This window comes from Leuciscus leuciscus (assembly GCF_965113295.1).
Source record: "Leuciscus leuciscus genome assembly, chromosome: 18".
In the NCBI taxonomy this organism is placed as follows: Eukaryota; Metazoa; Chordata; class Actinopteri; order Cypriniformes; family Leuciscidae; genus Leuciscus; species Leuciscus leuciscus.
Window position 1 is genome coordinate 8702649 of NC_138742.1, and position 143422 is coordinate 8846070.

General features: G+C 38.3%; 11 protein-coding genes and 1 long non-coding RNA gene across 22 annotated transcripts in view; 4 read left to right on the forward strand and 8 right to left on the reverse strand.

The window, feature by feature from the left end:
* Positions 1-8832, reverse strand: part of plekhg5b (pleckstrin homology domain containing, family G (with RhoGef domain) member 5b) — a gene marked incomplete at its 3' end in the record, with an annotated part of 77336 nt that extends 68504 nt beyond the window's left edge. The window contains exons 1-2 of one of the 2 annotated variants that reach the window (XM_082145529.1): positions 8637-8830; positions 7406-7586 (exon numbers count right to left, since the gene is read on the reverse strand). In XM_082145529.1, coding sequence (XP_082001655.1) covers positions 7406-7586; positions 8637-8645 — 190 coding nt within the window. In that variant the 5' untranslated portion in view covers positions 8646-8830. Of the gene's footprint in view, positions 1-7405; positions 7587-8636 lie in introns of both variants that reach the window. The other variant, XM_082145530.1, reaches the window with a different exon arrangement.
* An 8400-nt stretch (positions 8833-17232) lies between these two features.
* LOC309481353 (torsin-1A-like) lies at positions 17233-21207 on the forward strand. Of its 2 annotated transcripts, XM_082146254.1 has the most exons (5): positions 17233-17433; positions 18159-18424; positions 19844-20019; positions 20110-20243; positions 20495-21207. In XM_082146254.1, the coding sequence occupies exons 1-5, from the start codon at positions 17286-17288 to the stop codon at positions 20743-20745; spliced, it is 975 nt and encodes a 324-aa protein (XP_082002380.1). In that variant the 5' UTR covers positions 17233-17285; the 3' UTR covers positions 20746-21207. The 2 variants fall into 2 exon arrangements, with proteins under 2 accessions (XP_082002380.1, XP_082002381.1); XM_082146255.1 differs by lacking the exon at positions 17233-17433 and having other exon boundaries at positions 18291-18428.
* A 13804-nt stretch (positions 21208-35011) lies between these two features.
* Positions 35012-64570, forward strand: LOC309481354 (torsin-1A-like; the record flags this gene model as incomplete). Of its 3 annotated transcripts, none has more annotated exons than XM_082146258.1 (5): positions 35012-35682; positions 39637-39902; positions 41057-41232; positions 41383-41516; positions 41818-43625. In XM_082146258.1, 5 exons carry the CDS (start codon positions 35538-35540, stop codon positions 42063-42065), a joined length of 969 nt encoding a protein of 322 aa, XP_082002384.1. In that variant the 3' UTR covers positions 42066-43625. The 3 variants fall into 3 exon arrangements, with proteins under 3 accessions (XP_082002384.1, XP_082002383.1, XP_082002382.1); XM_082146257.1 differs by lacking the exons at positions 41057-41232; positions 41383-41516; positions 41818-43625 and adding exons at positions 61196-61371; positions 61522-61655; positions 63567-64570 and having other exon boundaries at positions 35328-35682; XM_082146256.1 differs by lacking the exons at positions 35012-35682; positions 39637-39902; positions 41057-41232; positions 41383-41516; positions 41818-43625 and adding exons at positions 49310-49454; positions 60537-60802; positions 61196-61371; positions 61522-61655; positions 63567-64570.
* LOC309481395 lies at positions 48337-49151 on the reverse strand. The gene is made up of 2 exons (XR_014199995.1): positions 49012-49151; positions 48337-48626 (listed from the first exon to the last, which is right to left on the reverse strand). It is a non-coding gene; the product is annotated as an uncharacterized lncRNA (long non-coding RNA).
* Positions 64571-64595: 25 nt separating the features above from the next.
* Positions 64596-74273, forward strand: dnajc16 (DnaJ (Hsp40) homolog, subfamily C, member 16). Of its 4 annotated transcripts, none has more exons than XM_082146189.1 (15): positions 64596-65530; positions 66623-66817; positions 66919-66985; positions 67066-67396; positions 67489-67673; positions 67752-67856; positions 67940-68098; positions 69378-69508; positions 69588-69765; positions 70107-70292; positions 70460-70536; positions 70704-70784; positions 70863-70952; positions 71502-71675; positions 72430-74273. In XM_082146189.1, exons 1-15 carry the CDS (start codon positions 65505-65507, stop codon positions 72836-72838), a joined length of 2394 nt encoding a protein of 797 aa, XP_082002315.1. In that variant the 5' UTR covers positions 64596-65504; the 3' UTR covers positions 72839-74273. The 4 variants fall into 4 exon arrangements, with proteins under 4 accessions (XP_082002315.1, XP_082002316.1, XP_082002317.1 ...); XM_082146190.1 differs by having other exon boundaries at positions 64620-65530; positions 71505-71675; XM_082146191.1 differs by having other exon boundaries at positions 64621-65530; positions 70110-70292; positions 71505-71675.
* Positions 73505-78502, reverse strand: agmat (agmatinase (putative)). The gene is made up of 7 exons (XM_082146248.1): positions 78044-78502; positions 77079-77281; positions 76929-76977; positions 76648-76843; positions 75764-75943; positions 75209-75293; positions 73505-75117 (listed from the first exon to the last, which is right to left on the reverse strand). Exons 1-7 carry the CDS (start codon positions 78349-78351, stop codon positions 75044-75046), a joined length of 1095 nt encoding a protein of 364 aa, XP_082002374.1. The 5' UTR covers positions 78352-78502; the 3' UTR covers positions 73505-75043.
* Positions 78503-78761: 259 nt separating this feature from the next.
* pink1 (PTEN induced kinase 1) lies at positions 78762-84501 on the reverse strand. The gene is made up of 8 exons (XM_082146211.1): positions 84003-84501; positions 82448-82714; positions 82193-82296; positions 81927-82109; positions 81009-81172; positions 80794-80918; positions 80440-80670; positions 78762-79817 (listed from the first exon to the last, which is right to left on the reverse strand). The coding sequence occupies exons 1-8, from the start codon at positions 84357-84359 to the stop codon at positions 79527-79529; spliced, it is 1722 nt and encodes a 573-aa protein (XP_082002337.1). The 5' UTR covers positions 84360-84501; the 3' UTR covers positions 78762-79526.
* A 75-nt stretch (positions 84502-84576) lies between these two features.
* cdaa (cytidine deaminase a) lies at positions 84577-87998 on the reverse strand. Its single transcript, XM_082146302.1, has 5 exons — positions 87904-87998; positions 86062-86208; positions 85706-85817; positions 85566-85623; positions 84577-84862 (listed from the first exon to the last, which is right to left on the reverse strand). The coding sequence occupies exons 1-5, from the start codon at positions 87905-87907 to the stop codon at positions 84743-84745; spliced, it is 441 nt and encodes a 146-aa protein (XP_082002428.1). The 5' UTR covers positions 87908-87998; the 3' UTR covers positions 84577-84742.
* Positions 87999-88018: 20 nt separating this feature from the next.
* LOC309481369 (serine/threonine-protein kinase PINK1, mitochondrial-like) lies at positions 88019-90192 on the reverse strand. Its single transcript, XM_082146277.1, has 2 exons — positions 89737-90192; positions 88019-88419 (listed from the first exon to the last, which is right to left on the reverse strand). Exons 1-2 carry the CDS (start codon positions 90091-90093, stop codon positions 88027-88029), a joined length of 750 nt encoding a protein of 249 aa, XP_082002403.1. The 5' UTR covers positions 90094-90192; the 3' UTR covers positions 88019-88026.
* Positions 90193-90323: 131 nt separating this feature from the next.
* On the reverse strand, positions 90324-94100 carry LOC309481385 (cytidine deaminase-like). Of its 2 annotated transcripts, XM_082146300.1 has the most exons (5): positions 93956-94100; positions 92651-92797; positions 91382-91493; positions 91242-91299; positions 90324-90617 (listed from the first exon to the last, which is right to left on the reverse strand). In XM_082146300.1, exons 2-5 carry the CDS (start codon positions 92775-92777, stop codon positions 90495-90497), a joined length of 420 nt encoding a protein of 139 aa, XP_082002426.1. In that variant the 5' UTR covers positions 92778-92797; positions 93956-94100; the 3' UTR covers positions 90324-90494. The 2 variants fall into 2 exon arrangements, with proteins under 2 accessions (XP_082002426.1, XP_082002425.1); XM_082146299.1 differs by lacking the exon at positions 93956-94100 and having other exon boundaries at positions 92651-92932.
* A 1720-nt stretch (positions 94101-95820) lies between these two features.
* LOC309481359 (trypsin) lies at positions 95821-102420 on the reverse strand. 3 transcript variants are annotated; one of them, XM_082146265.1, is made up of 5 exons: positions 100540-102420; positions 100220-100278; positions 99434-99855; positions 97917-98174; positions 95821-96564 (listed from the first exon to the last, which is right to left on the reverse strand). In XM_082146265.1, the coding sequence occupies exons 2-5, from the start codon at positions 100266-100268 to the stop codon at positions 96412-96414; spliced, it is 882 nt and encodes a 293-aa protein (XP_082002391.1). In that variant the 5' UTR covers positions 100269-100278; positions 100540-102420; the 3' UTR covers positions 95821-96411. The 3 variants fall into 3 exon arrangements, with proteins under 3 accessions (XP_082002391.1, XP_082002392.1, XP_082002390.1); XM_082146266.1 differs by having other exon boundaries at positions 99434-99575; positions 99705-99855; positions 100220-102420; XM_082146264.1 differs by having other exon boundaries at positions 100220-102420.
* Positions 102421-105853: 3433 nt separating this feature from the next.
* On the forward strand, positions 105854-113492 carry LOC309481364 (trypsin). The gene is made up of 5 exons (XM_082146272.1): positions 105854-106422; positions 108305-108464; positions 108848-108989; positions 111516-111779; positions 112910-113492. The coding sequence occupies exons 1-5, from the start codon at positions 106368-106370 to the stop codon at positions 113078-113080; spliced, it is 792 nt and encodes a 263-aa protein (XP_082002398.1). The 5' UTR covers positions 105854-106367; the 3' UTR covers positions 113081-113492.
* The last annotated feature ends 29930 nt before the right edge of the window (positions 113493-143422 follow it).

Below are 143422 nucleotides of genomic sequence, written 5' to 3' on the forward strand. Positions count from 1 at the left end.
AAACTCATGACAATAAATCTCTATTGAGAACGTATGACGGGTTCCTCGCTTCTTAAATTGTGGATCTCACAACGTAATCTTGCGGTACGCCAAGACGGGAACACCTAAAATTCCCCCTACACCTTGGCAAGAACAATCAAATTAAAGTCTTCCTAATTTGCCCGATGTCTTGATGAAAATGTCTCATCGCTTTTGAGAAGTTGACGGTGCTTCTTCTTCAACTTCATGTCAGATGTTCCTCGGTTTCTTCACTCTACAATCAGTATTACCAAGTCTGCAAGGAACAGGCACATTGGTGTCAAAGTCTGTGCAAGCAGTTTGGGCAAAGGGGCCTGGTTGTCTGAGGGTGTTCAACCCACACTACCAGACAAATGTTGTATTCATACTGGGGTGAAGTGCATGCTGGGATTGACAGACCAGGCCAATACCTTCCAGTATTTGAGAAACAAAGATCCCTTGCAAACCCCTCCTACACAGACAGTGAACTTTGTCTATGATTTGCACAAACAATAAAAGCCAGACATTTCTGCATTGATAAGAGCCCTGGTCCTCCTTTTCGGAGATTTATGCGTTATGAATGCCGTGTGACTACAACAATGTCAGCTGTTTCCGTGGATGGACACCAGCCAGCAGTGGCTCCTGATAAGATATCCGCTCTGCAGTGGTGGATGCATGTCAACATGACATCATTTCAAACGTGGCATTTCCTAAGCGTCAAAGGAACACGTTGGAAACCTCTTGTTGTATTAAGATGGCTTCAGTTATCCTGCAGAGAAGAGTTACTGTGAGAACGAACCGTGCAAGAGTCATAGGGGAGGGACAATGTTGCACAGCCATTCAAATGTCCAATTTTGGGATAAGAAATTAGAGGGTACGGCTGGGGCAGACTTACTCTTGGAGTCTGGCTTTGCAGACATATGGTAGTAATCCAGAACCTGGCTTTGAACTTGCAGCTTTTTTTTTATGAACAGGCCGCTCAGGCAGCTGTAGAACGAGACGCAACAAGCAGACTTCAGACTATGAATCTGAGATGTTTCCTCTGCAACTTCAGCGTCATTTTTAAACTCAAAACAGAGGGCATAAATATTTTGTGTTAGCATATGAAGTATGCTTACGTAATAGAGTTTGAGTACAGACATGTGACCGAAAGGCAGAATGAGTGTGTGCATCAGGAGTGAGTTTTCCAAGCCTCAATGGTGTTGACAGGTGGAGAGCAGTTTGATACTCTGGTTGCAAAAATAGTGGAAAACAGAGTTTAACCTATATTTAGATTGAACGGCCACGTCATATGCTATACTTAACCCTTAAATACTAGAAATGCTATTATAATATTTCAAAATTTGCAACACAACAACAAACTGAAGATGTTAACCTTATTCCACGTGAGGTCAGTTTCATCAATTGCCACTTAAGTCTTATTTAAAAACGTATTTATTTTCTTTAGCTTTTGAATAAGTTATGTTTGCTTTGTTATATGATTTTAATGTTTTCATTTTTGTAAAGCACTTTGGGGCAATGTCTGTTGTTTGAAAATGTGCTATATAAATAAAGTTGCTTGCTTGCTTTACCGAAGACAATTCACTGACCTTGTTCAATCCCCAAACACTACATATTAAATAGCACATAATCATCCCATATATGTGCCACGGACATCAATGAGACCTCAAATCATGTGACCTTTTAAGGTGCGCTGTTCCTTTTCTAGACCAGACTTTACAAAAAAACAGGTGAAAATAAATCAGACTTACACTGAGCCATGGACACCAGAATATCATAGAGGATGGGATTTTTTTTACTTTGGCTAGTAAACAATCACCTAGTAGCAACCATATAGCATTAAAAAAGCAATATCTAAAAATAAATTCACATAAAAATGCATGGATGGAAACCCAGCTATTGACAATCGTCGACCACAATTTGTCTGCAGGTAATGTGCGGTTACTACACATGAAAAACAACCCATCTAGATAGCCAGACTTTACCTCTCACTGGGTGGACAGCCATGAAAATGACTGATATGCCTTTCACTCAAAATCCCTAAATTGTTACTGTAACAGCACAGGGGTATTTAGGATGTAAGGAAAAGCTATACCGTCTGTACACTCAGTACACAAGCAGATATTACAGAGCTCATCCTTGGCAGAGACGTGGTCATTAACACGAGGCTGAGATCCGCCTAAATGGACTTAAGCTGGGTGGGGGAAGATGTTCAGAAGTAGCCAGCGTGGGACAAAGTGATGGCATGAACTCTTGTTAAAGGGCCCTTTTAATCTACCGTAATCGGCACATGGATGAGAGGGGTGACACAAGCGGGCTATTCTTATAATGAACACAGCATAAAGCCAAGAAACCAAGAGCTACAGGACTTACATTAGAGCTCCAGTCAATTGCTTAGTCACAATCTAGAAATATATGTAATGACTAGCAATCTAAACATAAAAAATACACATAGCTCTGACTCTAAACTCCTTTTAATGTGTTTTGCTGCATTCATGTGTTGTCCAAATTATCGTAATTATTACGAGATCACATCATTGAAATTCAAACTCAGAGATTATTTGTTTATGAGGCAACTCTCATAACACCAAAATCGACAATTCTTGTTATTTTTTATGGAATATTGCCGTATTTATAATAAATCATTTATCCTTGCACATCTTTTATTTATTTATATGCCGTCGTAATTTTTTATCAAAATACCTTGCAGCAACATCTCGTGTTCTCTGATGGCGTGTTTACTGGTGTGTGGGCGGGACAACCTGTCACTCACATGAGATCCACCAATAGAAATCCACAACCATACAATCAATTCCCCATGGACAAAATCAAGCCTCGCCCTAATTATTTTTTTTTTCGAGAAGCTGTTTCACGAGGATATACGTCACAATAGGAATGAAAAGACTGTCGCAACCAGAGAAATACCTAATATATTAATACTTTAATTCAATATTCTCTGAAATATTTAACAACAAATAAATCACAAGCGGTAACACTGACTGTAATACAATCAAACTGAAAGCCACGCATGCCATGTTTTTGTTTCATGATGTCACAACTGTCAACTTTTTATGTTTCCAACAAGTAATTATGAGATAAAATATTAATGTTGTTGGAATAGTATGCATTATGTTTGCACAGTATGCATTAATGCACCAAGGTCAATGTGTTATGGTACTTGTCAGCCATAATAACCCAGCTGAAAAACTATTAAACTGGTTTGCTGGTCTTAACCAGTTTACACTGGTCTCTTAGCCAGGCCAACACCCTTCTAAAACCAACCAAAGGCTGGAAGACCAATTAAGACCAGCTTAGGCTGGTTTCAGATGGGTTTTTTTCAGTAGGGAAACTTACTGTTATGCCAATAAGCTATAATACATGCAATGTAGGGGTGGGCAATCTGATGATTTTATATCGATTCATTTATAGAACAATTCAACAGCAGTAGGACTACTACGCGTTCGATCAAAATTTTGTTTTGGTATTGATTTTGGTTTTCAGGTCCAACGATTATGAAAACATGATAATCAAAATAAAATTATCATTGTGCGCATTCCATTCCTTTACTTTTAAGCGGTGTGCTTTCACCCCTCCTTGAAAGACTTAACGTCCAAATCAGTCAAATCATGTAACGTGACTTTTGTAAAATACAGGACATGCTTTATTTTAAAGAGTTATTAAAACCCATTAAACAGCGAAAGAGACTGATCCCCATGCGCTTTCTGTGTGCGAGCTGCGAGTTCGGTCTTAAAGCCTAATGCTGCTGTCTGTGTCATTAATGTTAATCAAAAGACAAAGACAAAAATCACTCACTGCTGAATAACTTTATAAAAGTAACAGAGGCTTTTTGTGGAATACAATACAATATTAGTCTAAAAACATTCCTTATTATCACAAAAAAATCCTATATTTATTATTTCAGCCAAAGTCTTGCAGTGTATAGCATACTAGTGAACATTTTCATTACTCATCTCAGCTGGGACATAAATGAAGGAACACAAATTTCACCTTCAGGCTCCAAAAGCGGCGCGTCAGCAGTCAAACGAACCAAACGACTCTAACTGCAAATTCACGGCTAAATTACTGCTAATCTCATTTATTCAACGGGTCTAATAGCTGAACAAGCACTTAAACCAAGGGCAGGACCTGGAGGAAGAACAATATGCTAATAGCACAGTCTTAAGCCTTTCTAGTGTGTGATAAAAGCAAGTTGAAAGCGTGACAGAGTGAGGGATGATGGGAAAGCTGTAAGGCTAAGAGGGCTGTTGAACGGTGGAGGGAACGGCTAACAGCTGCGAGAGCCTGTTCATGAGCATTACATCATCTCAGAACTTGAAAAGCTGATAGCAATAACCCTGCGGTGTGTTTTTGTGTGTATGTAGGGGGTTGCATTTGACTTTTGGAGTCATGCTAACAATACAGTCTCTCAAGTAAAGGCTATCATCTTGTACGTCAATTGTGAGTTAAGTTACCAATGATATTTCATTACGTTTGATCACTTTAATAAAATGCAGCGCGACTTTTGATTCAAACTAAGCGCTTGTGAATGAATCAGTCAATTCATTGACAAGAAAATTGTCAGTTTTTTGTGTAAAATGTCCTTTTCATACAGTTTTAAACACTTTTTTGTAGCATGAATAACTATTTTTACATTTTGCCCATACAAAACTCAAAGTGCAATGGCATTGCTATGCAGTTGCTATGGAATTCTGGGTAGTTGCTAGGTGGTTCCTTACTGACCCCAAGATGGAAAAAAAGCCCAATTCTCTATGATATTCTGGTTTCTAGATATTTCTGTGTCCGTCCTTCAGTGTAGTAGGTATGTATGGGAAGTTTTTACCAATTTGATCATTTTTTCACTGAAAATTAAGCCTCATCACTTAGGGTACGTTTACACGGCAACGATGTGCTAAAAACAGAAACGTTTTTCCTTTACGTTTTTCACGTGCAGACGACAACGTTGTCAAAACAATCCCCGTTCACACAGATCCACGAAAACGACTAGAAACGCTGTATTATTCATGCCAGGCCAGTAGATACGCATACGCATGACATTACCATTTTCACAAATTCTCGTTTTTGTCGTTTACACGGAGACGTTAACGGTATCATTTTCCAAAGTTTTTGTTTGCGTTTTCAGGCCCCCAAAATGCTTGCCTGGAAATCCAGACCTAAATCTAAAAGATGAATGGTCTGGCGTCGACTATTGAAAATCGGCCAGCTCGAGGGGCGGCACCAAGCATGCATTTGAAAATATCACTGCTCGCAATTGGATAACACTACGACCAATCACAACAAGTTATCGCTTAGCTACTGGCAGAGCTAACTGGTAGATTAGACTCTTACCGTATCCGGTCGGCAAAACAGCAAAAACGCCCTTCTTGCAAAGGAACGATTCGAGCGCCGTCTTCTGTTCCTCTTTTAGAGAAAAAGTCTAAATCTTTCATTGTAGCGGCCAAAGCCGTTTCAAACAACTGGTGTTCATCCATAGGCATCTCGCAATGTTTACTAATGACTTCGACATTGCAGCGCTGTCGTCTTCTGTTTAGCTCGCCTCTGGCCCGCCTATATCAGATAACCCGATGTGATTGGTGCAGCTCAGATAGAGGGGTATATTTAATGAGCATCATTACTGGACACCAGAGTAAATCGCTGAGCAAATTCAACTTGTGCTCTCACGAGAACTCTGGTTTACCAGGGTACCAAAACACCGTTGTCGTGTAAATAAACGGCCAAAACGCATTGAATTTTTTTCCGTTTTTAGTTGAAAATGATGACGTGTAAACGGCTCCTTAATTAACATGCAAATGGCAAAGAAGAGTCGAACAGACGAAACAAACACGAATTAAGCTATAATTTAGTGATGACCTCTTGCATTAAGTAATTTATAGAAAACCTGACTACCCCTGGACAAACCAAATGTAGCTAAGAGAAACACAAACTGGTAAATAAATACCACTTGACACTTCAGATAATAAGATTAGTCTAAGTAGAAGGATTTGCCAGTGTTTGGGGCAAAGAATTAGTGGATGCAAGAGTAACCAACTTAAAACACAGTCTTATACTGTGATGCAATGAACATTTTCAGGAAGCATATCAAGCTAAGAGCCTTAAAGGGCAGTCAGTTGACATCATGCATCCAAAATGAGGGAGGAAAAACACACCAGGTAGAACCGTGTTAAGATAAAATGACTAATCAAACTTGAGTGAGCCAAAAGCTTCTTCTCAGACAAGCCTTAAACACCAGATGCTTGGAGATTAAACCCATGTATTTCAGGGAGGCTTGAGTGGTCTGGTACACTGAGGGTAACTTGCAGCCCCCGCTGAGCTAAGAAGCCTCTGGCGTACACCACACTTTAGTTTGGGTTTCTATAAATAACCATTCAGACTGGAAGGCTAATCTTTTTGAGATTGCAGAGGTCAACATAATCAAGCAGGAAAATGTTTGGAAACAGCAAAAAACGTCTATGCATGTCAGTTTGTTGAAAGTAGTAGTGTAGAATGGCCAAACCATCCAAAAACTCAAATAAAGTTCAAATAAAGTCCAATAAAAGCAACAAAACATCTCTAAATTAATGTTTTTTTGATTCTATTGGACTTTTCGCTATGCATGCTTATGCATTTATGGTGCTGGCTAAGTCTAGCAATACGATTACTATAGCTATTACTTTTAGGGTTAGGAATCTGACTTATTATTTTGGTGGATGGTAAAATTGTGGAAAAAAGCCCTACAGATTTAGGCAACACTGAAGGAGTGACCTGAGCCATATCTAGGGACCAGAATATCTTAAATATTTTGGCCAAGACCAGTAAGCCACAATGCACCTTTCTATCAGAAATGCCAAAAATATCATAAAATGCACAAAAATATTGTCATTTTCTAATTTTATAAAGAAGAGGCCACTTAACTTGTCTGATTCGCAACCAATTAAACCTTAATATGCAAATTATCTGAAATGACAATTATAATAAACTCAACTGGTAATTTAAATGATGTAAACAGATAAGGGATTTGCTGTAACTCACTTTTATAATTCCACCGGACGAATGCATCATACACAAACACACACAGGACCAATTGTGATTGCTTAACATTTCGGCACACAAACCCCAATCAATACTTACAAAACTATGATCAGAGAGTGCACATTGGTCGCATATATAATATGTAATTCTTTTAATGTCAAACCATGACTATTGGCTGACTTGTTTATGAGATTTGAAGCATCAACATCAATCATTTGTTCAACTTAAAAAGTTATGCCGAAACATGAATATGCAAGAGCGCCAAGACAGACCAATCGAAGTCCTTCATCTGTCAAGTCATAAAGAGCTAACATTTTTCTTGAAATTTCAAAAACAGTTTGTGTTTACATTTCATAAACGTCAGAGGAGAACACAAACTTACTGAGACGCAGCCGGATGCCAAGCCAACTTCTGGGAGGCGATTTGTGAAGACCTGGATGCATAATCCACTTGTTGGGTACCATGATGTGTGCCTTTACTCTACGTCCTTTGTGTTGAGGTAGAAATCCACACTGAAACAGCTGGTGGGGGGGGGGGGGTTCATCAGCGGTCACATACGACTCCTGCCATGATGATTGGAGAATAACACAACTTTTACTGCCAGGGGCATAGATCCCAGATGGGACACATCACCCAAATTTGGGTAAGCATCTAATTGACAATATTACGACCAGATTTGTGAAGTGAAGTTGAAATACCCCTGGCAGTATTTATCTCTTTAATCAAACTAGGTTAACCTGAAGGTATATACAATACAATTAATGTTAATGAATACTTTGTATGGAAATTAGCAACAGTTTGCAGTTCATGCTGTTGCATCTCACACAGCAAAGTAAAATATAAATATATAATGCTAGTTTGGTTCTCTCGGGATATATTAAATTATTCAGAAAGACCTTAAATATATGAGCATACAATTTGTGAATTAAATGTAATGCTGATATTTTTTTGTCTGGTTTAAAGTTAAAAATGTTAACATGGTGTGACTGTCCAGAAATCGTAAAGAAGAAGAAAAAAAGTCTACAGTTAAAAAAGGCTGAAATACTAACAAAAACAAATGTTGTTTTATATTAAGTAAAGATTAAGTTGTCAATCATATTTTAAAAGGTGTTAAAAGTATACTTTTATATAAGAGTACTTTTAACAACACTTTTAACACAAGTGTTACAACACTTGACATTTCAGTCATTAACCTTTTTGAAGAAAATTGTATAAAATGGTTTTAAAATGTTTGAAATTCACATTTACATTTAATTGAAACCAACATAAATTATATTTCTAAAAACTTGACAAACGTTTTGAACTAGATTTTAAAAAGTAGTTTCTCTTTTTCATAAATCCTTGTGACTGGTCCACAATATTTTTGCACTGCATGCACATAATAAATGCAGAGCCAGGTTTGCATAACAGGCCAGATTTGGCTGCATCTCCTTTGATCTCCAGTATTATGTTGCATTGTAATTTCAATGGCTCGGTAAGCGTGCATGCTGTTTACTTATGCATCTCAGCGATTAATACATGGACTACAACATGACCAATTCACCAATAAGATACAGTGATCGCATTCGATTCAGTGGATTATTGATCATTGTCGAAACTCACTCCTCACTAACCTGTTGCATTGTAAAGCTTCATGATCGACCCTCAGAGAGAAAATAAGCTCGTCCATTCAGCAGCAGCAGGACTTCAAATTCACTCCAATGTCGCTTTCATCCCCGCAGAAAGGTGTCGAGTCTACCTCACCAGCTCTGTCTTGAGTTAATCCATGCGTGGTGAGACAGGACTGGTGATTATCAGCGTGAAAGTTTTTCTCGCTGCTTTGTTTGGGGCTGTTCCCTCTCTACTCTGTTTCTGCCATGGAAAGCGTTTCCCATTCATTCAAATCACCTTTAGTGAAGAGCTCCCTGCAGTGCCTGGATTCCGCCGCTAGAGGCGCCAAAGAGAGATAGTTCATTTTACCTCAATGCATTTGTCTTCCTGGCTCTTATTCGTTTTTTTTACTCACTTTTTAGTTTCTTACTGAAATATTGTATGTCCCTACGTAAACCTGGATATACAATTTTGACATATTGTTTACAAAATGATGACTTTTTGTGGATGTTGGAATCAAGGTTCAGTGTATGTTTATAAATTCATCTGCACTCTTGTCTGAATACCTGTGAATATTTGGCTCCACCTGCTGGTCATCATCAGAATCAGAATGAGCTTTATTTGCCAAGTATGTTTACACACACACAAGGAATTGGTCTTTGTGACAAATTACACTTTGTGCTCCTTTGTGACAGGAGCTTCCATTGCAGAAGAAATTATAGACATAGTGCAGACATACATAGGAATTACACAGTAGAAAGATATATATATATATATATAGTTGCTTTAATGAATGTACATATATGTTATTTACAGGTCAACAGTTTATGATGTAATTCATTTAAAGATGTACAATTTTAGATGTTATGTACAAATTATACAGTAATGGTAGACCATAGAGTTATGAGAGTTTAATTGGTCCGGCTGAATATAGCCAGGGGGAAAACAAATTTCTTGTGGCTGGCTGGTCAGAATTTATTTTATTTTTTTAGCTTTCTTCGCCCTTTTTCTCACTCTGGAGCTGTAAAGATCTTGGATGGTAGGCAGAGGGGAACCAATAATCTTCTCAGCCGTCCTGTCTGTCTGTTGTAGTCTCCTGATGTCTGATTTGGTGGCTGAACCGAAACAGACAGTAATAGATGAGCACAGGACAGACTTGATGATGGCCGAGTAGAATTGTTTCAGAAGCTTCAGGTCCTGAGAGATGGTGGTGCCCAGGAACCTGAATGACTCCACTGCTGCCACAGTGCTGTCTGTGATGCTGAGTGGGAATAATGCTGGGTTTAGTCCACTATCATCTCCACTCTTTTGAGCGTGTTCAGCTCCAGGTTGTTATTACCACACTAGACAGCCAGCTGTTCAACCTCCAGTCTGTAGACTCACCATTTTGGATGAGGTGATGACTGTTGTGTCATCAGCATATTTCAGGAGATTGACAGAGGGGTCTTTTGAAGTGCAATCACAGGAGAAGAGCAGTGGGGAGAGGACACAACCCTGAGGAGTGCCAGTGATGATCGTGAGAGTCCTGGATGTGAGTTTTCAGTCTCAAAGACCCTGTCTGTCAGGAAGCTGATGATCCACTGAGAGATTGGGATTGGCACGGAGAGCTGGGTCAGTTTGTCTGAGAAGAACAGGCATGATGGTATTGAAGGCCGAACTGAAGTCCATAAATAAGATTATTTTGTAAGTCCCAGGTCTATTGAGATGTTGCAGGATATAATGCAGTCAGACCTGTTTGCTCTGTATGAAACTGCAGGGGTCCAGTAAGGGTCCAGTAAGGGTCCAGTGATGTCCCTCAGGTATCCCAGTCTTTACGAGAGAGCGACAGGTCTGTAGTCATTAAGTCCAGTGTGTGCGTTGTGTTTTAAGATGTTTTTATTTTTATTATGAGCTGTTTAAATATGTTTAAACCTATTGTTTTATACATATTTTTATAAATATCCTATTTGTTTTCATACAGAGAAACACAAGTTTAATTTGCTCAAGGCTTTGTATTTATTAATGAAATGTTTTTTTTTTTCCATTTGACATTAAATACGCCACATACACTCAGTGTCTTTGTATTATTTGTAACAACATAAACATTAAGGAAATAATACAATCAAATATACAGTCAAATGGGAAACACTTTACAACATGTTACACATTTATTAATATATTTTTAAAATAAAAATAAAAAGTTGTAGTATCATTGAAGTAACAGTGTTTGTATCCATTAACATGAATCTTTTCATACTCTGTGTCACGAACTGCTCCGAGACACGAAGGTTGAGGATCCAAATGCAGCTTTATTAAGGGGTAATCCAAAGACGAAATCCAATAAACAGGCAAAGGGTCAAAACACAAGTAGACAGTCCAAACAAACAAACAAACAAACAAACCAAAACAAAACAGGCAGGGGTCAGAGGCAAGAGAGTAATCCAGGGAACAGGCAAGAAATCCAAAAACCAAGAGACATGAAATCCAGGGAAAATGCTCAGAAGTGCAGTGCAACAACATACAAAACTTCGCAGTGAGTGAATGAGTGAACATGGTATAAATAGGCTGAGACTAACAGGATGATGGGACACAGGTGAATGCAATCAGTGATAATGAGGTACAGGTGAATGTGATGAGTGATCAGAGATGAGTCCGGGCAGTGAGTATGGGAAATGTAGTCTGAGAGTGAACGTGAGTGTCTGATGTGGAGTGCCCTCTGGTGGCTCTCAAGGGCACTCCCGCTGGTGATCGTTACATAGCCCCCCCTTTAAGGAGCGGATTCCAGACGCTCCTAAATTGTCCAGGAGGGTGGTGGAGCGGAGGCGGACCCGGGTGCGGGATGGAGGGCCAGGCCCGTGGAGCGGAAGAGGACCTGGAGACTGTGGTGGAGCAGGCAGTGCAGGCGACCGGGGCGGAGCAGGCAGTGCAGGCGACCGGGGCGGAGCAGGCAGTGCAGGCGACCGGGGCGGAGCAGGCAGTGCAGGCGACCGGGGCGGAGCAGGCAGTGCAGGCGACCGGGGCGGAGCAGGCAGTGCAGGCGACCGGGGCGGAGCAGGCAGTGCAGGCGACCGGGGCGGAGCAGGCAGTGCAGGCGACCGGGGCGGAGCAGGCAGCGCAGTCGGCCGGGGCGGAGACGACCCTTCAGGCGGCCAAGGCGGTTCCGACGGTTCAGGAACAGGAACGGGCTCAGGAACAGGAACGGTTTCAGGAACAGGAACGGGCTCAGAGGATGCGGCGGCCATCTTGTCCGAAGACACAGGCGTGGAGTCGGCCATCTTGTCCGAAGACACAGGCGTGGAGTCGGCCATCTTGTCCGAAGACACAGGCGTGGAGTCGGCCATCTTGTCCGAAGACACAGGCGTGGAGTCGGCCGTCTCGTCGGAACACACAGGTGTGGAGTCGGCCATCTCGTCCGAAGACACAGGCGTGGAGTCGGCCATCTTGTCCGAAGACACAGGCGTGGAGTCGGCCATCTTGTCCGAAGACACAGGCGTGGAGTCGGCCGTCTCGTCGGAACACACAGGTGTGGAGTCGGCCATCTCGTCCGAAGACACAAGCGTGGAGTCGGCCATCTTGTCCGAAGACACAGGCGTGGAGTCGGCCATCTTGTCCGAAGACACAGGCGTGGAAGACGTGGCGTACACAGTCTCTGGCTCTGGCTCGGCAGGACTGACGTGAAGCTCTGGCTCGGCAGGACTGATGTGAAGCTCTGGCTCTGGCTCGGCAGGACTGACGTGAAGCTCTGGCTCTGGCTCGGCAGGACTGACGTGAAGCTCTGGCTCTGGCTCGGCAGGACTGACGTGAAGCTCTGGCTCTGGCTCGGCAGGACTGACGTGAAGCTCTGGCTCTGGCTCGGCAGGACTGACGTGAAGCTCTGGCTCTGGCTTAGGATCAGCGCGCTCTGAGCTTGACAGGACCAGCGGCGGCGAGGGCTTTGAGCTGGGTAGGACCAGCGGCGAAGAGGACTCTGAGCTGGACAGGACCAGCGATGAAGAGGGCTCTGAACTGGACGGAACCAGCGGCGAAGAGGGCTCTGAGCTGGGCAGGACCAGCGGCGAAGAGGGCTCTGAGATGGACGGAACCAGCGGCGAAGAGGGCTCTGAGCTGGGCAGGACCAGCGGCGAAGAGGGCTCTGAGATGGACGGAACCAGCGATGAAGAGGGCGCTGTGCTGGACGAGACCAGCAGTGAAGGCTCTAGCTTGGCGGGCATGTCGCTTGCTGTCTCAGGCGCGGCGGGCATGACGCTCTCAGTCTCAGGGACGGCGGGCATGACGAATACTGCCTTGGCTTCGGCAGATTTGGCGTGAAGTGGGGGCTCGGCTGGACTGGCGTGAAATGCAGGCTCTGCCACGGCGGGATGAGGCTCAGGTGTGACTGCGCTGGTGAGCGGTGTTAGCACAGGAGTTGCCAACACTAGAGTGGGCATGACGTGAAGCTCAGGCTCGGCAGATGTGACACCCACAGAAAAAGTTGAGCCACTCAGTTGCAGGGCCAGGTCAACATACTGTTTTAGAGTCCAGCTAGGGTGATAAAGTGGCATTATGGAGCTAAGCGGCTCGGATAGTCCTCCACGAAAAAAGATCATGAGACATAACTCGTCCATACAGGTCAAGCGAGCCAGCTCCAAAAAGTCCATGACGTATACCTCTATGGGCTGGTCTCCCTGACGGAGACGCATGATCTGTGCTGCTGGATTCATGATGGATCTGGGTCTTACTTGGCTGCTGGATCAGTGTTGGCGAAGTTTTCTGTCACGAACTGCTCCGAGACACGAAGGTTGAGGATCCAAATGCAGCTTTATTAAGGGGTAATCCAAAGACGAAATCCAATAAACAGGCAAAGGGTCAAAACACAAGTAGACAGTCCAAACAAACAAACAAACAAACAAACAAACAAACAAAACAAAACAAAACAGGCAGGGGTCAGAGGCAAGAGAGTAATCCAGGGAACAGGCAAGAAATCCAAAAACCAAGAGACATGAAATCCAGGGAAAATGCTCAGAAGTGCAGTGCAACAACATACAAAACTTCGCAGTGAGTGAATGAGTGAACATGGTATAAATAGGCTGAGACTAACAGGATGATGGGACACAGGTGAATGCAATCAGTGATAATGAGGTACAGGTGAATGTGATGAGTGATCAGAGATGAGTCCGGGCAGTGAGTATGGGAAATGTAGTCTGAGAGTGAACGTGAGTGTCTGATGTGGAGTGCCCTCTGGTGGCTCTCAAGGGCACTCCCGCTGGTGATCGTTACACTCTGTGTCATTAAGTCATATTATTTGTAAGTAACAACAGTCAGTCAAATGGGAAACACTTAATTACAACATTACACTTAAAAAAAAAAAAAAAACGGTGTACACTGTAAAAAGAAATTGCTGCGATTATTTATCACAACTTAAAATCCAACATTGTTTCAACTTTAAAAAGTATGTGTTCATGCTTGACTTAAAATATTAAGTTTAGTTAACTTTAGTTAAGTTGGATATTTAAGTTATCTCAACAAATTTTAAGTTCTTATAACTAAATCGCAGCCACATTTTTTACAGTGTAGTTGTACTAGCCTATATCCTTTGTATCCATTCATTACCATTAAGCTTGATCAATAGGCTTTTTTAAAATGTTGCTCATTGTAGGCTACATCATGACATCTTAGGCTATGCATATTGTATGAACAGAAACGTGACTTTAAAAAAAAGTATTTTAGTTAAATATTTTTGACTTAGATCCAATCAATAATCAATGTGAAAACAGCTTATATTTAACTAAATGAAATTACGTGTTATGGGTAGCGCAACTCTGACTGTTTAAGCCCCGCCCCTCACTTCCGGTTCTGTGGCTGCGGGCCTGAAACTGCTGGTGCTGCGGACCTGTAGCTGGATATATGAGATATATCGCAGCTTTTGACAGAGTGCTTCCATACCACTTCGCCATCTGGTGGTCAATAACAATTCTTACACCAACTGTGTCAATGAATTCCATCCATTTTCCAAAGTGCTTGTCCTATGTAGGGTTGTGATGAGGCTGGAGTCTTTCCCAGCGTCTCGGGTTGAAAACACACTGGACAGATGGACTGGCCATGACAGGGATGACACACACACACACACACACACACACACACACACACACACACACACACACACACACACACACACACACATTTACACACACACATTTACACACACACCTACTCTAAAAAAAAAGCTGGGTTGTTTCAACCCGACTTTGGGTCAAATATGGACAAACCCAGCCGTTGGGTTAAAAAAAAATTATTACATTTTTAACCCAACATTTGGCTTTGTCCATATTTGACCCAAAATTGGGTTAAAACAACCCAGCATTTTTTAGAGTGTACGGGCAAACTTCCATTCTCTAATTCACCTGTCCTGGTAAACTGGAGCACAGAGTAATTACACTGAGAAAACATACAAACTGCACACAGAAAGGCCTCCTGAGCTGGCACTCCAATACACACTGGATTATACATGTTCTGATGTTTGTTTGTTTGTTTGTTTGTTTGTTTGTTTGTTTGTTTGCGTAATTATTGCTTCAGGAATGTGTTTTGTTTTTTATTTACATTTTTTATTTTTGCAGGTAAATTACTATATAAAGATATAGAAAATTAAAAAATGCAGCATTTCTTATTCATTCTTTGCGCTGTAATACAGTCCGTAAAAGGAAAATATGTTATATCCAATAATGAAATACTGATTTATGTTGAAAATCATTCAAACTTCAAATATCAAAGTTTATAATTTATGAAATGCTCCCGGTTGTATGTTTTTTTTTAGGTCAGTGTGTTATGAATGACAAGTGTTTTCTGAATGAGAATTGTTGCCAGTGTTATGGTGAAACAAAGCTTGTTTTGAGGTATGAAGTGTTTTGTTGGTCAGAGTGAGTTTTGGAGGTGAGATTTACTGTTTGGCCAAGATTCATGTTGGTAATGCAGACTGAAGAGTTTTGAAAATGTGGCTTGAGTAATGAACACTGATTGTTAGCAATATAACAAACTGTAATTTCATTGTAAATATTCTGCTAAGATTTTATATTTCAATATAATTCCTCCAGAAATGCACAGAGTTTGCAATCGTTCTGAAAAAAAAAAAAAAAAAAAAAAAAAAAAAAACCTGTAACACATTATTAGCTACCTGCGTGATTTTTATATGTACATTTCTGAAATTCATTACAGTCACCTCCAGGGCCTGAAATTAACACCCGACCACGCGCCAAATGCGGGTGAATTTTGCAATTGGCGGGTAAAACTGTCAATCTACCTGCCACATTGGCGGGTAGCCAATGAATGAGAATTGAGTGATTCATTAGTTGTTGGTTTTTTTTATTAATTTTTTAAGTCCGCGACGTAAAATACGATGTTTTGGATGTGCGAGTAACAGTATTAAACTGTTGGTGAGATGGGATGAGATGAGATAAAGCAAAGCTGACGTTGGTTATGGTACAATGACAGTTACACAGATGCGTGTGTATGTTGAGTTGGGAACTTTCTTATACTGTCTATGGTTGGGAACCAGTGAGAAAAATATTAATATTACCAGTAATATTAATATTAATTTAGTTCTGCTTAACGGTTCAACTGACTTTGATTAATATGCGCGAGTGAGAGAGCGCAAGACAGCGCTCGAGGTGTTGTTTGAAGACGTGAGAGTGCGCGCGCGCGGCCGGGGCTCTCTCTCTCTCTCTGCTCGTTATCGCCCTGTCAGGCGCAGCAGTCATTCTATTCTACATCACTTACCGATCAAATAAGGCTTTGGCGGGACAAAAATCGAGACGGCTTTGGCGGGACAAAAATCTTCGGCCGCCCAAAAAATTTAAATGCAGGAAAACTCCTGACAATGCTCGTAAGCGTTTGCTGCGCTGTTTCTTACCTTGCTTTACGTTGACTTTAGCTTCACCGTCACCGCTTTTTTTTTTTTTTTTTTTTTTATTGTTTAGAAAACCTCTATTTTCTTCTTCTCTTTTCTTTCCTCTTCTGAGCACCGGACTTGTGCTGACCGGACATTTTGAGCGTACTGAACTTCAAATTAAATGACAACATCAAATTTTGATCAGTGGCCAAACCATTTTTGTCTTGGGTGTGGGGGGCCCCAGTTCTGGTGGGGGTGGGGACATGTCAAAAAGTGGTGGGGACATGTCAAGGAGACCAGACCTCATGAAGATGCAGCAGCAGTGGAGGAAGAGGAGTGCATCTGCTCCTTTTTTGTGGACTCAGATTAGCAGCAGTCAGTATATATGAATATGACATATGACTATGTCTGTGACACAGCAAATCAATGAATAAAAAGATGCAGCACTTATATGTGTATTCTTACAAGTTAAAGAACAATGTTTGTGTGATTTCTATTTTTCACCTTTATAAGGCAAAAAAAAAAAAAACTGGCTGGTAAAAAGTTACTGTGGCAGGTGGATTTTTAAATCCACCTGCCACAGTGGCTGGTGGTCAAAAAAGTTAACTTCAGGCCCTGGTCACCTCTGATAACAGAGCACTCTAAATTGTAATCTAGACACATGCATTTTCTGTAAAGCTGCTTTGAAATATGTATTGTTTTAACAGGAAGCCGAGTGTTTGCTGAAGGAGTAACCTATACAGTTTCACTCTTCTTAATTCGTCAGTTCCCCTCCGAGTTCCATTTCAAAAATGAAACCAAGACTGAGAGGCTTGAGTGATTTGCTTCCACAATGTTAGCGCAAAATCTTTTAATCGTTTTATTTTTGTTGTCTAATATAACATTAGCGTCAGGTTTCCTGGATGTGTTTGCGGCTGTCGGCTCTTACCTGGTTAACATGTATTTGGAACGGGACGGTTTGTTGCCTTTTGACACTAAACGTGAGTATACCCGGAAAATAATGTATCGTGTGTAGGCCTATAGAAGAGTTAAGTTTACGCTTCAGATGTTTTGTTGTTTATTTCCAAAACACAGCTACGGTGATTTCGAATATCACAAACTTAATTTAGCAAACTTTAATAACTTTCCAGCAATGTGTATAGGTGTAGGCTAATGTTTTTTGGGGGTCTTGAAAGAGTAGTGATTATTTTTTTATCCCGCGTAATAGCCTACATGTGGTAAGTGTTTTTTTGTTTGTTTTTGTTTTTGTGCATGGTTAAAATGTTAGTAGAATGTTACCACGTCCCCCTTGCCACATTTTAGGGACCTCATACGTTTACCTGGGAAGCCTACGTCTTAAATTTGTATGATGTTTCAGTGCTTTTTGAACGAAAGGGAGAGATGTGTAAATTAGTCTATTTGAGACTCAAGTGTTGTGTTTTTATATTTCTTAAGAATTCTCTTTCTGAAATTCAGCATTTATTATTCTAAATGTTATAATAACATTACTTTCATTTACTAGTCTAGTTTTTCCATGAGAAATTTGCAACATTATTGCAGGTGTGGTACTGTGTAGCAAAATGCAACCTTGTTAAAATGTTTTGTGCTTGCTCGGTTATTTATAGTTAGTAGGCCTAAATGATAAGCTAAATTATACATTTTTAGTATAAATTATCATCGCAAACTACAAACAATATTTTTGACCACACATCTTTACATCTTTCAGGTTTGAAGGCAGATTTAAATAAATCTCTCTTTGGGCAGCACATCGTGTCTGATGTTGTATTAAAATCTGTATCGTCATTTATGGCTGACAGAAACCCAAACAAACCACTGGTTCTGTCTTTCCATGGGACTTCAGGAGTTGGGAAAAATCATGTTGCTAACATCATCGCAAGAAACATTTACAAAAAAGGGGAAAACAGCAAACATGTTCATGTGCGTGTACCTGAGCTCCATTTCCCACCAGGAGAACATTCACACATCTACAGTGTAGGTAAAAAATACATATTTCATGTTACATAATCCATAGTTAGTTAGCGAATAGGTAGCCTAAAGCTGTTGCAAGTGTTTTGTCAATAGATTTCTGCCAGAGCAGGTCAATTTGGTGAGCAAGGCCACAATACTTTCCCTGTGGAGTCACGCATAACCACACTCTAAAAAAAATGCTGGGTGGTTTCAACTCATATTTGGGTCAAATATGGACAAATTTAATTGAAAAAATTCAACCAACTATTTGATTTGTCTACATTTGATCCAAACATATGCATGGTTATCAAGTTGAAGCTGACGCTGCGTGCACGTCATGTCATTAACATTAAAGCTCAATAACATACCATAACTTCCACTGCAAAATATTATTTTATTAATCAGTATTTTTGTCTTAAGTTCTAGCAAGATACATTAATGAGATTGTTTTTAGGAATTATATCTTGAATTAGGTTTATTTGTCTAATCCCAAATTGCTTTACCTTGTTTTAAGCACAAAATCTAATGTGTTACAGAACAAAGTACAACTTATGGGTGAACTATTCCTTTAAGCAGTTTTGTATCTAAAATAAACAAAAGACAATTTTTTTAACTTTTAACATATTTAGTTCTGTCCAGTCATTTCACATTTTGTCATTATGAGTGTGGCCAAATTAATATAGAAAGGCGAGCTCCTTTTACTGATCCTTTAATTATCCTCCTGGGACCCGGAATAGACTTTTGTCCACTGTAGTGGACCTTATATTTTAGTGAATTTCTCTGACACCATACATGTGACATGTCACAACCTGGGTGTCCTGTAAAGAGCACATTCAGGACTTTTCAGAGATACCAGATGTTTATACCAATTTATCCTTGGTCTTTAAAAATGCCTGACATTAATTTAGTGATCAAATGTAGCACTCTTATGGAAATATGATAATATATTGTAATTATAATTTAAACTGGACTACTTTTCAAATTGTATTTCATAAACCAACATCTCAGGAAAACGTTATGGGGTTTCAAATCAAAAAATGACTTTCTTTTACAGAACAGGGCATTGATATCATACATGTCCACTGTAGAGGACATCAGGACTTAAATCATGTTTATCAGGCATTTTGTGAGACACAACAAGTGAATATGGAAATAAATTATACATCAATATTCCTATGAAATATTAGATTAAAATATTAAAATGTTGCTAATTATTTGTTTATATGAGATTATAGTTGAAATACGCGTCGCCTGAACCACATTTGTGTGGCTATAATGTTTAAGATTTCTTTAAATGAAAACAAAAAGAGGCAGTAAAAGTGTTACTATACTAAAAACATAGTAAATCATATTCTTAAAAAAATATACAAAAATTGCATGTTCTTAAAAGCATTTGCATTTGTATATTCTGTATGTCCTTATAACCCTCATCTGTATATTCAGGCAAAACTAAAGAAATTGTTTCTTCATGAAGTATATTGGTTTCCCCGCTCCATGTTCATATTTGATGAAATGGACAAGATGGATCCTCAGCTGATTGACACCTTAAAACCTTTTCTGGACTACAATGATCGTGTAGACGGAGTGTCATTCCGCAATGCAATCTTCATCTTTCTCAGGTAAAAAATGTCATTGTTTGATTCAAGCTGAGTTAAATACCTCTACTCTCCCAAAAGATCAACCCAACTAATGAGAAGCTGTGTTTGTAGTAATGCAGGTGGGAATGTGATTGTCGAGACGGCGCTGGATTTCTGGAGAGAAGGCAAAACACGGGAAGAGATCAGGATGAACAGCAAAGAACTGGAGACTAAAATCTCTCAAAACGTCTTAAATGATAAGAACAGTGTGTATTGAAAGAATATTGAAATATATTTTCTAATATACTTTTTTTTTTTTTAAATGGCAAAATAGTATTTTAAAGTATATTTATATAAATGTTGTTAAAAAAGTTTTATATGGAAATGGTAAAAAAAAAAAAAAAAACATTATTAATTATATATTTTAAATTATTACATTTAATTTCCCTTAAACCTGCACATATATTGTTACATTCTTGTATTACATAAATAAAAATGGTTCCTCTACATTTTACAGGTGGATTTCAGCACTCCAGTCTCATAGCTCATCATCTGGTTGATCACTTCATTCCTTTCCTACCTCTGGAGCTGAAGCATGTGCGTCTGTGCGTCATGGCTGAGATGGTCCATCTGGACATGACTGAAGACACTGATCTGGCAGATAAAGTGGCCAGAGACATGCCCTTCTTCCCTGAAAAAGAGAAAATATTTTCAGTTAAAGGCTGCAAGTCTGTCAGACAGAAACTGTTTCTCTATTCTGATGAATAGATAAAAGACTTTTTTTTTTATTACTTTTGAAATTTCTTTAATGCACATATTTGAACATCAATGAGATATTGACTTTAGGTTTTGCTCATTAATATCCCAGTGTTGGTGATGATGTGCCTTGCATAGTGTAAGAAAAAATTATGTGGACGCCGAAGATCTCAAAAATAAAGTTCATTACAGCATAGCAGTGGCAAAGTACACGAAGCACCTGGGTTCACCGGCATCAGAATGAACCCAGAACATACTAATCTTAAACCTTTTATCCTGTTACAGTTTATCACTCTTAATGGAAATGAAGTTGCTCTTGTTGTAACAGTTGTGGTCTGTATGTTAATGAAGTTGAGACACCCCATTGTCTGAGATGGTTCTCTGTGTCCCACACCCATTCCCATTCTACAATTGTTGATGACCATTTGCTCAGGTTGTGATCAACCCAAATGGTGAATAAACAATATAACTTCACTTCCTTCATCTCTATGATAATTAAAGAGCATGCTATTATGCAAAATTCACTTTTACATGGTGTTTGAAACATAAATGTGTGTTGGCAGTGTGTGTACACAACCACCCTATAATGATAAAAATCTACCCAGTGCTTTTTTTCTCCATAAATCATAAGCACTGTCTCAGACCCAGCTGTTCTCAGATTCAGGGCAATGTGATGTCACTTTGCACAGGCCCCTCCCACGACAGTTGATTGACACTTCAGTTTGAGCATAGACCCGCCCTGAGTGAGCTGGACACAGTCCGCAATTATTGCGATGCTGGAGCAACTGTGGACAAGAATGTCTTCTAAAGCAATTGAGGTGTTTTGTTGTTGGATGTAAGAATGAACATATCAGTCTTCATTTACTCTCGTTGTTACTCGAGGATGGATCTGTACCAACTGTTTGTGATCCAGCTTACAGTCTCCGGAGCGACAGGCCTACTGACCACGGCAGAAATTAAAGTGAGAGAGCGCAGTTTATGACAGCTCATTGAGTCCTTTTACGGATATACAGTTTACCAGTTTATTTAGCAACCACTGAAAAGGTGTGTATATATTTGTTTACTGTTAGTTGTAACGACTGTTTTGTGTAGGCTACTGTCAGGGGCGTAGCGATGGATGGATATCCATCTCTGATCTCACAGGTGTCAGATCCACTGTGAGAAGAGAGAACTGTCCGTCTTGCCTGCGCTTTTTTCACTCCTCCCCTCACTGCAGCCGGCCTACTCTCGCATACATTTCTGGCGAGGCTAGGCGCATCTCAAACAAGCCTATTATCAGATGAGATTGATGTCCTGGCTCTGATCGCGAGCTCGTGTGGCTCCACCCTTTGGGCCCATAGCAGCATCTCATTTGCATTTAAAGGGATACACACTAAAACTGCGCGTTTTTCTGAGCCCCAAATAAATGACAATTTAAACATGCTGTAAAAAATTATCTGTTGGGAATTTTGAGCTAAAACTTCACATACACACTTATTTTACATCTTGTGAAAAGGGGCATAATAGATGCCCTTTAAGCCATTTTGGAGTGGAATCTGGGTTGAGGCAGTCTACAATAGCCTATAGTCTGGGGTATTTACAGTTATATATATATATATATATATATAAATCTGAATTTTCCCGTGTTTAAGTGCTATAATCAAGTCCCCGGTGCATCTACCAACCCAGAAAACATGAAAAGTGACAACCCAGTATCTTTTGGTAAGCCTTTCTCTGCAATCATGTAAAAAAATAAGCCGATCAGATTTCGCTCCCCTTCTGATGTAGGAAGGGGATCTTATTATAATATTACCGCCCCTTGCTGAGATTTCCCATCTAAAAATACACAGATTTCATGATATGGTATATGGAGTAGTGAGAGAAATGCCCTTCTTCCCTAAAAAAGAGAGAATATTTGCTGTTAAAGGCAGCAAGTAAGTCAGACAGAAACTGGTCATCTATACTGATAAATAGATGAAAGCAGCACTTCTTTTCACAACCATCAGCTTTGTGATTGCATCAGCATGACAACGCATTTCTATAATGACTCCAGACTAACTTTTCCACTGGTTGCACTGGTGCTACCAACTTTCTCAGTTGGTCGCACCAGTACATGATTTGGTCGCATCTTTTTTTTTTACAACATGGTGTTAATCAATGAATGCTGATGAATATGTCTAAATCTGCATACCCTAGTTTTGCACTGATGTAAGGCAAGGCAAGGCAAGTTTATTTATATAGCACATTTCATACACAATGGCAATTCAAAGTGCTTTACATAGAAGAAATTAAAATAATAAAAAGAAATAAGAATAATTAAAACAGTAAAAAAAAAAAAAAACAGTACAGTACAAACAGTCGGACGAACAGCGGCACAGTGCTCATTCAGTAAATGCATAGCTAAACAGAAGTGTTTTGAGTCTGGATTTGAATGTGACCTCTGTAGGAGCACATCTGATCTCTTCTGGGAGCTGGTTCCAGTTGCGGCTGGTATGATAGCTAAAAGCAGACTCACCATGCTTCGAGTGAACCCTTGGTATTTCTAGCTGATATGATCCTAATGATCTGAGTGATCTGTTGGGTTTATATTCAGTGAGCATATCTGCAATGTATTGAGGTCCTAGGCCATTGAGTGATTTATATACCAGTAATAATACTTTAAAATCAATCCTAAATCTAACTGGGAGCCAGTGTAAAGACCTGAGGACTGGTGTGATATGTTCATATTTCCTGGTTCTGCTCAGAATCCTGGCGGCAGCGTTCTGTATGAGCTGCAACTGTCTAATGGTTTTTTTGGGAAGGCCAGTGAGGAGACCATTACAATAATCCACCCTGCTGGTGATGAAAGCATGCACAAGTTTCTCTAAGTCTTGTCTGGAAACAAAGCATCTAATTCTTGCAATATTTTTCAGATGATAGTATGCTGATTTAGATGTAAAAAGACTGACAGTGACACGAGACCTCATGCTGGCAAAATGTTGAATCTTTTAACTGAAAACCATTTTTTTTTTTTTACGATAAAAAAACACCACATATGTTTTTTAATTTTGGATTATATTTTATTAGTGCTGTCAATTGATTACATTTTTTTTCACATTTAATCTCTGAATTAATGTAGAAACAACATAAAGACAGTATATTTTATAAATATTTGATCTAATAGGTAGGAAATATATCTTTAATGGACATATCTCGAGAATCACATTCAGGTCGACATACAAAACCTCCTTGAGAGTCATATTCATAATCAGGGAGAGAATAATTTTCTTCAGATACATCATCCATTGCACTACCGTCATTGCTGAGACACAACTCTCTCTTTCTTGTACCCAAACAAACAGGCTCCTCATACCTACTTGAACTAGGCCCTGCAATCACCACAATATCTTGCTGCTCATCTGCACTGATGTTTTGTACAGTATTGGGAGTATTTTCATTTTGCTAACGTTCATTCACATTAGTATCTGTATTAGTAACAACATGCTCATGTACTTTCATAGCGGATGGCAGCGCACCAGAATCGCTTACTTCAGATGAACTTGCTTGTTCCTCTTGAGCAGTGTCACATGTCCCTCTCCTGAGACACTAGGCCTATCCTCTGGTGAACGATCTCTCACATGTGGCCATGCAAACTTTTCGTGACCTAAATCGGCACATTCAAAGCACCTTAAGCCACCATACATATAAGTTCTCACTTCATGTCGTATTCAGAATGAAACATCCAGCGTGTTCTCAGAGGAGTCTAGAAACATAAACACCTGTCTTCTGAAAGATTTGACGTGCTTCAGAGACGGGTGTTTACAGCCTAGAGTAATTGTTTTGAAACCACTCACAAATTCGCCAAACCGTACTAATTTTTGGCACATTTATTTGATCGAATAACGCAAAATGACATGGAACAAAAACAGTGAAGTAGTAATAAGGTGCCATGTTTGTTACAGCAGCATCTCGGAGATCTTGAATATATTAATCAGCATCAGTTATTACTCTTCCACCTGCGCATGACGTAATTTAAGAGCAGCTTTCTGAACCGATATGAGAGCAACAGAGCTAGCAGGAGAGGCCCAAAAGGGAAAAACTCCCGTCACGACTCCTCTTCACGATCGATCCTGCCCTGCCGCCTCAGCAGCCGCGGGACCCTAACCGGTGAGGTGCAGACACTCGACTCTCATCTCTCAAGAGTCATCTAACAATCTTACATGCCCATACAAACAAAGTGGCTCCTAAAGAGAAAAAAAGCTGAAAGACAACAGCTCAGGCAGACCTGAATAAATGCACAATTCTCAAATCAATTCTTAATAAAATCAAATCAAAGAAATAGATAGGTTACAGGGGAAGATACATAAAAAGTCACAGGACTACGCTTTTTGTTTTGAGCCATCACAACAGTTTTCAAGAAAAATGTTAGCAATCGTCCAAGGTGAGAGAAACATAGTCCAAATAGGGTGCCTATATCCAATGAAATAGCCTACGTCTAGAAGAATGTAATATTCATGTCAAAAAATCCATTGGGAGGAGTTCTTTCACAAGGTTATGCCATTTTTTTTTATTGAAGTTGGAGTTTTCTCATTGATCAGGAACATCAAAATGTTTTTTTCTTGCAAGCAAAAGTTAAAATACTGAAAAGTCTCTTATGATATTTATTCAAACTACTACCAGCAGGAAGACCTAGAAAAAATGAACAAGGATCAACATCTACTATACTGTATATTCATCCCAGAATATTGCCAATGTGGTCTGCAATTTTCTTCCAAAACAAAAGACCGCATTATTACCAACTGATTATTACCAACTGATGTTTTGCATTTTGAGCAGTATTGGGGAAGTTTTGGGTCAATTTGATTTCTGATATAAGGGGTGACATGGCCAGAGGAAAACTGTTTGAAGAATATTTTCTGTGTCTCCTGGGAAGGTTAAACTCAATGTATAAATAAAAAATGTTTGTCTTGTGTCTCAGTAGAATTGTCAATATACAAAGTGGTATTTTTCCATTAAAGTTCCTTAGCTGTAAATACCTGAAGAATGTCTTGACAGATAACATTTTCAGATACACTGTTCAAAAGACAGAAGCGGGGAACACTCAAATATATCTTTTAGCCGGACACTAAAGAATTCCAGAGTCACCAGTTCCAGGAGACTTTATTTTATTATTACATTTACTTATTTCCAGGCAGCAGAACACATGATCACAATGAGGAAGGTTTGGTATCACTCTCTGTGATGATGGTGTACGTGATTAGATCCAACTAGTAAACTCATGAAGAGCTGAATCACACAATGAACACAGAAGTGAATACACAGCATGAAAAACAAAGCAATATTCATACACAATTAGCCTATAATTTAAGAGGCTCAACCCAAGCGGCTGAGTCTTTAGCCATTTTCAAGAAATTGCTGAATACAGATCTTTTTAGGCAACACTTGACCCATTGATACTTACACTTAGCCTACTATTCTATATCTATTAAAAATAATAATAATAATAATAATACTTAAAAAAAAAAAAAAAACGTGCTATGTAGGCCTACTGTGCAGGACTAACTGGGACTGGTTACAGCACTTGTATTGCTGCCCTGTTGTTGGTTTGAATGCTTCTATTGCTCTTCTAATTTGTAAGTTGATTTGGAAAAAAGCATCTGCTAAATGCAGTGCTCGAAGTGGGGCGGTACTCACCGGTACGTAGTAGGCTAGTACCACAGGTGTTGTGCCGAATTTCGACCCCCTGCCAAATTATTACCTCCCTCGTTGAAGTCAGTACCTGATTGCCTAATCCTAACCCCACCCCTAATCCTAACCCCTCCCCCAAAACTAATCCTAAACCTACCAATACTAGGGGGGTAATAATTTGGCGGGGGTCGAAATTCGGCACAACACCGGCACTTCTACATTTTACTCTTAAGCGTAGGCTACCTGCAACTTTTTTCTTTCTTTTTTTGCGTACCGCTCCTTCTCGCATGTAGCCGGTAGGCTACTCTACCACTGACAGAAAAAGCGTTTCACATTTCACATTTACTCCGTATGCGGTGTGTATTTTTTCCGCACCCATGTTAACAGGTTAGAGCTTTCACACTGCACGCGGCAATGCGTCCCAGGTGCGGTGCGTATACAGCAGTGCAGATATCGTTTCCACACATAGGGTGTTTCTCAATATGCGTTCTTCAGCGATCTTGCGTCCTTGTGTTCTCGTTTTACGTCATCATTAACCGTCGAAGTTCAGACCCAATTCTCAAGAACGCAAGTACAGAGGACGCATGAAAGAACCCGGATGTGTTCTTGATACCGAGGATGCATCGAATGCAGACTTGAGCTAGTACTCGCCTGGTGTCCCAGAAGTCATTGCGGCCGGTTCGGAGTTCGTTCTTCCAAGGAAGCTTGGCAAGACCGGTCTCCACGAGAACACAAGTCCGTTCTCTGCGTTCTTGGAATTGAGAAACAGTCTATTTCTGCTGTGCTGCACGCGCTGAATTAAAGTGACAGCGCATGGTTCGTGGTCAAAATGAACACAGATTGACATGAAAATATAATAATCTTACCATAAATGCATTTAGCCTAATTAAATAATATCTAGTAATCTCACTATAAATGTATTTTTGGACTTGCAGACTTGGACGAGTTCTGTTTTCACACACTAAATACATTTATGTTGTTAATAAATAACAATAAATTGTTGTTGTACCAGTAATATCTCCAAGTTTTGTTTTTCACTGTAGAAATCTTAAATGTCATGATTTGCCAATGCAAGAGAGTAGCCTACCGGCACCAACCCCCACTTCAAGGACTGGCTAAATGTAGCCTAATAAATGCAAATGTAGCCTAATGTAAATGTAAGAGCTCATAAAGTGAAATAGACATATTATCATCACCCACTTCAATGTAAGAAGCACGTAAATAATTTATGTAGGCTAGTGGTCATGGATACAGCGAGTCGATGTCAACATATAGAAAACTGGAAAAACAAGAATAGCGCGTTTTCTTCCTCGTAGTCTGTAAATTAGATTTGTAAGGCGTATGCCATTGCAGCGTGTAAAAGACTATAAAAAGGTTCAAATGAAATAAATGTTTGCTGAAGGCGTGCAATTTACGTCTCTTAATCCGTCAGTTCTCCCTCCGAGTTACTTTCTAAAAAACACTTAGGTAAAGTTGGTTTTATATTGACACATTTGCACTTTTTTGCTTAAAAACTGTCTCAATAACAAGTGCAATAAAGCACATTTTTGCTAAATAAAAGCAGCTACATGATCTTTAGGACAAAGATGGTGAACTACAACACTCTCCACAATAAAAAGTTCCATTTTTTTCCCATTGTGTGCAAACAGACAACTACATTTTTGCAAAGTACAGATGTACCAGCAAATCTCTCTCACATTATGTGTTCTAATGCTATTGATTGTACTTTAGCAACAATAAAAAGTGCATTATAATGATTGTATTTAGGAAACCTGCCTCACTGTACATAATGTACATAAATATTTTTAGAATAAAATTACATTAATTCACCAAAGGGATTTTTTACTATCCGAAGGTTGTAGCATGTTCCTAGTGACCACACTGACTTACTACAGGTGAGATTTTGACTAAAACTCCCTTACTGTACGTACAGTTGACATGTTTTTTTTTTTTTAAATGACTGTAATTCACCCTAAGTATTTTTTCGTGTTCCAAAGGCTGTAGTGTTTTCCTACGGACCAGACTGACTTACTACAGGTGATATTTTGGCAAAAAGTCCCTTACTGTACGTACAGTAGACAAATAGTTTTTTTTTTTAATTACTGTAATTCACCTTAAGTATTTTTTCGTGTTCCAAAGGGTGTAGTGTTTTCCTAGTGACCACACTGACTTACTACAGGTGAAATTTTGACAATACCTCCCTTACTGTACAATTATCAAATATGTTTATGTAATGAGCATATTATTACATGTTTATTACATATGTTTATGAAATAAACTGTAAATCACCTATAGTGTTTTTTATATATATCCCAAAGGTTGTAGTATTTTCCTAATGACCAGACTGACTTTCTACAGGTGAAATTTTGACAATACCTCCTTTACTGTACGTACAATAATGTTTATAAAAAAATTACTGTAATTCACCTAAAGTATTTTTTCATGTTCCAAAGGCTGTAGTGCTTTCCTAGTGACCAGACTGACTTACTACACGTGACATTTTGACAATACCTTCCTTACTGTACGTACAATAATCAAATATGTTTATGAAAAAATGACTGTTATTCCCCTAAAGTATTTTTTCATGTCCCAAAGGGTGTAGTGTTTTCCTAGTGACCAGACTGACTTACTACAGGTGAAATTTTGACAATACCTCCCTTACTGTACAATTATCAAATATGTTTATGTAATGAGTATTTTTTCATGTCCCAAAGGCTGTAGTGTTTTCCTAGTGACCAGACTGACTTACTACAGGTGAAATTTTGACAATACCTAATAATACTGTTTTACATAAAAATATAATACTGTAATTTTTTTTGTTTGTTGTTGTTTAAGTAGTGACTGAACCTGTACGCATTGGTGCAGCAAATCTGACAGATAATGAACAGCAAGATCATGGAGGCATTCAAGATACTGTACAGTGCACTGTTTTATTTCTATTATCTTTCTAATTGTTCATGGAATACCACTGGGATTATACATAAAAGTTGTAATTAATTCCTCGTGGTTAGAGTAATATTTCAATTTCACCTCTTCAAAATTTTGCTGTTGTTGATCCTCTCTTGGTTTAAGTTGTTCTGACATTCGGACCCTGAATTTAGGCACGTCGTGACCTTCCACACTTGTAGTGATTGTAATGAATAGTAATTGGACCAATTTTTGAGTCTGTAGGAACAACTCTATAGCGCCACCACCAGTTCAAAAAATGCAACATTAAAAGGGTTATAGCTTTTGAACCCTTTGATGTAGATGTGAATGTAAATAGATGTAAAATGAAACTTAGTACACCTGATTCCACTCATTATGGTAATCACAATCAATATCTTACAATAAGACTCTGCCCATTACAGTAGTGGCCATTTTGAAAAGTACAGTGTTAAATTTTTTGTGCTACTCCTCATTCAAATTTTGTTCAATTTTTCTGAAAATTGGCTCAGATGATCTTTGGACCGAGCCACACAGAAGTGACTGAACAGATTTTTGATTTTTGCTACCGTTCCCGATATATTTTTCTCCAAATTTGACCTATATTTGTTGCCTTATGGTAGTTAGCTTAGCATGCTAATTGGTTAGCATGAACCATGAACCATTCCGGTTGTGGGTTTGAATGCTGTGTGGCACATTCCCAGATCGCAAGAGGTATTGTGGCCTTAAGTGGTGGAAAAGTTGCTTCTGTTCCAGACATGGTGTCTGTATGTGAACGAACTCGATAAATACAACATGCAGCAAATTTATACAAAAATTATTCATTTTGAATTAGTGCTGGGCGGTAAACCGGTTCAAACCGAAAACCGGTTTATATTTTCGTTACGATATTGATTTTTAATAAACCGCCATACCGGTGTATTTAATTACACAACGTTCGGAACGAACGTTATGCTGCGCCGCGCGACACTGTTTCAGACGGACCCTTTACAATGTTGCACTTCTAAGCAGCGACGAGTGAGGGTTGTCGCTACTCGATCCGTACCGGTAACACGATCTGTACTGCGCATGTGCGAGAACGAAGTTTTTCTGCCACTTCCTGTCATAGTCAATGATTTTACGACAACGTCACTATTCACTACTCGATCCGTACTTTACTGTCACGATTTGTACTGTACTGTCCTGCATGTGCGAAAAAAACATGGATTTTTTTGCATTTTATGTGAAAGTTCAAGAATTTCTCTTAAAAGGAGAAATGCCTGACAATCACGAAGAGCGTCGGAAAGTGAAACGGTCGTCTGCGAATTTTATCATCAAAGGTAACTATGACAAGGCTTAGACTAATAAGACTAACGTTATATATCGTAATACAAAAATGCAACAATACGTATCGTGGATAGTGACAATAATATGTATCGTGGATAGTTCACCCAAAATAAAAATTACTGTGTGAGGAATAAAATTGATGTTTTCAGAGTTTTTGTGTAAGTACTACATTAAACTACTATATAATGTTGATTATAATGTATAATAATGCAATGGGGAATATTTGTGGGTCCTGATAATGCCAAACGTCTTATGTTACCAGAATGTTAAAAATATTCGTCTAAAATAATTCAGCATTTTCAGCGTCAGAATCATGAATATTTTTATTCTGGTGGCACCATTGTCATTGGGTTACAAACACCAAGTCCAAGGCTATTCATTTAAACCCACAATTTAATATCAAAGTTAGCATTTTAATCAACAGTGCATTTTGTGTTAACCTTTTATAATATTTCTTGGGAGTATCGCAATAATATCGTATCGTGAGTTCAGTATCGTGATATGTATCAAATCGTGAAATGAGGGTATCGTTACACCCAGCTTTTATAAACATGCCTTAGAAAAATAAACATTACTGGTGTGTATCTTGAGACAAAAAATGGCACTGACATATTTTAAGATGTATCAGTCACGGTGTTGCTTTCAGTTGAAATAGCTCAAATATGCATTTTACTCTCTTGGCCTTGTCTGTGTGAAACCGGGGGTATAAGAACCGGAAGATTGTATAATGAAAAATAGAAGAGAACTGACTGACCGGTACAACCTCATGTGCTAAATGGACAAATTTGTTTAAAATATCAAGTTATTTTAACTGTACTTTTTCAGCTCCCATATCTGGGTATTAATACGTGACTTTAATGTAGTTAAACCTGTCAGATATCAGATATTTTTCTATTTACTTTGAACTTCAACTCTTTCAGACATTTTCTTTTTTCCTTTTAAAACAGACGACAGACTCTTCTACATCGGCCCCAGTATGCAGTATATACGGCTAGTTGTCCTGTCAGAGGAAAATAATTGGTCTGTTCTCACGGAGTGCCACAATAACCCTGGGACTGGCAATCATAGTGGTGTCAGAGGCACTCAAAACCGGGTTATTGCTGGCTACTATTGGTCTACAATTATCCAGGATGTGAAAGAATGGGTAATTTTACATACTTAATGAGTATCTTTTATCTATTCTTAAGAATGTGTCTACTTTTGCCACCTTTGATTGTTAGATACCTCCTTGATTTAAAAGTTATATTTGAAGTGGATCAAAAAAGTTAATCAAAGTTGTCCTAAGACAAGACCGGGTATTGTTCAAAAGTTTGCTGTCTTTTTCTAAATGTTTTGCTATCATATACTCGTCAACCAAGAAATAACTCTTTTGGGAACAGGCACAGAAGTTTATGATTATTGATTATTGATTATTGAATAATATTTTGTTCCAAAACTATTAGGAAAACGTGAGGTCCAAGGATCTCATACTATTTCCAGCTTGGAGCAGCCAGCCGGATGAAGCGGATCATTATCTGCTCTGTGTTGAGTTTCTTTTCTATAATCTTTCTAGCTGTAACATTTTAAATTCAACAGGTAGGGTTAAGTGAGTTCTATTTTCATGGATATTAACAAAATACCCATTACAGGTTATGTTGGTAGCTAAAAGGGAGATACTTTTCCTTGATTCTCTTCGTCCTGATGGTTTTGGAGACTTACAGAACCATATTTAGGTTGAGAGAGACAAAAGATAATTCATTTACTAGCCTTGTTCCAGGCATGTTATTTGGTTACAATTTCGTTCACATAAAAGCCTCGTTATCAGCATACATAACTGATAATTTAATTACATATTATGTATTTTGTGTTTTCTTTGGAATGCCAGGCACATTGCTGTTTACATGCTGATGGTAAGAATAATTCATTTGTCAGAGCTGTTAGATAATAAAATCAAAGTCTTACAGTGTTATTTGTATTTCACAGTATGCTCTCAGTACCTGTACTTCCTGTCCATTAATATTCACAGAGGTAAGCTGGATTTTCACACAAGTATCCCATCAAACTCATATGCATCAAATATTATTTTTTTATTTTTGTGTGTGTTTTTAGGAGCAGGTGCCATTGATTCGCCAGTGGTGGTGCGATGGATTGAGGGAGTGAGAGCGTGTGTGTATGTGTGAGAGCGAGCGAGTGAGAGCGTGTGTGTGTGTGTGTGTGTGTGAGAGAGTGAGCGAGTGTAGGAGGGAGGAGGGAGGGAGGGATGGAGGAGAGATGGAGGGATGGAGGAGAGATGGAGGGATGGAGGAGAGATGGAGGGATGGAGGAGAGGGAGGGATTGAGGAGGAAGAAAGGAGGGAGGAATGGATATAGAAGGAGGGAGGGAGGGATGGATATAAATGTAGGGATAGATGGATATAGATAGATGGAGGGAGCGATAGATGGAGGGGTAGATGGATGGATGGAGAGATAGATGGATGGAGGGATGGATGATAGATAGATGGATGGAGGTAGGTATGGATGAATTCATTTATTAATAAATAAATTAATAATTTTATCCTGTGTTTTTTTGTGTTTTCTTGAATCATGAATGGCTCTTATTTGTAAACAACAGCATAATTTCCTGGGGCCATGCAAACCTGTATTACTAGTGTGGAATTATTCTACAATATTCACTAATGACAGTAAAATAGACCATCCTAAGTCAATTTACTGCAGTAATTCCTCTCTCAACCAGTAGAAAATGCATTGAACACCTGACTATGCATGAAAAGAAAAAAAAAAAACGTCATAAACCGTAAACTGGCATAATTTTGAAAAAAACCGTGATATAAATTTTTGGTCAAACCGCCCAGCACTATTTTGAATTGCTTCTCACTTGAACTATTGGACCTTCTTCATCTTGCCAAAAACACAACTTCCCAGTGGTGCAATGCTATGAGTGACTGGTATTTGACCCAGAGATAATGGGTTCAAGCCCCATGTGGCATGATTTAAAAAAATTGTGTGTAATGTTGTGTCATGTCGATTCCTTTATTATTCAACGTTGTACTAATCTTTCTTCCTCTTGGATTAATGTATGTCTTGTTCATTCTATGTTCATTCTCATCTGAACTTCTGTTCATTTTGAGTTCATTTTCACCTATACTTCTAAACCAGCTATTTTTTCTTCAATTTCTGCTGTTTTTACTGTTCCTGCTCTTGCTGCTGCTTCAGGGGCTTGGCCCCGTATCACTGCTTGCAGCTATATTTCCACTTGTTCCTTAACATGTAACCAAGAATACTAACACACACAGACACAGTTTCTTCAAGATTGGATTTGGTGAGGAGGAGAGTCTTCTCAAAACATTAAGATAACATGTTCTTTCTCTCAAGGAGGATACTTTAAATCTAACTGTAAAGTAAAGACTTTAACTAAGAAATGGTCTCTCAACTATAGGTTTCAATGACTCCTGAGACCATTGCTATCAGGGTAGCCTAGAAAAGCAGATGGATGTAGTGACACCTGTTAAAGAAGTCATCTTCATCATTTCATCTCTGGAAGCCAGGCTAAACGAGCAAGCACTGCTACTGCATTCCTGGCATGGGCCAGACCCTTACGTTACACCTCAGATATCAAATACAGACATTTAAAGGATACATGAAATAACATTTTCGATAATCACACTGGTAATTTCTATAACCAAGTAAAATCTCATAAGCCTAGAGAAGTCATTCAACTCATGTGATATATAGAAGGAAAACTATTGATTAATACCTTGATTATAATCACTCATTAGATATAGCAGCAGTGTGTTCCAGAATCCACTTCTTCAGGACTTCATAACAAAAACTTAACTTGAATCATTACAATAAGGGTGTTGCTTATTTATAACGTTGAAAATATGATTAACCTAAAATATCTGCATTTTTTTAATCAATGAAAGAATTGTGTTGTACAAGGAACAGCAGTTATAATACATATTTTACCTAATACATTTATCAAAGTTAATTGAGTGATCACTAGGAACATACTATAACCATTGGAACATGAAAAAAGGAGAAATTACAGTATTTTTTTTATAATAATATGTTTGTACTATACTTACAGTAAGGGAGGTATTGTCAAAATTTCACCTGTAGTAAGTCAGTGTGGTCACTAGGAAAGCACTACACCCTTTTGAACATGAAAAAATACTTTAGGTGAATTACAGTCATTTTTTCTTAAACTTATTTGTTTATTCTACGTACAGTAAAGGAGGTATTGTCAAAATTTCACCTTGTAGTAAGTCAGTCTGGTCAATAGGAAAGCACTACCTTTGGAACATGAAAAAATCCCTTTGGTGAATTACTGTAACTTTTACATAAAGCATATTTGCGTACTGTATGTACAGTAGGCCTAGCCTACACAAAAGTACACTAAAGCAGTCTAGGTGAATACGCAGCAAATATCAAACCTGAAACTATTTTTACCCTGGTTGGCAATATATTTTTTTTTTTACTTGACTATGTTCATGGTGCTGTCCACGTATGTGGTACTGAGGTCCTACATGATCAAGTCTGCAACTTGGGTAAAGTTGGTTTTATATTTGCATATTCGCGGAGTTCCGCGTTCAATATCTCGTGAGCTGAATATTGTTACTACACAAATAACATTGTTTTAATATTTAAATCTTCCTCAAAACGAGCTTTCCTTTTTTCAAAGTTTGCACTTTGCAGATGGTCCCTTCTTAGCAGCCTGCGCATAGAGATCAATGTATTTTGTCCAGTGCGAAGGAAAGATCGTTTTGAGGAAAATTATGTTGTCTGTAGCAACAACGTTTAGTTCACGAATTATTGAACGCGGAAGTCCGCGAATGTGCGAATATCGAATATAAAACCAACTTTACCTAAGTCTAAAAAACGAAAGCGTAAACCTAGACTGAAAGAGATCTGGATGATTCGCTTTCACAATGAAAGCGCGCCTTTTGTTAGTTTTATTGCTTGTGTCTAATATTACATTGTCTTCAGGTTTTCTGGATGTGATCGCTGCTGCTGTATCTTATGTCGTTCACACATTTTTTAAACCGGACGGTTTGCTGCCTTTTGACCCTAAAGGTGAGTAGGCTAAAACAAAATAATGTAGGCTAGATATCGTATTATTTGATATATGATTCAAACAGCTTTAAATGTTTCCTTTGTTGGATGTGTCGAATAACGTAGGCTACATTCCCAACAACAACTACGTTGTAATTTGTTTTTCGTGAAAAGGTTGTGGTACAGTTTGTTTTCCTATAGGCTACTTTGGGTTTAAACGTAATTCTTTATTCCTAAACTGTGGTTATGACGTTGTTGATAACACATCACCATGCCATTACATTCAACCTGGTGCCACATAACGTTGTCAAATAGTTTTCATTTCATTCAAAGTAAGCGTTTCCCAATACATGGATTTCTCGGCGACGTCATCACTGCATGCGCACGCAACCAGGAGGCAGAAAAGACCCGCGGCCTTCGTACCAGAGTAACGTTAAAGGGTTTAGGGTAGGCTAGTAGCATAGTGGTGGTGTTGTCGCTAAGTCAAAATGCTAATTATCATGTTAGAATAAGTTAGTAATGTAACAGCCAATGTTAGCAGTGCAGCATCTATAGAGCCCGAATTTGCTTTTATATCATTTAACCTTGTTTACGTTACTTTACGACCTGCAACATTTCATGACTTCACACATATAACGTGGCGATAATATTAAAAAACGTACTCTCAGCAATGGTGAGATCTTGCCGGATCCCTACGCAATACATGACGATCTTTGGATTGTGGATGACAAGTGGCCAGCAATTGTATGGCCTGATATAATTATTTTATTCGAAATCCATGTATAGCCTACACTACTGTTCAAAAGTTTGGGGTTGGTAAGATTTTTATGTTTTTGAAAGCAGTCTCTTGTGCTCAAAAAATCTGTAAAACAGGAATATATGAAATATTATTGGAACATACATTTTAAAATGCATTCAAAAGGAAAACGTGTAATTTATTAAAGCTGAATTTTCAGCATCATTACTCCAGTCTTCAGTGTCACATGATCCTTCACAAATCATTCTAATATGATGATTTGATGCTCAAGAAACATTTCTGATAATTATCAATGTTGAAAACAGTTGTGCTGCTTATTTTTGTGACATATTTTATTTAGGATTCTTTGATGAATAGAAAATTCAAAAGAACAGCATTTATTTGAATGTTTTCTTGTAGTATACTACACACTTGGTATACTAAATGTCAAATTTGCGATCTAAATAGCTGTTTGAAAAAATAAACATGTATTTTTTTCACTGTTCATAACTGGTTGAGCAGTTAAACTCTAGTATGTGCTCATGACAGCACGTATAATCCATCGTCAAATCTTTGATTTACAGTAGGCCTAAGTAACGTTATATGTGTGAAGTCATGAAATGTTGCAGGTCGTAAAGTAACGTAAACAAGGTTAACTTATATAAAAGCAAATTCGGGCGATGCTGCACTGCTAACATTGACTAATACATTACTAACTTAGTCTAACATGATAATTCATACATGCATCACAGTATGTCCGGATTTTGATTCGTAAACAGTTGGACTTTTTACATAATGTTATATTAATATGAAACACAAACAAACAGATCCAACTCTGAAATTGCAGTTTATTATTGAGTCAACAAAAAATTACAAACAATGCGAAATCTACGTTAATTACAATGTTATTTTATTCTTTTATTACAGAACTCGGCATAACAGATAGCGGTTTTTTGCCTCCTGGATGCGCGCGCATCCGGTTTTGTTTGTATACAAGAAACCCGTGTATAAAAACAGCATTAATGAAGAGAGTGATAGAAATTAAATGAGACTCCAGTGTTGTTTCTTCATAAAAAATCCCTTTCTGAATTACAATTTTTTTTTTTATTCTGAATGTTTTTATAAAACCATGTATTTTTGACCAGGAAACCTGTATGAGCTGGTTTGACTTTTCTTCAGCCAGCTACAGCCTGCTTAAAAACGGTTTTGTTATGCTATAGTACTTTTATTATTATTATTATTATTATTATTATTTACGTATTTTGGGTGTGATTTCATTGTACTGAGACAAAAATGCAACTTTTTTTTTTTTCTGCTTTCTGTTTTATTTGTAGTTCCTTTTCATAAGGGAACTTGCACAGCATCTTGAGACACTACTGGGGAACACCTCAACGTGACTGGTATCAAGTAAAGAAAATCAAGGAAAGAAAATGTCTGAGAAGCGTTTCAAGCAGTGTGCCGTCCCATGTCCGAGATTTCTAACACATGACTTGTGCGTTCATTGTCAGGGCGAAGAGCACGCACACTCAGTTCTTGAGGGAGCTGTTTGCGTGCACTGCGAGCGTTTTCCTTTAAGGACGCTCCGCTCTAGTTTGTCTATCTTCTCGAGGGAAGAGGGACAAGCATCTGTGCCCGGCGGCTCGAGTCCCTCTCACGCTGAGGTGGAGAGATACCTCAGCTTAGGTTGTGGGGATCACAGATGGAGCTAGCTGAAGAGTTTGAGAGAGGAGTTAATCTCTCACACGCTTCGGCTGCTGACGAGAGCGCTCTGCTGGACGAGGATACAGTGTCTAATGCATCCTCTGGTTCAGCGGACAGTACTCTACTGGCACCATGCCAGGAAGAGCAGCAGATGGTTGTTGAAGGCAAAGAAGACTAGTGGTCCTGCCCCGCGTATGATGAGCTGTCGGGGGTTATGGAGTGCGTTTCAGACAGGCTCAAACTGTCATGGGAACGTCCTAGGGAAGAGACCACTCGTTGCAGGTTAGACGAGTTAGGTTTCTTCTGGCCATAACCCTCCAGCTCCAGTGAGCCTTCCTTTCCTTCCCAACCTCCACACTGAGATCGAGAAGGCATGGAAGAACCCGCATCCACCGACATAGGCATGCAAACTATGCAAATGTTGAGGGGGTGCGTGAGAATGGGTATGTGGCGATGCCCCCGATCGCCAAGGCGTTCGCGAACTGTCTCACAGATGGGAGGGCATTGACTCTAAAAGCACTGGCCCTGCCTACAAAGCCGCTTAAGAACACTTCGCCCTTGAACAGCAGGGCGTAAGCGGCAGCAGGTCAGGCTGCACACCATGGCAATGCTTCAAGCCAGGCAGTGCTTCTTACCAGGCTGACTTGCTAAAAGACATAGATCAGGGTCAGGCTCTGTCCCCTGATGTGGTATCCAAACTGCGCCGAACCACGGACCTAGCTCTTCACGCCACCAAGCAGACCGCCGCCGCGGTTGGTAGATCGATGGCGAGATGGTGGCAACAGAGAGACACCTGTGGGTGAACTTGATGGACATCGGGGAGAAAGAGAAGGGCTTTCTCCTGCTCGGCGGCATTTAAATAACGTACTCCGCGCAAATCTGAGTCTGCGCCCAGGCCGAGAACCGACAGGGCCGGAGGGCTAGCGTCACCTCCCGGGCCCCTCCTCCTCCAAGGAGCAGGTCACAGAGAAGGCGTGACCTCTAAAAAAAGAAGCAGGATTTGAGGGATGTGATGTGCACTTCCTCTTGCTAGTGAGTGCATCCTTTCAGGCTGTAAGGGTATGGCAGGCCTCATGTACATTAAGGCCTCCGCTCTTTGAAATCACAAGTTGAGCTTTGCAGGTCGCTTCACCACTGTGAAAATTTTTTAACTATAGCAAACTCAGCTCCCTATAGAAAGAAATAAGGGGTTTATGTTTGATCTTGTTTTTGGATATTTTATAAACTGCACTTGGGTTCTGCAACTTGCCTCCAGTGGACTCCATGTACTCCATGACATGTTCTCTAGGCGCCCCTTATATACTTCCTGGTAAAACTAGTATGATGTAATAGTCTGTCGCTGGCCAATACGATTGCCGTGATTTGACAGTTGCTTCAGATACCAGTCAAAGCGTTCCCAAGTAGCGTCTCAGGACGCAGTGTCTCATTCCCTGTTCTCAGGGAACAAAGGTTACAGTCGCAACCCAAGACGTTATAGCACAGATGATCATTGCAAGCTACAAACAATCTTTGACTTCACATATCTTCACATCTTTCAGGTTTGGAAAAAGATTTAAGAGACTCTCTCTTTGGGCAGCACATTGCGTCTGATGTTATACTAAAAGCTGTAACATCATTTATGACTGACAGCAAACCAAACAAACCGCTGGTTCTGTCTTTCCATGGGACTACAGGAGTTGGAAAAAACCATGTTGCTAAAATCATCGCAAGAAACATTTATGAACAAGGGGAAAACAGCAAACATGTTCACATGTATATATCTGAGCATCATTTCCCACACAAAGAAAAGTCAGACTTGTACAGTGTAAGTAAAAATGGTGGTACTTTTAGCCTTGGCCTCTAGCAATCTAGATTAGCCTCTAGCTTTAAGATGTAAGATGGCCCACAAGACTCTCAGACTCTTAGAAGACTTGGGTCATTTACAGAGCAATTATTTCGTTCAATTTATATAGTAATGAAGTTGCATTTCATTTCTATTAAAGGAATAATCACCCAAAAATTTCAATTTGCTAAAAATGTACTCTCCCCCAGGCCATCCCAGATGTAGATGATTTTGTTTTTTCATCGGAACAGATTTTGAGAAATTTATAATTACATCACTTGCTCACCAAATGATCCTCTGCAGTGAAAGGGTGCTGTCAGAATGAGAGTTCAAACAGCTGATATAAACATTACAATAATCCACAAGTAATCAACATGATTACAGTCCATCAATTGACGTCTTGTGAAGCGAAAAGCTGCGTGTTTATAATAAACAAATCCATAATTAAGACGTTTTAACTTTAAACTGTTGCTTCTGGCCAAAATACGAGTCCATTATCCATTATACTGCTTCCTGCAGTGACAAAAGTACATCCCCTGTTGTCCTCCTTTGGATAGTAAACGGTACTTGGCCTGTGCATATTTTCTGATTCAGATGAGATTTCTTTTCACTTTTTCCCAGAAAGCTATTATGGATAGAGGACTCAAAAAGTTTAGCCGGAAGCAATGGTTTGAAGTTAAAAACATCTTAATGATTAATTTGTTTATTATAAACACATAGATTTTAGCTTTATAAGACATTAATTGATGGACTGGAGTCGTGTGGGTTATTGTGATGTTTTTATCAGCTGTTAACTTTCATCTCTGCCATTCACTGCAGAGGATCCATTGGTAAAAAGTGATGTAATGCTACATTTCTCCAAATCTGATCCGATGAAGAAACAAACTCATTGAATGGCCTAAAGGTACAGTATAGTAGTCAATATATAGTCAATTGTAAGCTCAATTTCATTTTTGGGTGAACTATTACTATTCCTTTAAACTGACAGCATTTTAGCCCATTTTTTAAACATAGTGAAAAAACTGAATAAAACTAGGCCTATAATATGAAAGTAAAAATAATGCACATTTTGTGGGAGTGTTACGCATATCAAAAGTAATTTCTCTAACTGGGATTTGCATGTTCTGTTTATTCAGGCACAGCTAAAGCAGTGGATTTCTAAAAGTATATCAAGTTTTCCCCGCTCCATGTTCATATTTGATGAAATGGACAAGATGCAGCCAAAGCTGATTGACGTCATAAAACCTTTTCTGAACTCCAATGTCCGTGTAGATGGAGTTTCATTCCACAATGCAATCTTCATTTTCCTTAGGTAAAGCCCTGAAATCAGTGGGCTGTTTTGGGGTTTTCTACAAATGCAGTTGTAGGCAACATATTAGCTATATAAAATTCAGAGTGGTAATTAAATACCCCTACCTTCTCAAAAGATTGACATAACTAATGAGAAACTGTTTATTCTTAGTAATGCAGGTGGGAATGTGATTGCTGAAGTGGCTCTGGATTCCTGGAGAGAAGGCATATGTCGGGAAGAGCTATGGATGAACAGCAAGGAAATGGAGACTAAAATCTTTCGAAACATTTTCAATGATAAAAACTGTACGTATTGAAGGTTCATTGAAGTATTCAGTCAAAATATATATTTTTCCAATATATTTCAAAAGCTAATGTAGATTTTAAAATATATTTACATTTTCAATAAGTTTTAGTTACTTATATTTCCTAATATATTATTTGGCGATTTTTATGCATTTTCTAAATATATTGATTTTGTCCCTGATTAATCTGTTTTTCGATTGTTGTTTCCATGATTGCATTTGTTTTTACCCAAACCTGAATATGTGGTTGCATTTACTCCCCACAATTAACTTTTTTACATTTTCATTGTGTATGTCTACAGGTGGATTTCTGCACTCTATCATAAATCAGAATCTGGTTGATCACTATATACCTTTCCTACCTCTAATGTTGAAGCATGTGCGTCAGTGCATCATGGCTGAGATGGTCCATCTGAACATGGCCCAAGACTTTGATCTGGCAGATAAAGTGGCCAGAGACATGCCCTTATTTCCTGAAAGAGAGAAAATCTTTTCAGTTAAAGGCTGCAGGTCTGTCAGACAGAAGTTGGTGCTGTATGAACAATTTTAGCAGCACTGGTTGTCCAATTTATTGTCTTAACTTTTAAACACACAGTTAAACAGCAATGAAGTATGATCTCTCCTTTGTTTTAGTCTTGGTGAGTTACATTGCTATCTAGAGTATTGAAATCTATATTCAAATGTTTACTCTAGACCTTTGTGTCCAGTCTATTTATCTTTTGGGTACACATTCTTTAGTCCTACAAGATTTTGGAAGTAACTTGGACCTTTGCATGTGATATCACTGTACCATGTTTTTTTTACTGGCAAAAAGCCATGGTAATACCATAATTACTGTAATTATAATGAAACACCATAGCTCAGAAAGTGAGAGAGAGAGGATGTGTTTGTGAATCTCTGCAAATAATGTGTATGAATGCATCACTCAGATGGATGGATTAACTTCTGTCATCATCAGGGATTTTTTCCGGATAAACCCTTATGTGTCAATGTAATTGACGTATGCCGACCTGAGAATAATTTTTCCTGATAATATTTTTGGCAATCAAGATATGTCCGGCGCCTCCATGATTATAGCCTATTGTCTGCTATATTTGCTTCTTATTTATTAAATACATGCAATTCGTTGATGAAAAATGTATTAAAATTAAGATACAATTTATACAAAACGAAATTCACTTTAAAGAAAGGTTTTCTACAAAACAAAACTTAATGAAGTGGTCAAAATCATGTCTGACCCACTCCAAGTCTCCCGATATACTGCACATCCTATCTTACTCGTGCTGTTCACTTTTCATAAATCAACATAGATGGAAAAAAAATAACATTATAATATTTGAACAAATATGAAACTAAATGAGCTTATTTAATGGCTACAACACATATAGTAGGCCTACAGAATCTCTGTACAAATTTCTGCACATTAATTTACTGCTTCTGAATTTTGCACACAAGTTGAAAGGCATTTGTTTGTGCATAGTAAAACATATCTGCAACATTTATCAAGTTCACGGATAATTGTGCGTGCATTTATTAATTATTAACTTAATGAATAATGCAACAAGGACAAATCATGTAAACTGCCTTGTTTGTTTATTCAGAATGAAATGGATCGCAAATGGATCCAAATGAAGAAACGTAAAAAAAACCCGAAAAAAACGTGAACAATGATGAACTTTGGATGGCCTAGGAGGAGTAGGCCTAGTAGGCTACAACTCTAATTTAATTCAACAAGGTTTTAGAATATAGAATATTTTTTAAACAAAATAAATATTTTTAAAGTTTATTATTCCGGGCCCGGTGTGATGCGTGCGAGTGGAGGAGACGCTGAGCATGACACGTCACGTGTTGCATTTTGTAACACAAGTGCTCGATCAAGGGCCCGGCCCGGGTCGGGTCAAGTTCGGGCTCGGGCAGAGAATCTAAGCTCTGATTTATCTGATCCTGTCCATTAGCTTTGATCCATGTACGGCTTTTCAGAATGTCACCAAGTACAAATATTTATGTAATTTTTCAGCGCGAAAACTCTAGCTAGCTAGCTGGGAACAATGAAAAGGGTCCAGAGCAGCAAATGCAGTGAATGAAGTTCATGTTTTCATGATTTATTTTTATGAATAAAAATGTTTCAAAACATCCCCCCCCTCTGTTTTTTTCACAAATCGCACCCTGTATATATATATTAATTGTATATTTTAGCGTTTTAACAATCAGCGTTGTTTTTGAAGAGTGCGTAAAGTGCTCAAGGGAACAAGGGTATGATGTATGAGGGAACCCGCAATGAATCAAACGTCAAATAAAGCAAAATAATAAAATAGCAAAAGCAAAAAAACAGTGAAGTAGCCTAGTAATTAGGTGCCATGTTTGTTACAGCAGCATCTCAGAGATCTTGAATAGATTAATCAGCATCAGTTATTACTGTTCCACCTGCATATGACATCTTTTAAGAGCAGCTTTCTGAACCGATATGAGAGCAACAGAGCTAGCAGGAGAAGCCCAAAAGGTAAAAAACTCCCGTAAGACTCCTCTACATGATCGATCCTGCCCTGCCGCCTCAGCAGCCGCGGGACCCTAACCGGTGAGGTGCAGACACTCGACTCTCATCTCTCTGCTCATATCCAATTAAATACGTTTAGAATTAGAAGAATGTAATATACAGTACATGTCAAAAAATCCATTTAGATTAGTTCTTTCACAAGTTTATGCTATTTATTTTGATTGAAGGAGTTTTCTCATTGATCCAGAACATCAAAATGTTCTTTCTTGCTGCAAAAGTTAAAATACTAAAAAGTCTCTTATGATATTTATTCAAAATACCAGCGGGCAGGCCTAGAATAAATGAACAAGGATCAACATCTACTGTAGATTCATCCCAGAATATTGCCAATGTGGTCTGCAATTTTCTTCCAAAACAACTGAATTCTGTGACAAGACCAGATACAATAAATATTATTACCAACTGATGTTTTTCATTTTGAGGGGGAAAGTTTTGGGTCAATTTTATTTCTGATATTAAGGTGACATGTAGCTGATGTACTATTTTTGTTGCGAATCATCAGAATCAGTCAGGTCCATTTTGCAACAAGTTTTATTTAGGAGAATGGTCGACAGGCAAAGGTCAGGCACAGGCAAGGTCAATAGGGCAGAGCAGGCACAAACATAGTGGAAAACAGGCAAGGGTACAGAGGCTGGCAGCAAGCGAGACAGATTCCAGATACAAGGCAGTGGGTCAAATGGACAGGCAGCAGGCAACGAGAAGATAAGTACAGAATGGGTCAAACACAGGCAGGCAAAACGCGGGAGAAACGCTCAGAATTGCTCACAGCAGTAAAACAAGTCTTCGCACTGGTTGCAATGTGAGTAGTGATGTGACATTTGAATCGAGGCGTCGGAGCTTGTGTCGAGAAAAAATGGGCGTGCCAGATGAAGCCGCGATTCGAGGCTTGTGTTGTTAACATGAAGATCACGTGACTAATGACAAACGACGCCTCGGTTTGTGTGGATACGTCACATAGACAGTAAAAGAAATGGACACAGTGACCCCATTGGATTCAACGAAGAAAAGTGAAGTCAATTAGAAGCACTCACTTCCTGATGGCTGAGCGTACTGCACAGACTCAAACTGAGCTTGACGACGTCAGCAACCCGTCTGTCTTATAGTAGCTGTGCCAAGAGAAATCTGAATCATTCCCTTCCGAAACTTGCAGAGACGGAGAGTGTGAGAAGGAGCTGTCCATGAGCTAGGAGCAGGAGAAACTTTTGCTAAGTATTCTGATTAATTACTTTGTCATTTTGCCTCCACGTCCCCCCGATTGCCCGCGAGCTTTTCCTCCTGTCCATACGGTAATCTCTGCAATCGTTAGCCTATTTTTACAAAAACTGCTTCTACGGGGCCATAGCGTAAGATACAAGGTAATGGAGCCTTTTATACATTTTCGTGTTAATTTAGAAATAAATAATGGACAAATGGAGTCTTTAAACGCCTCAGATGTAAAGTTATTCGCTGTCAAAGTGACGCCAAAAGGAATGGGAGTCAATGGAATGCTAACAGCAGGTGGGGGTCCGCTAATCAATGGCGGCGCACAGGGAAGCTTCAATGTTCGAAAAGGGGGGTCGAAAAGGGGGGCTCGAAAAGGGGGGTTCGAAACTCACGCCACCTTGTGGCTGTTGTCAGGAGTAATATAAGCAGTAGTGTCAGAGAGTCAGAGTGTTAGATAACTTTCATTGTCATTGTCGTTATTGTGTCATATATGTGATAGGGCTGTATATTATTACATTATCAGGTTAGAATAATTATAAAATATTGTTATTATTAATTAGCTATATTATAGTCTTGTTATATTAATTAGATAAGATTATTTGGATTGCTTTGGATTTTTGGATCTGGACTGGACTGCTTTTTGATTTGGATTGCCCTTTTGGATTTGTTTGCTTTTTGTGACCTCTTCCTTTTTCCTGGTAATGGAGCCAGCAAGAAAGAGGAGATCCTCCCCTGTCTGGGCTCAACAGGAGCATCAGTATCCTCATTTATACCAGCTGGCACTGGCATTTTTATGTTCCCCTGCATCCTCTGTTCCTTGTGAAAGGATCTTTTCCAAGGCTGGAGAGATTTTGTCCGAGAAGAGGAATCGTCTAAACCCCAACACACTTGAAATAATTCTGTTTCTCAATAAAAATCTATTGTAATCCTTCCTTCCAGACTATTCTGTTGCAGTTTACTTTATTACACTCCCTCCAACATAAGCACTGCACTCAACACAGAGTCACTTTTGTTGTTCATACTGTCACTATCCAAACAATTTATGAATCATTAATTAACTCTTTGTGTGACAGTTGTCTCTGCACAAGTAAATTCAGACAGAGAAAGATACATATTTTATATTATACTCAGGTAATGGACAAATGTCTGCTCAGGTCTTTTTATTATAGCAAATGAAAGGTTACAGACATTAACAGTGAGTAGAAAATAAATAAATAAATAAAACAGACTTTGTCTGTCTGATCGTGACAATTTTGAATTGAATAGCATGTGCTCTGTTACACACTGATATTCTCATAGCATGATCCCAGACTCAATGAGATATTTACTGAAAAATAATTTCCCCACATCCGTCGAAGATTTTCTGTCTCCTTGGAAGGTCAAACTCAATGTAACATGAGAGTTTTTTTTTTTTTTTGTCTTGTCTTTTAGCAATATTTCGGTTTACCTGTGTTGAAACATTTAAATCATAAGATTTATAAGTAGGTGGTCTTTTTGGCAATAAAGTTCCTTAGCTGTAAATACCTGAAGAAATTATGTTTTGACAGATACATTTTTGCAGACAACTGTTCGAAAGACAGAAGTGGGGAACACTCAAATATATTTTTCAGCCTCACACTTCCTAAAGAATTCAAGACTCTTGTTAAACCCAGAGTCATCAGTTCCAGGAGACTTTATTTTATTATTACATTTATTTATTTCCAGGCAGCAGAACACATGATCACAATGAGGAAGGTTTGGTACGTGATTAGATCCAACTACATACAGTAAACTCATGAAGAGTTGAATCACACAATGAATACAGAAGTGAATACACAGCATGAAAAACAAAGCGATGTTTCATACACATGTCATATATATAATATATTAAATATTAAATATAATTTAAGAGGCTCAACCCGAGCTGCTGAGTCTAGCCATTTTCAAGAAACTGATGATTCTGAATAGGCATCTTTTTGGGCAACACTTGACCCAATAATACTAACACTTACTATTCTATATCTATTTAAAAATAATAATAAATAAATAATTGCCACATGTTCTGTGCTGGACTAACTGCTGGTCATAGCACTTGTATATTGCTGCCCTGTTGTTGGTTTGAATGCTTCTATTGCTCTTCTGATTTGTAAGTTGATTTGGATAAAAGCATCTGCTAAATGTAATAAATGTAAATGTAAGAGCTCATAAAGTGAAATAGGCCTATTATAATTATCATCCAGTTCAATGTAAGAAGCACGTAAATAATTTATGTAGTAGTCATGGTTACAGCGAGTCGATGTCAACATACTGAAAACTGGAAAAACAGGAATGGCGTGTTTTCTTCCTCGTAGTCTGTAAATTAGATGGGATTCATAAATTTTGGGGCATCTCGCCCGGGGGGCGGGGTTACGTCCTGCGTCACATCTTTCATGCGGGTTCTCGTCGACCAGGGTCAGCGCGCACCATAGCGCACACAGGCAGGCACAGAACTAGCTAGCGAACCTAGGTCTTAAATCTAATAAGTTATGTTTTTTACAACACGTTTTTTGATGGAAAAGTGATGTTTAATTTTCATAGTCTTTGTTTAGTGAACGAAAGCGAAATCAGGAATTGTGGTCTTTCAGTTTGTTTATCGTTACCTAGCTACCAAGGGTTTAAGTTGTACAAGATGTGCTGTAGCCTTAATTACAATGGCCAAGTCGCGTTTCATATTAACATATGAATAGGCTTCGCTCAGTTTATTAAATACATCCAACCTGAAATGTCTCTTACAAACTATGAAGGGACAATGAATCAATACACTGACATGGCAATGCTAGACAGATAGCCTAACGTTACTTTGTTTGCACAGTCCTACCGTGATTTTGTCACTCTTCTCTCCACTCCTAGACCTACGTCTGGTGACAGCGGGGAAACTTTTACCTCGATAAAGTTAGGCCTACTTATTGTATTGCAGAAAAGAAAAGTAAACTTCCAGTAAACTCCAGTTAACCAGTTCATGTTTCTTCTTTAGGTGATTCAAGCAGTAACGACTAATTAGACTCAATACTGCTATTACAGGTGGAATTATGAAATAGAAACAGGCCTTAATGCAAGATTTTAATCATGTCAATACACAATAAATAGAACATTTAATTAATAAATGAATCAATAAGTCAGGACAGCCCATTCATGCAGGTAGTGAAATAGTTAAATCAAATACAAATACACAGTAAAAAAAAAAAGGTTGTTAACCTTAACCCGTTATCAAGTCAATAAAAAAATATATTTCATGGTGTGCATGGTGTGTCAGATCCTCCTCCGACTTAACAATTATGGAAATGTATCCCCCATCTCTCTTGACAACTTCGGAATGTGGAGGCATCCAAGGCAGATCTATAAAACATGAATATTTCGTTAACACAAACCAGGGGTGCAAACCAGATGAGGCTTCTGTAAGACTACAGGTGAAGCAGTGCTAAAAAAAGTTTTACAATAACTATTTTCACCAAAAGAGGACAGGTTTGCACCATGTAATTTGAAGTTGGCCAAGATTACCTAACGTTAGCATTTTAAACCAAGTTAGCTAGCAGTAAATTATACTGTAATAATTACGTTTAGAAAAGTCTTACAATAACTATTTTCACCAAAAGAGGACAGGTTTGCACCACGTAATTTGAAGTTGGCCAAGATTACTCTATCTAGCTAATCTATCTAACTCTATCTAACAGTCGAAATCTTAACTAAACAGGAAAACAATCTAACATGATTAAAAACTTACCCTCCATCGTGCAAAAAGATGTACACAGGGTAACGTTAACTTCCCACTCAACAGACGAGTCCAGAGACGGTTGGAAAAACTATAGAATCTTTGACGGGTCCCCGCTGGTGCGCGCTGACCTTGGTCGACGAGAACCCGCATGAGAGATGTGACGCAGGACGTAACCCCGCCCCCCGGGCGAGATGCCCCAAAATGTAAGGCGTATGCCATTGCAGCGTCAGTTCTCCCTCCGAGTTACTTTCTAAAAAACGAAACCGTAAACTTAGACTGAAAGAGATCTGGATGATTCGCTTTCACAATGAAAGCGCGCCTTTTGTTAGTTTTATTGCTTGTGTCTAATATTACATTGTCTTCAGGTTTTCTGGATGTGTTCGCGGCTGCTGCATCTTATGTCGTTTACACATTTTTTGAACGGGACGGTTTGCTGCCTTTTGACCCTAAAGGTGAGTAGGCTAAACAAACTGCAAAATAATGTAGATATCGTAGCCTATTTTTTGACTATAATATATATAAAATATATTTCCTTTGTTGAATTTGTCGGATAACTTCCATTCCCTAAAAGTACAAAAACGTACGTTGTAGCCAAGGCTTAATTTGTTTTTGTGGTAAAGTTATTTTCCTACGTAGCCTACTTTGTATGTCGGGTTTAAACGTTTCTTTATTCCTAAACTTTGATTATGATGTTGTTGATAACACATTACCATGTCATTACATTCAACCTGGTGCCACATAACGTTGTCAAATAGTTTTTACCACATACATTTTCTTTCAAAGTAAAGCGTTACCAATATAAATAGCATAAATGAAAGAAAGGGAGAGGGATATAGGCTCCCTAAATTAAATGACCCTTCATTATGTTTCTTCATAAAAATTCCCTTACTGAATTACAAAAAAAAAAAAAAAAAAAAAAAAAAAAAAAAAAAGTAGCCTATTCTAAATGTTAGGCTATTATAAAATTAATACACAATTTTTATACCATTTTCGAAGTAGTTATAAGATAATTTGTCATGTGGTAAAAGTGACAGAAAACGTGTTATGTCAGATTTTTTTGGTGTGCTGCTCTGGTTTTTCGAGAGAAATTTGACCAGGAAACGTCTCGGTTACTGAAGTAACCTCGGTTCCCTGAGATAACGGTACGACGAGTATTGCGTCTGCTAAACGCTATGGGGAAAACTCTTTCTCCGATTACTGATGCCTTTTATTCAATAACCTAACTCAGTAGGGCTCGGACGATAGGCCTACACCTATCTCCCGATTCGATACTATCACGATACTTGTGTGCCGTGCCGTGCCGATACAATATGTATTGAGATATTTTTAAGAATTGCGATTCTACAAGTCAAGTCAAGTCAAGTCAAGTTTATTTGTATAGCGCTTTTCACAATACAGATTGTATCAAAGCAGCTTCACAGTAATAAATTTAAATAATACAACAAAGTTTATTTCAAGAGGAATTTATTGATTGATAAAATTAAATTAAATATCCCCAAAATATCCCCAACTGAGCAAGCCAAAGGCAACAGTGGCAAGGAACCGAAAAACTCCATCAAGTGACCTAATGGTGTCCTAAAACTCCATCAGGTGACCTAATGGAGAAAAAAAACCTTGGGAGAACCCAGGCTCAGTCGGGGGCCAGTTCTCCTCTGGCATTTATGAGCTAGAGGCCGGATTGTAGTTTGAACTGTGGGATTATATGAATGCTTGGCTGAAGAGATGCGACTTTAATCTAGTTTTAAACTGGGAGAGCGAGTCTGAGCAACGAACAGTATCAGGAAGACTATTCCAGAGTTTTGGAGCCAAATGTGAAAATGCTCTCCCTCCTTTGGTGGTTCTGAATATCCTAGGTATGACCAAAAGCCTTGAATTTAGTGATCTTAAAGAGCGCGATGGATTATAGGGCGATAGAAGATCCGTTAAATAGACTGGAGCTAAGCCGTTTAGGGCTTTATAAGTCAGTAGCAGTACCTTGTAATTAATACGGAACTTTATAGGTAACCAATGCAGTGATGATAAAATCGGTGTTATATGATCATATTTTCTTGATCTCGTAAGAACTCTAGCGGCGGCATTTTGGACTAACTGTAGCTTGTTTATTGAGGATGCAGGACAACCAGCTAATAAGGCATTACAGTAATCCAGTCTCGAGGTCATGAATGCATGAACTAACTTTTCTGCATCAGAAACTGATAGCATATTACGTAGCTTAGCAATGTTTCTAAGGTGGAAAAAGGCTGTTTTTGTAACATATGAAATATGATTTTCAAAAGACAGGTTGCAATCGAGTGTAACACCCAGGTCTTTTACTGTAGCGGATAAAGTAACAGGACATCCTATGATGTTAAAGTTGTATTGTGCGAGGTTTTGTGGGCGGTTTTTTGAACCGATAAGTATTACCTCTGTCTTGTCTGGATTTAATAAAAGAAAATTACGCGTCATCCAATCTTTTATATCTTTAACACACTCTGTCAATTTGGAAAATTTAGCGTTTAAATCCGGCCTTGATGAAATATATATTTGAGTGTCATCAGCATAACAATGGAAACTAATTCCATGTTTCCTTATAATATTTCCAAGTGGCATCATATATATTGAAAATAACAGAGGGCCTAACACAGATCCCTGCGGCACTCCATAGTTTACTGGAGTTATGATCGATTTTTCTCCATTTAAATAGACAAAATGGTAGCGGTCAGATAGGTATGATTTGAACCAGCTTAGTGCTTGTCCTTGAACACCAGTATAATTTTGTAGTCGATCTAAGAGTATTGTGTGATCTATAGTATCGAACGCAGCACTAAGATCAAGTAAAACTAGTATTGAGATACAGCCTTGGTCAGAAGCTAAAAGTAAATCATTTGTGATTTTAACGAGCGCAGTTTCAGTGCTATGATGCGGTCTGAATCCAGACTGAAACTTTTCATAGATATCATTTTGTTGCAAGAAAGAGCCCAGTTGAGCGGACACCACTTTTTCTAATATTTTAGACATAAATGGAAGATTTGAAATGGGTCTATAATTTGCTAGATTATTATGATCTAATTGCGGTTTCTTAATGAGAGGTTTTATAACTGCCAGTTTAAATGTTCTTGGAACATGACCTAGAGATAAAGACGAGTTAATAATATTGAGGAGAGGCTCTTCCACTACAGGTAACACTTCTTTCAGTAGTTTAGTTGGTATAGGATCTAATAAACATGTTGTTGTTTTAGATGAAGTGATAAGTTTATTTAACTCTTTTTGTTCTATAGTTGTAAAGCACTGTAATTGTTCTTGCGGGGTGATAATTGAAGCTGAATTATAAGGCGCGATTGAAGATTGAACGTTTACAATTGTGGTTCTGATGCTTTCTATTTTCTCAGTGAAGAAGTTCATGAAATCATTACTACTGAACTGTAACGGGATATTTTGTTCGGGTGACGTCTGTTTATTTGTTAGTTTAGCCACGGTGTTAAATAAAAACCTTGGATTATTTTGGTTGTTTTCTATTAGTTTGCGGAGGTGCTCAGCCCTGGCCGCTTTTAGGGCCTTTTTATAACGTGACATACTGTCTTTCCACGCGATTCTAAAGACCTCTAAATTCGTTTGTTTCCATTTACGCTCTAAAATACGGGTTTCTCTCTTTAAAACATGCGTAGTATTGTTATACCATGGTGCTTTATTTTTCTCTCTGACGTTTTTTAATTTAATAGGTGCAACCACATCCAATGTTCTAGAGAGAATGGTGCTCATAGTGCTAGTTAGTTCTTCTAGTTCATCTGTTTGTTTGGGTTCAGGCAGCAGCTGAGACAAATTAGATAAGCAATTTGAGAAATTATCTATGGTGGATGGAAGGATTGTTCTGCCTGGTTGATAACGCGGCGCTGCATGACATATTACAGCAGTACGTAATATGCAAGTTACCATGTAGTGATCAGTGACTTCATCACTTTGTGGAATGATATCTATATCGGTTGGATCGGTTCCATGTGATATAATTTAATCGAGTGTATGATTAAGACGATGTGTTGGTCCGGTGACGTTTTGCTTGACCCCAAATGAATTTAATAAATCTGTAAACGCAGCTCCTAACGCATCATTTGGATTATCTACGTGTATGTTGAAATCTCCAACAATTAATGCTTTATCGACATTGACTAATAGGTCTGAGAGAAAATCTGCAAACTCTTTTAGGAAATCAGCGTAAGGCCCTGGCGGTCTATATACGGTAGCCAAGGCTAGAGATAATAGGGATGTTTTTCTAACATCTAAGAGCGTAACATTTAGTACAAGTACTTCAAATGAAATAAACGTATAACCCGTTTTCTGAGTAACATTTAGAATATCTTTATAAATGGTTGCAACACCTCCGCCACGACCAATCAGACGGGGCTCATGTTTATAACAGTATCCAGGAGGAGTAGACTCATTAATACCGAAATAATCATTTGGTTTAAGCCAGGTTTCAGTAAGGCAAAGTACATCGAAGCTATTATCTTTGACTATTTCATTTACAATAACTGCCTTAGGTGTGAGTGATCTAATGTTTAGAAGACCTAGCTTTAGAAATAGTTTTTGTTTACTAATAGCAACATTTGTGTTGTGATTCGATATTGCAATATATTGCAATTTTTTAAAAACACTAGACCATAGGGAAAAGTTAAATGATACACTACTTACACGTACATGATGTATAATATGAGTCACATTTACAAAAACAAATCATCACATCTTTCTGACTTTAATTTCAGAAGCATCATACAGGCCTATTCTCTTGAATAAATGATTCAATAACAAATAAAACATTTTAACAGTCACTTGTCACCAATTAGTGGTGAAACAATGTAATCGATAAATGGGTTATTTTAAGCACCAAGTTTCTATCAAAAGCTGTCGTTGACATCAGAGTTAATTTTTTTACTTTAAACTTTTATCCAAGTACTTCTATGATAATTTTAACTATTGCATCACAGAAATAATTATACTACACTCAAAAAAATGATTTTAGCTCTTTGTTCAATTTCATTATTAAAATGAGCATATACGACACCCTTCATAGAAATGATTCCAGCTTAATTTCATGAAATGTAATCAATGTAATTTGTAAAAAATGTGGTTTACCAAATTTTTTTTAATTGAGTCAACATGAATATTTTTCGTTCGTCTCAACCGGATGTCACTCAAAAAATGAATTTTGGCCTCTTGTTAAAATAATTAATTAAAATAAGCAAAAGTAACATGATTGTTTAATATTGTCACAACTTAATTGAATTGTGTTCAAATAACCTAATTCATTTGTGTGAAAACTACATGAATCATTGTTGTTGACATCTAACTGGGCAGTGGATCTGTAGTTCCCAGCATGCTTTGCAAGGGACTGCATTAAGAGGGTCAATTTAGGGAAAAAGTGTTATTTTATGTGTTTTTCAGTAAATGGAAAGATGTTGTTAATTAATGTTAGTGTTTAATGTTCAGTTATGTTAGAAACTTAGAGGACTTTCTGTAATGTTTTTGAATTTTGTGGTTACCATTATGCAGAAGAGTGTTGAGAGTGCAAGTGTGTTTAGGCTGTGGGCTCAGTATACACTATGTGTAAACCTCACACGCTGACCTGCACAAGTAATATTATATTACTATGTAAAAAATGGGTTTAATTCAATTGAACACTAGTAGTGTCTATCATTAGAAGTGACTGTAGAGTCAAATTAACTAAAATTATAATGTTGGTGATTTAAGGCAGGACAAAAACTAAATGTAGTTAACCTGACAAAACTTTATCTAGCAGGAATGACTAAATTAATTTAAATTCATACAACAAGATTACAACAAATTATTTCAAACTAATTCGATTTTGTTGGAAAAATGTAATTCAATTTCGTGGAAAACCTTTCCTTAATTTAATTAAGTTAGTTCAACAGATTCTTTTTTTTTAGTGTATGAGGTTGAAAAGACTGTTTGTGAAGGTGTTTCATGACAACTCTCTCCGGGTCAGCGGCAGCGCCAACACAGCTTTGAATGTTGCGATATGATTTTGTCAACGTTTAATAGACAGACTAATTAAAAGATTGCGTGGGTGTTTGAATCAAGATCATAGTCTTTTAAAGACGAATCGTGCAGCTCTATTGTCTTATCTCTCTCTCAGCATATGAGTAGCGTGAGGGCTTTGCAGTGCTTTCAGTCTCACGTCTCTTCCACGCATCCACTTGGGATATTATGTCACTCAACACTCATAGATAACGACACATTTCATCCTGTGTTGGAACGAAAGTGGCTAACTTCTGTCAACCTCATCTACAAGCAAGGACAAAAATAAAGCAACTGAATTTTAATTAATAACGATTCTGGAATCTGCATGAATCTATGGCGATGCGGCGTATCTGCGTGAGCCAATTGGGGCACATCCCGCCGAACCAAGCGCAGAACCCATCAGAAGGGGCGAGGCATCTGACTATATGAGCAGCTGGCGTCGCCATTAGGTTAAGTCGACTGAAGCGATGAACACCAAGTTGTGTAGTGCCATAGCACGGCCGTCTACGCAATACTCGTTCCTGTTATCTCAGGGAACCGAGGTTACTTTAGTAACCGAGATCTACCCTTTCAAAACGTTTACTCATATTGCATCTGCTAGACGCTATGGGGAACTAATCCAATCACGCCGTACTATGTTTAAGCAGAACAACATCTTCTAAGGTCCTAGCCTAAGGCGCTTGGATGAGGGACTTGTGGGCAATAGGGCTAAGAGAGGGCAGAATTACGCCCGACCAGAAAAGGGCTTGGACTGTAGTCGGAGCCTCCAGAGAGGTCATAGTGGATTAAGCTCACTTAGAGATCAACTCCAACTAGACAGAGAGGATTTGTGCCTGCAGTGCAGGGACTTCAAAGTTGTAAAATCTGGTGTAGGTGGACTGCGAGGACCACCCGACCGCCGCACAGATGTCACCAATAGATACACCACTGGACCACACCCACGGAGAGGCCATGCCAGATGGGGCATTGAAGGCCCATAGAAGTGTAAGCCAATGCAATGGCGTCCACTATCCAGCGGGACAATCTCTGCTTTGTGACCGGAAGCCCTTTGGAGCGAAGCATACGAAGAGCAGCTCTGACTGTATAAACTCTTAAGGCCCGGACAGGGCAGGGTAAGTGTAATTGTCGCTTGTCTTCCGAAGCGGGTTGAGCAGATGGAGAAATAACTTGTGCTCTGAATGGAGTAGAGAGCACTTTGGGCACGTAGCCATGCCTTGGTTTGAGGACAACCTTGGAGCCGTTAGGCCCAAACTCATACAGAAAGTCTGGCCGACTGTAGCGGCTCAAAGGGGGGCCCTTTGAGGGCCCTAAGGACCGTTGATAGGTCCCAAGAGGGTATGGTAAGAGGACGAGGCAGAGGCAGGTTGAGCCTCCTTGCCCCTTTCAAGAAGCGAACAACCAGGTTGCTTCTACCCAGCCACTGGCCGGCCACATAGAATGCTGCTATGGCCACCACATAGACTTTGAGCGTTGAGGGGGTGCGACCCACATCCATTAGCTCCTGTTGGAAGGAAAGAATTTGCGGTACTTCACATGAATAGGGTCTTGGTTCCAGACTGAACACCAGTAGGGGAAAACAGACCACTTAAGGGCATAGAAGCGAGGACGGGGCTCTAGCCTCAGAGATAGTATTCAGGAATTTCGCTGGGAGGTCCATAAGTTTCCGTTGAGGGGCCATACGTGGAGGGCCCACAGCTTGGTTGGGGATGCCAGATTGTCCTGTTCGCCTGGGAAAGGTCTTTCCTCAGGGGAATTGGCCATAGGGCTGCTGCTAGATGCTGAATCAACTCGAGGAACCAAGGTTGAGTCCACCAGAGAGGGCCACCAGAAGGATGGCGCGTCTGTCCTCGCTGATTCGTTTGATGACCTGAGGGAGTAGCGCGACCCCCGTGTAAATGAGGAGGCTGGGCCATTCGTGGGCCAGCGCATCCCTGCTCTTTTTAAAGAAAATTGGGGTCGCCCTCTGCCTTGCCAAAGATACTCCAAATCGTTTGAACCACCTGGGGATGGAGGGTCTATTCCCCTGGGAACACGTTGTCCCGGAACAGCATGTCTGCTCCCTGGATCTGTCAGCCCGGCACGTGCACCACTCTCAGCGAGCGCAGGCGTCTGGCTAGCTTGTACAGAGGCCTCGACCTGAGTCCACCTTGGTGGTTTATGTAGGACATCACCGCCATATTGACCGACCGGACTAAGACAATGGTGCCCTGTCATTTTCATGCAGTTGATGTGCAGATGTTTTTCCGTGCCCGACCAGGAGCTAGAAGTCAGTCTGCCCTCGCTCAGAGCTCCCCAACCCGTGTTGAAAGCATCTGTTGTAATCACCTTCCTCCTCAAGACCAACCTCATGCTCACTCCAGACCGGTCTCGGCTGGGTTCCATCCAAGGGACCAGGGCTCTGACCAGGGTGGGAATTATACCGCGGCCACGCGGCCATGGCCGCCGTTGCCCTACACTTTGGCCTTCATGCCCCGTGAAAAAAAAATCATCGTACGGCCACAGTGGCCTGTGTGCCCTGGCCCTGTCCAAGTTCCATGTATAAAGCGCCAGTGCGGCATAGTGGGCTTGCTTTGAATTACAGCGAGCCACCCAAGTAGTCTCTGAACTTCAATTAGTTCGTGGATTCGCGCTGGTGCAGTGTAGGGCTGGGCGATATATCGATATAAAAAAAAATTGCGCTGTGATCCTTGCTCCCCGCGCCTCCTTTTCCACTCTGCGTGCGTGTTTAGAGCATATGTTATGAGAGGCGAATCATGACTACTTCAGAAAACCCAGCACAATAGGAACTACCAGGCAGTGACATAAGTGTACGCTGAGATAAAGTTTTTCACCTCAGAAAAACTGACTTTCTTATCCTGTCAGCCGTTATCCTGTACTCGTAGCGCACACTCCTCAATTGCACGCACAAATGCGACGGCGCGCGCGCTGTATCGCCTCACTGATCAAGTGCAAAAGAAACTACGAGCATGCAACGCTGTTACGTTGTAAATTACACGAAATAAAAGTAATGCAGGTATGATTTTCATTCTATTCTATTCACCAGGAGCAGTTTCCATGTTTCATTAACAGTTATTGTTAATATTGTGTATTCACCATGGTAACTGTCCTTTCCATATTAACCCCAAAATGCCACTATTTTTTCTTTGTGTTATTTTTTATATTTTTAAATGACTGTAGTGGCTCATACCAACATTGTATTAACAAAAACTAGTTTGGGACTGCTATTTATTAACTTTAGGATAGGCCTAATGTTTATTTATTAGTACGTCTTTACTATTAGTCATATATATATATATATGTATATGTATATGTATGTATGTATATATATAGGCAAATTATAACATGTTTACACAAAATTTGTTTATAGCCTATATTGAATGTAAACTTTGATAATCATAATTAATAACTCACATTCTCACATGATATAGAGGACTGAATGAATATTTTGAATGCTTTTATTGGCATTTGTGTTGTTTCTGAATGCTTTTATAGGCATTTGTGGTGTTTCTGAGTGCTTTTATTGGCATTTATGTTGTTTCTATTGTTGTGTGAGGGTGTATACCTTCTGGATGTAATGGCGCTCTCTCTCTCTCTCTCTCTCTCTCTCTCTCTCTCTCTCTCTCATTACATTTTTTTTCCAAATTATTCCAAATTAGGATGTTATGGTATCAATCTGAATGGGAAAACCATCGAATTGTACTCAATGGCCTTTGTGCCCTGTCATATGGCCTTGGTGCCCCCCCCAAAAAAGAAAAGGTGGAGGCCAAATGGCCTTGCCCCTAAAATTACATAATTCCCACCCTGGCTCTGACACAGCCGTGGTCCACCTTGACGCGAAGGCAAGCTGATCGCCAAGCGTGAGTTGGGACCTGTAGTTTCAGCCAGTAATGCAGGGGCGCTATGTGCAGCAAGCCCAGCGGAAGTACTGATGACGCGGAGGCCATTAGGCCTAGCATCCGCTGAAAGGTTCAGAGAGGGGAAAAGGCCCCTACTCTGAACAATATTGCGTGCCGCTGGATGGTCTGAGCGTCCTCGGTTGCTAGCCCTGCCTACATCTTGGCTGAGTCGAGAACTGCCCCCAGGAAAGAGAATCCCTGGCTGTAAGACAGTGAGCTCTTGGCTAGATTGATCATGAGTCCCTGTCATTCCAAAGGGCTGAGGAGTATGGGTCTGTATGAATTAATTAATTCTGCCTCTGACTGGGCTAAGACAAGCCAGTCGTTGAGGTAATTCAGGATGCGCATCCCCTTCTGTCTCAGGGGGGAGAGTGCTGCATCCATATACTTTGTGAAAGTGCGTGGTGAATAGCCTCAATTGATTGTCCCCAAAATTCAGCTCCACACTCCCATGCCCAAGTCGAGTGGCAATAGCTTAAGTATTACAGGCTGCGTCTCGCACTGAGGCGGAAGAAGAGCAGAGATTAAATGGGTAGCATTTGGCTGAGCGGAGGCGTGGCTTGTGGCTCTGCTTCGGAGCCTGGGTAGCTGCTGAACAGTGGAACGCAGGCGCAGTGAGGAGATTTTTGCTCTCACAGGGGGAGCGTCTATCTTGTTTGAAGTATTACAGGCTGCGTCTCGTGCTGAGGCGGGAGAACAGCACCTGTTACAGCATTGAAATGAGTAGCGTTTAACCGGCCGGAGATGTGGCTTGCGGCTCCACTTCGGTGCCTTGGTCACTGCTGAGCCACGGAACGCAAGCGCAGTGAGGCAAAACTCGGCAAGCAGTACTGGGGAATCCTCTCACTCCAGAGAGAGTGAGACGTGAGGGAAATAAACCGGCGTGAGCTCACTAAGTCCCGCTCATTCAGCCCTGCGGATCCACTGTTTCTTCGTCTCACGATTGAGAGAAAGAGAACGTTGGAGAACGAGGGGAGGAGTCACTTTCTTTAGAGAAAGTGGTCTGTGAACTCAGCAAGGTGAGACTCGCGCTCTCGTAGTGAGAGCGTCAGTCTTCAATGAACGCGTCTTGCGGGGCGGGCCCGTCAACTGACATCAGAATATACTCTATGAGTCTATACTCCAAGAGAGGAGAATAAATCTGAATCCTATTCGACAGCTGCTCATATAGGCAGATGCCTCGCCCCTTCTGGCGGGTTCTGCGCTTGGTTCGGTGGGATGAACCACGATTGGCTCGCGCAGATATACGCCGCATCGCCATAGGTTCATGCAGTTCCCACTGCTCAGCCAATAAGCACGCACAGATCATGGCACTGTTATGGCTGTGCAGTAGCACTGAGTTATTGAATAAAAGGCTTCAGTAATTGGAGAAAATGGAGTTTTCCCCATAGCAGATGCAATATGAGTAAACGTTTCGAAAGGGAACCTGCATGAGCTGGTTTGACTTTTCTTCAGCTGGCTACAGCAGCTTAATTTGCTATAGTATTTTGTACTGAGACAAAAATGCTACTTTCTTATAAAATGCTTTTTTGCTTTCTGTGTTATTTGTAGTTATTTGTTTATAGCACAAATTATCATTACAAGCTACAAACAATCTTTGACTTCACATTTCTGCACATTTTTCAGGTTTGGAGAAAGATTTAAGAGACTCTCTCTTTGGGCAGCACATTGCGACTGATGTTGTACTAAAATCTGTAACATCATTTATGACTGACAGCAAACCAAACAAACCGCTGGTTCTGTCTTTCCATGGGACTGCAGGAGTTGGAAAAAATCATGTTGCTAAAATCATCGCAAGAAACATATATGAAAAAGGGGAAAACAGCGAACATGTTCACCTGTATATATCGGAGTATCATTTCCCACACAAAGAAAAGTCAGACTTGTACAGCGTAAGTAAATAAATGGTAGTCCTTTTAGCCTTGGCCAAAGACTCTAGCAATCGCATTTACAATTATTGCTTCTTTATGGTCAGGCTCTGTCTACCTTTAAGATGTAAGATGGCCCACAAGACTCTCAGACTCAGAGTTGGCCAGATAGTTGTGGATTTGGGTCATTTACAGTTTCAGGATTTTCATTTTAAACAGTAATGAAGTTGTGTTTCTGTTAAACGGACACCATTTTTCGCCCAGTATTCATTACTACATTGACAATTTAGTAAATTGTATATTTAAAATTATAATATGAAAGTAAAAATATTGTACATATTTGTAAAATGGTCGTGGGAATATTGCACATATCATAAGTAATTTCTCTACTGGGATTTGCATTTTCCTGTTATTCAGGCACAACTAAAGGAGTGGATTTCTAAAAGTGTATCAAGTTTTCCCCGCTCCATGTTCATATTTGATGAAATGGACAAGATGCAGCCAAAGCTGATTGACACCATAAAGGCCTTTCTGGACTACAATGCCCGTGTAGACGGAGTGTCATTCCACAATGCACTCTTCATTTTTCTTAGGTAAAGCTCTCAAATCATGGGTTTGTTTTTCAGATTTCCACAAATGCAGTTGTAGACAACATAATTAGCTATATAAAATTCAAACGAAGTGGTAGTTAAATAGCTCTACTCTCCCAAAACATTGCCCTAATAAGCTGTGTTTATTCTTAGTAATGCAGGTGGGAATGTGATTGCTGAAGTGGCTCTGGATTCCTGGAGAGAAGGCAAAGATCGGGAAGAGCTATGGATGAACAGCAAGGAAATGGAGACTAAAATCTTTCGAAACATTTTTAATGATAAAAACAGTATGTATTGAAAGATCATTTAAGTATTCTACAAAATAGAAAATTTTTGAAAAGTGAAAATAATTGACGGGTATTTAATACTTCGCTGTCTTCGCAGTGATCGGATGGGCTGGCAAATTGACACTTGCAGCTCATATTGTAAGACCAAAGTATATAGCATATGCGTACATCCAAATACGTATAACCTTTTAAAATACAATCCATATATAAATGTATAAAACAATACAATTGTGGCTCTCTTCCTGGACACCTTTACTGATCAGCAGGTTTAATATGGTTAGAGTTAAAGGGATACTTCACCGTTTTTTCATATTAAACTATGTTATTCCCTTAACTAAGATGAGTTGATACATACCTCTCTCATCTCAGTGCGTGCACTCAATCGCTCTGGCGCGTGGCGACACTTTGATAGCACTTAGCTTAGCCTAGTTCATTCATTAGGAACCAAACAGAGATGAAGCTAGAAGCGACCAAACACCTCCACGTTTTCCCTATTTAAATACAGTTACACGAGTAGTTACACGACCAAGTATGGTGACACAAAATAAAACGTGGCACTTTTCTAAGCGGGTAAAAAGGATAACTATAATGTATGGCAGAATAGCACTTGAAGTTGGGAGCACTTCGGGCGCAGTAAAAAGTCACTCCTGAAAAATCCTCTCCCTCTCACTTCTGTCATTAGAATCAACGTGACTTTTTACTGCGCAGAGTCGAAGTGCTCCCAACTTCAAGTGCTATTCCACCATACATTATAGTTATCCTTTTTACCCGCTTAGAAAAGCGCCACGTTTTATTTTGTCACCATACTTGGTCGTGTAACTGTATTTAAATAGGGAAAATGTGGAGGTGTTTGGTCGCTTCTAACTTCATCTCTGTTTGGTTCCTAATGAATGAACTAGGCTAAGCTAAGTGCTATCAAAGTGTCGCCGCGCGCCAGAGCGATTGAGTGCACGCACTGAGACGAGAGAGGTATGTATCAACTCGTCTTAGTTAAGGGAATAACAGTTTAATATGAAAAAAACGGTGGAGTATCCCTTTAAGGATGGGATGGGCTTAGGGACATGGACAAGTAAGGTTCCAATAAGGCAGAATCTATTTATGATTTTAATAAATATAATCATACTGAATTAGGTATGCACCAATACCAATACTTTCATTTTTAGTAGGGTACAACGGGGCTAAATATGCACCGGGGTAAAAGCCGCATTTTATTTTATTTTGTGCTAACCCTTTGGCACAAAAACTTGCAGCAGCCTTTTCCAAAACATCTGCTTTTCAAGATGCACGTGGAAATTTGACTGATCCTTGACGCAATCGTGGGCAACAGCGCAAAGTGGATTCTGTGCTTATTTGATTTAATATTTGATGTTTTTTTAATGTTGTAGATTTAAGTAGCAAACGAGAATCGCTAAAATTATTGAATCCATTTTGTTAATGGTTTTCAAAGTTGTTCAAGCTAATTAAAGCAACAGTTTTTCAATAACGGAAGATTATGTAAAAGTATGGTAATAGGGGGTAAAAGGCACAATACGACTTTTCCAATTGTTGACTTTCTTTGCTAGTGCCATATCCGACCAATCTACAAAGTTTAAAGCGATGTCTGTGAAAAAGGGATGTGATCGACAAGCCCACGCGTCTGTGCCGCTGCACGCTTAATCCAGTCTCTTATCAGCTCACGCACAACAACTATAGCGTGAATATTTAATTTGTTGAATATATAATAAGATACATTTACTTCAAAGACATCCTTCTTTTAGCCTACATTACTGTGGCCTATGTTTGCTCTGTTGTCTGTGTTTCTTTGTTTGGACACAAACATGACACACGCTGGCGTATCGGGCCCGGTACTGAATATTTGGTTGCATTTAGACATCAAATAACTCCTTTAATTTTTAATGTGTATGTCTACAGGTGGATTTCAGCACTCCAGTCTCATAGCTCATCATCTGGTTGATCACTATATTCCTTTCCTACCTCTGGAGCTGAAGCATGTGCGTCAGTGCGTCATGGCTGAGATGGTCCATCTGAACATGACTGAAGACACTGATCTGGCAGATAAAGTGGCCAGAGACATGCCCTTCTTCCCTGAAAAAGAGAAAATATTTTCTGTTAAAGGCTGCAAGTCTGTCAGACAGAAGTTGGTCCTACAAATGGATGAATAGATGAAAGACTTTAGCAGCACTTGTTGTCCAATTAACTTTTAAACATACAATTGAACTGCAATGAAGTATGACCTTACATTTGTTTAATTTAACTAATTAATATTTCAGTCTTGACGAGTGACATTGCCAGAGCCATAGAGAGAGAGAGTTGCGACACTCCCATAGACCTCCGTTGTAAATAATGGCGGCGCCTTTAACCGCCTACTTCCGGGATTTGAAGATCGGAATAGTTCCAAACACTGTCATTTGGGCGTTGGACACCATTCACTTACATTGCTGCGCGTCGAGTTGTTCCAGAGTTAAGTTGCTGAAATATCGACCTCTTTTGAATTGTCAACTGTCTATATTGTATCAGAGGCCCTTTGCGATGCTTATACTGGTCTTCATTTGTACATGCACAGCGTAATTATTTATATTTTATGTTGGTTGTTTCAACCAATTTTCAAGCACTGCCTGCTAGCTAGTGCGACTTCGTCAGCTAAGAGTTCGGTAATGAATTGCTACCACCTTTATAGCAACTTTTATTTATTTTAATTTTTTGGGATATACTAACTTTTCATTATGTTATTATTGTCTTGAGTGAAGCGGCTTGTGAGAACAATGCTGGACCTTTAGGATTGTTATGGCCATCACCAGTCCTGTCTGTTTCATGGATCACCTGCCCCTGGTTTTTGTTTTTCTTGTTCACACACACAAGCACACATTTTTGTTGTCTGTCATTGTTTAATAAAAAATATTTTATTTGAAAACCTTCATTTGTATCAGCCATGCTTAAATTCGTTTTTAATCTGTTATAGTTTTGATAATGTGTATGGCCTTAATCTTAAAATAATATTCTTAGTCTTAACATGATCATGTTTCACGTTGTGGTCCTGGGGGTGGCCACTTTCATCAGAAGAAGTGAGCTAGCTTCTAACTCTAAGCGAATTCTGAACGGACCGCCACGGCAGACCTCTTTGCGTGATCACGAAGGTAGGCTAATGGCTGAATCAAAATTTATAAGCAAAATCACGGGAATCAATAGCCTAATACAGCCCAGTTGTGCTAAAATAAATATCATGAGACGTCCATCATCAGATTAATGATATGGAAAAGTTAAGTTAGAGCCGCTAAAGCCAGTGCTACTACCCATGCGAACATGAACACTAAGCTTTTCCCTCCAAAAATATAGCCTAAAACTTATCTCCAAATGCAAAACTGACATTAACAAAATGCAATAATGCAATAACAGCTGAAAAAGTACTTGGGTGTGTGTTTGATTTTATATTTACCGTTCAATAATGCAATCGCTGCTGTCTGTCCCATATAAGAACATGACAGCCAGCGTACGTTTTGGAACTATTGGGGCTTACATTAACCACGTGACAGCCATAGCGGCGACATCAAAGAGTGTCGCAACTCTCTCTCTCTATGGCTCTGGACATTGCTATTTGGAGTCTGCATTGGAGTCTCTGTATTAAAATGTTAATCAGACCTATGTCCAGTCTGTTTAGTGGGGTTTGAAAGAAACGTGTTTTTGTAAAGGCATGGTAATGCCACGTTAAATGTCTGAGAGAGAGAGAGAGAGAGAGAGAGAGAGTGAGAGTGAGTGTGTGTGTGTGTGTGTGTGTGTATGTGCCGCTATGAATCTCTGCTAATATCAATGCGCATGTGTCATGGTTTATGAACGCGTCACTCAGATGGATGGATGAACTTCTCTAACCATTCGTTGTGGTATATTCATAATCCATTCATGTTTTAATAGTCTTCTCTCGTTTTGATGTCATATTCGTGATAAATGCATGAGCTAGCTTACAGGCTAGCTGGATAATGCACATTCGTCAGAGGTCGTTCTACTGTAACTGCATGTCCTGTTATTATCGCCCTTATATTATAGCGCGTTTAATTGGTTATTTTCTTCTACCTTTTATTGCGCTTTATGTCGCGTTTTTATGTAATGGTCTAAACGAGACTAGCATGTGTCACAGACATCCATTTGAAACTTCTGTATATTGCATGAAAGCTTACAGTATTTGAAATGGACACCTTTTATTTTAATACGCATGTTATTTTGTATGTTTATTTGGGATGTGGCAGACGAAGGCAGTTCGTCAATGAAGACTGAAATGAAATGAAAAACAGACCCATAATCATGAATATTTTTTATTCATAGATCTATTCAGTTTTATATTAATATTGTTTATACTATTAAACTATTGATTAATATTGGGTAATAGCTTTCAGTTGTATATTTTCAGGTAGGCCTATTTTAATTCTAGTTTAGGTTTAATAATTCTGTTGTATTATTTCATGAATTTTTAAGTTTCTATTTAACTTTTATTTTAGTTGTAGTAATTTCTGTACTTCTATTTAAACTAGTTTTCTCCCCCCCCCAGTCATTTGTCAATTAAGGCAACATTTTAAATTTACGTTTTTCATAATATTTATATTTCATATTATTTTAGCTTTATTTCAAATACCAAAAATTATTGCTCTAGTTTTAGTTAACAATAACAATGCAATTGATTTATATAATTCCTTTATTTATGTAGGCCTACACATTTATTTATAAATTTACCCTTCACATTTTGTTGTAGCCTATTTATTCCACACACACACACACACACAAAAAAATACAAATTCACAAATAAATATTTAATGTTTAGATGTTTATCTATTTGGGTTGTTTGTTGTTGTTTATTAGAAATATTTTATGCAATTGTCTTACTTTAATTTTTTTTATAATTAAATACCTATTTACTTTATAATATTTCATACTTCAGTATTATCTCCATAATAACCTTCATAATGTCATTATTGTGATAGTCTCTGGGCAGCAGAACACATGGTCATGATGAGGATGGTGGTGGTATTGCTCTCTGTGATGATGGTCTACGTACTCCTGATGGACGCTGTGGTGGAAAGCACTGCAGAATTTGATCCATATAAGGTTCTTGGAGTCACCAGAAGCGCAAGCCAAGCGGAAATCAAGAAAGTGTACAAACGCCTGGCCAAAGAATGGTGAGAGTGCTATTTTTTGTAGATTGTAATACTTATACAGTAATTTAATAATGTCTAAATAAGAATGGTACAACATGGTCCTCTTTCATTTCTACTGTCAGGCATCCTGATAAAAACAAAAATCCTGAAGCAGAAGACATGTTCATCAAGATAACAAAGTCTTATGAGGTACTGCAGCTTATATAGACTCCGAACAGATTACATGTTGTCAGAAGTAAGGCCGATGTTAACTTAATGTTACTCCATAGATCTTAACAAATGAGGAGAAGAGAGCCAGCTACAATCGCTATGGACAAACAGACAACACTCATCCGTATGGTCGCGGCCATTATGGTTTCCACCACTTTCATGACAACTTCTACTTTGACGAGTCTTTCTTCCACTTTCCCTTCAACAATAAGGGTGGCCGGGACTTTGCTGACAGCAAGTACACGTTGCATTTCAACCAGTATGTCAATGAAGTTGTGCCTGACAGCTTCAAGAGGCCTTACTTGATCAAGATTACCTCAGACTGGTGCTTTAGCTGCATCCATATCGAGCCAATCTGGAAAGAAACAGTGCAGGAATTGGAAACTCTGGGTGAGAGGTTGTCGATTTTCTAGAAATGAGTTACTAGAGTTAAAATGAGTTTAAGTTGAGTTCCTTCAAGTACTTTTTTTTCTCATTTCTAGGGATTGGAATCGGTGTGGTCGATGTTGGTTACGAGCGCCGTTTATCAAATCACCTGGGCGCACATCAGACTCCGTCCATTCTTGGTGTTGTCAATGGAAAAGTGTCTTTCTTTCATTACGCTGTTGTTAAGGGCCACCTGATGCAGTTCGTAGAGGATTTGCTGCCACAGAGACTAGTCGAAAAGGTTAGCGAACACCCTCATTCACTCCCAATGTCTGCATCTTCTTCTGGTCTAAAACATCTCCTTCATGGATGTCTGTAGGTCACAGACAAGAACAACCAAGAGTTTCTTAAGAGCTGGCATGAGCTGAACAAGCCACACGTTCTCCTGTTTGACCAAGTGCCTTCGGTTCCTCTGCTTTACAAGGTAAAGTTGGTTAGTAACCTCGAGAATTGCCAATACTCCTTCCAGTACCCCAATGACTGATCGTTTCCATTACTTTTCAATAGCTAACAGCGTTTGCCTACAAGGATTACGTGCAGTTTGGATATGTGGATCAAGGTCTTTCTGAGACTGCTGACCTGCTCAGAAAATTCAATATTAACACTTACGCTCCAACCATGCTTGTCTTCAAAGAGGACGTGGAGAAGCCTGCAGACATTATACAGGTAGACCTTTTGCTTTAACTTCTGTAGGTCATATTGATTGAACGAAGTCTGTTGCTGGCATAAATCAACATATGTAGTTGATGGATTCACCTGTTTATGTTGAGATTAAGTTGTGCTATTTGGAACATTCTTTAGTTTATTTTGTATCAAACTATTTTTATTTGAAAGGTCCTGGGTTGGGTTGCACCAGCCATTCGGAAGTTCTCACTGAAATTGGAATGAGTCCACACTAGAGGCTTAGTAACTACTAGCTAGTTTGTAATTTACTTTATAAGACTGCACCATTTGTTCTTAGGTAGTAGGTCTTAAGCTCTCCGTAAAGTAATGCGTAGTCGCATAATATGATGTTTACCCTCAATAATCCAAGAGCAGCCTTCAAATACATTGTTACATGGAAATGCCATGGATTTCAGTTTATCCTTGATTAACTTTTTTTTGCCTAGCAATCATTGTTATGATGTTATTTCCATCAAGAGGTGCATACATTTTTGGTAAAGGTCTTGTATTGCCAATGCAAGAGTCCAGCACTCTGTAAAGTCTCCTCCAGCACATCCCAAAGACTTTCAATGAATTTAAGATCTGAACTCAAAGTTGATAATTCATGTGTGAAAATGATTCTTCATGCTCCCTCCAAACCATTCTTTCACAGTTTGAGCCTGATGAATCTTGACATTGTCATCCTGGAATATGGCCATGATGTGTCTTCCTACATGCTTGTTTAAGAAATGAAAAGCTACACACTCCATCAATTAGGGTTAGAAGAACTGTTGCCAAACATATAACATGCCAGAAACATAACAATCACTGCAATAATGATCCAATCATACACTCTTAAGTGTTTGCCTATTTAAATCCAAACAGCGACTTTTTTTGGCCGGGCAGTGTATTTAGTTTATACGTAGAGTTGCGTTTCAACTAAGTTTAATGGTGCAACGCAAATATATTTAGCAGTGCGTAAGTTGTAACTTAATGCCCCTTCATGTCAAAACTAGCCTACTGGTGCGACCGGCCCTGGATCCTGGTCCTAGAAGGTTGTAGGCCCTCGATCAACCTCCTTGTTAGCCCTGAAACAACATTCACAAACTAATTAGGTTAGGGCTTCAGCAACATCTTGCTTCCCTCTGATTTTAGAGATTCTTAATGGTTAATATTAGGTTTGCATGCTTTGTTCCAGGACCAACAAACGATGCCTTGCTTGGAAAATGGTGGTCATATGAGATGTTTGAGAAGACATAAATGTGTTTACCTCTGACTTTCAATTGACTATCTTCTCCCTCAGGCTAAAGGGATGAAGAAGCAGATAATAGATGAGTTCATCTCCAACAACAGGTTCCTAATGGCCCCTCGTCTGGTAAACCAGAAGCTATTTGATGAGCTTTGCCCAGTTAAACAGTTCCATCGACGCAGGAAGTAAGATGGCTATGTAAAAATCAGTATTTAATCTGGTGCAACATGTCTTTTCAAAAGGTCTGCGATGTCTTTTTCATAGATATTGCGTTCTACTGATCACTGGTGAGGAAGAGTCCTTCGCCACAGGAAATGAAGCGTTCCTTTCACTAGCCTCTACTAACACTAATGATGTATTGCGGTTTGCTTACGTCTACCAGCGACGGCAGCAGCCTCTATGTGATGTTCTTCTACAGAACAAAGACGGCACACCACCACAGGTAGACCCTATCTTCTCCATGCAGTTTAAGGGGCTTTCGCAACGGAGGAACGTTTTCATAGTTCCTATAACTATTGGAGGAAGTACCCAATTTTTGGCAGGAAAGGAAAATTCCATCTATGGCGGTGAAAGAGTTAATTTTGTAATAAAGTTCAGAACTATTTTACATTGAAATCTTGACATTTTACATAGAAAGTTTTCATTGATATTATCGTTAATTAAAATGACCAATCGGTTAATTGGTTATTGGCCTGTTTTCCAATCAAAGTCATCAATATTGGCAAAATCCACAATTGGCCACTGACCACAGAAGTCAGCAGCTTTGATTGTGTGTGTTTTAAGCAGGTGGTGATTCTGGAGAGGCGTAATGAAGCTGGTAAGATCCTGTATAAGCCAATCTTGGGAGGATGGAACGGCAGTAAGGAGGACAAACACAAGCTCCAGGAGGAACTCGAAAGACTGCAGAAGGATCCCTCCATCCTCAACTATGACGCCATTCTCCCAGAGCTCAACAATGAGTTCGCCTCGGTGAGTCTCTCAGGGTTTGCTTTTCATGGAGCGTCTTTAATTGAGAAATTAGCACTGACCTACATGCATGTTTCAGTAGAGATCCATGTCCAAATAGTGTTCTGAATTTGCTGTATCAGTCAAGTGTCCTACAATAGTTTAACTTTTGTACATTTATTTATTTTCAGATGTTTTTAATAAGATGGATTTACACGGCATATGACTACTTGTCTGAAATTATTGATGATCTTCTTCACAATAACTGGTAAGAGAATAAAACACCATTTGACCCTTCGCTAAGCTCCTCCCCCTTTGGTTACGATTACTCAGATAAACTTTACGAAATATCCCTTAGTGGCAGATGCCAACTCATCTTTCAGTAATATTTGGATATTTAATATTCTATATCAGTTAATTTTCTTTCTTTTGCAGGCGTGAGATGATGCCCCTCATGTCTTTATTGTTCTCTGCACTTTTTATTTTATTTGGCACAGTAGTTATTCAAGCTTTTAGGTGAGATTTATTGCTCTCTTAAATTTGATGTGTCTTTCATTAAGAAGAGACATTCAACATTACTGTTTCCATTTTCAGTGACTCAAGTGAGGAAAAACAGCCCAAAGCAAAATCAAATGAGACTGCTAAGACAGAGAACGGTTCACCAAACTCCTCCAACACATCCAGGTTGTCTCGTATATCATGTTTGAATAAATCATTCCACAGAACTTAATCTATTTTAATAATGCAACATTTCTAAGTATCATATTGTTTATTGGATGACATTAAAGATTTTATTATCAATATTGTTCAATTTTGGATATTTAATTATGCAAGCTAATTTCTTATTTTTACATTTAGATTATATCATTTATTCATAATTTGTATATGATTATAACTGTATATTGTAATCTTTAGCAGATTTGAAAATTAATATCCATTTCTTACTGTACTCTGTAATGTTGTGATGCTTAAAATCACTTAAAACAACAGATTTGTCACTTTGTCACTTATCTAAATGACAAAAAAACAGATTCTATAGTAAAAGAAATATAAAATGTGAATATCAGCCTATACAGCAATATAGCATTTAAAACAATTGTATTATATTTTAATAACAGCCATAACACAAACATAATTATCTATTTATAGGCCAGAATTTTTATATAGATGCTTTCCTACTTTATTTCATCATATCACTTTTCATTTTATTTTTCACTTTACTTTTTTTCCCAGCAGTCGTCCACCAAAGAAGAACTTTGTGGAGGTGACAGAGTTAACCGACATCACATACACCAGTAACCTGGTGAAGTTGAGGCCGGGTCACATCAATGTAGTTCTGGTACTTACTGATGCCACGAAGAACATCCTGCTCAGCAAGTTTGCCAAGGAGGTTTATTCATTCACAGGGTGAGCCCTCATACATGCCATACCTTTGCAGTTACATTGTCTAAAAAAAAGAACCGCTTATACTACGGTTACCACACCTCAAAACATTGTTCAGATTATGTATTTCAAGACATTTGTCAGGTTTTTGTCCTTAAAAGGCTGTGTTTAGGACAAATTTCTTCTCATTCTACGCCCCCGTTGCTAATTCCAAAACGTCCTTATAGAGCTAGTAATGGAGGCTTGAGCCATTGATAGCAGAGACTAATGCAGTTATTAGAGAGAGAGAGAGAGAGAGAGAGAGATTCTGCGTCTCTCAACAGTGTTTGGCAGCAGCGTCTATACTAATATCGAAACTGTACGTTTATCTGCTTCAAGAACAGCGCCGGAATTATGACCTCTAGCTTATAAGTAGCTAAACTATTTTACTGATGAAATCCTGATGAAACTGACAACACGTTTCTGTGCGAGTGTGTGTGAGAGTGTGTGCTTTCCTTTCAATACATAATAAATGGAAATAATGTGTCGTTTTTATCCTATTGTTTACTATATTTATTCGCTCAATAAGCCAACAGAAGTGGGTGTTTACATGCCGGGCGAAATCGGGGTAATGAGCAAAAATCTGGCTGTGTCGATTGGTTTATTCCACGTTTAACCAATTATTCCACGTTAGTTTATAATGCATTTACATGACCACACGTGTTGTTGGCTTATTAAAGCATGATCGGTTTAAGAACGTACATTTAAACGCTCTCAATGTTTCCTTTTTTCCTCGCAGGAGTTTGACACTACACTTCTCCTTCCTGAATGTGGATAAACACGGTGAATGGATGACTGCTGTGCTGGAGTACGCTCAGGACGCCGTGCAGATCGACACGGACGAGGACGAGGTGTCCGGCCGCAAAGCAGACTACACGGGGTACGTTCTAGCCCTCAATGGCCATAAGAAATACCTGTGTCTTTTCAAGCCAGTCTACACAGGTGAAGACTTGGATAGCAAGCCGGAAGAGGAAGGAGGAGGATCCCGATCCAGGAAGGGCATCACACGCTCCAGATCCACAACTCTTCAGATCCACCACAAACTGGATCGACTCGGGCTCTGGATGGAGCGACTGATGGAAGGGACTCTGCCCCGGTACTACGTCCCAGCCTGGCCCGGTCTGGATAAGATCACTGTCAATAAATAAAGCCTCATGGAAGCTAGCATGCTTTTGCTAGAGCTAATAACCCAGCTGCACCAAAGGCCTCAGCGAAACCAGACTTGATGCTGCTCAGAGCGCAGATGATCGTGAGACGATTATACGTAAGAGTTTGCAGAAGTTACTTAAGTTTAGCAGTGTGGAGGAACGGAAGTACTTGAATCGACACGGATGCTGTTTCTGACTTCTTGGACATATTTACTTTAGCTGCTCTAGTGGAGGGCTTTACGGTCAGTTTGGGTCTTCTGTATTTATTTCAAAGGTTGTTGGTTGAGAGCCAAAATATTGATACAGCTGACGCTGTTATATAGCTATATAGTACTATATAGTATAGTAGTAGTGTTATATAGTACTATTATATAGCTTTCAATTTTTGACATTTCATTTCCACAAACAACATTGCAACATGCTGCTAGTTTAAAATAGCTAACAAAAAGTAGCATAACAAACATGAACACTGTAGACTTTTTAGTCATAACTATGTTTACTCATGACAATGCTGTGAATTTTTATGTTTTACAATTTTAAGAGACACTTTCCCTTTTAATTTCACCCCTTTAATCAAGAAAGTAACTTTTTGCTTACATTTTACAGTAAGATTTTCCTATACATTAACTTTAGTTAATGCAATAACTGAAATAACAAACAAACAAATACTTTAACAGCATTTATTGATCATGGATAATGTACATTTTTACAGCACATATATGAACATTTTTATCATGTGAAAATAGTGATTCATTATTATTATTATTATATTGATGCCTAATCCATCAACTAAGTAACTAATTGCATTAACTAATGTTAACATTCAAGTGTAAAAAAAAAAAAAAAAAAAGTTTTACTTGCAATTCCTTACCAAAAATTAATTTTAGGGCGAAATAAAATTAAAATAAAATACTTGGGCGACTTTGAGACATTTAATTTCTATTTGTTAGAATTCAAATTGGCCAAAAGTGCCATTTTAAACATTTTAAATAATTTGAACATTACAAACAATATAGCTTTTACAGATTTTAGTCTTTTATTTTGTTCACATAAACATTCAACAAATTAAGAACTGTACTGTAAGTACCGCAGCTCTTTGTCAAATGCCGATACTTGTGATAGAAACTTTAACACAAACTGGCACGACTTTACAGCAATACCTGTAAAATATGAGCTGTGTTTCAGTCACAAGGTGTAAATAGTTACATGATTATATTTAATGTCTATGTATGTAAAGATGTCATATGGGTTTGTGTCTCTAAAAATGTAAGTTTTGAGAAGTTACCAGATGGATAGTGTAAGTAAAGCTCTTTATTGACCTTTACCAGACACATTCAGCTATATAGTGCAGCTAACAAATGAGCAGGTAAACATTAAAATGACTAATAGTGCCAGATTTCCAGTTGCGTTCTTTCATTAAAGATGTGCTGTGGCATGCAAAAAAATATTCTCAACAGTACGTAGAGAAGAAATAATAATACACTTGATCGGAAGTATCTTGTACTATGCATTTCATGTTAGCTGTGGAAGGCCATTTTAGTGGTAATGTATTTGTTTGATTATCTATCACATATGCACAGAAAGTTGTGGGTGCGTTAAATCCACTCCTGTATGAAGTCTTCCATTACTGACGCAATCTGAGTGAGGAGTAATATTACTTCATTCGTATGGTGTTCAATGAACATTCATTATACTTTATAATTAATAATGCGGTATTGGTGCCATTGTACTATATTAGCATTTTATTATATATGTTTTGCGATGCACTGGTAAATATCTTAAATTTAAGATAGTCAGCATTAAATCATGCCAAATTTTCATGGCTTACTGTATTAACTCTGTATGACTAAATGTATTTCATGTCTGTGGTGTAAAATATTGACACTGTATCATGTTATTATATAATCCGTTTTATTTATTAATCTATTAAAAATGGGTTTAAAACTATATCAAATAAACATGAAATGTTTTAGTTCCATAATTTTTGTGAAAAAATATCATTTCATTTCACCTCACAATTCATAAACAATCAAGGGTTATTGCTATCATAAATTGTAATAGTACGATATTGTTTTGCTACTTCAAATAAAGGTATTTGTTGCTGAAAATAATTTGAATGCCCATTTTGTTCATAAATCATGTACATTTTCTGACAATGCGCAATTACCTGGGACATTTCACGAACATCTTAGAAAAATAAAGCAATCAATAGTATTTGACTTTCGGAAGGACACACAGCATCTCAAAAAGGAGGTTAGCACCAGTCAAAGCAGTGTTTCCTATGAAAAACAGTATGAGAAATGAAAACATTCTGCATTAATGAAATCATTTTCATCTTAAATGACTTATTTACCCAATGTAATACAGTACCTGTGGTGTCATAAGGTGGGGCAACCTCAACCAAATCACAACCGACAAGATTAAGACCTCGACAACCTCGGATGATTTCCAGACCCTGAAAGCAAAATTTCAAAAGACATTATTCTTCAAGCAAACCTACTGTTAATGTGTGCAAAGTCTAAGAGCTGCTCAAACCTGAGTGTGGGATCTTGGCTACATCCCAATCACACATTACCAGTACTGACTGAATAGTGTGTCAGATTAGGTTAGATAGTTAGATATGTCCCAGTATGTTAAAAAAAATTGTGCTTCAAAGATGCCGGTATGCACTGTTGGATTTACTGGACCGGTGGATATTCGAAATATGTATCCATGCATGAATGTAAAAGTGTGCAGATCCATCCTAGATACTTATCTGTCACAGATTATATATTTCTAGTGTACATTCTTTAGTCATATTTAAATGCATACTTGTAAATGTATGACTGTCATCAAGCGAACCCAAAGACCTTCTTTAGCTGGTTTGGGGAGTTTGATTAGTTGCAGATCTCCAGGAGCAGGATTGAGCATCTCTGATGGACATACCTGAATGGGTGTGAGACCCGCAATCTCGGGCGTTCCTGTCCCGGGAGCGAATGCAGGGTCCAGACTGTCTATGTCAAAGCTGAGATAGACAGGTCCGGTTCCCATCTGTGAGCGAACCTCCTCCATGAGAGGGACAAGAGATTTGTGCCAGCACTCCACAACCTCGACTACACGGAAACCCTGGAAAGAGCAAAAAAGTCAATTAAAATACATTTAAATATATATATAAATAAATATATAAATATGTATATATACGTATATGTATCTTTCTAGATCAAGGGGGTTAAAAAATGATATGCTTAATTAAAAAAATTTTTTTTATATAATAGTTAATTAATACATTAAATAATAAATAATAATAATTAATATAAAATTGTATATGTCTATATATATATATATATATATATATATATATACACAATAAAATATTCATACAATTATATATATATATATAAAGTTAATTAATCAATTAAATAAATAAGTAAATAAATTAAATATTATATATATAAATAATAATAGAATAAAAATAAATAATTAATTAATTAATTGAATATTATATATATATAATATATATTAATATAATAATAATAATAAATCAGTTAATTTAATATTATATAAAATACGAGTAATATTATATATAATATATAAAATAATAATATTATATATATATATATATATATATGATAATGAATTAACTAATACAATAATAATAACTAATAATAATAAATCAATTAATTTAATATATATAATGAGTATATTATTATAATATAAAATAATACTATTACAATATGCCCATATATATATATATATATATATATAAAAATAAAAATATAAAATGATATATATATATATTTAGTGTGTGTGCGTGTATAAAATCCTGATACCTGTGCTCGGCTCCACTCATAATTATCTGGAGAATAACTCGGCCCTCTAAGTCCAATCTGGACGACCCTCTTACAGTCCAGGAGACCCTCATCCACACAGCGCCTGAAAGGGGTCCCGTGGCCAATCTTCTCACCCAGAATCATGTCACTAGTGTCCGCATGGGCATCCACATGTATTAGGCCCACTGGACCATGTCTGAACAGCAGAAACAGCAATGTTTCAGACTAAATGTAAGTTAGTAATGTAAACTTTGAGGGAGGCCTGCTGAGTGTGCACCAACCTCTCAGCCACTGCCTGAAGAATCGGGTATGCAATTGTGTGATCTCCTCCTGGGAATCCAAGACAAATTGAAAAGGGATAGTAACATACATATTTAGAGTAGATTCAACACTGATCTGAGTATTCCTGCATATTGAAACTGTTCTCTCACCCAGTGTAAGTGGGATGCACCCTGTGGCCACAATTTTACGGTATCCCTCACGTATTCTTTTGCATGTGTCCTTCAGGTCATAAAGATTGACGTTAATGTCACCGATATCTGCCACTCTTAGTGATTCGTACGGGGCCGCTCTTGTCCAGCCGTTGAATGGCCTTAACATAGAAGATTCTGCCCTGATGTGCCTCGGACCAAATCTGTAGAGTAAAAGAGACTCACTTTTGTTCACTGGATATTAGGTTTATATAAATGGAAAATAAATAATGAACATTTCCTCCACGTCACAAATGATGTATTATGTTTAATGGCATTCTGTGGTGAAAAGGCCATTTAAATTTTTTTTAAATAAATAAAAATTGTAATAAAATAACTCACTAATTTCATAGCTAGCATTTTATGTATCATACATACTTTTAAATGATATTTTCACATGTTCTGCATTATTTTACAGCTTGATTGGAAATATATTATTATCTTTATAAATTACATGTGTGTGTGTGTGTGCATGTCTGTGTAAATATGTGTATACATATGTGTACAAGTAGGCTATATAATATACACATACACACTCCCATACATAATTTTTTGTTTTTAAATTACGTGTTTGTGTGGGTGCTTGCTTGGCTTATGATAATTTACAATTATACAACCCAAAAACTGTCATATAAGCTGCTGGGACCAAGATGGGTCTTGTGCATGTTGCCCACTTGGGTCCCACCTAGTACCAAGTTTAATCCTACATGAAATGTATCTGGGCAATTAACATGGGGCCATTATGGCCATTATATTAACATGGGGCCAACATGGGCCATGTTGGCTGGGCTGGATTTTACCCGCGGATAATCCTACATGGGGCCCATTTTTCAGCCCATTTCATACCCATATGGGCCCCACATACAAATGTTGGCTGGGCTGGATTTTAGCGACACTCATGAATATGGATTAATGTACAGTATTACCTTGCACCGGGACGGTTGGATGTTCCGGTGTCGATAGGAACCCCGATAAACGCCGCGTCCAGCCCGTCCGCTGTTTCCTGAAACGGTAGTTTGCACATAGTCGCGATCCCGCTGACTCTCGCCACAAACTCCGCGCTCGGTGGGACATTGAAACCTTTCCCGGACATTCGCCGTGTGCAAGACACACTGCTCTTATTCCCGTCAACGTTTCCCCATTTAATGACTCTCTGAGAAGCACACGTTTTAAAAACCTGAGAGCCACCAAAGACTACTCGAGTTTTAGTAGCAATTTTGATTGAAGAAAACATGTTTAGCGTCGCATGAAACGAACTCGTGCACAAATTGTCGAAAAATGCAATGCAACAACTCTTAGTAGTCCGTCTGAAGGTTAAGGTTTAGCAAATATGTAAATGCAGAGTTGTATCTGCCAGTATTAGTTCAGGGGATTCAGAATGAACTTTAGCCTCTGGCGTGATACAGGGGCTGGGTCACTCTGTGTGTGTGTGTTGTCGCAATTAAATACTGCCATACTATTCCTACTAGGAATGCAGTATGTAGTAGCCCATGCATACTTAATTCCCAGGAGGACTGGAGCAATATGCCCATGCCTCTTGGGAAATGCCTTTGCCATTTTATCCAAAAGTAATGCAAATATTACAATGATAATATACTGCAGTGTATGTACACATGCTTTTAAAAACTCATCAAATATAACCACTCAAATCACCAAACTGTTTTATTACTACATTGCAAAAGATAAGAGTACATATTTCCATATTATTCAAACTCTTCTTTTTGGTTTCTTTCCAGGATATACATTATAAAGTCAGCATGCATTTAAAAGTCACTCTACTTACTTTTAATGCGCAATGCCTGGTCTTATTGTACAATTTATCGGAACATGTTATTTAAAAGACTGTCATAGTGAACTTATCAAAACTTGCTCCACCTCTGACTTGCCTTTCCTTTTCAAATCACATCACAAATCCCAAGCATTTTTTCAAGCTCTCCAATCAATTCTGGTAAACAACACCAATGTTTCATGACACAACCAGTCATCAAAGATAATATCAAATTCACATTGAATATCCTGTCAGAAATGCATCAACTTTTTAAATGTCTTCTGCATTTATTTGCCTGATTTCTCTTAAGCACTATCCTAAATGGTGTGATACACTGTGCCTAATAATGCATTATTAATTATGCATGAGTTTGTACCTGGTTTGAGTCAGTGTGGTTATTATGCTGATATGTTTATTCTTAAGTGTTCTAAACTGCATAAAGTATTCTTATATATAATGAAAAGTGCAAATGCATAAATTGTCATCATTTCAAAATATGTCAGTGATAGACATAAAAGTTAAAGTGCTTTCACAGTCTACAGAAAGAAATGAAAGGAACAGCTTGGAAAAATGATCACTCACTTTGTAATCAGCTGTGCTTGTTTCTACAGTAAACACACACACACACACACACACACACACTATAGTTCAGGGTAGTGCATGAGGGGAGATTGCCACTGCTCTTGTCCATACATGAGGAAGCTGACAGCGGTGCGGACGTCCTCCAGGTCTATGTTGGCGAGGAAGGATCTCTGGAGTTCAGTTTCTACAGAGCTTCCGCTGGGTCCACGACTCTTCAGGAGAACCACAGCAGACTGACACAGCAGCCAGTCCATCATTTTATCCATTTTGGCCCGATCCAAGCTGGCCAAGACACGCTTGCCCCACAGGCTGATGTGAAGAACGTTAGCGGCCACACGTGCACTGGGGCGCTGGAAACGAGAGAAGAAAATATAAATATTACTTAAATGTGCTACAGAAATCAGGTAATGAACAGGTTTATCTTCTAGGTCAGTGTTCTTAGTCAAATCTAAAGTGATAATGAGTTTCTATGGGTACATTTCAAACTACCATTTTATGACCAATATTGATACAGTCAAATAACTGATACGCAGAAATTATTTTAATTATGCTTTATTTTTGCATTTTGAAACCAAAAACTACATGATCATAACATTATAACAATAAAAAAAAATACTATTTATAGTTATAATAATAAAATATTTAATATCAATTTAAAAAATGTGTCTTTTGAAAAGGTTAAAAACTGTCAAAAACACAGGTCATATTTCAAAATAATATTTGATTAAATTAATTATACACTGGTCAAAATTATATTTGCTTAAAATTAACATTTAGGACCATTAAGTTTTTCTCCAATGTACGGGAACCCCTCTGAAATCATCTGTATATATATACATTTTATTATTATTATTTTTTATATATATAGATTTACCATGTTTTGTAAAACAAAAAAAAACAAAAAAATTATCCAAAAGCAGATATTTTTCTTTGGCCAGTATATGTGGTACTGTTTGGTGGTGAGGGTTATACCTTGCGAGTGTTTCTGTGTAGCAGGAGCTTCACTACTAGCTGAACATCAGCAGGAACATCAGCAGGAAGTGGAGGGAGTTGTCTTTCCTGATAACTGCGGCTGTCCAGCCCCTGTGAGCCGTAGAAGGGGTTTGGCTGACCGAAGAGCTCGTAGGCAATCGCCCCTACGGCCCAGACATCTGCTTTACTGTAATCAATCGTCACCCCTGGACCTGGGACTGCTGTGGCCACCTAGAAGATCAAGTAAAGTTAGCATAGTTACATATCATGCATTTTTTATCAAATAAATGCAGCCCTGGTCTAACATCTTAGCTGACATGTCATGTTTCAAGAGTAATTCCTGAAGTTTCTCACCTCAGGTGCCATCAGACAGGAGTTTCCCCCTCTGTTGATCGACCAGCTGTTGAAGGGCAGTTTGATGCCAAAATCCTCAGCCAGACAGCACCCAAAGTCAGTGATCACCAGTCTGGGACACCCGGCTTTACAATAAATAAAAACACGTAACAGCATGATTGAAGCATTTACCTAACGCTGGCACAACACTGCAAGTCTACACTGGAGACTCTTACTGCTGTCATATTCCAGGAGCACATTGTCTGATTTGAGGTCTCTGTGAGCGATGCCCTGTCTGCACAGGTGGTCCACCCCTTCCAGCAGCTGCAGCAACATGAGAGAGGCCTGCATCTGGTCTGGCTCACACACCTTCAGGTACTGCCGCAGGGTGTATGGGTAACTACAGCACAGGCGCATCAAGAGATTTATCAGATAAAACAATGACCACAACCACCATTCATCAGAAAATGAGTCTAAAGGCCTGCAAAAACTTGTATCTCACTGGATCTTTTATATATATATATATATATATAAATAACATTTGACAATAAATAAATATTATAAATAATATTAATAATATATAAAATAATATATAAAATATAATAATTATTTAATGTATTTCTTATTTTAATAATGCATAAATAATAAATTCTTTAATAAATAAATATAATAATTATGATGAATTATTAATCTTATTGTTTTTGTATTTTTTTATTTGTTATTTTATAATAAATATAATTATTACTGCTATAATTAATTATAATGTCATTTAATTTTTTATAAATATTTTTATGAAAATAAATATAACTATTAATAATTGTGTTCATTATTAACAATTATAATGTTTTAGTATTTATTTTACTAATATATAATTGTATATTTACATATAAATATAATTATTACTACTATTCTTATATGTTATTTATTGTTTTATTTATTATAATTTTTATAATAATATTTGTATGAAAATAAATATAATTATTTCTTATTAATTATTATTAAAAAATTTTTTTTTATTATTTGTATTCTATTTATTTACAATAATTTCATAATAAATATATTTTTATAATAAATAAATAAAATCATATTTATTGCTATTCTAATTAATTATTATTATTTTATTTATTTATTTTTTTAGCAGAGTGCTTCCTCACTTCTTCATGACCAGGAACAGTGTTCGATTCCTGCCCAAACCCAGTGGATTGAGTCGGGCAGGCAGGACATCAGGGTACTCCTCCTGAGCTCCAGGCAGCAGCGGGACCTCCCCGGTGAAGGCCCGGTACACTGTGATCACGTTGGGATGAGCGGTCAGCCGTTTAGGCACTGTTCCAAAGTGCCTGTAAAAATAGCAAAGCCACTGGCAATGATTCAGTGTATTTTAAGGCCATGTTGTACTGCTAAAGTTCACATACAAACTCACCCATCCAAAGCAATCTTTTCTTGCTCTTTGGATAAAGCACGTGGACATGCAGGAACCAACTCCATAGACATAGAGCGAAGGATGGCGTCACTTGATGAACTAGCCTACAGGACAGTATCAAATGTTCAGTCTGCCATTAGAAAAACCTGTTGATGTATTCTGGAACACTCTATGTATATGTATTCTACACAAAATGCAAAAAATTTCTCATTTCCAAAATAGAATTAATAATGCTAAAATGCTGTAACTTCTCACCCCAATGTTCCACATCATTTTCATAGCTAAAGGAAAGCTGGGTGTAGCAGGGAACGGCCCTGATTTCTCATTGCCAGTTTCCTTCTGGTTCAGGTCCACCAGTGAACACTTCTCTCTCTCCGCAGGGGCCGCGAACGGAGCCGCTGCCTCATACACGGCTGCACTGCAACCTTTCCCGATCTGTTTCCCAGTGACATAGTCCTCCAACTTGTACCCTGAGGTAAAGGGCTTCAGCGGGCTCTGGAAGTTCTTCTTAGTGAATACGGCCTACATTGTGAAACATTGTGAGAAAAAATTCAAATGAACATGTAAATAAAAATGTAATTGCAGTTGAAACACACTTGCAATGTTTTTGTAGCAGGATCATTTTTCCAGATTAAAAAAAAAAAAAAAAAAAAAAAATAGAATGGATAAATTGTATTCCTAAGAAATGCAGTTGCACTTGCAGACGAATTATAATGGATTACAGATGTAATTGATAAGATGTAATTTGCATATATTTATAATACTCTCTGCATACCGTTTGCATATGTACTTGTGGTTAAACCTATTTAATTACTTAACTGACTAGGTTCAATTACATTTAGAAGTACATTTACAATTATATCCATTTATCCAAAGCGACTTAGAAAAGAGGAACAAATGCAATTCATCAAAGAGCAAACATTATTTGTAATTTACAAAGCCAGGTTTATTAGACAGCTAGATTAGGAAGCAAGATAGAAGAGAATCATTTTTTGTTTCTGTGTGTTTGCCAGAAGTAACTAGTAATCTGACACAATAAATAATTTAATCAATAATGGCATGTAAAAACCTGAAATTACTATGGTAGTCTTTAGTACTTTTCTAAGTAGTTCATGACAACTAATGACCGGTTTAATTTAATAACTTGTCATTTCCTTCACTTTTTTACCAATTGCATTTAATTATGTGTAACAAGGAATATGAAATGTAATATTATATTAACCCTCTGGTACAGTTCAGTCTTTTTTTTTCATCTATTGGAAACGTTCAGTAAATTTCACAGTTTTAGAGTAAAACGTACTCAAGTTCACTTTTAAAAACTTTTTTCACCTCAGCAATAATCTGCCAAGTGACATATTTAAAAAGAGACCAAACTTCAGGCTGTGCTCTAAAGCAATATAAATGTTTAAGTTGGAAATTTCATTTTCAGGTTCATGCTCAAAAAGTGAATAAATGGATTATAACTACTGCATAAATACAAGTACCATGAAAAAAAAAAACTAAAAATAATATATAAAAGCATTATCTAACTAAAATATAGAACAATAAATTAATTGAAATACTAATAAAAAAGATTAACAGTACCAGAGGATTAACTGAACAAATATAACGAGACACACACACACACACACACTTGCATTCAAAGAATACATTTTTTTCCAGTTCATGCATTCCCTGGGAATCAAACCCATAACCATGTTCTACTGTTTGAGCTACAGGAATGCTCAATGATAATTATCATCATCATCATCATCATCATTTGATATACAACTGTAGTCACTGTTGTGTTCTTCTGGGATGCTGTGGTCACCTGTATCTTCTGACACACAGCAACGCTTGTCCTGTCCTCCTCCAACTGCTGTTCAATCAGGGTTAAACCCACCCCAAAAGCCAGGAAAACAGCCCTGTTCCTGGGTGAACCAACCCCAATCACTCTCCTAAAAGCGCCGGACTGGAGCTGGGCGGCCAGCCCGCTGAGAGACAGGCGGAAGAAGCGGTACCGGCCAGGCAAGAAGGTCTGCGGCTGAACGGTGCGGGTCGGCCGGGACACACGCAGTCGCTCACCGCGGAACTTCGCTGCCACACGGCCGGCTGGTTTGAAGAGACCCAGCTGGAAAACTGACCTCGCCAGCTCCAACCCCCGACCGAGAGCATGTTTCACTGACATTTTGAGCCAAATAAACAACTAAAGTTCGCGTTGACAGAAAAAACAATTAGGCCCCCTTTACTTCTCCCTGCATTATTTCTCAAGGACAGTGTTTATGTAATGCTGATTGGTCGGCGACCAATTTTCAAAATAAAAGTCAGAAGGCAGGTATTTCACAATAAAAGTCCAGGTGGCATGTATTTTAAAATAAAAGTACGAAAAATCTTGACGCGGTGAGTCAATTATTAACCACACAACAGTTCAGAATTTATTATTAGTTTACACATTTACTGTATGTTTTCATTGCGAAATAATAGAACCATACATCCATTCATTATCTATCCTACACATCTGCTTTGTAACATGGCATCATAATATCAGCTTTGTTTCTTAAAGTCATCAGTCTAATGGTTTTGCTCTTGTAGGTCTTCAGGGCCAAATGAACATGGCAGGAGCTCTTCCAATGTCATCAGTTTGTAAGATCCATCAGGTTTTACACGATAAACGTCCCACTGTGTGCCAAACTGCAAAAAACATATCCAGTCTGTTAACTGACAGTGTTAATAAAAGGTGAAACATTATTTGTATTCTAATGCAATTTTGTGGTTTTTGTTCTAAGCCTCATCTAAATTTCACAATTTCTTTTATTTCTAAATGTGCAGTTTGTCATTGTTGACTCATGTTTCGGCCATGTTCTGACTGATGACTTGCTTTTGCATGCCACTGAGTAACTGCAAGTTTTTATGTTTTTGTCAATTATAGAAATAATAATTACAATGACAATTATCAATTATTTTATTTGCTAACACTTTATTTTATAGTGTCCTTGTAACACGTTACATGTACACTGTAAAAAAAATATTTATGATCAATAAGTTATGACAGCAATGTTTTTACATTGCATTAACTCATCAAAATAAGCTAAATCAATTTTTTTTCATCTTATTAAAAGTTAAACAATACATTTAAGTCAGTTTGATGTAATTAAAGTTGGAATTACTTAAACATACAAGTTGATTGAACTTAAAATTCATGCTACTTCTTTTAGTGTAGTTACTAACTATAAATTATGCATCATTACACGCAACTAACCCTAAACCAAACCTCAATCCTAACCCTATAGTAAGCACATGTAGTTTATTGTTACGCAGTACTTTAATGCATAATTACACTGTAACACAGACACCTTAAAATAAAGTGTAATCTTTCATTTTTAGAAGAACTAACCTCTCTCATGAACTGTCTGCATCCTCCACATGGAGAAATAACCCGGTCTTCAAGGTCACTGCACAAAACACAATGTACACCAGGAATATAACTCTACAGTATGTACTTATACTTCAGCCAATACATATATCTCAAAATACCTGGCAATTGCGATGGCTTTGAAGGTGGTATGTCCCTCAGACACAGCTTTAGAGATAGCAGTCCTCTCAGCACACAATCCAGCAGGGTAACATGCATTCTCTACATTACAACCTGTTAACAGAACATCACCATATACTGATGAACCATGAAAAAACAGAGATGTAATCTTGATTTATATATAAATCCTAGTCTGGTTTCCTTTTGGAGCATCTATTTAGCATATGCAAATTAAATATGTATTTTTTTTTAAATGTTATTTATGTATTTGTAAAACGTTTGAATGGTATACATGTATTTGTAGCTTTCAATATATCTAACTACACTTATCTTTTAAAAGTGTATAAGAGTGTCCCACCTGTGAACACGCTTCCATTGCTTGTTAAGACAGCTGCTCCAACCCTGAACTTGCTGTAGGGACAGTACGCCAGGTTTCTGGCTTCCAGAGATTTCTGAACAAGCGCTTGTAGGCTCTGGCTATTCATAACTCTGCTGACTGAAGACTCTGTTTCAAAAGACAGGCACTGAATGGCTTCAAGGGTAGGGTATGGAGTTTATATTGTGCCATAATTAAACAAACAAATCCAGCAATTTGCAAACGATCTGCTTTGCAAAAGAAAACTCGGCTCGCAAACAAATTTATTCTGCTTTGCAAAAGAAAACTCGACTCGCAAACAAATTTATTCTGCTTTGCAAAAGAAAACTCGACTCGCAAACAAATTTATTCTGCTTTGCAAAAAAAACTCGACTCGCAAACAAATTTATTCTGCTTTGCAAAGGAAAGCTCGACTCGTAAACAAATTTATTCTGCCTTGCAAAGGAAAGCTCGACTCGTAAACAAACAGAAAGCAATGTGCAAGTACAAAGGTCAATGCAGTGGAGTAACACATTTGCATTGTGTTTTGCAAATATAAATAAATGAGCCTAGATAATATTTCACAAATAAATACAAACCATCCCACAAATTGCATGTAACCTTTGAACAAATTCCAAATCTAGTGCATACAAATGCATATCTGTCTGTTATCATTGTGAGACACTTGGCTTTTTATGAGATCTCTCGGCTCGATTTTCTCACAAATGTGTCCAGGCAGATTTTCTCACAAATGCAGTTGAGCATATTCCTCTTCTAAAACAGTAGATGGCGCTAAACTAGGGGATTCATTTAGCACTAGTCTCCAGGGAGAAGCACTGATTTGAAACTTGCCTTTGCCTACAGTTGAGGAGAACAGGTGTGTTTCTGTCTTACTTTAACTATAATTAATTAACCTTCTTAAGGTTTTCTTTTCTAAAATGTTTATTGCATATCTAGACAGAAATCCACAATAGCACTTCACTCTCTCTAGGATAGGGGAATCTATAACCTGAAAGCTCTGCCATCATATGTTGCTTTTTTTTTTTTTTTTTTTTATCTACATCGGACGCGTGCGAAATGACTAAATTAGTGATTATGATTACACTGAACGAATCTATTTCTTTCGTTCTCCATAAATTAATGAGAACATTTCATTTAATTGAAAGGAGGGTTTCATTTGTCTGTCCAAAATAATAATCTGGGCACTGCATACGTCACAGGCAAGTTAAGAAACAATTGTATATTGTTTGTTTTGTTCATTAATTTATTACATTTATTATACATTATGAATTCCAACTAAATAAATAAGTGGGACCCTCCTTTCAATTAAATGAAATGTTCTCATTAATTTATGGAGAACGAAAGAAATAGATTCGTTCAGTAAATGTAAAAATGCAACATATAATGGCAGAGCTTTCAGTTTATAAATTCCCATATTCTAGAGAGAGTGAATTGCTACTAAGTGCTAATCTGTCTAGATATGTAATAAACATTTTGCAAAAGAAAACCTCAAAAAGGTTAATTATAGATAAAGTATGACAGAAACACACCTGTTCACCGGTCATTTTCATCAGCTGTAGGCAAAGGCAAGTTTCAAATCAGTGCTTCTCCCGGGAGACTAGTGCTAAATGAATCCCCTAGTTTAGCGCCATCTACTGTTTTAGAAGAGGAAGATGCTCAACTGCATTTTTGAGAAAATCGAGCCGAGAGATCTCATAAAAAGCCAAGTGTCTCACAATCATAACAGACAGATATGCATATAAATAGCAAATAGCAAAGCCACTGGCAATGATTCAGTGTATTTTAAGGCCATGTTGTACTGCTAAAGTTCACATACAAACTCACCCATCCAAAGCAATCTCTTCTTGCTCTTTGGATAAAGCACGTGGACATGCCGGAACCAACTCCATAGACATAGAGCGAAGGATGGCGTCACTTGATGAACTAGTCTACAGGACAGTATCATGTTCAGTCTGCCATTAGAAAAACCTGTTGATGTATTCTGGAATACTCTATATGTATTCTACACAAAATGCAAAAAATTTCCCCTTTCCAAAATAGAATTAATAATGCTAAAATGCTGTAACTTCTCACCCCAATGTTCCACATCATTTTCATAGCTAAAGGAAAGCTGGGTGTAGCAGGGAACGGCCCTGATTTCTCATTGCCAGTTTCCTTCTGGTTCAGGTCCACCAGTGAACACTTCTCTCTCTCCGCAGGGGCCGCGAACGGAGCCGCTGCCTCATACACGGCTGCACTGCAACCTTTCCCGATCTGTTTCCCAGTGACATAGTCCTCCAACTTGTACCCTGAGGTAAAGGGCTTCAGTGGACTCTGGAAGTTCTTCTTAGTGAATACGGCCTACATTGTGAAACATTGTGAGAAAAAATTCAAATGAACATGTAAATAAAAATGTAATTGCAGTTGAAACACACGTGCAATGTTTTTGTAGCAGGATCATTTTTCCAGATTAAAAATAAAATAAAAATAGAATGGATAAGTTGTATTACTAAGAAATGCAGTTGCACTTGCAGACGAATTATAATGGATTACAGATGTAACAGATGTAAAAGATGTAATTTGCATATATTTATAATACTCTCTGCATACCGTTTTGCATATGTACTTATGGTTAAACCTATTTAATTACAAAACTGACTAGGTTAAATTAAATTTAGAAGTACATTTACAATTATATCCATTTATCCAAAGCGACTTACAAAAGAGGAACAAATGCAATTCATCAAAGAGCAAACATTATTTGTAATTTACAAAGCCAGGTTTATTAGACAGCTAGATTAGGAAGCAAGATAGAAGAGAATAATTTTTTGTTTCTGTGTGTTTGCTAGAAGTAACTAGTAATCTGACACAATAAATAATTTAATCAATAATGGCATGTAAAAACCTGAAATTACTATGGTAGTCTTTAGTACTTTTCTAAGTAGTTTATGACAACTAATGACCGGTTTAGTTTAATAACTTGTCATTTCCTTCACTATTTTACCAATTGCATTTAATAATGTGTAACAAGGAATATGAAATGTAATATTATATTAACCCTCTGGTACAGTTCAGTCATTTCTTTCATTTATTGGAAACGTTCAGTAAATTTCACACAGTTTTAGAGTAAAACGTACTCAAGTTCACTTTTTAAAACTTTTTTCACCTCAGCAATAATCTGCCAAGTGACATATTTAAAAAGAGACCAAACTTCAGGCTGTGCTCTAAAGCAATATAAATGTTTAAGTTGGAAATTTCATTTTCAGGTTCATGCTCAAAAAGTGAATAAATGGATTATAACTACTGCATAAATACAAGTACCATAAAAAAAACCCCTAAAAATATTATATAAAAACATTATCTAACTAAAATATAGAACAATAATTTCATTTAAATACTAATAAAAAAGATTAACAGTACCAGAGGATTAACTGAACAAATATAACGAGACACACACACACACACACACACACACACACACACACACACACACACACACACACAATTGCATTCAAAGAATAAATAATGTTCAGTTCATGCATTCCCTGGGAATCAAACCCATAACCATGTTCTACTGTTTGAGCTACAGGAATGCTCAATGATCATCATCATCATCATCATCATCATTTGATATACAACTGTAGTCACTGTTGTGTTCTTCTGGGATGCTGTGGTCACCTGTATCTTCTGACACACAGCAACGCTTGTCCTGTCCTCCTCCAACTGCTGTTCAATCAGGGTTAAACCCACCCCAAAAGCCAGGAAAACAGCCCTGTTCCGGGGTGAACCAACCCCAATCACTCTCCTAAAAGCGCCGGACTGGAGCTGGGCGGCCAGCCCGCTGAGAGACAGGCGGAAGAAGCGGTACCGGCCAGGCAAGAAGGTCTGCGGCTGAACGGTGCGGGTCGGCCGGGACACACGCAGTCGCTCACCGCGGAACTTCGCTGCCACACGGCCGGCTGGTTTGAAGAGACCCAGCTGGAAAACTGACCTCGCCAGCTCCAACCCCCGACCGAGAGCATGTTTCACTGACATTTTGAGCCAAATAAACAACTAAATTTCGCGTTGACAGAAAAAAACAATTAGGTACCCTTGACTTCTCCCTGCATTATTTCTTAAGGACAGTGTTTATGTAATGCTGATTGGTCGGCGAGACGGCTACCAATTTTCAAAATAAAAGTCAGAAGGCAGGTATTTCACAATAAAAGTCCAAGTGATATGTATTTTAAAATAAAAGTACGAAAAATCTTGACGCGGTGAGTCAATTATTAACCACACAACAGTTCAGAATTTATTATTAGTTTACACATTTACTGTATGTTTTCATTGCGAAATAATAGAACCATACATCCATTCAATACATTACAAATATATCTATCCATCCTTCACATTTGCATTACATGGCATCATACTTTCAGCTTTGTTTCTTAAAGTCATCAGTCTAATGGTTTTGCTCTCAGGTCTTCAGGGCCAAATGAACATGGCAGGAGCTCCTCCACTGTCATCAGTTTGTAAGATCCATCAGATTTTGAAAGATAAACTTCCCACTGTGTGCCAAACTGCAAAAAAACATATCCAGTCTGTTAACTGACAGTGTTAATGAAAGGTGAAAAATTATTTGTGCATTACTCTATTGCAATATTCTAATGGAATTTTGTGTTTTTTGTTCTAAGCCACACCTAAATTTCACAATTTCTTTTATTTCTAAATATGCAGTTTGTCATTGTTGACTCATGTTTCGGCCATGTTCTGACTGATGACTTGCTTTTGAATGCCACAGAGTAACTGCAAGTTTTTATGTCTTTGTCAATTAATAATAATAATATGAACAATAAGTTATGACAACAATGTTTTTACATTGCATTAACTCATCAAAATAAGATAAATAAAAAAAAATCGACTTTTTAAAAGTTAAACAAGACATTTAAGTCAGTTTAATGTAATTAAAGTTGAAATTACTTAAACACACAAGTTGATTGAACTTAAAATGTATGCTACTTTTTTTTAGCGTAGTTACTGTAGTAATAACTATAAATGATGCATCATTACATGCAACTAACCCTAAACCAAACCCCAATAAGTACATGTAGTTTATTATTACGCAGTACTTTAATGCATAATTACACTGTCTATAACAAACACCTTAAAATAAAGTGTAATCTTTCATTTTTAGAAGAACTAACCTCTCTCATGAACTGTCTGCAGCCTCCACATGGAGAAATAACCCGGTCTTCAAGGTCACTGTACAAAACACAATGTACACCAGGAATATAACTCTACAGTATGTACTTATACTTCAGCCAATACATATATCTGAAAATACCTGGCAATTGCGATGGCTTTGAAGGTGGTGTGTCCCTCAGACACAGCTTTAGAGATAGCAGTCCTCTCAGCACACAATCCAGCAGAGTAGCATGCGTTCTCTACATTACAACCTGTTAACAGAACATCACCATATACTGATGAACCATGAAAAAACAGAGATGTAATCTTGATTTGTATACAGTACAGGCCAAAAGTTTGGACACATTACTATTTTTAATGTTTTTGAAACAAGTTTCTTCTGCTCATCAAGCCTGCATTTATTTGATAAAAAATACAGAATTTTTTTAAATATTGTGATATATTAGTACAATTTTAAATAATTGGTTTTCAATTTATTATACTTTAAATTATCATTTATTTCTGTGATGCCAAGCTGAATTTTCAGGATCATTACTCCAGTCTTCAGTGTCACATGTGACATCCAGTCTATCACGTGATCCTTTAGAAATCATTCTAATATTCTGATTTATTATGAGTGTTGGAAACAGTTCTGCTGCCTAATATATTTGATGAATAAAAGGTTAAAAAGAACTGCATTTATTCAAAATAATAAAAAAAATTATAATAATGTAAATCTTCTTTACTATCACTTTTTATCAATTTAACACATCCTTGCTGAATAAAAGTATTGATTTATTTAAAAAAACTTACTTACTTACTGACCAGTAGTGTATATTGTTGTTACAAAAGATTTCTATTTTTAAAACATTTGCTCCTTTTTCTTTTTCTTTTTTTTATTCATCAAAGTATCCTAAAAAAGTATCACAGGTTATGAAAAAATATTAAGCAGCAGAACTGTTTCCAACTTTGATAATGAATCATCATATTAGAATGATTTCTAAAGGATCATGTGATAGACTGGAGTAATGATCCTGAAAATTCATTTTGCATCACAGAAATGATCATTTAAAGTATAATGAATTGAAAACCAATTATTTGAAATTGTAATAATATATCACAATATTACATTTTTTTTCTGTATTTTTGATCAAATAAATGCAGGCTTGATGAGCAGAAGAAACTTCTTTCAAAAACATTAAAAATAGTAATGTGTCCAAACTTTTGGCCTGTGCTGTACATACATGTCTCATATTGCTGGTCTGGTTTCTTTTTGGAGCATCCATTTAGCGTATGCAATTTAAATATGTATTATTATTTTTTTATGTTATTTATGTATTTGTAAAGCTTTTAAATGGTATACATGTATTTGTAGCTTTCAATATATATATCTACACTTATCTTTTAGAAGTGTATAAGAGTGTCCCACCTGTGAACACGCTTCCATTGCTTGTTAAGACAGCTGCTCCAACCCTGAACTTGCTGTAGGGACAGTACGCCTTATTTCTGGCTTCCAGAGATTTCTGAACAAGCGCTTGTGGGCTCCAGCTATTCATAACTCTGCTGACTGGAGACTCTGTTTCAAAAGACAGGCACTGCATGGCTTCAAGTCACAAGTTAATGTGTTTGTGAATGTATGTGTGTGCACGTGCGCGCGTGTGTGTGTGTGTGTGTGTGTGTGTGTGTGTGTGTGTGTGTGTGAGAGAGAGAGAGAGAGAGAGGGAGAGAGACTGTTAAAGGAGGAAATTAGTGATGCAATGACTCTTTGTGTGGAGTAATTCTGAGAACATTGTCTGTGGACATTGAACATTGCAAAATTCCCATTTACTTTAGTCATATATACATTCCGCCCTGTGGGGATATAGGCAGTGTGGTGGATTTTTTAATAGATAAAATAGACAACTGTATAAACTAATCATGTCTCTAACATCTAACTTTACTTCCTTTTTCAGGCCTAACATGATAACACTTTGAAACACAATGTACTAAAACATTCTGTCCTGTGTTTTTGAATGTTGTATGTTGTGTTGCCATATCCCTTTTACGTTGGTTGTGTGAGTGTAAAAATAATTTGGGAATTGAAACTAGACAGATGACTAAATTTGAACCTTGTGATTAACAATGAAGTAATCATTAAAACAAAGTTTGCTTTACCTAGTAACAGAAGGGTTTGCATATGAAGAACCAATCAAATTCATATCATTTTGCCATACCTCCCTATTCTATAAAAACTGTTGTATTCGTGTTAGCTGGTGGGATTCTCAATGGAATTTGTCAGAGATCCTCCGGCCTTGCTTCTTCTTGGGGGAGATTCTCTGAGAACTGCTCGAGAGATCCTCCGGCCGTGATTAAATCATTTAAAGGACATTTGCTAAGGTCTTTTTGTCGATTATTCCTGCGCAGGAAGAAAGCTAGTTAGGGAAGTAAGTTAGTTAGGTAGACTATATATTAAACGTCGATTGGAGACGTTAGGGATCGTCGATTGGAGACGGCCCCGGTAGACTATTTATTAAGCGTCGATTGGAGACGTTAGGGATCGTCGATTGGAGACGGCCCAGGGAGAACGTCGATTGGAGACGTCCTCGGTAAACTTAGGTCAGATGAGATAGGACTTAGTTAGGTTTAGGGAAAAATCTACGACAGCAGATTTCCACAAACAGGACTGCATTGCACTGTTCTAACAATCATTAAACAGAGCACGCTTAACATCATAAATAACACATTTTTCTCTTACCTTAATGTGATGTAAGCATTATTCTCATACTAGAAAATATTTAATTGAGTTAAAGCTTAGCTTTGTAAGTAACCAGACGTATGAGTAAAGATTATCCTTTTTACTCAGTCCAGAGTTCAGACACTCATGAGGAAATGACTGCAATAAAGACCAGTGATGCGCGGGTTGATCCGAAATGAGCGGGTGCCTGCGGTCACCCGCGGTTACCCGCGGTTACGAGTCATCCAAAAATATTTTTAATGATATTCGGGTCGCGGTCGGTCGGGTCGTTTGAAATAAAGATGCCAATTAAACCTTTGTAATTTATATAGTACTAGAGAGCATATGAGCGGAGTGGAGCGGTGAGAATCTCCGCTCATCGCTCACAGAACTGTCCACCCCTCCGCTCCCCCGCTCAAACATCAGGCCGCTCCGCTCATTATCGCTCAGCGCTCAACGCAGTTTGCTCCGCGCTCCACCAAAATCGCCCCCCGCTCGCTCCAAAAAAGGAAAAAAAATCTACATGTATATCACTGTTAGCTTAGACCACAGCCTTACCTCCTAAAGAACTAATGAGCAACAACAACATTTTTCAAATAGAAATGTTTTATTTCAAATTAGGCCTAGGCTATAAGGAATATAGCCTACACAAAGTCCTGTAAAATTTAACGAATAAATGGGCCTAATAATATAAATAACAATTATATAAACAAAAATATAGCCTACATACATTTCTTTTAAATAAATTTACTATTAGGCCAGAATTTTGATAAGTTAACTTTTGCGCAACGCGCACGATTAAAATTTAAATGGGCTTATATCCATTGTACACATAAACTGCTGTAAAATAAAACGAATAAATGGGCCTAATAATATAAATAAAATTTAAATAAACAAAAATATAAAAAAATATACATAAACGTTTTAAAAGTTGGCTAAATTAACTATTAGGCCAACATTCTTATAACTGAACTTTTGCGCAGCGCGCAGGATTAAAATTGAAATGGGCTTGTATCAATTGTTTGAATATTACGCTATATTTAATTTACACTTTGTTACAAGTTACCGTAGGCCATTCAATTTGCTAACCTTTTGCTTTCTTCCCAGCGTGTTCAGATAGCACACTGCATGTTTTCGAGAGATGTGTCTTTTTAGATTCCAAAATGAATCTTTACTGACTGAAACGATGTCTCCACATTCGTTTTCTTCTACCACATTATAGTTAGTTTTATATTATAGTGTAGCCTACCTGTATGACTTCTTATTTTCCTTTTTGAAGTAGCCTACTTTTTGAACTCCATTATTGAGCCGAGTTTTGACTGAAAATAGAATCCATCTTGCAGTCATCAACTGAGTCAGGCTGAGCATGCTTCAGAATCGTGGTGTGCGCGGAGCGAAATTGGAGCGGGAAATAGGGCGACGCTCCATCCTTTTAAAAATGCCGCTCTGCGCTCTGTCCAAGATCCGCCCGCTCGCTCCCGCTCCACTCCGCTCACATGCAATTTTCTATGAAATACATAGGCCTGCTACACTTTATTGGCTGAATAACTGGCGCGAAGGCACGAGCTCAGTCTGCAGGTAGAGATGGAGGCGGCAAGAGAAAAGGTGAAGACTGGGGAGTGGAAGCTCCGCAAATACAAAAAACAGAAAGAGCAAAATGTGGGAGACATTTGCCGAAATAATGAAAGATGATGACCAAAGTGCTGGCTTTGTCATGTGTACTTCTTGCTATGCATTTACTACTTTTAAAAAATGCGGGTCAGGAAGCGGGTCGGGTACAATATTTTCTTCTTTTTTTTTTTGCGGTCCGAGTTGCGGGCGGGTTAGTTGAAAACGTCGGTCGGGTGCGGGTTGTTTATACATTGACCCGCGCATCACTGATAAAGACACAAGTAAGAGCTTGTTGTAAACTTTATGTATTTAAAAATGTGACAGTGCCAGTCTCATCAATCATGTCGACAGCTGGATTTCTTCCAGGTGCATCATGGGATGCTTTTTAAATTGTTCTGATACAAGTTGATACAAGTTTTGTAAAGAAATTCATACATGGTCACAGTTTATATTTGCCTACATAAATTCAAGCATTTAAAGGAATAGTTCACTCAAAAATGAAAATTCTGTCATAATTTACTCACCCTCATGTTGTTCCAAACCTGTATATCTTCTTTTGTGTTCAACAGAAGAAAGAAACTCATACAGGTTTGGAACAACATGAGGGTGAGTAAATTATGACAGAATTTTCATTTTTAGGTGAACTATTAAGCAAACGCTTTTAGATCAAAAGAGAAACAAATTCAGTCAGTTGTGGTACTTTAAAACATAGCAATATAAATGAAAAATGGCCATACCATACTGTAAAAGAGAAAATAAAGGTATTTTAAGCATTTGATGCTTTTAAAAAGTCCAAAATATGCATGTTACTCTATAAACCTCTGGATTCTGGATGGAATAATGTGAATGGATTATGAACATGTGTTTTAGCCCTCAGAGGTGATGATCCAGTCGATCCAGCGGTTGTAGTTCCTGACTTTTGTGTAGACACCGGGATAGTACGGAAGAGCACAGCCGATTCCCCATGAAACAATGCCTTCTAAATTCCCATCACAAATAAGAGGGCCACCAGAATCTCCCTGTGAAAGACGGCAATAAGAGATTATTGTAATATTGAACAATGCAATGGAAGCATTTGCATGGTCTCACATTTTTGGATCCCACTGCATGTTTGTTATTCTGTAGTTTAAGCGAATTTTTTCTTTTTTTTTCTTTGTTACTTGCAAAGCTATAGATGATATTATCTATTATGTACCTACAGTAAGTTCGCACAGTCATCACACCTTGATTTGAACATAAAGAGTGTGAACATAAAGCCCTGAAAAGCTGTGCCATATCAGAGTACATCTAACATCTCCCTGAATTGTCAGCAGTTGACCGCACCCTTATTCCCAGAATGCCCTTTTTCAAAGAAAACCATTGAGTGACCCTTGGGGGGGATTGTGTGCTATCATAAATTAGGGAAACTGCAGATTTCCGTGACAAAGCAGGTGTGTGAGGGGTCAAACTGAAGTCAGGAAGAGCTCAGAACAGACTTGAACAACCCCGGCTTAAAGTGTCGCTAAAATAGTGTAATTTTCATTGCACCAAATCAGGGTTATTAACTAAAACTGAAACTAAAACTAAAACCATTGGAAATTTTTTTTTTGTTGTTGCTTGAAATAAATATAAAAAAGTTCACTGAAATAAAATATTACAAACACTGAAACTTATTTTATTTCAGCAAGTTGCAACATTTCATATTTTAATTTTCATCTAAAACTGAAATAAAAATTAATAAAAGCTATTTAGACATTTAAAAAAAACTTTACTAAAAATTAACAACTAAAATTAAAAATAATAATAAAAACTAGTATTTCTCAATGATACTAAAATAACACTGCACCAAAGAGAATTGCCAAAGTAATGTTTGTTTATTATTAATAATATTATTATTATTATTTTCTCAAGACACTAATTATGCTAAAGTTATTGAGAAAACAAAGAAATCAACTTTTTTTCTTTTGTCCTTTGTTCTTGATTGGCTTATTTTTACAATAGAGTCAAATTCTGCGGGGAAAAATCGCATTTATTTTCTCCATAGTGGAATTGATTTATAACAATAGCTTTTAAAAAACAGACACTGTGGGCTATGAGGTTGTTATTCGATTGTATTTACTTCAGCCTATCTTTTATTTACTAGTTTGAAAGCGGAATTCCCGGTGAACAACTACATTACCCATGATTCTGCAGAGAAATCTCCACCAATCAGAGAGTCGAAACAAGCAGATCACGCCAAATAAAAATGTAGCATCCGCCACTCCAATGACGCATGCTGTAATTTTTTTCCAGATATAAAAGTGGACTGGCACTGTTGCACTCTATTGCATTTGCTGTCACTAGTGTTGTGTAAATGAGATTTGCACTCATTTGCACTGAAAGCTGTGATTACCTGGCAGGAGTCTTTCCCCCCGAAGCGCGAGCCTGCGCAGATCATGTTGTCATTGACTCTGTAGTAGTAGTAGTATTGGCAGTTGGGGATGATCTCCACATCCACTGCACGCAGAATCGGTGACAGATAGAAGCTGTAGTGTCGTGTCACTCCCCATCCGCTCACGGTGCAGCTGATTCCTCCCACTAAATCAGGTGTGTCTATGGTTGGCACTGGGGCCGGCTGAACATTAGCGTTCATCTGAGCTGGAACACTGAGCTGGGGAAAAATAAATAAGATGTCTTCATGTCAGGTGGGTAATTTCTGCAGAAATTGCTAATAATAATGACAGTTTCCAAACAGGTTTCCCTAAAAACACTCTCCCCATCTGTCACTGGGCAAACAAACAGATAGTCCCGCCCCAGGGCTCACGTCATTGGTTCTGGTAGAGTCAGAAGATGCTCAAACAAAAACAGGCAATGTTTTGAAAGACTCTTCTGTGTTTGGAGACTTGAACTGGTCTAGATCTTGGCAAACAGTGTATAAACATAAACTAAATACTGATTATTCTTGTGATTTCTGGATAGGTGACAAGGAAACCATTTTTGTTTTGTTTTTCACTGCATACAAAAATATTCTGGATTGATGTGGAATCTTTCATTAAGAATATATTTAACATTGCTGAGTGGATTTGACAATGATACACTTCGAAGACAATGGAATTAATAAAGATAAGGAATATATTGTACAAATTTTAACTTTAATGTGAAAGTTTCACATTCATGAAATGAAATGGTCTGACTCAAAATAATTTTTCTCACTTTAAAAGGCAATTACAGCCTACAACATTAAGCATGTATAATATTGTTACATAAAGTTTAGATATAGTACATGTGTGCGTGTGTGTGTGTGTTCTATTTTATTATAATTATTGTATTGTACTGTACTCTGGCCCTGGTTTATTATATCTTTGTCTTTTTTAACTTTTGAATGAATATTTATAATAAATTGCAGCTTTCATATTCAAGTAAACTTTGTGTAAAAAATCGTATTTGCTGTCATTAAACTGCATTATAATTAGTGCCGTCAAATTGATTAATCACATCTTACATAAAAGTTTTAGTTTACATTATATATGTATATATACAGTATATGTGTGAGAGTGTATGTGTGCGTGTCTGCGTACGTGTGTGTGTGTGTGTGTGTGTGTGTGTGTGTGTGTGTGTGTGTGTGTGTGTGTGTGTGTGTGTGTGTGTGTGTGTGTGCGCGTGTGTATAGACAGTATACACACACACACACATATTAAGTAAACAAAGAATCATGATTAATCGATTTGACAACACTAATTATAATATGAGGTTGTTAAAAATAACGGCATTAATCAATCATTGCAGATTAAACAGGGATATTGGAGAAATTATCATACAAACAAAAAAAAATGTCTGTGGCAGCAGTCCTCTTGACTCTGAGTCAGTATTTGTAAATGAGACAAAGTTTCAGTATCAGTAGTTTCTTGTATTTGTTACTATGTTTCTTACCTTAATGAGCATGATGTCATTGTTAAAAGTTTTTGGATTGTAGGCAAAATGATTGTAGACTCTTGAGGCGTTAAATACTTGCTCAAATCCCTCTTCTACAGCGAGACTGTGCTCACTCAGCACCACCTGAATCACACTGGCTCTGTTGATCCAAATACAATAAAACAAAGGTCTCATTGTTGCATGAAATAACTTTATAATAAATTGTTGTTTTAAAAGCGCTTGAGTAACTGTGTGTCGGAGTGATGTGTTGACATGTTGCAGTACGTACGGTCTCCAGCAGTGGGCAGCAGTCACCACCCACTGCGGCTGAATGAGGGTTCCTCCACAGTAATGCTTCCTGTCAACCTGAAGAGACGCCTGGTACTTGATGGAGTAAGGCACGACCTCTTGACCCCCGATGATCCTTTGTGGTAATGTATCTAGTCAAGATAAAGAACATGGAGAAAATGTTATTCACATTTTGCTGTATATCCATCATTTTATAAGAATATTTATATTCTTCAACATTTATCATGTTAAAATGCGTTCTGCTATCTCTGTTACGCAATCAGAAAACCATTGACCCACATACCATGTAACCACTCGATTTGAGCTTGTTTATGATTATACACATTTATGTGTGATTATTAATGTACCTTTTTTTTTTAAATCATGACTTCATATTGAATGCTACATACTTACATTTTTAATGTGGATCAGACTTAGATTCATTTTACTTAAAAGTGTGCATACAACTTTATGGAGTCAAATAACTGCTATTTAATGAAGAATTGAATTGCTTACCTCTGACCGTTACAGCGAGCACAAGAAATACCCACAATAACTGAGCCATTCTTTCCGCACTGTAACGAGAAAAAAGCATCCGAAACACAAGTAAAAATTATGAAAGCCTGTAATAAATGAAAGCGAGTCTCTCAATGCTTAGAATGAAACGGTCTTCATGTCTGCTTGCATCCTTCAAAACTCTACAATAGCAACCTGACACAGTTCAAGAGTGCAGAACAAATGATCATGTCACTTTTTTTACAGTTGATTACTGTATTACAAGATGCTCTAATGCCTATTACACATACATGAAGGAAGGAAATTTAAATAAGACTCACCAGTGATAATTCCTCACCTCTCAAGCCTTGAATGACCTCCAACTGCTGATTTCTGTTCTCTTAGAGCTTTTTTATAATGACACCATATCCATGTGAAACAACAAATTGTACGTTTATCCCACAGTAAAAGAGACCCTGACCTAGTACCTGACAAAGATGTCCCTCAGTGTCATGCATATCTGATTCAACGCTCTTTATGATCACTTATTGTGTGCTTGTGTTGTGGAACAACACCCTGTTCAGTCATTTCAATGGCAGTGTTAAATAGAAGTACTGTGGGTGTTGTCAATCAGAAAGAGTTTCAAAATATTGCAAGCTTGAGTTACATGGTCGGAAAGACATGTTTTAAAGTGAATGAGTTCATTTTTCTCAGAAATTACACGTGGCTGTCTTTAGCATACTGATTGTACGCCATCCTTGTAAATACATTTTCGATAACATGCAGATTTTCAAAATTGGAGCCTGAAATTGTTCAACATTACAAATTATTTGGAGCTAAAGACCTGTCAAGTTTTAAACGGGATAGTTCAACCAAAGTTTTAAAGGGATAGTTCACCCAAAAATGATAATTTTGTCATAATTTACCCTCAAGTTGTTGTCATTTCTACACAAAACAAGATATTTAGAAAAATGTTGGTAACCAAACAGTTGATAGCCATTGACTTCCATAGTATGAAAAAGAAAAAACAAATACTATGGAAGTCAATGGCCACTGTCAACTGTTTGGTTACTAACATTCTTTCAAATATCTTCTTTTGTGTTCAACAGAAGAAAGAAACTCGTACAGGTTTGGAACAACATGAGGGTGAGTAAATTATGACAGAATTTTCATTTTTGGGTGAACTATCCCTTTAAGTCTAATGAAGAACATGAGATGCACAGGCTTGATCGAAGTGCTGTGTATTTATTAAACAATGTAAAGTCAGGTAATCCAATACTAGCAAACTCAAAGAATCAGCAGGGCACAAACAACACCAAATACAAACAGAACAAACTGATGGACTTAAATACACAAGGATAATGAACTAAACGTGAACAGGTGGTACTTAATCAATAACCATAGTAACAAAGAAAGGCTGCATTCGAAATTGCACACTTCCCTACTATATAGTATATGTGACAAAAGAAGTATGTCTGAATTCATTGCTCATAAAAGAGTGGGTGAAAAGTATCCGGATGACCTACTACTTCCGGCGAGATTCTGAAGTGTGCAGACGATGGACACTTTACTATCCCATGAGGCCACGGGAGAGGATTTGTGAAGCGACTGACGCTGGAAGGTCACATGATAATGACAACATGGTGAATTTAGTACGTCTGAATTACATTGATACGACAGACACTCATACTATACAGAATGTACTTTTTAGCGGTCGTGAAGTAATTACTTGTTCAAAAAAAGTACCTTCTCAAGAGAGTATGCGATTTCGGACACAACCATTGAGCGGGAAAATTAAACAAAGGAAACAGGAAACAATTGAAACTGAAATCAAAACACATCAAAGAAAGTATAATGTGACAAGACATTCACGTCATGTCACATCAAGAATCTTTATAATAAGCCATTTGTCGCCAGTTTAGCAGATCAAAACGATATAAAATGTGCTATAAAAGCAGCAGTTGTTTAAGTAAATGTTTATATTTTAATAAGCAATGTGGTTATTGAGGAAATTATGATTTTATCAGTTAATGGTACTGAGAAGTCATGCCTAGTTTTGATTGTATACCTTGATTTAAACTGAGTAACTATGGATGGTTGCTATGTGTGACATTAAATATGGTTCTCAGATTTAAATGAACTGAATCAGTTCCTCTCTGACATTAAATTAATGCATTATATTCTGATAAATGTGCACATAATAAACACATTATTTCCCAGATATATATGCATCTAGTTGCATATCGCATAGCCAGACAGACTATAATTTATTTAACTTGTCATTTTTGTTTGTTTTGTCTGACAACGTGCTTTTCCCTGCAAACACATCCCCCTTCACACCATGTTATTGTGTTCAATCCTTCATCCCTAAACTCACACCCACTCAGACTGTGGGAGTTTTATCAAAACAACAGTTGCTGTCTACAGAATTGCTTTAAGACTCTCTCTTGGGAAAAGTTTGACATTATAGGAGCTTTACTGAACATGAAGATAAAATCAGGTCGTCTCAGGAGTGTCTCAATACTGTCTGATTTGGTTCATTTGATACATCAGTATTGAAACTTTGTTTATAGAACTATGCACATAGGTTTTTTTTATTTTTTTTTATTTTTTTTACAGTAAATATTGTAATTTGTTTTAGTCAGTGTGCAATGCTGTACATTTTTCCTTCTTTAACACAAAAGGTGAGGTTGATTTTATATTATGTATGGTCCGTAAAATAAAATAAATAAAATAGGTAATCAGCTGTAATTTGATAATTCCAGTGAACGTCATCTACAGTTATTCCACATAATTATGTAGAATTTTATGGTTTGGACTAAACTATACTAAACTAAACTAAACTAAACTCAAATCAAATCAAATCAAATCAAATCAAATCAAATCAAATCAAATCAAATCAAATCAAAAACAACCAGCTAAAAGTATTCAAGAGTTAGTTCCAGAAAATGATCAGAGGACACTTGTTTAGATTTTTTTTGACATTTTGACAACTTTCAGCCTATCTTAAATGATTCTCGAAATTTTAACAAAACCTCATCTACAGCTAAATTAAATTAAATTAAATCAGCTGTAATTTGATAATTCCAGTGAACGTCATTTAAAGGTATCCTACATAATTATGTAGAATTTTATGGTTTGGAACCTTTTTGAAAATGAATAGAACTTATAGAATAGAAATAAAATCAGAAATGATTAAAACCTCATCTACAACTTAACTTAACTTAACTAAACTTAACTTCTTAACTTAACTTCTTAACTTAACTTAACTTAACTTAACTTAACTTAACTTAACTTAACTAAAATCAAAGCAAATAAAAAACAACTAGCTAAAAGTATTCAAGAGTTTAGTTCATGGAAATTATCACATTATCATTTGGTATCAGATGACACTTGATTTGATTTTTGGACATTTTGACAACTTTCAGCCTATCTTAAATGATTCTTACAATTTTAACAAACTAAACTAAACTAAACTAAAATTGGTTATCAGCTGTAATTTGATTATTCCAGTGAATGTCATCTACTGTTATTCCACAAGATTATGCAGAATTTTATGTTTTGGAATAATTTAGTAAATTTAATTAATTAATTAAATACAACTGGTCATCAGCTTAAGTTGTTTGTCATCTAAAGCTGTTCTACATAATTCATTCTTTCCCAAATTGCTAAAAAGACTATAAATGTTTATTATATGGTTAACACAACTATGGAATCTATTAAATAAAATAGTTTTGTTGATCTTGCCAACACTCCCAGCGTGTGGAGATCTCAGCAGAGCTGTGACATCACTGCTACCCTAATTATCATGACAACTGTATGGCTGGATGATCCCATTAAGAGGTCAAATATTAATGAAGGGCAAACCGAAGATTAATAACTCTCTATTAAACCATGACAGGACCCTGAAGGGTTCTGAGCAGTGAATCTAACACACATGTCACGATGATGAGGAGGGTGAGGAAGGGGGCTAATAGGTCTGTTGTGGTCGCACTAACAGAGCAGAACAGGAGATCAAGCGTAAAAACTTCAGCGGTCAGCACCCGGGGGGAAGCAGACATGAGGAGAAGAGAGAGAGCGACAACAAGTGAGACGTAGATTGTGCTGTGTCAGATTCAGAAGAGATCATTAGCTAACACTGGCCTCAGAGATCACACCGAGAACAAGACGAGGACTATTTCATCCGCACCTTCATTTTTAATGATCCGTGCTCCAGATCTGGGGCAATCCCACAATTCCCCAGCAGATAGCGCTTATTAGGTTTTTTTCTGCTGGTCTAATTGGTCAAGTTGTTCAAATTCGTACTTTGCCTGTTCATATTTTTACTGGCCCCACTTTTCTTACACGTTTTGTTGTGTGATTTTTTTTATATATATATAGAATGTAAAAATATATAATATAAATATATTTTATGTATAAAAATAACTATATATACATATATACATATATATACTTATAGAATAGAAATAAAATTGTAAATGATTAAAACCTCATCTACAACTAAACTAAAATCAAATCAAATCAAAAACAACCAGCTAAAAGTATTCAAGAGTTAGTTCCTGAAAATGAAAACTGAAAACTAAACTAAAATAAAAAAAAATTGACACAACTAAACTAAACTAAACTAAAATTGGTCATCAGCTGTAGTTTATTATGTTGTAATATTATGTTTTGGAATAATTTTGCACATGAAATGAAATAAAATAAAATGGGTCATCAGCTGCAGTTTGATTATTCCAGTGATTGTCGTCATCTACTGTTATTCCACAAGATTATGTATATATATATATATATATATATATATATATATATATATATATATATATATATTTCTAAAATAAAATAACCAGTGAAAATATTGCAAAAAATCGTTCAGTAGTTAGTTCCGGAAAATGATCAAATTATCATTTGTTATCAGTTGACACTTGTTTTGTTTTTTACATTTTGACAATTTTTTTGACAAAATGATTCTCGCAATTTTAACAAAACCTCATCTACAACTTGAATAGAATAGAAAGAAATATAAAAAAATAAATAAAATAAAATAAAATAAAATAAAATAAAATAAAATAAAATAAAATAAAATAAAATAAAATAAAATAAAATAAAATAAAATAAAATAAAATAAAATAACCAGTTAAAAGTCTCAATTTAGTTCCGAAAAATTATCAAATTATCATTTGGTATCATGGTATTATGACACTAGTTTTTATTTTTTGACATTTTGATAACTATTGCCCTATTGGAAATGATTCTCGCAATTTTAACAAAACCTCATCTACAACTTGAATCGAAAGAGAAATAAAAAAAAAGGTAAAAAAAAATAAAAAAAAAGTAATTCCAAAAATGCCTCAATTTAGTCCTGGAAAATTATCAAATTATCATTTGGTAACAGATGACACTTTTGTTTTTGACATTTTGACCATTGTAAGCCTATCAGCAACGAATCTCACAATTTTAACAAAATCTTATCTACAACTTGAATAGAAAAGAATAGAAAGAAATTAAAAATATAATAAAATTGAGCAGAATAATAAATAAAAAAAATTTACCAGTTAAAATTGCAAAATTGGCTCAGAATTTAGTCCTGAAAAATGCCTCATCTACAAAACCTCATCTACAACAAAAGAAAAGTTTAGAAAGAGATTTAAAATTAAATAAAATAAATAACAGTTTAAAGTAATTGCACAAATGGCTAAAATGTAGTCCCGAAAAGCACTCTTTTTTGACATTTAAATCAATGACACAAGTTTAAATGTGACTCGAGTGTCTAGATACTTTCTGGGGCCACTAAACGCTTCTGCATTTGTAATATAAATCAAAAAGGCACATACAAGAAATAACAACAGAAGGTACAGTAAATCTGACACTTTTTTTTCAAACGTAGAATTTAATCTGCGATATGACGCAAATAGCATGTGACGTAGGCAATTGTACTGATCCTAAATCAGACCCAAAACAAAAGATCACAGGTTTGGCTTCAATTATATATTGTTCCCCTTCTCAGACGACATTGTGACCATGGGGACGGAAATAGGAACTAGGAAACCCGAGAATGCGGTGGTAATCCTTCCCCAGGTGTGGAATCAGAGTACCTGAAGCAAAGCTGGTCTCAGTCTGGTCTGCACCTGTGCATGCGTCTGTCTCTCCGTCTACCGTCTCCATCAGTATGAACCTGCCGCTTCTTCTGCTGTGTGTCCTCCTGGAGCTCCTCGTGGTGAGCTGTAAGTAAAAGATTTACACTTCAATCATAGAAAATCCTTTCGGTGCATTAACAGCGGCACTGTGGAGCAGTCGTATACTGTACCTTGAGCAAAGTGAACTTTTTTACTTTGAAAAGAGACGGTGGATCTTCTTATAGTGATGTTTGGCCGACTTGCTGTTCATTTTGATTTTTGAAAGTTTCATTTTAAAATGCCAATGAAAAATGTACTTAAAAATGTATTTTAATACGTTTTATAATTCAAAATATTATAACTAATGCTGGGCAACGATTAATCGTGATTAATCACATCCAAAATAAAAGTTTGTGTTTACGTAATATATATGTGTGTGTACTGTGTATAAATATTTTTTCTGTATATATAAATACACACATGCATGTATACATTTAAGAGTTTTTTTTATTAATATACATGCAAATATTTCTTAAATATGTACATGGATATGTGTGTATTTATATATACAAAATAATTAAAAAAATTTATTATGTAAACACAAACCTTTATTTTGGATACGATAAATCGCGATACGATAAATTCCCAGCACTAATTATAACATTTAAAATTAAATTAAATATTAAAAGGATGGCAGTCATTTAGATTTGAGTTGTCAGCTATAAAATAAATAAATAATAATAATTAAATGGATGACATTGCAATCTTTTAGACTCAACATGTCAACTCACAAAGCATATTGTAATGGAGAGCAAATTTAATATTTTACTTAAGTCTCCTTATTCTTAGTTTCTCCAGAGAAAAAAGTTTTTTGTGTTTTAAATGTTACTGAGACAACATTGATGCTTAATAGAAATATAAGTCAAATATCTATTAAGTCTACTGAGCTACGAAATAAAAAAGGGAGATTTTTATGGATCTTTCCAGTGACGGCTTTTAATACTGTTGCTTTTTTTTGCATGTCTGGCTGAGGTTTTGTCAGCGCTATGATTTATTACAGAAATGAAATATGAGGACAAAGTTAAGTTTAGTTTCATTGATGGATGGGCCCTTCATCCTGACAGCCTGCACTGAGTGCATCTTCACTGAAGGAAATCCAAAGCAAATCGTTTTTCATTTCCAACACAAAAAAGCCCTAAAATGCAATTATAAAGTTTAGAACGCACGTAAAAGATTAATTAATCCATCTGATGCTGGAATCCCTGCAAAGACCCGTGCACGCTGAATTATAAAAACATACCAAAGACATTTAAATCCCCAAACGCTGTTATTTAAAACCCCAAACATTGAACTAAAGTTTTTCGCTACTTCCCGACATAAAACAGCAAACAATGGCCGTACATAACCTCTACATGTGCGGGGGAATTCAATGCTTTGTGCTCTTTAACGTTTAGGATTTCCTCACGTTGAGAGCTTCATAAAGCAATCAGATAAAGGTCACGCTGCTGCCAATCCTCGTGAGCTCCAAGGTCATTCAGTCAAGGTTACATAATAGGTTCAATCCAGCGAGGGTGCGTTTCACACGACCAGTCAATGGCAGCTAATATTGTATAGAATAACTTGAACCGCTGCACGTACAACTGCCTAATTGTTAGACTGGGATCAATATGCCCAAGGGAAACCAGAGATGACTTCTAACATCTCAGACAGCAGGCTTCATTCAAATCATCTATTCGTGACGCACATGACGGGAAAATACAGTCTTCTGTGGACAGATTTAGATGGGGTGGGGGGGCATTGTTTACTCCGCATTGTTAAGTATTGACATATCAACCTTAAGTTACACACTTTCCTTTCGAGACAAAGGTGTAGATTCAGAGCGTCCCTCACGTGCACACGTGTCTGTTGTATGAAAGGAAAATCTAGACTAATGTCACAGAGATTGAAGATGCTGTCAACAAAATCACGTGTCTTCTGTTTGGTTTCACAGGTCAGGATCTGGTACAGGCCCGTATCGTGGGTGGATACGTCCCAGTGCCGTACTCCATCAAGTACATCGTGTCCATTCAGAGCGCTACGGGCCAGCACTTTTGTGGCGGGACCTTAATTAACAAATACTGGGTGCTGACCGCAGCACACTGCAATATAGGGTAAGACGAGCATCACTGGATACAGGACTAATGAGTTACAAACCAGCATTTCAATCTGAGATATGAGTTTAGTCAGTGGGTTAGTCACTTAGATGGCATAACGAACAGAACCATAGCAACATTTTGCCACTTTTGGTAGATTGGTACCAAAATATGTCTTAAAAATGATTTGCAAACATTCCAATTAGTTTTTTTCTTGGTTATGCGGACGTTCCATTTGATCACTCTTCAAACATTATGGGAATGTTACTTTTGAATGTTCTTTATCTGGGGTGTGTTTCCCGTACAACGATGTAACTTGCTGCTTAACTACCATAGTATGATGCATTTAAAATGCATTTTAATTCAGTTGGATAAAAAGCAGTGTTGGTTTGTGTCTCCAGGGAGGCAAACATGAGAATCGTGGCTGGAGATTATTCTGTGGGATTATATGAGGGGACGGAGCAGTTTCGCAGGCCTCATGTTTTAATACCTCACCCACAGTACAACAAAGCCACCAATAACGCAGACATCATGCTCATTAAGGTGAGGCAGTGAATCAATGCTCCTGTGTTACACTGACTGACTCACTGTGAACCATTGATTCTTTTCATGCATACAAAATGAACACAACAATCTGGCATCAATTACATGAAGTGATGTATCTCTTAGTAATCAGTAATGTAACCTGAGTGCATGCTTCTTTTTTTTTACACATCTAAAGTTTTATGATTAAAATTCTATACTTTTATATTATATTCATTATACTATATCATTTTTTAGTTTATTAACAGAATAGCATAAATGCTTCAGTTTTAGTATACAAGTAAAAATGGTAATACTTTACGATAAGGTTTCATTTCAAAACATTAGTTAACTACATTTATTAACGTGAACTAGCATTGAACAACACTTCTACAGCATTTATTAATCTTATTTATTAAATCAAAAGTTGTATTTAAGTAAGTGATAATCCATTGCTAGTTGTGCATTAAACGATTTTATACTACAGGGCTGTTGAATGCTTGAATCTGATTGGTTGACGAACGTTCTAATGTCTGTGGTTATTTTCACTTACTGATTTACTCACCCTCAAGTCATCCTATGTGTATATGACATTCTTCTTTCAGACGAATATAACTGTTGTAATATAAAAAAATGTCCTGGCTCTTCCAAGCTTTATAATGGCAGTGAACGGCTGTTTCTGTTTTGAAGTCCATAAAAGTGCATCTATCCATAATAAAAGTGCTCCACACTGCTCTGGGGGGTTAATAAAGACCTTCTGAAGCGAAACGATGCATTTGTGTAAGAAAAATATTCATATTTAACATGTTATAAAGTAAAATTCTAGCTTCCAGCCAAATGGCCATACACAGTCTACTTGCGTCTAAAGCGCAACTCACGCAACTTGTGACGTCGGAAGTAGCGTAGTGCGGCATGGGGTAGCGTAAATATCAGCAATACGTCACATTACTCGCAAAGTTGCGCTTAGACTTAAGAGGAATCCTTATTTTAGAGGAATCCTTATTTTAGAGAAATTTGGCTGGAAGCTAGCTATTTAACTTTATAAAGTTTTAAATATTAATATTTTTCTTATACAAACGCACCGCTTCACTTCAGAAGGCCTTTATTAACCCCCCGGAGCCGTGTGGAGCACTTTTATGATTAGCACTTTTAATATAACTCAGATTGTATTCGTCTGAAAGAAGAATGTCATATACACCTAGGATGGCTTGAGGGTGAGTAAATCATAGGATTACTTTCATTTTTGGGTGATCTATCCCTTTAAATCAGACACAGAGATAAAGTAGGGCGTAAGACTGCATTTGAATTTGATTACATTAAATCAATGAATTATAGCATTTATTTCAATTAATTATCGAGAGAGAGAGAGAGAGAGAGAGAGAGAGAGAGAAATGAGAGATATGTGTGTGAATTACCTGCGTCTGTGCAGCGTCTCTCTTCGTGACTCTGTTTAATTACTTCAAAACCAAAATTTTGTCAAATTATGCAAAAAGTATCTAAATAATATTTAACTAAAGGGTAAGTTCACCTCAAAATGAAAATTAACCCATAATTTACTCACCCTCAAGCCATCCTAGTTGTATATGACTTTCTTCTTTCGGCCTTGTTTTTTGAAGCCCAAAAAAGTGCATCCATCCATAAAAGTAATCCATACGACTCCAGAGGGTTAATAAAGGCCTTCTGAAGCGAAGTGATGCGTTTTGTAACTTTATAAACTATAATCACTGACTTCCGGTAACGGCCGTACATGAGTCTAGTAAGGGTAAGACGCATGACGTATTGACGAATGCGGAAGTGCAGAGGATAGAGCAAAACAAAACACTGGTCATGAATTAGAAGTCTAAAACGAGAATTTTAAAGAGAAATGTCGGGTGAGTTTGTTGCCCAGCCCTGTTTGTTTGAACCGCTAGAGGCGTTTACTCTCACCTAAGCTTACGCTACTCCTACATCATACGTTATTCGCCGGAAAGTGACTCCCTTGTGAACGCTTTTAGAACGGATTTTACAGGAAGCTAGTGATTACAGTTTATTAAGTTATAATTATGGATATTTTTCTTACAAAAACACATCGCTTCGCTTCATTGGATTACTTTTATGATGGATGGATGCGCAAAACAAGGCACCATTCACTCCCATTATAAAGCTGGGAAGAGCCAGGATACATTTTTAATATAACTCTGATTGTGTTTGGCTGAAAGAAGAAAGTCACATACTAATACACCTAGGATGGCTTGAGGGTCAGTCAATTATGGGATATTTATATTTATGGGATATTTATGGGACATTTTTGTGTCAACAATCCCTTTACGTTTTAAAAATGCTAGCTATGAAATTAGCCTTAGCAAGACAAAAGAGTTGTCCAAAAAAAAAGTTAAAATGCCATTTCCATCACATAATGCTATTAAACACGATTTGAGATGTGGTGGAAATGACACCAGTGAAAACATTTACTTATGAAATAATATAATGAACATGCACACTTAACTTCAGAGTATGGTATTGCATGCTTTATGGATCCTATTAATGATTTCTTTTCCTCACCTGTAGCTGCAGTCTCCCATCTATCTGAACGGCTACGTGTCTCTTGCGCCGCTGCCTCGGCAGGACGCCCAGGTGTCCGTGGGTCGCGTGTGCAGGGTGTCCGGCTGGGGCTTCACCACTCCGATGGGAGGAATCCCTGCGCCGCTGCAGACGGTGAAGCTGCCCATAGTGTCCACCGCAGTGTGTAACAGCACAGACTCTTTTAATGGAAACATCACAGAGAATATGATCTGTGCAGGATACAGCGCAGGAGGAAAAGACGCGTGTAAGGTGAGACAAACAATTACTTCACATGCACTAAACTTAATGTGGATGGCACAGTTATCATGCACTGAACTTTGACCTTAAATGCTTTTGGAAATCTGGAATTTATGAATATGTGGTAATACATTTAAAAGGTATTTGGAATAAACCACTAACTATTAGCAACACTTTAGTGATTTACTGGATGTTGACTTTGTTGTCAGGAACAGGGCCATCTTGTATTCAGTCATTATTTGGATATCACATTGTTTTTGCCAATTATAAAACTATTTGTGAATTTAATTGCACTACTGACTACTCTCACTGACTGGGTCTAATTAAAGTTAAAATGTGCTGCCTTTTGCTTCAGTTAGAAGATGCAAAAAACTGAAAAACAATCCAATTAAATAAACAGTTTAAAAGTTAAATGGAGCTCATTTAATCAGATAGCAACTTTCTAATAAGCTAACACTGACAGTCTTGTGCAATTTAACAAAATATTAAATAAAGCGAAGCTCGACAAATTATCTGATCAGGTATGTGATAAATCTTATTCAGTCAACAAGTAAACAAATAAACGTATGCTCACCAAGGCTGCACTTATTTGATTAAAAGTTTTCAGCATCATTACTCCAGTCTTCAGTGTCACATGATCCTTCAGAAATCATTCTAATATGATGATTTGATGCTCAATATACATTTCTCATTATTATCAATGTTTAAAACAGTTGTGCATATTTTTGTGGAAACCATGTTGCTTTTTTTCAGGATTGTATGGAAAGGATAATTGATAAATATAAAGCATATATTTGAAACAGAAATCTTTAGTAACATTATAAATATCTTTACCATCATTTTTGATAAATTGAATGCATCCTTGCTGAATAAAGGTATAAAAAATAAATAAATAAAAGTTCCGTCCATTGTTTCTTGCTAAAAAGGAGCAGATTTGCTGGCTTTACAATGTGTCAAGATCACCCAATGACACTGAAACAACAAGAAATTTAATTACATTTATAAGGCAATTCAAAGGCAATACGTGTCTCACATCGCTGTGAGCTTCACCTTCTAGTTGTAGTTTAACCTCTTTCACTCTTCTCGCACACCATCTGACCTCTCTGTCCAAAATCATATTAATATTCTTGTCTTTTCTGCAGGGGGATTCTGGAGGGCCGCTGGTGTGCGAGGGCCGCGTGTACGGCATCGTCTCCTGGGGAAATGGCTGTGGTGATGCCCAGTACCCTGGCGTCTACACGTCCGTCTCGAGGTTTCGGCAATGGATCGATGGAACTATATTTGGCTTTTATGGAAGGTGCCTCAAGTATTAGACTTCAGTGTTACCCCCAGCACTCCCCTAATCGACCTTGAAACAGCCTCAAAACATGCCATATTGTACATAAATAGTGTTGCTACTTCTATTTGAAAAGTTAGAGAACTTTGTTTTTTCAGATGAGTACACTGCTGGTAGGCTTTTTTTAACGGTAGTTTGTGCAAACTGTTCCTTAAATGTGCCATAATGCTGCTTCTCTGCAAACGTCTTTGAAAACTAAAAATAGGAATATTAAAAAGGAATATTTTCCCAAAAAAGTACAAATTTTTTTTTATGGTATACTTGTGAGAACGATCAATTTGACATTAAAATGAGTGCAAACAGACTTTCATCTGGACTATAATCAAACCAGTTTCATATTTTAAGACGCATTTTGTGAGTGCCTAAAAAATTGTATTGTATTGTTTTTAAATTGTAATAATATTTCACAATTACTGTTTTTACTGTATTTTTGATCAAATAAATGCAACCTTTGTGAGCATATGATACTTCTTTAAAATGTACATTAAAAATCTTCTTTAAATTATTATTTTTTATATATATATATATAGTGCTGCTCAAAAGTTTACACACCCCCTGCAGGAAAGGTGTATAATGTTAACAAAATAAGAGGGATCATATATTTTTTCTTTATTTTATCTTGTGCACTATAGGCTATGTAAACATATTTTATGTAAAATATCTTATTCAGGACAGTACTGGATAAAAAAAAAACACAAAAAAAAACATGCATTTTGTATGATCCCTCGTAATTTGTTAAACTTATTCACATTTTCACAGATTCTGCAAGGGGTGTGTAAACTTTTGAGCAGCACTGTACACACACACACACACACACACACACACACACACACACACACACACGTACACACACACTCAAGGGATATCATTTCCCATGATTTAGAATTGCTGAGAACTCTTTGGAAACACATATGAGATTACTGCGGCCTTTTTCAAAAAAAAGAAGAAAAAAGAGAAAAAAACAGAAGCCAAAGATTCGAGCAAAAGTATAGAGATATATTTAAGATATCTCATCTTTGATTTTTTTTTCTTCTATAGTCTAGTTCTAATAGTCTTCCCTATCATCTGTTCTCTTGTGTTGGTGTTTACCTCATGAATGGCTGAGGTTATTCATGAAAGTGATTCCAGGAAGGAGTGGCTGAAATCTGGACATATTAAACTACACCTGATAGGTCATCTGCGGCCACATCAGCACACCATAAATACTGCACGCCCTACTTTGACAAATCTCATATTACACAACTAGGGATGTGTCCTTCAGCTTAAGGGAGTGTCCTTCATCCAGTGATGGATATGAGGCTCCAACCTTAAGGATTACATAAAGAGACGTCTCTATTGTGAGATCCAAAACTTGAGCACATCACAGCGGACTTTGAAAACCTATCGCATGACATATTCAGCCATAGTCTCGTACAAGGAGCATCTCAAAGGGAAAACTGATGTTTTTTGTTGTGCAGATTTTCACATTGTAGGATTTAGCACGGACTAACAATAGTCTCATGATCGCAACTCTCAGGGGAAGCTGGCTTTGTTGTCAAATAGACAAAACATGTCATGAAACAGTGATATGTGTCTGAAATAAGACCAGCCTTTTCGGTTTTTCCCCTAATCTAGTTTGAGACAAAATTTACGAAGTACACCTTGTGCGTAGAACTGAACTGTCAGGTGTAGTTTAGCATTTGAACACTCAAATCACACATAAAATGTCTTTAGCATTAGATAAAATTATCAAATAATAATTATTCATATATATCCCAAGCACATAAAGAAAAATGTTTCACAATAATACATTTGTTAGATTTAGGGCCCTACGATCTAAGCGCATGGTCTAAAGCGCAGGGCGCAAGTTCGCTTAGGGCGTGTCCAAATCCACTTTTGCTATTTTAACGACGGGGAAAATGGTCGGCGGGTTGGTTTAAAAGGGTTGTCCCTATTCTCTTAATGAGTAATGGGTGTGTTTTGGGATTTACGTGCGTTAAACTAATCGGAGTCTCATCTCCCATTCCCTTTAAATGCCAGTTGTGCTCGCTCTATCACTGAAAAAAATGATTAGTTGAATTTAATAAAACATTTTATGGTAAGTGGTTGCACACAATTGATTTACGCTATAAACAAATGCATTAAGTTGAACTAAAATTGAATAAGTTCAACTTAATGCATTTGTTTAAATGTAGCTAAAATCAATTGTGTACAACCACTTACCATAATTTTTTTTATTAAATTCAACTAATCATTTTTTTCAGTGATGGCAGATTCGCTATTTTCATGACGGAATTTGATAGTGGAAAAAGAGCGAACGAGTCTCCAGAGCGCAAACGGATCTGCTCATGCGCGAGGTTAAAGCGTGCGAGCAGACCATCTACGGGACAAGCTGGATTCCACCATATCTTTATGTACACAATAATAATCTTTTACATTGTAATCCTTTTATTTTAAATATTTGGCATGTTTGTGTGCTGCTGCGCGTCCCTGTGTGTGTAATAAATAGAGTGTATGCGCGTTGTGGACCCGCCTATAGGCGCACATTACTAATGCGCTCATTAAATAACAAAAAAAAAATTGCGAAATTGACTTTAGACCAGGTTTCAGTTGGTCAATGGCACAGTCTATTTCTGTTGCCTCAAAATAGCAACGCGCCAACAATGCGCCAGAACACACCTCGTTTTCAGACCAGGATGCCCACGGGCGCACAGATGGGGCAAGTCCATTTGCTCTTTAAACAACTTGGCGCAGGACGTGAAAATGATAACTGCGTCGGACTGAAACTATAAAGACACTGACAATGAAAATACAATGACTTTGGTATCTACTTTTGGTGATTAGATAGATAGATAGATAGATAGATAGATAGATAGATAGATAGATAGATAGATAGATAGATAGATAGATAGATAGATAGATAGATAGATAGATAGATAGATAGATAGATAGATAGATAGATAGATAGATAGATAGATAGATAGATGCAGACAGACAGACAGACAGACAGATAGATAGATAGATAGATAGATAGATGCAAACAGACAGACAGACAGACAGAGAGACAGACAGACAGACAGACAGACAGATAGATAGATAGATAGATAGATAGATAGATAGATGCAAACAGACAGACAGACAGACAGACAGACAGACAGACAGACAGATAGATAGATGCAGACAGACAGACAGACAGACAGACAGATAGATAGATAGATAGATAGATGCAGACAGACAGACAGACAGACAGATAGATAGATAGATAGATAGATAGATAGATAGATAGATAGATAGATAGATAGATAGATAGATAGATAGATAGATAGATAGATAGATAGATAGATAGATAGATGACAGACAGACAGAACGTCAAACAGACAGACGGAGCGATAGACAGACAGACAGACAGACGGAGCGATAGACAGACAGACAGATAGATAGATAAACAAGATCATTTTTGCAGTGATCTGTGAGGATTTATGACTGCAAACCACAAGAGGGCGATTAATCCACATCTATTAAAATAAAGTCATCTGGGATCTTTTGTTGTGTAATATCCATACAGAATGTGCTGTTGTTTTTGGCAGAAATACAGAAGAACCTTGTTCTGCCGGACAGAGCAAAATATTCAGACTCCAGCTCAGCATGACATCGCAAGAGACCTCTTCCTGACTGATGCTTGTTTCATTCGTATCTCTGAATATCAGACACAATTACTAGGTAAGGTCCGGTTCACACAGAATAAGTTTTTGCTTTGGAAAACACAAGACGCGGGCAGAGGAATGGAGGGAAAATGCAAGGTCTCGAGACACGTTTTTTAAAAGTTGAACTGATTTTAATTTTTTTAAAATCTAAAAAAGGCCTCTAAGGATGCATGCAAAAATTATAAACATGTAACACTGTAAAAGTTAAAGGGATAGTTCACCCAAAAATGTCATAATTTACTCACACTCAAGTTGTTCCAAACCTGAATGAGGTTCTTTCTTCTGTTGAACACAAAAGAAGATATTCTTTAAGAATGTTAGTAAGCAAACAGTTGACAGTGGCCATTGACTTCCCTTAGTATTATTTTATTTATTTTTTCTACTATGGAAGTCAATAGCACTGTCAACTGTTTGCTTACTAACATTCTTAAAGAATATCTTCTTTTGTGTTCAGCAGAGAAGAGAAGAAAACTGGCTTCAAGAGGGAGGGGAAGTCATACTGATTAAAGATTACGAGGGTGATAATGAATACTACAATATCCCACACACACTTAAAGTCACACACTTAAAGACATAAAGTCACCATGAAATCAAACATCGCTTCTCGGGGGAATTTAACAAGCTATGGCACCATTTATCCTCAGCTGTTTGGTTGGAGAATTGTATTGACAATTCAATGGCAAAGCTAACAATAGCACTGCTCTGTTTTTGAAAATAGAACAAAAATATATCTCAAATTTAACGTTGAAATATAGCATTAGCTTAGAAACGTGACTGTGGTTCCAGGACATACTTAGGAACTTTAATGCAGCTTCCATCGGGGTTCACTCGACCATACTGGCACGTGGACTACATTATGTTCCACTCTTTCAAATACTTGTTTCAGTTAAATACTAACATTGCCACAAGGTTGAATTTGAACTGGAACAGCAAACACACACACAATATAGCCATCGTGCACTCAAGTGGATTCATAGTTTGCTACAGGTATAGGTTGAAACTTATACAATAGCAAAGCTATTGTGATGTATGGTGAATGCACAATCTCAAAGAAAGCATGGGTCAAGATGAGTGCATGGTCTAAATAGCTCTTTGTTTGGTTTTTGTCATTGCTTGAAACTCTGACATCTGTGACACAGAAGAGCTCCTTCTACCTGTAGGTGCCCTTGTGCGCTTAATTGTATTGAATGTACACTGTGGTGTAATTCATATCTTAAAGTATATTTTGAAAACTGGACTTGCACATTTTATTTAATATTAATTAAATAAAAGGCTACTTAGTTGATTTAATATTTTTTGTCGTGCTTTACTTATTTTGATGTGTTGACTAACAAAGCACATGTAAAGCTTATAATTTATAATGCTTATAATTTTAACTGTAGTTTAAATTGAAATGTACTCAATTGCAACTTCATTACAAATGTGCAATTACAGATATATTTAAATACATTACATACAAGTTTCGATATATATTACATACTGTACTTCAGAGGTAAATATGAAATTACTTTTGAAGATGTACTTAATTTCTACCAGAAAAAGCACTCTTAAGTTAAATTAAAAGCATTTAATATAAATTTAACCTATAACAATTTTTCATATAATTCCAATCAACAGATATCTATCTATCTATCTATCTATCTATCTATCTATCTATCTATCTATCTATCTATCTATCTATCTATCTATCTATCTATCTATCTATCTATCTATCTATCTATCTATCTATCTATCTATCTATCTATCTATCTATCTATCAGTCTTATATCTTTCATTTCTATAATACAGTAAGTAGTCTTTTTAAAAGTATGTACCGGTAACTCTTTTCCAAAAGGGTATAAAGTGATAGTTTACCCAAAATTAATATGATTTACTCACCCTCATTTTGTTCTGAACCCATATGACTTTCTTGCTTCTGCAGAACACAAAGGAGAAAAATTTAGAATAATTTTCCATGTTGTTTCCATGCAACTATAGCTTTTTAAGCTTCAAAAAGGACACAAAAGCACCATAATTTTTTTTATGAAAGTTAAAACAACTTGCACAGTTATCTTCTGAAGCCATACGCTAGCTTTGTCTGAGAAACAGACCAACGTTTCAATAGTTCAATCGCAAAATCTACCCTAGAGTTCAAAACAAATCGATGAATCAGTCTGAATAATTCATTCTGAATCAGACTGATCCAATTTTCAGTACTTCTATGTTTGCCATACAGGTTTGGAATGACATGATGAAAAATGTGTTAAAATTTTTATTTCAGTTGAATTATCCCTTTAAAGCTGTGGTTTTAAAAGGAAAATATAATGTAATATTTGAGCAGAAGAGCAGCTTTCCAACTAAATTTCATACCAGGTAAATGCTATGCAACACTCGCAGTCTACAGCTAATGAGTCCCATCAGTCAAAGCTGAGTATAACACTCTTTGCTCACAACGAATGATGCAATGATTGCTCTAACAGTTTCAGATGTACCCAGCCACTTAGTGTTTGAAAAACACATTTGAAAATGACGGCATCTATTTTTCACCTTCAGCACGCAGAGAAGCTCAAATTGAGATGAATAGCTCTACTTCACAGGTCTGGCACATTTAACAGCTTACCTGAGAGTCCTCGGACATGCGTTAAAACCTTTTGACTTTAGTAGAACAGTGAAACATTGGATGAAACTAACGAAATCAAATGTCCTTGTCACAATCATGCACCCATTTGAGACACAATCAATCAACACAATTGCTTTTAGTCACTGTGTACTTCAACTGTGGTGCATAGCAAACCTTTTCAGCTTGTCCGCAGCTTCAACCACTGCAGGTATAAGCCAGCTGTCTTATTGAGACTTCTTGTAACAAAATATTGGTTTTAATCAGGCTATGGCAGTGCATTTACATGATGTATCTACAATTCTAATAATAACACTGTGCATGTGAACATATTGCAGTGGGCATGTCTCAGAGAGAAGTCCTTTCAGAAAGAAAAGAGTCTTGTCTCCTTTGACGACATACTATGTTAGGAGTTTTGATTAAAGTGCTCTAGTTTCTATAGTTCCTCAGAGACCTGCACAGATAAATCAGCTTGGCTCCCTCCCCATAAAGACGAGACCGGAACTGAGTGGGTGAATGGAGAAAATGGGATATGAGTTAGACATAAAAAATGTTTCATTGCAATGCACTGCTGAAGTGGCCCGGTAGAAGACTTAATGGTTCGTAATTAACATTCTCCATCCTGTCCCCTGACTCACATCCTACAGTATTTTCAGTGGTGTTTCATAACAAAAGGTCGAAATGGTTATGAATTCCACATTGTTCATCGTCTTCGTCTGCACTTAAGTCTTGAGGACAGATGCACTTAGAAGTCTTTAAAGAGAGAGGCAGAAAAGCAGGTGACCGTCGTTTTATTTCGCCCACTCACTGAAATTTCACCGTAGGTTACAGCTGACACATCGGTTCAGCTTTGAAGTGTGGTACGTCTGGTCAGTTGAATGTTCACTGAGCTGAATCATTTTTCCTCTGTATACAGCTAAAAGGTGCTTTTCATCAGTATTTTATAGCTGATGAACAAAAACGCAGGAGATATTTCCGATTGTATAGCTTCATTACAGTGCAGCGCTGTAATAACCACGTCTCCTGTATTTCACCAGCATCCATAAAGGTGCTTCGGCAACCAGTATTTTCTGTTTGTTGCAGTCAATGTTCATTTTTCTCTGCGGTTATTGCTTATCCAATCTGTTTTGGGCCATTATATGATTAGACTGTCCTATACACTTAGCAAAAATGGGTAAATTGTTTCAAAAGGTCCCAGTCAGCATTTTCTGCAACAATATGCATCCAATATAAAAGCAGGTTGAATCTAAAAGAGGTGTCATACATACTGAGTTTCACCCTCAAAGTCTTCTGGTTTTGAAAATGAGTCAGAAACGGTAAAGCAGACACGGCACATCAGAGCTTCAGTAGGAAGACTAGCAGATGGACGACAACTGATGAAAGCTATTGTATAACACAACACATTTCCTGCCATGTAAAAGTTATTTAAAGCCCATTTCTGCCCAGCTACAGGAGGATTAACTGTGGTCAGGAATGGTATTTTACCCAAAAATTCCTGTTGCTTCAAAGCTAGTTTCTTGGGTTTGATTTCCACTAAAAACTGACAGCTTGAATGCAGCATCTGGCAAAAAACAAATCTAGAATAATCAACCCGATTTCATGGCAATTCATACGAATTTTACAAGGTGGCTAATTCATACGAATTCATACGACCTCACTCGTACGATTTTTGCTAAATCGTACATATTTTAAGAGTTGCCCAATTCATATGAATTTGTACGAATGACCTACACCGCCCCTAAACCTACCCATTACGTGGATTTGAACAAATCGTACAAATTCGTATGAGTGAGGTCGTATCAATTCGTAATGTAAGACTTGAGAAATTAGAATATGCCGGGCAGTCTGGTTGAGGAACAACCACTCCCTGAGAAGACAAAGGACTTTTCTGGAAATAAACATTTGAACTCTCTCTTGTGAAATTAGCATCACCATTCGCGACGCAAGTCTCACCTAAGCATCACCCTAATCAACATCTCTTTCCCTTGACCCCTCTGTAAGGGTGGATTTCCTGCAGGGGTTCAAGCTGCAAGACTGCCGAATGACTAAAGAAATGTTATTAGCAAGATGGTAGAAAACTGTACATTTCCACCCACTGCTACTTATACCAATGATGGAAATAAGCACAGTAACAATAGCTTAATATGTGGGAGAGCGTTGCTATAGAGAGTGACGATATTGTATTGCAATTTGTAGCACTTCAAAGTCAATACCAAATCAAAACTATTTAGCACATTGTTTGTAGCTGAAAAGGTTTAATGACAAAATATGGTTATGGTTACACTTAAAATAGTTACAAAATAGATGTATGAGATGATGATAACTTATACCATTAATCTTACCCAGCATGTAAAATGTTACCTGAGATAGAGAGTGAGAGAGAGAGAGAGAGAGAGAGAGAGAGAGAGAGAGAGAGAGAGAGAGAGAGAGAGAGAGAGAGAGAGAGGTAAAGAGAGAGAGCCCCAAGAAAGGGACCCAGAGAATAAGAGAGCCAGAGCAACAGTTACAATCTTCTTTTATCCCTTCCGTGACCATGTGACTAAAACCCAAATGAGACATTCAAACTGACCAATCAGATAATTACAACTTCCCCCACCGTACTAAAGGTGTGACAATTCATCGACCCCCAAAGTACACCCATCTTGGCCTACAGGCCTAGATCACTATCAGCCCCTCTGTACCTTTAGGAACTCCAAATGGTCCTTGTGGTAGAAAAAGGGGTGGAAAACTGTAAAGCAAATGTCTTGGTTCATTTCAAATATATTGGATTATTTTCAATCCTACACCCCATTCCCCTGTTCCTTCTCTCTCATGCTGAGATCACCTGATATTCACCCAAAAATCTATATGGTTTAATGTGAACAATTATCATACAGTATTACACATGTTTGGTATCATTTGGAATGTCTCAGTGCGACTGGTACAAAGGTCCCATTCTCCACAGAAGTAAACCAAAAGGTAATAAAGTTTTTAAGAGTTTAGAGATATCTTGCTTACAGAGGAGGGTGTGTCTTCAAGGCAAATGGCATCCTGCTCTCAAAAGGTGTAAACTCTGAATGCAAATTCGCATTGTTAGCAAATGTTTCCATGTGAAAGAAGTTTCTGTCTCGGTCTGGGTATTTAAAGAAAGTGCACAAAAGGCTCAGGGCGATTTTTAATGAGATTGGCCCATAATGCTTAGTGTCTCTCAGACACTCAGCATCATGTATTTATTCAGTCAGGTTCATCTTTTACTCTTTATCTCTGAGAATTTGATGTTATTGTATTGATTATCTTTTAACTGATTACGAGATTGAAGATACATTTACCTTAAATTGTTACATTTGATTTTATTCTAAATTACTCTGAAATTAGTAGATTAAGTGAAGTCTTATGTTTCCGCAAATCTGCGTTCAGGGTTAAGTACACATTAGATCCCAGTTTAGATGGAGCATGAGATCGCACATCTGGTGGGATTCTAGATTCCTGACTGCTTGACTTTAAGTTGTTATGCAGTTGCAAATAGGGGGCTAGATAAGAATACTATTGAGGTAATAGAAGCGTTTGGAGAGGTATTATCTTAATGTATTAGCCATAACCTCTGGTTATTGTTTGGGCTTTAACTAAGTTGTTATATGGGCGACTATAGGGGGCTTTGTTTTGTGTTGCGGCATTGTTAAACTGCTTTAGCCATAACCTCTGGTTATCAATCAGACTGGTGAGTTTGTGATCTCGAGATCCGCGTAATATTAACGGCCGGCGCGAGACTCTCTGAGCGACATAGATTCCTAATGAACGAGTAAAATATAAAGTAAAAAGTTAAATAGAATAATCAAATGTATTGCTAATCTATTATATAAATTACCAATAACAAATTGGCAATCTAGCCTAAATTCAAGGTCGTGATAAAATGGAGTCAGATAAAAGCTTAATTAGAATCAAATTACTTTGCCACGCGGAAAAGACAGTAACACGCAGAGACCTTCACCTGCTTATCGGAAACTGTCGTTGGACAGATTGGGCAGGCCTTACAGTACGAATTAGCTACCTCGTTTTAGATTCGTTTTTTGGAATTAGAATTCGTATGAATTAGCCACCTTTTACTCACTCGTATGAATTGGTCATGAGATAGCGTTGGAATAATCATCTTATTCTCAAAACATGATATTTACAGAGACGTTTGCTTCAGCAAAATTCAAATTATTATAATTTGTGATGTTTTTTGCTTGCAAACAACTTATATGGTAAAAGAACATCACAAACTTTTATACTCAAGGTCAGACATGATTGTCCACCAGACGAGCATTTCCGAGTGTTATAATGGAAGCAAACAGATCTATTCCCCTTAATGGCCACTTACCAGACAGAAAAGCCAAGGGCTCTGGAATCAGAGGTGAAATGCATTTTGCCTGTATGCTGCAGCATGTCGACCCACGACACTCGCAGTCATCCTCAGACATACGTATGCAGTGATGAGGTGCAGTGATGAGGCTGACAAGAGAGACGGCCAGATCGATACCGTGGAAGACTGATGGAATGCTGCCGGACACAGGGCTGATGGGAATCAGGAGGTTATGTGGGAGTCATTCCTAAAACAAGGAGGAAATGATATCTAAGCCTGAGGGAGTCTCCGGGGCAGCACTGCACTGAGACTCTAATATTAGCTGAGAATCTGTAATATGCAGTGAGTAACGAGAGTTCCATCGGAAAGAAAAATCATATCTCTTTAAAATCTCACTTGTTTTTCCTAGACAGGAAAAAAAGAGCAAGCAGAGACAGTTGCATAAGTTTTATCCTGACAAAAATGACTCCAGTAATCTCTCATGTGTCTCACTCCCCATCCATAAGAAAACAGTAATTCTGAAAATGTTTTCTCTTGAGTTTTGGCCTCCCATTCATGTGTGAATAGCATTTTAGATCACTGAATGAGGTTTCTGAAAACCAATATTTTTGAAAAAATAAAAATGTTAATTTAATTTTATTATTTTTAATTGGAAATGGTTGCAATTGGGTGTTTTGACAAGCGTTTTTACTGTAAAAAAGCTGTCGTTGTGGATACGGTTTTTATTTCCAAACAAGCGAAAACTGTGTTTTCAGAAATATTAGTATACATGTGGACAAAGCCTAATAAAAAAATTTGGAAATATCTCAACAGTGTTTCAAAATACAAAGTCTCCAATCAAAAGTCAGAGATTTCAATATAAACTTAAATATTTCTCATCAACTTGTCTATGTTCAAGACCAAATAATCTAGTCACAATAGTTTCATATTTTATATCTTATATGTTCTGGCAAATTTTTAGCATGTAAGTAGCTGGAGTTTTGCTTCAAAGATACAAGAATGGATGATTGTTTAAAGCCTGTTAAGACAGTCTTGACAATGTGGCATTGCATAATGATTAATTGAGGGGTTCAACAAACACTGATGAATAAAAGATTAAATGGCTCTTTTGGCCACTGATCCATCTATAATCCTTGAAAGCAGTCCATTGAATTGATTAGAGGAGTTGTGTGCCAATTGCTTAACATGGGTTTAGATTCTTAGTTATGTTTATAAAGTCAATGACAGATTTAAAAATTGAGTTTCGGTGTTTGTTTTGTTGGTTTACACTAGATTAAACCCAATTGTGAACTAATTAAATAATATCACTGCATATTACATCTTCCTTTTCTTAGTTCCAGAGTTCGTAAATATGAAAAATCAATCAAATTTATATAAACAAAAGATTACTTAATTTGATTACTTTTAATTTTATGAAAACCTTTTAGTAAATATTATTGAACATACACTTTAAAAAATAAAAATAGCTTTTTAATTAAAAAAACGTTTACACAAAACTAAGGTTAAAATGAACTGCTTTGAGCGATGCTTTTCAAAACTTTTGAATCAAAATTCTACTTTATATAACTATCATCAACCACTGACATTTCTAAATGTTTCGAAGTTTTATGACAAAGCCTCGTTTGCTGAAATCATGGGATTTGGGCAGTTTGAAATGCCCATCAAAGCATTTATTCAAAACAAAAGCTTCGTAAAGCAGTGTTTCGAACATGTTCATCACTATTCACAACCCATTTAGCTTCCATAATCAAATATGTTATGATATATATCAGGAAAACTTGATATTTAGGAGAGAAATCTGAGTAAAAATGCATGTAGTGCGAGACTTGATTTTATCCGGTGTATGGGAATTAGCCAGATTGTGAAAAGTAGGTGTTACATACCAGAACTGCAAAATGTTACGCATCCTCTGCAGTTTCACCATGAGCTTCTAAGAGTTTGGAAAACCTGGTAAACAGGATCAATTATCAATTACAATTATCCAAGTGAAAACTATTAGGATGAGCAAGTAATATGACAGCCTCTCAGAGATGAACATCCCAATTGAAAAATCAAATATCAAATACTTGCTTTCTCTATAGTTTCTCTGTGTTAAAGCATGTCAATCTTTAACAAGTTTACATAAAGCCAGGAGGAAGAGAAACTCCTAGTGGACGTGGATGGCTGACAGTTCAGTGTGTGAAATATCGTCTGTGACAGACTCTAATTAACAGCAGTTTTCTTCTGCTCGGCACCTCAAACACTCTGTTCTCTGTGCTTGACAAAAAGATAGTATTTTGTTTAAAATGACCCAGTGCTGCAATTTAGACACACCAATTTACTTGTCACATCCCTCCGGTAACACCCACTCCCAGAGATCATTTGGATTCCTGCAGTCTAGATTCAACCGTAGCTGGAGAGTAATTTTCATATGCTGCCATGAGAAATATAACAATAATTTGACTGCTTTATCACTGAATGTAAAAGAGACACGTTCTCTTAAAGGGATAGTTCCCCCAAAAATGAAAATTCTGTCATTAATTACTCACCCTCATGTCGTTCTAAACCCGCAAGACTTTCGTTCATCTTCTGAACACAAATGAAGATCTTTTTGAGGAAATCTGAGAGATTTCTATCCCTTTGAAACCCATTGATAGCTACGCGACTACCACTTTGATGCTTCAAAAAGTTCATAAAGAGATCGTAAAACTAATCCATATGAATTGAGCGGTTTAGTCCAAAATTTCTGAAGAACCACAATTGCTTTATATGATGAACAGATTGAATTTAGGCTTTTGTGAAGATTTGTGAAGATTATCCTGAGTAACAAAACATGTACTGTATGAATCATAAACGTTTGTTGGTCGAAGAGCTTATTTTCTGCAATTACACAAGAGCCAATGGGAAAATCCTACTGTGTTTTTGTTGAGGGAAACATGGGTAATGCTAACTTATGTGTTGGCCTACAAAATACGCTGTCACTCCAATGCTCTACATTGGAGGCTTGGATGAATTTAAACTTCTCCAACACATCTGTTTGTAATTTTTTAAAGTCGACTTGAACTTCAGGAAAGTAGATCTCCAGGTGCAGGACTCAGCACCCCTGACCTAAAAAATGCATTAAACTAGTTTGAACACGGCTGCTTAGCAAAGACTTTTAATTAGATGCTCTATATGCTATTAGGTCTATCAGACCCTGAAAATCAGACATTCAGCATCAACGTCCACCAGAAAAATATGACTACAACCACATTTCTGAACAAAAGGTTGTCAGCAAACCATCACTGCCAATGACAAGTTGATTTACGCAGTTCCCCGGCAACAGAATCTGGGTTGCTCACAGTCTTTCATTTTCTAATCTGGAAGCTGTCTGATGGACTCAGCATGGTTGTTTTAATGCCAGAAAAAAACATGCCTCAAGGAACCCTGAGAGGGAAAGGAGAAAAGGGAAAGGAAACTGAACTTAAAAAACTTAATGTGCTTGATTCATAAAAGATTGAAATGGTTCTCGTAGCCTAAGGACTGGGTTAAATATAGATGAAAAAAGCACTGTATGGACAACAATGTCAGCTAGTAAGATGGTGGTGGCAAACAAGCACATCGCTTTGAATGGATCCTGCATTGTTTATTTTTATAAAATGTGAAAATTAAACTGCGGAGTGTCGTGTTGACTTCATTTATATTAGAAAACGGCAATATGTTACAGAATGTCTTTCTTCAGTCTGGCACACATTGCATCAGTTTATCAAACATTAACACAAACTAAAGTTTACATAGGTGTGTGTCCCATCACTTCTGAAAGACACTTTGCATTCCCCATATAGCACACCTAACACCTCCTCCATGCAAACGGAGATAGTTATTCATTTGAGGGACTCTTCAATCTTAGTGGCGTTCGCTCTGATTATGTCAAGCTGAGAGATAAAATGGGATGTTCTCTGTGGCTGAATCAATAAACCTAAAGGAATAGCTCATCATTTACTCAGCCTCATGTTGTCCCAAACCCGTATGACTTTCTTTCTTCTGTGGAACCCAAACAATCTGATGAAAAGAGGAAAAATCGAATGAATGAAGTTTAAAGCTTTTAAGCTTAAAAAAGGGCACAAAAGCACCATAAAAGTCACCTATACAACTCATGTACTATATATACACGTTATCTGAAGCCATACGATAGCTTTGTGTGAGGAACAGACCAATGCTAGAACAGCCAAACAATGCTTTGTTCCTTTTTGCTTGGGTTGCAGGAAAACGTGTTTTATTTTCTATCCATGCTTTGATCCCTCTCTTCTCTCACCTTTAGTTCATTCACATCGTGGGATGAACTGCTCTATCGTGTGGTCTATATTACAGGTTTGCACAATAGAAAATTGTCTCTGTGCTGATAACGTAACAAAGCCTGATCCTGGTCCTTTTCTCCCTTGTAATTTCAGTTTATAAATGTGCAAAAGCTGTCGACCCAGAAAGTGAATTCCAAAGGTATCTCAAGAACCAAAGGGTTTATTTTGGCACAAAAGCTCAACTCGGTCAACAATCACGAATCAACACTCAATACTTTCCTCTGTAAGAGGCTTTTTATTGACAGACTGATTTTCTGCTCCATTTAAGAAAACCAAGATTTGAATGCATTTCATACTACATAGAAACGCATTACGATGCCAGACATTATGGGTTGTCTTGTAACATGTCGACAATGCAATGCAACAAACTGTAAAGGCCCGTTAACATCAAGGATGATAACTATAACGATAACAATAAACATGTAGTTCTAAAAAATCTTTCTAAATATAGAATGGCAGAGTCCTCATCAACTAACGATAATGGCACAGAGGAACGATATCATTGTAATCACATTCAGATTATTATTATTTTTTAGCTGATGAACGATAAAAACATTGAAAGCCAATCAGAATCCTTCCTGCTCTAAAGAGCCTTAATACCAGACATTTTACAGGCCAAACTACATATCAACATGTTTAAAGTTAATGTGAAATAAAAATTTGACCTATTTATTTATTTAAAAAATCAGGGACGGTAAGGAACGTCTACTTTTCACATCTCCAAATAATTCCAGATAAATCAAATAACATTCCTAATCACTCACTCAAAATTGTTTTTATTTTATTTCTATATAATTATTTGTCAAACTTATTGCTTTTTAGGTTGAAGTTAAATCTGTTTTTAGTTAAAAAGAGAAAACCCTCCACATTTTTAGCATTTTATATCTTTTTTCTATTGTAAAGTTGCGCTTAGACTTAAGTCGAATCCGTATGTTCGTTTGGCCGGAAGCTAGTTATTTTACTTTATGAAGTTTTAAATATGAATTAGGGCTGTCAATCGATTACATTTTTTAATCGTGATTAATCGCATGATTGTCATGAGTTAACTCGCGATTAATCGCAATTCATCGCACATTTTTTATTTGTTCTAAATGTACCTTAAATTAAAACTTTTCAAGTTTGTAATACTCTAAATCAACATGGGCATGGATAAATATGGATCCTTTATGCAAATGTATGTTTATTATTGAAACCATAGTCAACATAGAGCATGAAGACAAGACATGTTTCAAAGGTCATAGATGTTTTTCAAAGAACTTGTTCATGTCTATTAGACACATGTAGAAAGAACAAAGAAATACCAGGTTCCCATTATTCTCTTTCTTTGCACTGAGCAATTTACTAACACAAACATGTTTAGATTTTTGCATGACAGGGCAGCTCTTCTGAAAATGCTAAATGTACATTTATTATTTATTATTACATTAGTTTGTCTCTCTCTGTGCCCATTTTAATGAAGCTAAATTCTGAATGAAACTGTTTTAGTTGGTATATTTGACTGTTTCTTTTGTCAAACAACGGAATGAATATGAAATAGCGACTGAAACGCGACCCAATAAACATAACCAGCTCTCCCTTCCAAGACGTTAATCTGCACAAAAATCCTGATAATCGAGCCGTCGTCTGATGAAATCAAATACACATAAGATAAAGACAATATTTGTGTTGTGATTTCGGCTATACTTGCATGTAAAATTAGAGAAGCAACAACATATTATCTGTGTTTAACTGAATTAAAGCGCTGCTCCTCTCTGCCGCGCGCGCACGCGCGAGAGAGAGAGAGAGAGAGAGAGAGAGAGAGAGAGAGAGAGAGAGAGAGAGAGAGGTGCGCGCGCGTGCTGGGAGAGCAGTACCAGCGATTCTCAGAAACTAAATAAGGTTTGGGCACTTTTTTGAAGGGAAAAAAATCGCTAAAGGGGTCTGCAATGTCGCTAAGTTGGCAACACTGTGTATCTCCATTTCTCCAACTAGGGGTTGGGCCACGGGTCAAACAGAAAATACGCGCTGCGTTAATCGCCCGTTAAAAAAATTTGTGCCGTTAATATGATTTTGCGTTAACGCGTTATTAACGCGCTAACTTTGACAGCACTAATATGAATATTTTTCTTACACAAACTTATCGCTTTGCTTCATAAGGCCTTTATTAACCCCCGGAGCAGTGTGGAGCACTTTTCTGATGGATGGATGCACTTTTTTGAGCTTCAAACTGACGGTTGCCATTCACTGCCCTTATAAAGCTCAGAAGTGTCAGGGTGTTTATTAATATAACTCTGATTGTATTCCTCTGAAAGAAGAAAGTCATATACAGTACACCTGATGGCTTGAAGGACAGTAAATTACCAACTGGCATATCATTTTGATTCATTTTTAAATGTATTAACAGCCCTGTTTTAAATCTCTGAACTACATTATTTCTGGCATTTGCTGTTTTGCTCCCTAGTTGTGCATTAAAGTGAAGTTCATCGGCCATGAACCTCATTCCTAGATTACCTTTTGGTTCTGGGAGCAGCACAGTCACTGAAAAGCTTGTTTTTACCCCCCGAAGGGCATGAAGCATTGAATCAATCTATAATTATCTTGAGCCCTGCAGGAAAGGAGAGAGAGAGAGAGAGAGAGAGAGAGAGAGAGAGAGGGGTATTGTACAAACTTGCTATGTCTCGCTGCCAAATTGAAATGTAAATGCGATCTCTGTTTGCTCCTACTTAAGCAGAGCTCGCATACACATCTTCCACACGATGCCAGGCACTGTTCCTCCGAGTATGTCTGAGAATTATATGCATGGATAGATGCACCTACAGCAATCATGCTGTAAATGAGATTTACACTATTTATGAGCGTAATGAGCGTGCCTAGGGCAGAAATATTAATAGCAACTATATGAAGTTCCAGATGAGAGGATATCTACATTACTGTACACTTTTAAAAATGAACCGATTACAGACTATTTGAAGTCATGAATGCCTCACTTAACAGGGAGTTCTTTATCTGGGACTTGCTATGCAATTGGAAATTGGTTTCTTCTTGCAGCCTCACTTCTCTCAAGCATGTATTTAGCTTTCAGATTACAGAAAATGTGTTACAATAATTTGCAGCGCAAAATGTTTGCTTTTTGCCTCAGGACCTCCCTGAAGTGCACAGTTTCACTATCTTTGCTCATGGGTTCTGAAGGCAGGTTGTTTTGAGCCATCGTAAGTCCATTTCATGCTTTGAGCCTTCAAAAAAGATCAGGGTCAGAAATGTTTTTATTTAATTGTTACATGTATGTGTTTTGATTCTGTTTTTCCTGTGCCTGTATAGTTTCTCAGTTTGTTTGATTAATCATCCCATTAATTAATCATCATTCCCTCAGTTTGAATTAGTTCCCTGTCCAGTGTCATTTGTGTTAGAGTGTAGTCTAGGCTCTATTTCTCTTATGTGTTTATTTTTTCATTGTTATTTCTCCGACTCGTGCGTGTATTACTACACGTGACAATAATTTGCAGTTTATGTTGCTTGCAGATAATGTATTTCATCAAAACACATGGATACATTTAAATCCCAATCAATCTACCACATTTCTGAATTTTTACTTGGTGCATGAAAATTCCAAAAAGACAAAGTGCACTTTAAATACCTGGATGATGCACTAATTAACTGGAAAAAAACAACAACAAAAACAAAGTGTGGACAGTTGGACACTCCATTATGGAAGATTGTTTTCACCACTGAATAAAAAATAAAAAAGTTAAAGGAGAAGTTCACTTTTAAAAAAACTTTTGCTGATAATTTACTCACCCCCATGTCATCCAAGATGTCCATGTCTTTCTTTCTTCAGTCGAAAAGAAATTAAGGTTTTTGATGAAAACATTCCAGGATTTTTTCACATATTATGGATTCCATTGGGACCCAAACGGTTCAAGGTCCAAATGACAGTTTCATTGCCGCTTCAAAGGGCTTTAAACGATACCAGACGATGAATAAGGGTCTTATCTAGCGAAACGATCGGTCATTTCAAAAATAAAATTAAAAGTTGACGTTTTATAAGCACAAATGTTCGGCTTGCTCTGTTCTGTGATGCGCGTTCGTGACGTCACGTAATACGCAATTACGTTGAAAAGGTCACGCTTGAAAAATTGAAGAAAATGTTCTTTTTGGCTTTTTAATATTAAAACACTCAGGATGCGCACACGAAATGGGCATTTTAAACGATAAACTGACACAAATACATTTGAAAATGTTTATATGGTCCTCCTTCCGCACATTTGTAAACACATCAAACTTGACCTTTTCAACGTAATTGCGTATTACGTGACGTCACGAACGCGCATCACAGAACAGAGCAAGGCGAACATTTGTGCTTATAAAACGTCAACTTTTTATTTTATTTTTGAAATGACCGATCGTTTCGCTAGATAAGACCCTTATTCATCGTCTGGTATCGTTTAAAGCCCTTTGAAGCGGCAATGAAACTGTCATTTGGACCTTGAACCGTTTGGGTCCCAATGGAATCCATAATATGTGGAAAAATCCTGGAATGTTTTCATCAAAAACCTTAATTTCTTTTCGACTGAAGAAAGAAAGACATGGACATCTTGGATGACATGGGGGTGAGTAAATTATCAGCAAAAGTTTTTTCAAAAGTGAACTTCTCCTTTAATTGCGACTTTTTATCTTTTTATCTTCTGACGTTTTTTCTCAGAATTGCATGATATAAACGTACTCGGTTACTAACGTAACCTCGGTTCTCTCTAGAAGAGGGAACGAGTACTGCGTAAGATATCTTACGCTAGGGGAAAATCCTTTTCCGCGAGATATTGAAGCCAAAAATTATCCTTAATTTTGTAATAATGCAAAACGCGTTGCAGCAGCAATGCAGACATAGGCGAGACAGCTCGCGCGCCTATTGGCTGCTCTGCGGCAACTGCAGCAGCCTATCGAGCGAGGCCTGGCGTGACGTCAGACCCAATCAGGGCACTTCGCGCCCGCTGCGTCACGTCCCGCCGAAATGGGCGTGGTCTAGGCCTATAAATATCGCTCGCAGGCAGCTATTATCTGGTTTTTTATCATCGAAGCAACCAGAGCGTGTGCATGCACGGCAAGATACGCAGTACTCGTTCCCTCTTCTAGAGAGAACCGAGGTTATGTTAGTAACCGAGTACGTTCTCTTACGAGAGGTCTCTCGTACTGCGTAAGATATCTTACGCTAGGGGACCCAGTGTAAAACGCCGTGCATGCTGAGATCTGACACCAAAGACCCAAGGGCGAAAGCCCGGGGTACATATAGTGCACAATCACTCAGTGAACTCACAGAGAGTCCGGGAAGAAGGAGGGGTGCAGCCTCACTTTTCCACATAAAGTAGCGTCGAAGGGACGCAAATTTCATCATACAGACAGGGCGGGGTACGGCCTGAACTGATGGGAAAAAATGTGGGTCTTACACAGTTTGCCCAGCTTTAAACTGTCGAAAATTGAGCTGTGCTCAGTAAACGCAGCATTCTGAGCTGAACGCATCAGGTCAGATAATACTGGTAGTTTAGACCGACAGCAGCCTGGCCTGCAGGGCGGGAACCTCTAGGTTATAAAACCTTATAAATGTAGACGGGGAGGCCCAGCCTGCCGCCATACAAATATCTTGCAAGGCAATCCCACTTGACCAGGCCCACGAAGAGGCCATGCCTCTCGTGGAATGCGCTCTGACACCCAAAGGGCACTGCATGCCCTTGGAGGCGTATGCCAGCGCTATAGCATCAACTATCCATCTGGATAGGCTCTGTTTCGACGCGGCTAGTCCCTTAGAACGTCCGCTAAACGAAACAAAGAGCTGTTCCGTCTGTCTGAAAACAGACGAGCGAGACACATAAGCTCGTAATGCCCTGACTGGGCAAAGGAGGCTCGCGTCTCTTTCCTCATCAGGGACCGGTAGGGCTGACAGAGAGATAATCTGCGCCCTAAACGGTGTGTTGAGGGATTTTGGAACATAACCGTGCTTAGGTTTGAGTATAACTTTTGAGTCATTGGGCCCAAACTCCATGCACGCCGCGCTCACAGAGAGCGCGTGCAGATCCCCTATGCGCTTCACTGAAGCGAGAGCCAGCAAAAACACCGTTTTGAAAGACAGGTGTTTCAAATCGATTGACTGTAAAGGCTCAAATGGCGCACCTTTCATGGCTTCCAGAACCGTAGAAAGGTCCCATACGGGGACTGAGGGAGGTCTGGGAGGATTCAGTCTCTTAGCTCCTCTAAGGAAGCGGATGACTAAATCGTTCCTTCCTATTGACTGACCAAGCGTTGTTTCTGAGAACGCTGCTATAGCCGCCACATAAACTTTGAGCGTGGAGGGGGCCCTGCCCCCATCCAACAGCTCTTGTAGGAAGGAAAACACCTCCGTCACATCACAGTTTGTGGGTGACACACCACGGGCTGTGCACCAGCCCGAAAACACTGACCATTTCGAAGAATAGAGTCGTCTTGTAGACGGAGCTCTAGCCTGCGTGATCGTGTTTAATACTCCTTTAGGGAGTCCAACATGTACCCGTTGATGGCCCAGACATGAAGGGACCATAGTTCCGGGTGAGGATGCCAGATCGAGCCGCGGGCCTGTGAGAGGAGATCTCTCCTCACTGGTACTGGCCACGGGGCAGTACTTGCTAACTGCATCACGGCTGGGAACCAAGGTTCGTTTTTCCAGAACGGTGCTACCAGCAGTACTGAGCATCCTTCTTCCCTGATCCGTTCTATCACCTGAGGCAGGAGAGAGACGGGGGAAAAGCATAGAGCGGGCGGCGGGGCCACACATGGGCCAGCGCGCTCCTGCTCTTGGAGAAAAATTCTTGACAGTGAGCGTTTTCTTGAGACGCAAACAGGTCCACTTCCGCTCTGCCGAATTTCTTCCACAGCAGTTGGACTGTCTGTGGGTGTAGAGACCATTCGCCTGCCGGAACATTGTTCCTGGACAGTCTGTCTGGTCCTATATTCATGATCCCTGGCACGTGCGCTGCTCTGAGCGAGCGCAGGTTGCACTGAGCCCATACCAGGAGGCGTTCTGCCAGCCTGTACAGTTTCTCGGATCTGATGCCGCCCTGGCGATTTATGTAGGACACCACAGACATGTTGTCCGAACGGACCAAGACGTGGTGACCTTTTATTTGGGGACAAAAACGCGTCAGTGCGTTGTCTACTGCCAGCATTTCGAGGCAGTTTATGTGCAGGAGCTTCTCCCGTTCTGACCACTGGCCGAAGAACGGTCTGCCCTCGAGCAGCGCTCCCCATCCCGAGGTGGACGCGTCCGTGGACACCACTTTCACCCTCGAGGAAGTCCCCAGGCTTACACCTGATTGGTACCAGTCGTTCGCTTTCCAGGGTTTCAGAGCTGTAACGCATTTCTGATTGACCCTGAGGCGAAGCAAACCGGGTGCCCACGCTTCGCGTGGGACTCGCGCTTTCAGCCAAAACTGCAGCGGGCGCATGCGGAGCAGACCCAGCTGGAGCACTGACGATGCTGAGGCCATGAGACCTAGCATCTTCTGAAATCTCTTGAGCGGGACAGACGCGCCGCAGCGAAAAGAGTTCGCTGTGCGTCGAATGTCTACCGCGCGCTGTTGTGATAGTCGCGCTATCATGGATAGTGAGTCCAGTTCTGTGCCCAGGAAAGATATTTTCTGACTGGGAGACAGGGAGCTCTTCGCCCAATTGACACTCAGACCCAAATCCTCGAGGTGATCGAGTAAAATGGTCGTGTGTTCTATGAGCACTGCGCGAGATTGCGCTAGAATCAGCCAATCGTCCAAATAGTTCAGCACTCGCATGCCTCTCATTCTGAGGGGTGCGAGCGCCGCATCCATGCACTTCGTAAATGTACGGGGTGCTAGGGACAAACCGAACGGCAGGACTGTGTACTGATATGCCTGGCCCTCGAAGGCGAATCTCAAATATCGCCTGTGACGTGACGCTATCTGTATTTGAAAACACGCGTCTTTCAGATCTATTGACACAAACCAATCTCCTTGGCGAATCTGCACAAGGATTTGCCTGGTCGTGAGCATCCTGAACTGTCGCTTCACAAGCACTTTGTTCAGTTGCCTTAGATCTAGTATGGGTCTGAGACCCCCGTCTTTTTTCGGTACCAGGAAGTATCTGCTGTATAGCCCTCCCTCGCTCTGATCTTGAGAGAGAGGTTCTATGGCCCCTTTGCTCAATAGTTTCGTCACCTCGGCTCGAAGTAGATGTGCTACTTCTGCTTTTACCGTGGTCTCGACGCGCGCCACATAGCGGCGAGGGCGTCGGCGAAACTGCAGCGAATAGCCTCTTTCTATAATGTTCAGCACCCACTTCGAAACCCCGGGTAGCTTTGCCCATGCGTCTGCATGGATAGCTAGGGGTCGAATACGAAGCGCGCTCCGCTCGCTCAGCGATGGAGAAGCTTCGGTGTGCTGTAACACAAGCGTGGCGCTCGTGACATTTGAGGCATGGGGCGCGCTGATGACAGCGGGCAGATTGCCCGCGCTCGACTCCTCTGCGGTGGTTAACCGCGAGGGGGAGGGCTGGGCGGTTCCCGTGGGAACTGTCATGTCTATGTGTGGATGTGGGCGCGGGACAGCGGGCACATTTATCACACCGAAAGCATCGTTCGCTTGCGTGAAGCGAGTGCACGTTGGTTTCGTTTTTACAGAAACCGTGAGACATGCATAACGTGGTGTTAGTGGGCACATTCACCATGTTTGAAGCGCAATCGGTCTGAGCCGATTCATGTGCGCGAGCCCTGTGTGACGGGCTGTGCTTGTGTGTAGAGATGGGCACTGGGCAGTGGGCATTCTTCTTACACATAAAGCACCATCGGCCGTGGCCGGGACACCAGAAAAAATTCACACTTATGGGATTTATCTGGGTAGCCGTAAAAACGGCGTTTGTGTGCAGGCAAGCGGGTGACAGAACCGACTTGTTTACTGCAGGATACACTGGAACAGTCACATTTACTGGAACTGAACGAGCGAGAAGTTGCCATAGAAACAGAGAGCGTCAACATGCTGGCGTTTATTGCAGGCCTGCGTGCATTACAACAGGCTTGTTCACTGCAATATTGACATTTCCAGTCGCCTGAATTCCAGAGGGGAATGGGAAATGTATAGGAAAAAGGAGGTTGGTCCGTCCGCAGCGGGACCAGAAAAACTCCCTTTTTTCCTTACGCCAGTGACGCACGGAACACCATAGAAACGGTGTTTGGGTGCAGGCGAGCGGGTTGTACAACGCGCTCGTTGGCTGCAAAATACACATCTGCAGTCGCCTTTTCAGGGAACTGACAGAGCGAGCATTGACGGCATAATTTTATCTGCCGGTAGACCCGGGGATCGAACGCGGGTCTCTCGCGTGCAAAAACCTGAGAGTCTGCCACTGGGCCACAGGGGGAGACACATTGTAACTCAGTTAGCGCGAGTATTATAAGAGAGCGTCAACGTGCTGGCGTTTGTTTGCAGGCATGCGTGTATTACAACAGGCTTGCTCACTGCAATACAGACATTTCCAGTCGCCCGAACTTCAGAGGGGAATGAGAAATGTACGAGAAAGACGAGGTCGGTCCATCCGCGGGGGGACCAGAAAACGCTCTTTTCTCCTTTCGCCAGTGACGCACGGAAACCATAGAAACGGTGTTTGGGTGCAGGCGAGCGGGTTGTGCAACGCGCTCGTTGGCTGCAAAATGCACGTCTGCAGTCGCTTTTCAGGGAACTGACAGAGCGAAGCATTGGCGGCATAATTTTAACTGCCGCTAGACCGGGATTCGAACTCCGGTCTCTCGTGGGAAAAACCAATGATTCCGCCACTGAGCCACAGGGGGGGAACGCAAAGGTTTTCGGATGCACGAGCATATAAGAGCGTCACATGCTTTCTTCGGCGTATGCTTGCAGGCGCGCTTGTATTAAAACAGGCTCGCCTGCTGCAATATTGATATTTCCAGTCGCATGATCAGGGAACTGGGAATATGTATGAGAAATTGAAGGTCAGTCCATCCTCGGAGGGACTAAAAAACACATCTTTCTCCTTTCGCCGGTGAGTGACGCATGAATGGGGCGCAGAAGGCAGGGTAGCTTTCTTATAACGTAAAGAAAAACTAACCCCGACCGTCCGCTTCCAGCCTCCCTTGTGAGCGGCGCAGTTTGCGCGGCTTGAACAGAGGGAGAGAGAAAGCTAGCCCCGTGACCGCCCGCTCCTGACATCCTCTGTGAGCGGCGCGGTGTGCGCGGCTCGAACAGAGGGAGAACAGGTATCGTCCCCCAAGCAGGCAAGGCAAGCGGGCGAACCGGCAAGCTTTGCGGGTTGGGGGGGGGGGGCGGAGGAGCAGTCTCGGAGAAGGATGCCAGGTGAGTCCTCAGAGTCACCATAGGCAGTACCTAACTCGCAGTGAGGGCAGTCGCCGTCAGCGAGTGCGAGAGCTGCGTGATCAGGAAAAGGGGCGTCTTGAAAAAGACGCCCAGCTCTTTTAGTGCAATGGGAGTGTGTGTCGCGGCGGCGAGCACACACACATACATAAACACAGTAGCAGAGAAAGGATATAATGCCGGAAAGCGCAGCAGGAAGGCAAGGAAGGCGGCGCGGCCAGCGACTTCAGTGACTCGTCCCGCTGAAGGTGCTCTCTCTCGACGGCGCGGCTTCTAATCCAGCTCCAGCGATGCGTGTGCTTCGCTTGAAGGATGAAAAATCAGATAATAGCTGCCTGCGAGCGATATTTATAGGCCTAGACCACGCCCATTTCGGCGGGACGTGACGCAGCGGGCGCGAAGTGCCCTGATTGGGTCTGACGTCACGCCAGGCCTCGCTCGATAGGCTGCTGCAGTTGCCGCAGAGCAGCCAATAGGCGCGCGAGCTGTCTCGCCTATGTCTGCATTGCTGCTGCAACGCGTTTTGCATTATTACAAAATTAAGGATAATTTTGGCTTCAATATCTCGCGGAAAAGGATTTTCCCCTAGCGTAAGATATCTTACGCAGTACGAGAGACCTCTCGTAAGAGAACTATGCGTTATGAATTGTGTGATATATAAAGTCGCAAATTATGAGTTATAAAGTCAGAATTGTGAGATATAAACTTGCTCGAGTAAAATAGTCAATAGTTATAAAGACAGAATTGCATGATATAAAGTCAGAATTACGAGAAAAAAGTCAGAATTGCGAGAAGAAAAAAGTCAGAATTGCAAGTTTATATATCTCACACTTCTGATCATTTCTCGCAATTGAGAGTTTCTGTTCTACGGAGTCCCTAAAGGGACATGGTGGTGGGAAAAATTTGGGATGTGAAAAAAAAAAAAATCTAATCTTTTGCATTCCCTCAAAAAACTAGCAGAGATATTTGCATTCCCACACAAAACTTTTGCGAGGGAACGCAAAAGATTTAAAAAATATATTTTTTCTCCCATCCCAAATTTTTCCCACCACCATGTCCCTTTAGAGACTCCGTAATATTCCGCAATTGTAAAAAATAAAAAAATAAATCTGAATTGTGAGATAAAAAGTTGCAATTATCTTTTTAATTGTTTTATTCTGTGGCAGAAACAAGCTTCCATACTTCATGCACTTCACTTAACTCGCAGGAGGGGGTGAGACTATCAGACTCTGATGCTGGATGATAAAGTTACCTTATAAAATTCAAAGACTACACGGTTGAGTACATAACGCATAGTGTATAGTGCATCATTTGGAACACAACTAAAGAGTTGTGACTTGGGCCAGAAAACCCTAGCAACATGCCAAAAACATTCCAAACGACCTGGCAACCACCCACTGAGTTTTGCACAGCCGAGCACCACTCTATGAAGGTTAGCATCTAGTGTAAGATTTCATTATCCTGAAACCACTCATTGGATACTGAATTTTTATTTCTAATGTTTAAATATACATTCTTACCTTTAAGCCGCAATCACCTGATTAGATTAATTTCACCCCACTCCACGATCCTTCAGCACCCACTGAATGGAGATCTTTAGAGGCCTTATAAACGCATGTAACTCACAGCTGCTGGCGTGGGTCTGGATTCAGATGTACAGTCTGTGCCTTCATTCTCATGCTGCCAAGCCATTTGGGACGAATGTGTTTGTTCATGGAATACAGGTGCAAAAATGAGAAACAGCATTAGACACATTACCAACACACCAGACCAGAGCTGCTAAAATAGCCAAAGTTGACATTAAATCAAAATTGGCCCGCTTTTCTTTCCTAATACAGTACATTATGCATGATCTATCAGTGCACAATATTTGAAAGTGAAAAGTTTCTTTATTTTTTCAGCGAAAATATTTTCACCTGTGAAATGACTTTCCTTCCCACTGACATCATCAAGCCCTCTTAATAAAAAAAATTAATAAAAAAAATCACATTACATTATAAAACGAAAAAAGGGTTAATGACAATGTTGACTATTGTGTTATGTGTATTATATTAATTTTACTCACTAGGAATAATAAGATTTGGAAAAATGCCATAAGACAAATAGGTACTTTAAGCTCAAAACGTTTCAAATATACTTTCCTAATGCTTTTTGTCTGTCCCTGTTTATTGTTTGGCCCTGTCAGAGCAGTTCCTTCACGCTGTGAGCAGACTTGTCATTGGCTTATGTGGATGATATTATTTGGAGAGCTCAGAGATTAGGCTGTGTGTGTGTGTGTGTGTGTGTGTGTGTGTGTGTGTGTGTGTGTGTGTGTGTGTGTGTGTGTGTGTGTGTGTGTGTGTGTGTGTGTGTGTGTGTGTGTGTGTGTGTGTGTGTGTGTGTGTGTTTGTATGATGAAGTGGCCAGACCGAGGCGTACTCAAAGCCCAGAGGCAGACGTGACTGGCAGGAGGATTTGGACTGAGGATGGAAATGAACCCTCAAGGCAGAACACTTGAGCGAGCTGTCAACCCTGTAAATGAAGAGCTTTTGAGCATTTAAATGTTTCTAGGTTCATGCAACTACTTCTGGTACCCTGGTACAGTGATGGCACTGCAGTAAATCCCATTATAATAAAAAAAATATAATGATAAAAAAAAAATATATATATATATACATACAGTTGTGGTCAGAATGAATGGCACCCCTGGTAAATATGATTAAAAAAAATGGCTGTGTAAAATAAATCTGCATCGTTTATCCTTTTGATCTTTCATTCAAAAAAATTTGCAAAAATCTAACCTTTCATTGAAGTAAAATAATTGAAAGTGTTTCTTTGTTCCATTGTATTTATTTGTGCTGTTGCTTGTAATTTGATTGTCTGTTCTTATTTTATTACTGACTGTTTACTTGTCTTTAATAATGTTATAAATTTATATTAGTTAGGCTACTAGTTTTAGCTGTGGTATAAAAATTGGATTACTGCCTATAAAAAAAAAAAAAAAAAAACGTTTTATGGCTGGTAAAAATTTTTTTATGGCCAGTAAATATCCTTAAGTCACTGTACTCCACACACAGTGATCCTATGTATGTGTGCGTATATATATATATATATATATATATATATATATATATATATATATATATATATATATATATATATATATATATATATATATATATGTTCACTGTAATAATAGGATCACTATAATAATAATAATAATAATAATAAATTATTATTATTATTATTAATAATAAATTACACCCAAATTTTGTTTCAATATCTCAGTAAATGACAGCATCCTTTAAAAATATTCAAAAACATAAAAGGTGTTCACTTAGAGACTGTATCCATACAGTAACTAAAGACTATATTTAAATGTATATCTATATACAGTTTATCTTATCTGAGAAAAACAAAATGAGAAAGAGAGAGAGTCTGTCGTAAACTAAAGTAATTGCCTGTCTTCAGCATCTTGGGGTTTTACAACATTGCTGATCAGCCAGACTTGAAGGCACAATCATTCCAGTGTCTGTCTTCTGTTAGTGAGTGAGTGGGTGTAATAAAGAACTGTGAACACTACATAGTGCTGTCTTGTTAGCAGAAATTGTCTGTTCCTGTTCCGTCTCACAGAGTCACACTTTATTCCTTGAATAATTCAGATTTAAAAAGAGACCTAGAACATGAGAGGGCAGAACCAGACGCAATGCACTGAACACATCATTTTACAAAATGATTCATGCTAATGCATGTCTCTCTCTCAATCAAAATTATAATTACAATGATTAAGTGAGCGCAAATAGATTACCTAACAGCAGAAAATATAAGGAGCAACTTATTCTTTGTCAACTAAAATATAGTTGGTCCACACTGGAGGTCCACACTGGCACCTTCCCTACAGCATTCAAGCAGGCTCGGGTTACTCCACTGCTCAAAAAACCAACGCTAAACACATCATTGGTAGAGAATTACAGACCTATCTCTCTCCTACCATTCATTGCGAAGACACTTGAAAGAGCTGTCTTCAACCAACTAACATCCTTCTTGTCTCTAAACAACCAGCTGGATGTCAACCAATCTGGCTTCAAGAAAGGACATTCAACTGAGACTGCATTACTGTCAGTCACAGAAGCCCTACGGATCGCAAAAGCTGCTTCCAAATCTTCAGTCCTCATTCTCCTGGATCTGTCTGCTGCCTTCGACACGGTGAATCATCAGATCCTTCTGTCCACCCTCTCATCACTGGGCATCACAGGAACTTCACTCCACTGGTTTGAGTCCTATCTCACAGGTAGGTCCTTCAAGGTCGCATGGAGAGGCGAGGTATCCAGAGCACATCAGCTGACCACAGGGGTTCCCCAGGGTTCAGTTCTTGGTCCCCTCCTCTTCTCCATCTACACCACATCACTGGGACACATCATACAGGCACACGGTTTTTCCTACCACTGCTATGCTGATGACACACAGCTCTTCCTCTCCTTTCAACCAGATGATCCCACAGTAGCTGCACGGGTCTCAAGCTGTCTGGCGGACATCTCCACATGGATGAAGGAACACCACCTGCAGCTCAACCTGGCAAAGACTGAGCTTCTCGTCCTCCCTGCCAATCCGTCTCTACAGCACGACTTCACCATCCAGCTAGAGTCATCATTAATCACCCCATCAAGATCGGTCAGAAATCTTGGAGTAACGTTTGATGACCAGCTGACCTTCACAGATCACATTTCAAAGACAGCTCGATCATGCAGGTTTGCACTGCACAACATCAGGAAGATCAGGCCTTTCCTAACTGAGCATGCAACACAACTTATCGTCCAGGCCCTGGTCATCTCTAGGCTTGACTACTGCAATGCCCTTCTGGCTGGACTCCCAGCATGTGCGACCAAACCCCTACAGATGATCCAGAATGCTGCAGCTCGTCTTGTCTTCAACGAGCCCAAGAGGGCCCACGTCACTCCTCTGTTCATCTCTCTGCACTGGCTACCTCTAGCTGCTCGCATCAAGTTCAAGGCTCTGACGCTTGCTTACAGAACTATCACAGGCTCAGCTCCCTCCTACTTTCACTCACTCCTACG

Bases quoted from the DNA above. Each gene is read 5' to 3' on its own strand.
- LOC309481353 (XM_082146254.1), top strand. From the start codon at position 17,286: ATGTTAGCGCAAAATCTTTTAATCGTTTTATTTTTGTTGTCTAATATA. The intron at 18,425-19,843 runs GTAGGTAAAAAA...CTGTATATTCAG, and splicing joins AACATTCACACATCTACAGT to GCAAAACTAAAGAAATTGTT. The intron at 20,244-20,494 runs GTGTGTATTGAA...TACATTTTACAG, and splicing joins CGTCTTAAATGATAAGAACA to GTGGATTTCAGCACTCCAGT.
- dnajc16 (XM_082146189.1), top strand. From the start codon at position 65,505: ATGAACTTCTCTAACCATTCGTTGTG. The intron at 65,531-66,622 runs GTATATTCATAA...TTATTGTGATAG, and splicing joins TTCTCTAACCATTCGTTGTG to TCTCTGGGCAGCAGAACACA. The intron at 67,857-67,939 runs GTAAAGTTGGTT...ACTTTTCAATAG, and splicing joins CGGTTCCTCTGCTTTACAAG to CTAACAGCGTTTGCCTACAA.
- agmat (XM_082146248.1), bottom strand. From the start codon at position 78,351: ATGTTTTCTTCAATCAAAATTGCTACTAAAACTCGAGTAGTCTTTGGT. The intron at 76,978-77,078 runs GTGAGAGAACAG...TTGGATTCCCAG, and splicing joins GTGCATCCCACTTACACTGG to GAGGAGATCACACAATTGCA. The intron at 75,118-75,208 runs GTACTGTATTAC...TGTTTTTCATAG, and splicing joins CCCACCTTATGACACCACAG to GAAACACTGCTTTGACTGGT.
- pink1 (XM_082146211.1), bottom strand. From the start codon at position 84,359: ATGTCAGTGAAACATGCTCTCGGTCGGGGGTTGGAGCTGGCGAGGTCA. The intron at 81,173-81,926 runs GTGAGGAAGCAC...CCTGTGCTGTAG, and splicing joins CTGTTCCTGGTCATGAAGAA to TTACCCATACACCCTGCGGC. The intron at 80,919-81,008 runs GTAAGAGTCTCC...TTTATTGTAAAG, and splicing joins GCTCCTGGAATATGACAGCA to CCGGGTGTCCCAGACTGGTG.
- cdaa (XM_082146302.1), bottom strand. The intron at 85,624-85,705 runs GTATTTTGAGAT...TGTTTTGTGCAG, and splicing joins AAAGCCATCGCAATTGCCAG to TGACCTTGAAGACCGGGTTA. The intron at 84,863-85,565 runs GTTAGTTCTTCT...TGTTTTTTGCAG, and splicing joins GCAGACAGTTCATGAGAGAG to TTTGGCACACAGTGGGACGT.
- LOC309481369 (XM_082146277.1), bottom strand. From the start codon at position 90,093: ATGTCAGTGAAACATGCTCTCGGTCGGGGGTTGGAGCTGGCGAGGTCA. The intron at 88,420-89,736 runs GTGACCACAGCA...TTCACAATGTAG, and splicing joins CTGTGTGTCAGAAGATACAG to GCCGTATTCACTAAGAAGAA.
- LOC309481385 (XM_082146299.1), bottom strand. From the start codon at position 92,822: ATGCAGTGCCTGTCTTTTGAAACAGAGTCTCCAGTCAGCAGAGTTATG. The intron at 91,494-92,650 runs GTGGGACACTCT...TTCTGTTAACAG, and splicing joins CAATGGAAGCGTGTTCACAG to GTTGTAATGTAGAGAACGCA. The intron at 90,618-91,241 runs GTTAGTTCTTCT...GTTTTTTTGCAG, and splicing joins GCAGACAGTTCATGAGAGAG to TTTGGCACACAGTGGGAAGT.
- LOC309481359 (XM_082146264.1), bottom strand. From the start codon at position 100,298: ATGCTTTTTTCTCGTTACAGTGCGGAAAGAATGGCTCAGTTATTGTGG. The intron at 99,856-100,219 runs GTAAGCAATTCA...TATCTTGACTAG, and splicing joins GCTCGCTGTAACGGTCAGAG to ATACATTACCACAAAGGATC. The intron at 98,175-99,433 runs GTAAGAAACATA...ATTTTTCCCCAG, and splicing joins ATGACATCATGCTCATTAAG to CTCAGTGTTCCAGCTCAGAT.
- LOC309481364 (XM_082146272.1), top strand. From the start codon at position 106,368: ATGAACCTGCCGCTTCTTCTGCTGTGTGTCCTCCTGGAGCTCCTCGTG. The intron at 106,423-108,304 runs GTAAGTAAAAGA...TTGGTTTCACAG, and splicing joins GGAGCTCCTCGTGGTGAGCT to GTCAGGATCTGGTACAGGCC. The intron at 108,990-111,515 runs GTGAGGCAGTGA...CCTCACCTGTAG, and splicing joins CAGACATCATGCTCATTAAG to CTGCAGTCTCCCATCTATCT.